The 140,419-nt window shown below is 43.0% G+C and overlaps 10 protein-coding genes across 14 annotated transcripts; 7 read left to right on the forward strand and 3 right to left on the reverse strand.

The window, feature by feature from the left end:
- Positions 1–12,358: 12,358 nt before the first annotated feature.
- On the reverse strand, positions 12,359–15,321 carry cenpx (centromere protein X). 2 transcript variants are annotated; one of them, XR_011585606.1, is made up of 6 exons: positions 15,269–15,321; positions 14,687–14,738; positions 14,534–14,587; positions 14,360–14,448; positions 13,590–13,695; positions 12,359–13,506 (listed from the first exon to the last, which is right to left on the reverse strand). XR_011585606.1 is itself a non-coding variant. In XM_070848675.1 (5 exons), the coding sequence occupies exons 1-5, from the start codon at positions 15,302–15,304 to the stop codon at positions 13,681–13,683; spliced, it is 246 nt and encodes an 81-aa protein (XP_070704776.1). In that variant the 5' UTR covers positions 15,305–15,321; the 3' UTR covers positions 12,359–13,680. The 2 variants fall into 2 exon arrangements, 1 of the variants encoding a protein (XP_070704776.1); XM_070848675.1 differs by having other exon boundaries at positions 12,359–13,695.
- Positions 15,322–15,961: 640 nt separating this feature from the next.
- LOC139217257 (heterogeneous nuclear ribonucleoprotein A1-like 3) lies at positions 15,962–17,361 on the reverse strand. The gene is made up of 5 exons (XM_070848577.1): positions 17,155–17,361; positions 16,883–16,977; positions 16,712–16,807; positions 16,468–16,608; positions 15,962–16,340 (listed from the first exon to the last, which is right to left on the reverse strand). The coding sequence occupies exons 1-5, from the start codon at positions 17,165–17,167 to the stop codon at positions 16,221–16,223; spliced, it is 465 nt and encodes a 154-aa protein (XP_070704678.1). The 5' UTR covers positions 17,168–17,361; the 3' UTR covers positions 15,962–16,220.
- A 259-nt stretch (positions 17,362–17,620) lies between these two features.
- LOC139216486 (transmembrane channel-like protein 6) lies at positions 17,621–25,037 on the reverse strand. Its single transcript, XM_070847613.1, has 20 exons — positions 24,964–25,037; positions 24,434–24,522; positions 24,224–24,349; positions 23,992–24,141; positions 23,750–23,858; positions 23,572–23,659; positions 23,236–23,499; positions 22,934–23,154; positions 22,701–22,845; positions 22,170–22,313; positions 21,664–21,821; positions 21,062–21,152; positions 20,811–20,908; positions 20,632–20,727; positions 20,466–20,541; positions 20,244–20,377; positions 19,256–19,432; positions 18,971–19,049; positions 18,330–18,411; positions 17,621–18,199 (listed from the first exon to the last, which is right to left on the reverse strand). The coding sequence occupies exons 1-19, from the start codon at positions 25,035–25,037 to the stop codon at positions 18,331–18,333; spliced, it is 2,400 nt and encodes a 799-aa protein (XP_070703714.1). The 3' UTR covers positions 17,621–18,199; position 18,330.
- An 868-nt stretch (positions 25,038–25,905) lies between these two features.
- syngr2a (synaptogyrin 2a) lies at positions 25,906–29,449 on the forward strand. The gene is made up of 4 exons (XM_070848610.1): positions 25,906–26,113; positions 27,300–27,537; positions 27,695–27,828; positions 27,952–29,449. Exons 1-4 carry the CDS (start codon positions 26,015–26,017, stop codon positions 28,153–28,155), a joined length of 675 nt encoding a protein of 224 aa, XP_070704711.1. The 5' UTR covers positions 25,906–26,014; the 3' UTR covers positions 28,156–29,449.
- Positions 29,450–30,686: 1,237 nt separating this feature from the next.
- cant1a (calcium activated nucleotidase 1a) lies at positions 30,687–37,104 on the forward strand. 3 transcript variants are annotated; one of them, XM_070848689.1, is made up of 5 exons: positions 32,293–32,297; positions 32,472–32,532; positions 34,893–35,561; positions 35,857–36,060; positions 36,149–37,104. In XM_070848689.1, the coding sequence occupies exons 2-5, from the start codon at positions 32,493–32,495 to the stop codon at positions 36,517–36,519; spliced, it is 1,284 nt and encodes a 427-aa protein (XP_070704790.1). In that variant the 5' UTR covers positions 32,293–32,297; positions 32,472–32,492; the 3' UTR covers positions 36,520–37,104. The 3 variants fall into 3 exon arrangements, with proteins under 3 accessions (XP_070704791.1, XP_070704790.1, XP_070704792.1); XM_070848690.1 differs by lacking the exons at positions 32,293–32,297; positions 32,472–32,532 and adding an exon at positions 30,687–30,830; XM_070848691.1 differs by lacking the exons at positions 32,293–32,297; positions 32,472–32,532 and adding an exon at positions 33,690–33,946.
- Positions 37,105–37,706: 602 nt separating this feature from the next.
- Positions 37,707–40,371, forward strand: LOC139216679 (galectin-3-binding protein A-like). The gene is made up of 5 exons (XM_070847876.1): positions 37,707–37,791; positions 38,020–38,223; positions 38,390–38,542; positions 38,676–38,967; positions 39,122–40,371. The coding sequence occupies exons 1-5, from the start codon at positions 37,707–37,709 to the stop codon at positions 40,206–40,208; spliced, it is 1,821 nt and encodes a 606-aa protein (XP_070703977.1). The 3' UTR covers positions 40,209–40,371.
- A 6,426-nt stretch (positions 40,372–46,797) lies between these two features.
- timp2b (TIMP metallopeptidase inhibitor 2b) lies at positions 46,798–53,403 on the forward strand. Its single transcript, XM_070847540.1, has 5 exons — positions 46,798–47,152; positions 52,460–52,560; positions 52,652–52,757; positions 52,872–52,996; positions 53,123–53,403. The coding sequence occupies exons 1-5, from the start codon at positions 47,023–47,025 to the stop codon at positions 53,318–53,320; spliced, it is 660 nt and encodes a 219-aa protein (XP_070703641.1). The 5' UTR covers positions 46,798–47,022; the 3' UTR covers positions 53,321–53,403.
- A 2,207-nt stretch (positions 53,404–55,610) lies between these two features.
- On the forward strand, positions 55,611–70,769 carry usp36 (ubiquitin specific peptidase 36). 2 transcript variants are annotated; one of them, XM_070847561.1, is made up of 20 exons: positions 55,611–55,687; positions 59,385–59,650; positions 59,818–60,039; positions 61,443–61,553; positions 63,336–63,438; positions 63,560–63,627; positions 64,294–64,364; positions 64,460–64,542; positions 64,707–64,818; positions 64,921–65,061; positions 65,672–65,772; positions 65,863–66,001; positions 66,104–66,466; positions 66,582–66,806; positions 67,262–67,386; positions 67,482–68,168; positions 68,353–68,546; positions 68,835–69,023; positions 69,141–69,256; positions 69,357–70,769. In XM_070847561.1, exons 2-20 carry the CDS (start codon positions 59,398–59,400, stop codon positions 69,486–69,488), a joined length of 3,435 nt encoding a protein of 1,144 aa, XP_070703662.1. In that variant the 5' UTR covers positions 55,611–55,687; positions 59,385–59,397; the 3' UTR covers positions 69,489–70,769. The 2 variants fall into 2 exon arrangements, with proteins under 2 accessions (XP_070703662.1, XP_070703663.1); XM_070847562.1 differs by lacking the exons at positions 69,141–69,256; positions 69,357–70,769 and adding an exon at positions 68,680–68,753 and having other exon boundaries at positions 68,835–68,897.
- Positions 70,770–87,482: 16,713 nt separating this feature from the next.
- On the forward strand, positions 87,483–112,361 carry cyth1a (cytohesin 1a). Its single transcript, XM_070847245.1, has 13 exons — positions 87,483–87,723; positions 100,557–100,639; positions 102,976–103,040; positions 103,970–104,036; positions 104,133–104,251; positions 105,408–105,488; positions 105,701–105,813; positions 106,709–106,857; positions 106,988–107,099; positions 110,826–110,902; positions 111,000–111,068; positions 111,448–111,602; positions 112,242–112,361. Exons 1-13 carry the CDS (start codon positions 87,696–87,698, stop codon positions 112,318–112,320), a joined length of 1,197 nt encoding a protein of 398 aa, XP_070703346.1. The 5' UTR covers positions 87,483–87,695; the 3' UTR covers positions 112,321–112,361.
- A 14,234-nt stretch (positions 112,362–126,595) lies between these two features.
- On the forward strand, positions 126,596–129,169 carry socs3a (suppressor of cytokine signaling 3a). The gene is made up of 2 exons (XM_070848402.1): positions 126,596–126,743; positions 127,278–129,169. Exon 2 carries the CDS (start codon positions 127,402–127,404, stop codon positions 128,017–128,019), a length of 618 nt encoding a protein of 205 aa, XP_070704503.1. The 5' UTR covers positions 126,596–126,743; positions 127,278–127,401; the 3' UTR covers positions 128,020–129,169.
- Positions 129,170–140,419: the final 11,250 nt, after the last annotated feature.

The following is a 140,419-nucleotide window of genomic DNA, read 5'->3' on the forward strand; positions in this document are numbered from 1 at the left end:
CATCTGTGTTTGATTTTTCTGCCTACTTGAAATTGGCCATGGGGTTAACATTGAGTCCTTTGATCAGTCCTGCCAGGAATTGGACTTGTTTATCTTGTTTATCTGATGATGGCCCCTTAATGGGGGGCATACATGTGGCAGGGGCATGCCTTGATGTGGGCCTTGATAGCTGCAGGACACAGAGAGAAGAGGACCAGGACTGTGTAACGGTCGGAGGTGAAGGAAAGACGATTACAGATGTGACTCCAGGGCATCTGAACCTTGTCTCTCTCAGCCACTTTCCTCCAACACTTATCTGACCCCATGCAGATGGCCCCTCATCATCATCAAAAAGCACAGATATCCAGCATAGTTTCTCTACTCTTTTCAACCAAAGTAGCTCCTCCCTGTGGCGCTCTGAGATTGACAGTTGTTAATCCACTTGCTGACTTTCTAGGAAGTCTGCAAGTGGAGGAAATGGCACGTAATCAACAAGCTTCTCAAATGAGATGTTACCCTGTTCCCCTGCTCATTGAATAGCTGATGGAGATGTGAGGAAACGGCATGGGTAGACAGCCATGCCCCATCCCATCACTCGCCTTGCACGACCTCAGCCCCCTGAAATGAAAGCTTTCCTCTCCTGCACCGCAGCTGGACTCCAGGGAGCCTGCAGAGGGCCTGTTTATTTGTGCAACAATGTAATCAGGGGGTCTGTCGTTACAAGACCTAGCCTTTGCACCTTCTCTCTCTCCACCAGCCCCATCCTTTCTTCTGTTCCCATCAGCTCCCCTCCCCTTCTTTTACCATCTCTCTTTCACCACCCTCAATCTTTTTCTTTGAGCCTCATCATTATCCAAATCCTTTCGCTGACCCTTGTTGACCCAAGGATTTGTTTGATGTGGTACTGGCAAGGAGAGAAATGGAATAAAGTTGAAAGTTTGTTGTTTAAATGGGAGATTTCCATGATTATGGTTTTAGAAATAAACCTTCCAGCTCTTTACCTAAGAGATTACTTAGTCCCGTGTGTTTCCCTCTGTGTGTGTGTGTGTGTGTGTGTGTGTGTGTGTGAGACCGCAGGAGAGAGACGTCTCGCGGCTGTGTGTTAAACTACCACGATACCCATTGACGTTAGTCGACACATGCACACTTTCTCCAGTTCCAATCAAAGGGAAAAAATGTGTAGTGTGGTAATATGCTAATAATTTAGTCTGTTATGTTGTGGTTTAAATCATGAGATTCCTTCAGTTAAAAGGCAAGCAAAAGTAAACAAGCTCACACATGTGGCCACAATATTGCTGTTCCTCTGTCCAGAGAAGTTCTTTCTGTGGGAAAAGGGGGGGTTATCCATCCTTTTCATTTGGCATTTCCCAGTGATACATGGCAGAACCCACAAGAGCCTCAAGGGTTTTGTCCAAATGTATAGAAATGTTCATTTAAACAAATGACTTAAAAACAGCTCTGGCAAGATGTCACACACATTACAAACACAATACTCTTATCCAAAATAATGTGCTTTTAAGCTTTTATAGTGGTAATTTCTTGCATTATCTTATCAGTGCATGTTTACAGGTTATGGACGGTAAATTGTAGATCAATTCTGAGAATGAATCTTTCAAATTCACTGCATGTTTACGTCTTTATGACCTGCTGTGCTTTGCTAGTCTGAATTAAAGCCTGTAGCTCTTCCTGCTCTCTTACTCAAAGAGTTCCAAGTGCTTTGCGGATCTATGATGTCTCTTATTTCCCTGTTTGTCTCAAGAGACAGACAGGCGGGTTAGTCTGGGCTGGTCCGCCCTCTGAACAACAGCATCTCCAGTCTGCACTGCTCTGCACAGAAGAAGCCTCTTGTTTTTCAACTGGTGGTTTTCTTAAGCCACAATGTTTGATGTGGGCTTCCCTTAATCACAAAACATGCTCTCTAAACATGAACTGCATTCATCCTCGCTCCGCGACTTCTGGACTCACCCCCCCCCCCCTAGTGTTATTGTGCAACAGAGTAGTGAGACAAGAAGAAGACAGTGGCCTTGATCTCAATGAAGTGATTTTGATCTAGCCAATCCAGCAATTAGGCTACTGAGGGAAATGTGAACCTCTAATCCTGGATGGGACACATGTGTTCTTTGTAGTCCTAATGTTTCTCTTCCTCCTCTGTTCATATCACTATCTGATGGGACGCAGAGTGAGTATTAAACCGTTGCCTCAGATGGAAGCCTACCATTAAGATGGAGATGCTGTGCTCTTTGAGGCTCAGGACTTTTAATTATAATCTGTGGGCCCGATGTAGTTGTGTTTCCTCCATTTTGCTGAATACAGGGTTTGCTCAGTGCCGGCTGAAGACATGGTGCCAAGCTCTGGAGTCAGCGTGTCACTGGCGGGTACTTTGTGGGTACGAGACAAGGCATGCCGCCACGCCAAGCGTGACTCTACAGGAGTCCCATATGGGGGCCGAGATGAAAGGCTTTTATCTCCTTGCCCCCTCCTTCCCACCGACCCCTTTCCCCTCGGAGCACCGACTGGCAGGGCAGTAGGTGGAGGATAGAACTAGAATAACCAGACTGGTTGTTAACATATCAGTTGTTGTTGGAGCTTCAAGGGCATCCAGTGAGATCAAAGCAAAGCATTCAGTCCAAAAGCATGACATTGTCTTGCACAACAATCCATCAAGCCTCCAATTCAGCTGTCACTGAATGAGGAAGTGGTCATGAACGGGAATGGGCTTTGATGATCCAGCACAAAGAAAGTGTCATAATGGACTCATGCAAAGTCTAATGTCATTTTATTCATTGTTTATTGTTGTCATTAAACCAAGAATGACCCAACCCACACCTTTGTGTATTCAGTAAACGATGATTGATATATGACAAATGACTGCCAGTGAGCAAATAAGGCTTTCTTTCTTTCTTTCTCTCTCTCTCTCTCTCTTTCTTTCTTTCTTTCTTTCTTTCTATCGTCCCCCTGCCTCCCTCCCCTCTCCCTGTTTCTTTATTTCCTCCTGTACATAGTAGCTCTTTTTCCTTCCCTCTCCGGGGTGCTGTTGTGAATATCTCCCATCCCCTCTGGGACTTCTTTATTTTTCAGTTTTGTTTTGTTTTTCAGGCACTCTGCATTTACACCCAGTAACCCTTTGATGTTGTTGCCTGGGTGCTGGTGGACAAAAGAGCCTCCATCAGCTGGATTTAAGGATGGGGTGGTGGGGGTTGTGGGGAGAGGGGGGTGAATAAAGAATCAAAGTAACTGGAATGGGGTTTGGAGGCGGAGGACTCCATGTGAAACTGTGAACCATATACCCCTCTTAAATATGGGCCAGGGGTTCACAGTTGTCATTGCTTTTCTTTTTTGGCTCTTTTCCCCTTTGTGCTACATGTCATTGTCTCCATATGTCTATCCGTGGCCATGCTTGTTTATGCCTTTGTTGGCACTCATTCTTTACATACACCAATGGGGCAACATGGTCCATATTTTACTCAGGTGATGTGAAAGACCACCAGCTGCTGTTGCACCTAGTAAAAGTTTCTTCTTTATGCATGCCGATCACTGCTGCTTTTCCAGTGTCACAATGCCATGCTGTTCTGTGGCACCTTGCTCTATGGCACAGCGGTTATAACCTCTTCCACTCTGTGCTTTCTGCCCGCCTAGCCATGCACAGCAAGGGTTACTGATGCCACTGCAGCCCCTTACACCCCCACAATGGGGGAGAGACAGTCTGTGCTCCCTCAGCCCATCAAATCCCCGCAGGACCACTCTGGTCCACTGGAGGTGAATTCAGGGAGCAGCCTTTGGTGGTGCCGACACAGCAGTCTTCTTTCACCGAGGGCCTCATTAAACCTGACAACATCCCCTCAGCCTGGGCTTTATTGTTCAGCCAGCTTAATGCTAAATGGCAATTAAAGGCATCACCAAGGTGCAGGTATTAATGCCTTTGAGGAGCACAAAGGCTTTGTAAGATAAAAATGACAGCTAAACTGTAATTGAAAGTTTTCTTTGTCATCGGATGAAAAATACACTTTGTATAAGCTAGGTCACCCTGTGTAGCCTGTACTCAAAATTTGCATATGCAAATTAACAGTGTTAAAGCATCTATAATTCATACTCTTATAATAGCAAGGTATCGTGGAGCTTTATAGGGAGTTTCAGCTCAATGTTGAGCTGCTCCTGCCGGCAACTTTTCTGATTTAGTTCACTCACGCTCTCATATCAGCATTTGTGGCTGCAACAGGCAGCTCTAAAACTCTAAAAACCCACTGTACATTGCCTACTCAGCACCAGTATGGCAGACAGTTAGCAACTAGCTGGTGAACATAGTGTTACACTTAACAGCTAAAGAGACAAATATTTTTCTTGTTGGTAGAGACCAAAAACAGAGCTAAAAGGGAGTGAATATTGGACTTGCATTCACAAAACAGCTGGAAACACAGCAAGCAAGTGGAATTATAATGTTACTCTGTCACTGCTGAATGTGGAAATGGGCAACTGCTTTCTAACAAGTACACCATATCAACTTGAAAGGTAATGATATGTCAAAGTTGTGTTCACAGCTTGTTTCCGCTGCCCTCAAGTGGCCACAAATAGGTGTTTGCTGTTTCTATGTCTTGAGACTACAAAAGGATGTTTTTGGGGGAAATGGTTGTAGATTTGATTGTGATTCTATAAACGCTGTAATTGAAAAATCAACTAGAGGAGCTTCACCTGCCTGGCCTCCACATTTATGTCATGGGCCGATTTGTTTGCAAGGTGGAAAATTCAGGTAATGCTCTCAAACTGATCACAGTAGTTTTTCTTGCCAGGTTGTTTTCCACTATAATTAGCAGATCAAAGCATAACGTTCTGTGTCACTTGTTTAACTCACTCCACATATACAATCATCAGAGTCTGTTTATATTTGGTACCCGCCAGGTCCGCTCCTCTATGGATTACTTGTGGACATACATCTTCACTTTCTATTTATTTGCTTGTGTGCAGTCACGAAACAAGCAGAGGGTAAAAAGAGCATGGGCTCCACATGCCGAAGGGGCTCCACTATGTAAACCACCAGACTCTGGTTGGCAAATGGATCCAATTGGGACTGGTCATAGCACAGATGAATGAAAATTGTGTAAACAGTCTGTGAACCATCAATATGTACTTTAGCGTGGTGGAGGGATGCAACGGTAACATCTGTCCCACCAGCTTCTAGAGTGATTAGCCTATATTTATAGGCAGCACAGGAAACAGACCCACAGCTTATCTTATTGCTGACAGGTTTAACACAGCTGGTTTTAGAGGACAGTAAGAGATTTCAAGGAAAGACAAGGCACTGGCAGCCTGTACAGTATTTGGTAGCCGTATAGTATGTTGTCAAAGCGAAGTCCTCTGTGAATCCTGTCCAGCAGATTTTATCACCAGTTTTTGATTCAGAGAAATTGAAGACAGTTTGCTACGATTTCACTCACTCTCTCAAGACTTCAAACACACAGTGAAATAACAAAAGGAAGTCTGGCAATCGAACGCTATGTTTGTCTATCTCTATCATTACCACATTTTGAGGTTTTTCCATTTCAAAAATCATGTCTGCATATAAGATGGACTTAAGTAGTTTACTCAGCTGTGGATGAACAAGCTCTGCTTCCCCTCTCAGCGTCTGAGATGCAATGAAGAATAAAATTGCTCTGATGGTTGTGTTTTTACATTGTTGCTGAGCATCTGACCTTCCTTTTCCTATTGTGACAATATTTCTTCAACTAAGAAAGATTAAGGAAGGAGATAGGGTGGCCGTCAACAAATACAAGGTTTCATAACCTCAAAAGCACCGTGCACGTTACCTCCTGTCCTCTCTGTGCTTTCTCCACCTGGGTCAGCAGCTTAACACCCTAGGAAACCCATTCATGAAATAACCTGTGTGTAAACTTTTCCCAGGACCTCAGTGGGGTGAATGTCTACTAGATATTTGGCATGAAACACCACTATTTGGCACTGAATTAGTATTCAATTAAGAAGTTCTTCATAAGAGCAGTTCTAATAGGGAATACATAATACTGTTAGTAATTAGAAAATGATCATGGATATAAATTATAATAAATTATCATTAATTTATATGTGACAATATAACAAATATCTTTGTTGAAATATTGAGTCATACAATTTAAATGATTTTTGAGTGGTTAATTAATCGGCTGATGCATTCAAATTCAATGCACAGTCATTTAGAAAGTAGAAACACAGAACATTTATTCTCACATCCTTGCTGGTTTCCTCTAGTTTATATCAAAGTGAATATCTTTAGGTTTTCGATCTGCACTTAGAACACATCACTTTGGGTTGGGTCAACATGGGATGTGCTTTCCTGCATTTAGGCAGACTAAGTAATGAAGTGATTCATTGAAAAAATAATCAGTACATCAGTCAGTAATAAGTAGCAGCTCTAGTGTTTTTTGGCAAACTTGCGTCCCGGAGATGATTGAGTAAAGGCATTCGTTCTATCAATGTTTGCTCAGTGGATCGTTTCTTTTGTAGTTGATACATTTCATATCATCACTCAGAACCATGTCTCTGATGAATGCTTTTTCTTTTGGAAAGGTCTTCATCCAGCCCAGAAAATAGAAACCAGCAGTTGACTTTAGAGACCTTAATCGAAAGCACATTTCAGTAAAACTGTCACTCCTGCCGCTGCTATGCATTTCAATTCAGGTTTTATTCAATGTTTAGGTGTCAAATGGGAAGCGGAATTAGATTATACTGGGTAGTTCTGTGGTTAAATGTATACAGTGCTGATATAATCAGTGTTGGTAATCTGGGACACTCCACACCCTGTTGTTAACACTGAAATTCCATGCTAAATTGCTTGTTTTCTTCTTTGTAAATGTTCTCCTGTCAGGCAGGCAATTGTAAGTTAAGTCCTCACTCCCACGCAGCTCCACAGCTCAGTGATCTGGGTTCCAGAGCCGAGGGTGGTAGCTCCCTGGTGCTGTTAGTTAGGTGGATCAGTGCTGGATGGGGGGAAATGGAAAAGGACTGGGGGACACCTGGCCTTTTCTCTTTGGGCGCTCAGACATGTCACAGCTTTGCCTCTTGACAGAATCAGGATGCAGGATATTGCCCTCCCATTGATGTGCGTCCTGAAGCTGCTCAGCCTGTGTAGTGTATCAATGCAGCATCCAGCAGCACCAGTGAGATATGTGGTCGCGGTGGACGCTCCTGCTTCCCCTCTGTGAGTCATTCTGATGCTCTTATATATGACAGAAGATTAGCTTTTTGACCAATTAAGACAGTATGCCCCCGGGTCATTTAGTGCCTTAGCAAGACTGATTTAGAGCAAGCATGGAGCTCTGTTGGAAACAATGAAACCTTTAGATCGAGTGAGGGTCAAAAGAAAAAAAAAAAAACATTAGGAAAAAGTGAAAGACAAAGGAGATTAAGTGTTTAGCCAACAGTCCTTTAGTCAGACATCATAAAAGCCTCAGCACAGTAAGTCAAATTCAAGGGAGTCTCTCTTTTCTTTCCTACATCTCTCTCTCAGTCTCTGTCTCTGTGTGTTTCATCGCAGGGCGAGAGGTTGTGGAACCACCGGTGCTTTGCTTTATGTACAGAGAAGTGAGAGCACCATCGGCCCCTTTGAAGTCCTTTCAAATTTATTGTTGTTTTTCCAGGAGAGGCTTTTTTAAAAATTACAGCTCATTGTGAGTGGATCTGAGCCTTTGCTGTTTTTGGACAGGGTTTACATTTTATGTCTGGAAACAAGTATTGGCTTCTCCTCTCCGTCAGATGAAGGAAGAACATTTACGGGAGAGGGTGGTGCAATGTTTCTGTCTCCTAAGGTCACAGATCATCTTGCGTTGGCATCTTCCTCTTCTATTCTTATTTGATTGTTAGAAAACTCTCACTAAGAGCAAAAATCAAACCAATGTGATTTGCAGACTGGTTTCAGAGCCAACTGTCCCCCAGAGCGGCAATCATACATCACCCAAGCAAAGTGAAGTTGTGCGATGCAGAACTGCGCGTTAGCTCCGTCCCTTTCTTGCTCCTCCGGGCCAGCCTGTTTCCAGTGGCCCTGGTTTATTTCCAGTCTGATGTCAGAACAGACTGGTAAATCACCTCTCCCGGTCACCCTGTTTTTCATGCCAGAGAAACAAAAAAAAAAGAGCCTCCCTTGCCTTTTCCATTTGTCTTTCAAAGAGAAAAAGAGACACCTTGCAGCGGAGAACCCTGCTGTGCCTCCTGTTGACCCTGCAGTTTCACCTTCCCTCCAGCACCGCAGAACCACATATGTGCAGAAACAGGTGCACCTTCAAAGTCTGAGGGTGAGCAGGAGCATCAGTGCAACTTGTTTTATATTTTGAAATGAAACATGCATGTCAAAGATCAAATAAATTATTAAGGGCAGACCATGAGATCTCAAAGGTTGTGGTTCAGGATTTGTTTGAAGTAAATCGCTGTCAAATAAATTGTGATAGTGAACCTTGCTGCTACAGATCTCACATATTTTAAGCTGGGGTGTTTTTTGTTTCGAGGACTAGAAAGCCTACTTGATCTGATCAATCATGTTTACTATCCTTCTGTATTACACTGGACCAGGTTCGATGTTCATGGTCCACAGTATATAAAGTTTACCAAGTTCACCATCTTTGATGAGTTTGTTAACATGCTAACATTTGCCAGTTAGCAATAACACAGACTACTGCTGCCACCAATGGGAATATTATCAGTTTAGCCATTATTCAGCCACAAACTGAAGTATGGGGCACATTTAATTTTTAACCAGATGATGGCACTAGATGAAAAAAAGACCAGCTTTCTTAGCAATCCATCCAATAGTTTTTGAGATATCTCACTCAAAACCCCAAATGTGAACTTCATGGTGGCGCTAGAGGAAATGTCAGTGGATAACCAAAGTCTGTAGGAGTCGCCCTCTGCGGACCATGGATACCTGTATGAAATTGCATGCCAATCCATCCTTTGGTTCGTGAAATATTTCAGTCTGGTTCACACTAATGGACAGACATACCCCAATAGACCGACAGATTGGAATTGTCATCCATACAACCATGTCCCTGTTGTGGCCAAAAATAAACTGGAATTGAAAGGATTTGTTTCGTTGTGTGTAAGGCCAGGCAGAGCCTTGCTCATTTAGCTCAGCATTGCTTTGGCATTAATGGATCAGTGGTTGCTATGTGACCAAGTACAAGTGGAGTGACGAGTCCCATACCTGTCGCAGAGAGTGAGGCAATTTCTTCGCTTTGAACCTGCATCACAAGGGATTACGGTTCAGGTTTGCACAACACAGCAGACAGGAAGCTGTTAAAGACAAGGACCAACACTGCATCCTGACCTCTGACCCCAACATCCTGACCTTTCCTGCAATCTGACATGAACCCTTGTCTACATGAAAGCTGTGCTGTTGACTCACCAGGGCTAATTTAGAGTTCCGGTGCCCCCGACCACTGTGAGGACAGTCAACATGCTGGCCTCTAGACTTGTGGAGGGAACTTAAGACAGACTTGTTTGACCCAATACAAACAGTGGGAACGCACCCTTAACTCTTGTTTACACTGACTTTCTTGAGGCTTGAGAATTTGTTTTTTTATCCGCATATACTGAGTGAGACAATATATGCTTATGTTAAAAACTCTTATATCAGCCTGATCTCCAACATTGCTTAGATTTGACATCATAGTCAGGCAGCAGTTTACCCCATTCACCACTTTTGTCCACACAATGTGTATGTTGTTATTGCAGTGAATATTAGCCCGTCACAGAAGGCTTCACATGTCTGCTGATGAAGTCCTTTAACAAGTCTAACAAAGGCCAAACTCACACTGTGCCACCTGCCACCAGCTAAAGCGATTTTGGTCATTACCTGCTCCTTTTTAAATATCATCAAACAATCAGCCCTTTCATCATTCCGAGTATGTGACCTTCAGGCTCACAGCTTCCCTAAGCATGAATGACAGATCTTGTGAGCCAGTGCTGGAGTATTTTTATATCACCTAAAAATAGAGCGCTCTGCTGACCTCCAGTCCAGTCGGGTCTCAGCGGCTCATTTGGGGTATGAGTTCCTTCCCACACACACACACACACACACACACACACACACACACACACACACACACACACACACACACACACACACACACACACACCCCTTTTGACGTCACCCAGACCGAACTGCTTCTTTATTTTTAGACGCTCCCAAAATTAATTGAATGGTCTTGTTTCGTTGAGTTTGTGCAGTGTTATGTAAGGGGATTACTCTGTTGTTATTGCCTATGCCCCGGCCATGTAGGCCACCACACACAGGAGGGAGGTGGAGACAGAGAGTAAAGGGGACTTGGGGTGGAAGAGGAGGGTAATGTAGTTAAGGTAGTAGTACAGGGCTCTAGAAATAACCCAGCTGCAGGCCTAATTGTACGTCGCTCTTGCTCCCCTTTCCCTCTTCAGCTGCATGCCAAGGTCTTTGACCTTATCATCCACCTCACTGGTTCCGGAAGAATCCTTTCCGACCCCCGTGGCTACCAAAGCCCCGGCCGATACACAGAGCACAGCAGCAGACCATCTTCAGCCTCAGACTAACAGCCAAGCGCCACAACCAGTTAGGGGTGATCCCAGCAGAGCGCCCAAGTGGCTCAAACTGCCAGGTATGTTCTAATCATCCCCGGCGTGGGCCCCGTGGCTCCTTAACAAAGCTTAGCCTGAGGACCCCAGGCCCCTCCGAGAGGCCTGTGGCCTCCAGGAATCCCGCATGTCACAGCAGCATATAGAGTCAACAAAGATGCTGCCTCCGTATTTGAATTCTCTCCACACGCGAGCTTTCTGTAAAACGCATGCGCACCAAATGGCGTGTTTTGTTTGTATTTTTTTGACAGCGCTGTAAATGTTTAGAACTGTTTGTGTGTGTGAGTTGCGTGTGGAGCATCTAAGAGGAATGCACTCGCTCTGTGTCCCCTGCAGCATTCCTCTATGGTTAGACAACTCCATGCCCATGAGGGGGCCACAAGGGCCTCTTGTCTCCTGAGCACTAATGCCTCACAGCCCCAGATCAAGCACATGCATGCAAGCACATACATGCACACAAACATTCGAGAACAGATGCATGCCATCACATATTTATTAGTATATGCTCATAAAGTAAAATGGCAAATGACACCTGTAGCGTCTTTGTGGATTAAGATTTCCTGTTGTCTCCCGTCTTTACGAGAATTATAAAAGTGCTTGCATGACAGCAGGTCTTATTTGACTTTCCCAGACTTCTTACAATTAATTAATTATTCTACTCAGGTTAAAAAAATACAAGGTCAGTTAAAAAGAGCAATTACTGCTGAAATTGATGTACAGTACAGTAAAGGGTTTTTTCGTGTTTTTTAAACTTTGACATAGGTCATACATTTTAGATTTTGTCTGCCTGGACGTTGTTGATGACAGCCATCAAAAGAAAGGCCAGCAGTCAAGGAAATGGGTGTATTATGATCACTTGTCATAGACAGGACCCTAGTTTGGGCCTGAGAAGAAAGGAGCTTTGAGATGACAGAAAGTTGGAGACAATCTGTCATTCTACCAGGAAAAAACAACCATAGACAAGTGGATGGGGAATTAAGGAGTGAAATCTGACATAATCCTAATATACCCTCACAGGGACTCTCAAGACTGATGCAGACGACTCCACCCCAGACAAACGTCACCATTAACCACAAATACTGTCACTCTAACAGCACAGCCTTATCAGACTTGTGCAGACTTACAGCCCTCTATTTGTATTTGTAAAAAGATGTATAAAGAGGACAGGTATTCTCAGACCTTAATGAGCCTTTAATCTTATCACTATGGTGTGATTTAAAAAAAGAAAAGACACTGATGTCCAGAGGGTGGAGCCTTGCCCCACCACTCAACCGCAATGATAAAAGAAGGGTTATTAGCCAATCTAAAGAGATGTACAAATGGAAGTTAAAGAATCCTCCCAGCAGTCACTAGTGCTTCAATAAAATCAGCATTGATATCAAAGGCTACAATCAGCAGATATCATAGGCAATGATGAGGACCTTATCCCATGTGCAGCGCTGTCCAAAGACCAGCCAGAAGGCTGGAGACAGATCAGTCTCCGTCTCCTGGGAAAAGCCTCTCACTCCGGAGCTTCTCCAAAGCGTCTGGACTGGCTGTCGACACTCCCAGCCTTTAATGTATGATCAAGAAAAGCTTTAACTCATTACTCTCTTCAACGCCCCTCCCCATTCTTGTCCTAACTGCTTTCGTATGTTTAATAATACTGCCTTCAGATGTAATTTGTTCCACTAAGATGCATAAGGAGAAAAGTTGTACAGTAGTGCAGTACGAAGAGCTTCCAACAACTCATATTGTGGAAAAAAAAACAATCTGTGAGAGATTTTACAGAATAATTGTTTTTATTTCATCTGCAAGGATTGACAGTTGAAGTTTAAGTAAAACCCCCGAAAGGCCAATATATTACATCTACATCCAAAACTACACTGTTTACAAATGTTTACCGTGGCAATGAGGTTTTTTTTTCTTGCTTTTTTTGGCGTCATATCCGTCTAAACCGTGGCTCTGTAGTGTACTGTCCAAAACTGGAGGGCAGAACCTGCCACTCTGAATTATGAACCCAGCAAATTATTTACCCCACAAAAAGTTGTGTTTTTTGCACACATGGTCCTTGTGGCATCATTAAACTAAACCAAACACACTTTCTCCCGAAGGCCCGCTGTGGAAGTTACTCCTGGGAGACACAAATCCAGTGTGGGCCCGACTAAAAAGGTGCTGGGTCAAATTCCAGGTGCCGTGTCCTTGAGCACCTATCCGAGCCTGGACTCTTGACTTAAGCCTAAGTTGCTTCCAGCTGTATGTGAACAGCATTTGTAAGCGCAGTGAGTCACCAAAGAGCCACACAAATAAATACTGTGAGGTGTTGTACAGCTATGCTGACTCACAGTGAAGACACGTTAGTCAAATACACCACTGGTGGAAAACCATCAGAGGCACTTGGGTTAGAAAACCCCACATTACCCTCTCCCTCGCAGGCCCAACTTCCCCCTCTGCTGTGATGAAAGGAGAGAAAGCACCTTCACTACTCGCCTCTTTTGTTTATTTACCTTCAGAATTGCACCCTGCTCTTCTTGGACCATGCTCCAATGTGTTTTGTTATGTTTCCTTTCAAACAGAATATCTATGCGTGTGGTCTCTGGCCATGTTGGGCTAACACATGCACACATTCGTGCACGCACACTCCTATTCAACTTTCCCCCTGTGCCAGAGGTCCCCTTTGCCCTTCCCCCCACCTCTAACTAAACATCGCAGGACAGCAAAAGGGAACTTCAAAGTGGCCGGAGGGGGTACTCCTTTTTTCCTGGCACTTGTCATCATCTAAGGGACTGGCTGCTCCCCTTATTACTCTAATTGCTTCCAACTGCTCCAGGAGGCTTTGATGAAGGGCGCCATGGAGCATGCTGGAAGCACCTGTTGTTGCACAGAGGAGCACAGGTGGGCCTTATTGGTGGTGGCAAGGAGACGTGCGGACAGCACTGCTGATTTCCACTTGAAATCAACCAACTCCGATGAATGCAGAATGTGAGTCTGAATATAACCTCAAATCTAAATGATTATGAAATCGTAGTTATGCAGAAAATACTGACATTGGTAAAACTAAACTTGAGGGTGTATGAACTGAAGCTGTAGGAGTGCAGAAGGAACACGCAGGCAACACTCTGGCTCCATCTTGTGGTGCTAGAAGTCCAGCAGCTGCATTGGAAAAGAGTTATAAGACTGAGATTAATACTGGAAATTACATTTCTTTTTGTGCATCAATGATGCACGCGTGCCATATCTTAAGTCCAGCAAGCATCTCATATAACAAACAACATACTAGCAATTTGACTACAGCGTAGGATTTCAGGAAAATTGATTTAACTTCACTTATTCATTTTAAACCACACCTGTAGGCACTCTAATGTTTGGTTAGATTGGAGCCTGAGCTGCATTAGCTGACAGAAGTTATGATGTACAATGGAGAACTTGAACAGTGATTAAAAATACTAAATCGATAAAAACATTATCAACAAAATAAAGCACACTGATTCAAATACAAGAAGGAATGAAGTTCTACAGTCAATACTGGATCAGTGATCACATGGAGGGCCCTCTACTTGTTCATGTGAGTAGCTGTAATACAGAAATAATGTATAAAGGGGAATTTTAGCTGCATGGATAATAACAACTAGTGTAATATGAAGGATGCAGAGTGAACATCAGAGAAACATCAGGAGCCAAACTTCCCGAAATGCCATGTTGGTTTAAGCGACACATACAGATTACACAAGACACTGGACCAGCCTTTGCATTGCACGATTATGATTCATGGCTCCTAAATAAATGCATTAAAACCCCACTTTGTTGAGCTACACACCAGCTGAGGTAGGATCTTTTCAAAGTGCTCGATGTCCACTTGTTCACAGTCCTCAGATTCAGCTTGTTTCTGTGATCTCACGGCAGCCTCTGGAAGTGAAACGACAGATTAAAAGTTTCATGATAAAAAAAAAAAAAAACTCTGTGTACAGTTGCACCCAACAGAACTCCTTACCTTGGACAAATACTCTGAGCATCTCTGCCATGAGCAGCACAGCATCGCCACTTACTGTAACAGAGTGAGAGGTGTTGAGACGTAGAATCACAAATAAATCACAAACACCTTTGGCAAAGTCGCTTCTGTGGAGACAATATTCATCCAACTCACGTCTGGTTTTGTCCTCCTTGAAGAAGCCTGACAAGAGTTTGCTTACTGTGTCCTGTAAATAGAGCATAGAGACGAATAGAGAAGCTTGTAGTGTAGTAGAGCCCGTCTTTGTGCACACATGAACACAAAACTGGTGTAAAAACAGTTATCTACATTTGCAAATGTCCTCATTTGGTTTTCCTAACAACATATCATTGCTTTTATTTTGCAGCTTGCTGATGCGTTCTCCTACATGGCCTCCTAATACCAAACTACCTTTGGAAAAATGTCAATTTAATACGCTCTGGTGCATCGGCGAAAGTACCACTTATTCCTGAATAGTAACTTTTGAACTTTTTTTTTCAATAATTACTCTTCCATTCGGCGTACATTTATCTTTACTGTTAATCCACTGAAAAATGTCTTAGCTGTAAAGTTTAATCAGTCTAACAGACAAACGAGGAACCATTTATATGCTCTGTTAAAAAGACCGGCGTGAACGCTGAGTCGTAAATGAAAGCAATTCAGCTAAAAACAGCTGAAGGACAGATTCATTCTTATTTAACATCAGGGAAAACCAAGTAAACATAAACAATCGATTACCTTTTTGAATTCAATTTCCGCGTCCTTCGCCGCCATGTTTCTGATACTGTGACGGAAACTTGGCGCTCTGCGTAGGGATTGGCTATTGGTCTCTGACGTCATTTGCGCCGTCCTCCGGATACGTTAACAAAATAAACTTTAGCCTTTAGATTTTAATTTGAAAATCAAAATAGTAGTTTTTGCTGTTTTGCTGTTTACACGCACATTATCTATTTTCATTAAATTCATAGGCCTTAGGCTTAACATGATTCTTCCATCTTTTAAATAAAGAGGTAAGAGCAAAGCAAAACTGAATCTGTCAAAATCATTTCTTTCATCCTCACATATTAAGAGCAATGACATGATGCAAGCATTTTAGACACTGCTGTGCCGATCCACAGAATCTTATAAACTATGAATCAGGCTGCCTTCACCAAAAAGGGGCTGCACAAAGTGAGTGAGCATCTAATTTATATTTTATGGTTGCATGTGCACCCATACAAGGAATTTCCCTCTGGTTTTAAGTCGCTCTCAGTGTACTTTGGCACAGATATACAGCTAAAAACAAGGACAAGAAAGGTGAACGAAGATAAGGTAAAGATAAAAATGAAAACAGGACTATTGTGTATAGACAAGTTGATGGAAAAATAGATGCACAGCCTATTTTAAAATAGATTAAAAAGCAACAATGAACAACAGCATACAATGTATATATCAAACTGTAAATAAACCACAGATAGAACTTTATTATTCAAGGTAGAAAATTGCCAGAAGACCCAAAAAACAGCACAATGCATTATTATATATATGTATGAAGGCATGTAGGTGTAGTATACATTTATATACTTTATATATAATTGGTTACAGAATATTTTATACTATCACTTCACCCATGATGGAGTCACATTATCTTAGAATCTCTACATTAATGGACACATAAAGCTGAGATTTTAAACGTTAGCACAGTTTTTGTTTATTCAACCAGCTCATCATCTAACCACTGAGCATCTTCCAGTATGTAGCCCAAACCCATTGAACGCTGTCGTCGAGGCTTGGCAACAGTGGTGAGCTCCTCCTCTGAGTCCTCCGCCATCTGCAAAACGCATTTTTATAGTTAGCTGACGAAGACGCAGACGTCAAATGCTACTGATCAACATTTATTTCTGCAAGAGGTTTCTATGTGTGCTATGAGGAAAGAAATATCTCCAGCATAGAATCACCTTTGGACTGACAACACGTTTCACTTCCACATCGCCTCCAATATAATGAGGACCAGCCCATTCTGCTCTGTCTGCTTCATCCTCTGTAGAAAACCTCACATACGCAAATGCTTTTTCCTTCGAGTTGGAGCTCTTCTTAATCTGAGATGCAATTCATCAGAGGGGAATTTGTACAATTAGGTAACAAAATCTCCTTGATCTTAATTATCTTTATCAATATAGCAGTATTTCTTATAGCCATCACCTTACACGCTGTGACAGTGCCCCAGTCTTTAAAGTATGCTCGTAGATATCCTTCATTTATATAGGGGTTCAGCTCTTTTATGACCAATCCATGGTCCTGTTTAATGATAGAAAATCATGAGATGCACATTATAGTGTACCTCCCCTGTAAATAATGGGAGAAAATGTTTACCAGTTCGTAATGTTCAGCAAAAGCTGAAACGAATTTCTTTGGAAGAGTGATGTACACTCTTTTTTTAGATGCCGTGTTCACTTCCATTCCACTTCCTGGAGGGAAGATGAGATGACAGTTTTTAATAATATGATGGATTTGCAAAAAAAAAAAAAAAAAACAACCTCAAAACGTATGATTGCTAATACATTTATATAAAATTAGGAACATGGTTATTTACAATCTGATTTTCTCAGCAGATGAAGCATGAAATCAAGAAAGCTGTTACTTACCAGAGGTCATCATTCATATGTTTATCAACCTGTTGTTCAACTCAAAGTACAGAGAAACCTGACGGGGAAAGGCTTCATGTAGCGGACCCTCCTACACTTATTTTTCTTGTGAAGCTCCAAAGCGACAAGTTTGTGGTTAAAGATAAAGTTGCCGAACTTGTTCAGCAGCCAGCTGGGACTGATGTTAAGGTCAAAATATGCTATTAGCGAATAGCTGACATTATTTAGCACTTGGTAATAGACCTGAAGAAAGACGAGGTCAATCAGGTTTTCAGCTTCAGCTTTAAGAAGTCATATGACTAAATGTAGTCAGAGCCAATTGTATCCTTTTGTTCTTTATAAAACGACTGCATTTCTGAAATAAAGTAAATCAAATGTACTGCACTTTATTTTTTTTGCAATTTTATGCATGTCTATGGGTGTATGCGCATTATTTATTCATATGCTGTGGCAGCCCATTAAAAAAAGTACAAAACCTTTATAAAATGCTGCATCGTTACTGGTGATCATTAATTATATGTGTGTTCGGATGAATGACACGGAGGAATCGTTGCTGTGTTGGGGCCAATCAGATAAAAGAAAATGTTTCCAGCGAAGGGCACGTTTGCTGTTTGTCAAGTTTGTCAAAGAAGAAACCACATCAAGAGGGTTGCTCATTTCAATAACGCAGTCAACATGTTCAAACAAATGTATTTTGTCTCTTCATACCACACATTCAAGATCATCATTCGTAGACATTCACAGAATCTAACAAATAACTACACATATAAAAACATGTACATCCTGACGTACAATAGGAGCTCTATGTATGACTTGTACGAGCTCCATTGTAGTGCTAACAGTCAGATTTCATTTGTATCCATACACATTAAAGACTCACCGGACATTATGCAATATATTTTTAAAAAAAAAAACAACACCACCACTTTGGTTTTGTTTCTGTTCTCACTGTACATTCCTGAAGATGTTGACAATCATCTCAGCGTAGACGAGGAAATATCAAAGTCAAGACTCTTGCCGCTGATGAGACAGCATCCTGCTGTCGCTGTAGATTGTCGTGAATGTCGTTCAGCCACAGAATGGGGGAAAAAAAAAAAGGCATTAAAACAGGAAGCACACAAAGATGTTATGTTTGATCCACAGAGATGATGATATACAGGGTTTAGAATACCAACCTTATCTATGAGGGGAAACCGGACTGCTCTGTTCACAAATGGCTTGCAATTTGGTAATGAGAAATTTTTTGTCCTTACCCGTCTGTATACAAGAGGACAGAACACGCATTAAGATTAATATTGATGCTGTGTGTGTTGCAATTGTAGATTTACATGAAATTTGATGTTCATGGTGCCCTGAGGATGAATCCTACTTTACTGATCCCCTGAGCTTTCCTCTTGTGCCACCATAAAATTGGCATTTGCTTTTTTTTTTTTTTTTAATAACATGTCTCAACAACTATTGGATGGATTGTCATGAAGTTTGGTACAGATATCCACAGTGCCCTCAGAATGATTTCCTCTGACTTTTATTATCCCCTGATGTTTCCTCTGGTGCCACCAGAAGGTCGGAGTTTTCACTTATGCACTCAAATGAATCTGAAATTCAGAGATTCATTCTTATCGCATCAAATGTGTCCAGTGACGTGCCCGTCAGCTGTAAATTGTGTTCTGTGCAAATGAGCAAATGTTAGCACAATGAACATTTCAAAACACCTGCTAAACATCAGCATGTCAACATTTACCACATGTTAGCATGCTGACACTAGTAAGGCTATGGAGACTCCGTCTTGTTTGGAAAAAAGTTTGATAATGCGTACATTTTCAATTTGCATTTCTAACCGACTGATGATTTTCCTTTGGCCGTCAACAACTTGAGCGTGGAAGTATATCACCAATCTGAAAAAAATGAAAGCATAAAGGATCAAATCAAACATATAGAGCATTAGCAATAGCTCACAAATGTTTCAAGAAGGCAGACACTTTAACAATGTTAGCACCAAAAGGAACAAAATATAAAAACAAATCAAATGCGTAGTAAATGTGTGCATGTTTGTGGAAACTAGACAGTTCCTGTAAACTCCGTTTGTGATGCCGCCACTTACAGAAAGACTCCAGTGGCGATGAATAAGAACAGCGGGTTCTCCATCAGGGAGTTGTAGGCCCAGCTGAGCCAGGACAGGATCGGGTGGGCGTTCTCCAGCTCCTTGGCCCACAGCTGCCCTGACTGAAACATTGTGGTGAGATTCCTGAAAGGGCCGCACCCCGATGAGGGTTTAATCCTGTGGAAGGCAAACAGGTGATCTCTTTTAAAAACCCAGTAAAGAAAAAAAAAAAAAGCAAACACAACAATGCATCAGTCCATATTGCACTATTTAACAATCTACCTCCAGTCTATGGCACCCAGCCCCAAGCCCATTTCTACTGAAGGCAAATCTTAAAAAGGAATAGTTTGACATTTTGGGAAACACTTTATCACAGAGTTTGAAGAGACGGCTCTGTCCACAGTTCAGCTTAACCAGCACCTCTAAAGGTCACCAGTTAAGCGAGTTGGTAATATGTGATAACAAAGATTTAAATTCATCGTTTTAAAGGCCGTCCCTTGGCCCGGAGTCTGGTAACTGGTCCTGGCCAAGAAATAGTCTGGTACACAACTCCTCAAAAATCAGTCATATTTACTCGTCGGTGGATTCTGTTACCTTCATTCAAAGCAAAGCAAACTGTTTCCAGTCTGCTAAACTAACCTAACTGGCTGTTCATATTTACCATAGAAACATGAGTGAAACCTTGGTAAGAAAGCAAATTAGCATATATTCACAAAATGTTGAATTATTCCTTTAAGAATAAGTAAATTTACAGTCAAATTAATTTTTTTAAAGTTTGAATTAATGAATATTTCTGGCAGCAGAACAGAGATCATTTTATTTTTGAGTTAACATCCTTGAGTGCAGTATGACTCATGAAGACATTGGATTCAAAGAATGTTTTGAGAAAGCTATGTGTCTGATGTCGTGGTATTTGCATGTCGTTCAGTGTGGAAACTGCCTGTGAGCATCGCAGCCGTCAAGAGGGGAGGCCTTTTTTGTTACTCACGTCCAAATTGTGTAAGTGACAGACACGGCAGCACCAAGAAATGAGGGGAAGCACAAAAGAGAGATGAACAGTGTTGTCATCTGACTGGCCCTCCAGGGCTTTCTGGAGGCCTGACAGTTGAGTAGTAGACTACTCTGGGGCAGAAACCAGACAAATGATGGTTAATTTGACATACAAACCAGAGTAAACACTGTCTGACATTGAAACACCTGTTGCACCAACCTTCTTCATGTAAAAAAGCACAAACAGCTTTATTATCTGGACTGCAGGAAGGAGTGGAGCAAACAGAACCCCGAGCCTGGGAAGAACTGAAAGCCATTAATGCTTTATTCACTTTGCTGTTATATATGATGGGCTCCAAGGGTGCGTTGTAATGTTGTGGAATTACCAAGTAAGAGTTTGTCCATATATGAGCTCCAGCACATGACGAGCAATGTCAAACACTGGCTTCCTGTTTCTTTTCAGCACCTTCTTAGAAAAGAGCCTGTAGGGACGAAGCTACAGTTTTATAAACTCATAAAACTACAGAATCAAATTAGATGATTCGCTGGTAAAGAACCAACTCGCCTCCACAGGAACTCTCCTAAAAAAGTGTAAAGCACCGTGAAGACAAAGTCCATCAAGAGCAATCGATACAGTTCTTGGCCCACAAAGCTCTCCCAACACTGTGGACGACACAAACATAAATGTGAAGAATAACTAACACATGTAATCATGTGCGGTGCACAAACGGTAATCTGCTAGGAACGAATAGCATGTAAATGCAGTGTCGCGTTACAAACATGATTATAGAGAAGCTTAGATATGGAGCTTGAAACCTGTAAACCACGACTTTCTGGTTCCACAGCAATTCTCCCCAGCCAGCGGAAACACAGCACTCCTACGATGCTGATCTTCAACAACAGGTTCCTGAGAAATGATGAGTTAATGACATGGGTTAAACTGCCAAAACACAAGCTTAAAGAGTCATATTTCATGGTTAGTAGGTGTAACTTTAACGAGGTAACTGACAAATTGATATTGAAAGCAGAGTATTTGTGTCTTCATTTTGGGATTCCTTTTAGTTGACATATCAAAGAAACAAATGAGAATACATTACAAAATATTACTTAAATATTCTCATGCTTCAATTAGACTCCATGGAATAAAACTGAAACAGCTCAAAAGGAAGAGGGAACCTTTCCATGTTGTAAAAAAGGTGAAATCTTCCAGGGAAACGAAACAATAACTGAAGAGAACAGTTATATGAAACATATACTACAACATAGCGTTTAGTGCAGAGCAACAGCCAAGCTAAATTTATCAGTAAGTAATGAAGTCTTTCAAAATTACTCAACAAGTGGCTCAGTGTGATTTTACATGAATAACCTGTCCATTGTGATGTGGTTGATTTTTTGTTAAACTCAGTTCCTCTCCTCACCTGAAGATGGAGACATGTACTCGAACACCGGGTGAGTCGTGATTCTCTATCCAGGCACACAGGTTGAAGAGGCCCGGAAGCAGCAGGTTAATGCCCGACACCACTGCAGACATGAGCAGCAGCTCACCTTCTCTGACATTTCCCTGCTTAATGACAGCCTGTGAGGGAACGGACAGACCACAGTGAGGGCTGCACACCAACACCCCATGAAAACCATGAGAAAATAAAGTTAAAGACACAACAGGAAGTCATGAGAAACGTGTGAGAAGAAAACTGCAGTCATTTTGTGGACGTTATATCAGTGAAATGCATCTTGGCACTTATCAGTATTGCAAGAACGACTGAGAAGTCAAGTCACATGAATGAGAAGAAAGCAGAAGTCATTTTTGTGGTAGTCATGAGAAAATGCTAGGACAGGCCCTTTGACAGGCCCTTAAGCTGCTCAAATGTGCATGAAAAACGTCACATCTGGCTGCACTGCTGTTGTCGCGTGGCTTTTCTCTGACCTCAGACAGGTAGTGGACTGCCATGGCGCCCAGGAAGATGCAAGCCAGACACGTCACCCACGCCATCAGATGCACTACGAAGCGGCAGAGTCGCTGCGTGCAACTCTTCTCGTCGTCTCCGCTCATCAGCTCAGACAGCTGCTCCTGTGCGGCAATCAGCATTTGTAAGGTGGAGCCGATTAAACGAGCTTTTTAAGCGCTGCACTCGATTCTGTTTAGAATAGACTAGAATAGAGCCACATCCTCATAAGACAAATGGCACCCGTAAGCCTCGCATGGGGTGTTAAAGTGTCTAATTAAAAGCTTCCTGTTAGCTATGCAAAAGTTGAGGTTGTGTGACAAAGGAGGAGGCCAAGAATCATCTCTGCTTCCTTTAAAAGCATTTACAGCAGTTCACGTTTCAAAATGGTTCACACTGATGCTCCCGTTTGGAAAGGAAATGAAGACTTCTGAAATCAGTTGGTATTTACGTAAAAAAAATGAGCTTCACATTTTCATTGAGTCTGATTGAATATTCCAATGATTACCTACTTTGAGCTGGGTGCTGATTTTCTCAGACTGAAGTCTGACAGGCATCCTCTTGCTGACTTTAAAGTCCCAGGAGCAGAAAACTTGGTCTGCCAGATTCCCATTTGACTTGAGGACACGAAAACTTCTCCCGAAGGACTTGGACATGCTGCAGGAGAACAACATAGCTTTAAAACACACAACACCGGTGGAGTACGATGAAGCTGAATGCCGAAGCAATTTGCTTATTGTCCCACCTGTACACCAGGATGATGCAGATGATGAAGAAGGCGATGCCAATGGTAAAGAAATAGGCTGCAGGTATGCTGTACGGCACCATCAGGGACTTGTCGGTGTCACAGACTGGCAGGTCGAGTGATTCAGCAGTGGAGCTGTGGCTCAAGTCGGCAGCTCGACATGTTTTGATGATGGTGTTGGTGTAGTAGCCGTAAAACATCACACTCTCGGAGAGGTAACCCTGCCAAAGAAGTCTGGTTCAAGAGGGTGCCACGGAAACAAAGACGTATACACGCTATGATGGGACAAAAGGCCATCTTACGGTGCCTGTGAGAAGCTCGAGGCCAGTGAAAGCATCAGGATGGGACTCATAATTACGAGGAGGAGGATTGACAGCTTGAGGGAAGACCAGGAACAGGCCGTTGATGGTGAAGAGGAGGAGGTTAAAGAGCAGGAGGGTCCGGAGGAACAGGAAGTAGGAGAGCACCCCAGTTCCGAAACGTCCGCTCAGTCGCTTCATGGGCGCGTGCCACAGCTGGAGGGAGCTGAGGATGGGCAGGCAGCTGAACAGGCAGTGCCGCCAAGTCTGAGGGGAGAGCTCCATGAGTGCGCCACTGATACAAACAGGAGCAATTCACACCTTACCACTTGTACTCACCTGTGAAATGTACACACTCAGGCGACTGTAGCATGGAATATTTCTGCTGATGAGTGAACTTTCACCTACGCCACTGAAAACAAGTCGCCTAATAAAAGATAAGTTGTTAAAAACGTTTTACCACTGTGCTGGTGGCTTTAGTTTGCAGGCCATTGAATGTCCTCAGCGCCACATGTACCTGATTTCCATCTTATCCACCAGGCTAAGCGGCATGGCTCGCAGCTTGCGCATGCCCTCGCTCACCGATAGGCCTCGGAGGTTGGACACCAACTGCTCCCTCTTGTTTTCTGTAAACCAAAAGTTAGAGGCGACCAAATGATCTGCTGCACATGTGGATGTTGCCGAGACATTCAGAGACAAGTCGCTGCAGTGAGCAGAAAGCAGGGAGGCTCATTTGAACGAGAGCAGCAGTTAGTTCACCTTCAGTGCTGGTTTCCTCCGGATCTGCTTGCATCAACTCATCCTGGACTGGTCTGGAGGGGCGAGGAGCATCATGGGAGGAGGCCTGGGATCGGCGTAGCTGAGATGATTGTCTGGCATGAAGGGAAACTGCTGCAACGCTATGTGGCCCTGTGTGCACAAAGAACAGCATATTTTAATACTTCACACCTATAGATGAACACTTAAACAGTAGAGAAAGGTTTCCTCTCACCAGAAGTGCGACTGGGCATTGAGGAGAGGACCTTTAGGGTGGCAGCTGACCAGCGGTGCCTCTGCGGAGGGTCCATCTGCTGCCTGTCCAGCGTCCCGTCTCTCGTGTGGCCATCAATGTCACGGTCTGCTCCACAGAAAATGTTACTTGTTTTTATCTATGAGATGAAACTACACTTGAAAAGGCTTTTAGTTGCAGCACATGGTAGACACTCTGCATTCGTACCTGTACATTCCCTTAAAACGTCCATCTGCAGGCTTTCAGGACACCTCTGCCATGGCTCAGCCTCCCCCAGGTTCCTGAAGGAGAACGACCATCAGGGGAAATAACGACCCAATGTCCCAAAGGCTTTAGTCCGAGCGCCCTCGGTACAGCGGCATAGATATAGAATACACACACGTATCTAAAATGAATCCCTTTTCCAAGGTGGAGTTTTCCCTGCTCTAACTTTGAAAGCTTGAATGGTTTCCAGTGACCAATGCGTACATTTAAAAATCACTGGGAGCCGTAGCTATGAAAGCAATGAAAGTACTTGCTGGCATGTTTTCTGAGTATACAAATGAGCATCAAGAAGACTTGTGTGAACTACAGATAGGAGAGAAAATTAAATTACAATAAGAAAAAATCCACCAATTGGTTGAAAACAAAGTGCATCAGACCAGCCAAGCAGGAAGACAGAACAAATGTCAGAAAGTTTTCTCCCATGAACTCTTCAGTTGAAAGATAGGAAGAAGACTTACTCAAAGTCAGAGTCAGAGTCAGAGTCAGAGTCCATTTCACAAAGGTTGACCGAGAAGCTCACACTGTAGGCCATCGTCTGTGGTGATCTCTGTTTGCTGCAAACACGCAGACTGCAGTAGCTCAGTCTTCACCATGAATTACACAGCAGACCACAGAGCAGCGCGCAATGCCTGACACTATGGCAAACTATATGCGACTAATTATCAAAACGCATACACACTTCCTCTCTCTGTCTCTCTCAGCACAGCTGTGCCTTATTTGCAATTGGTCTTAAGTTATTTGCCTGCATCTGATGAAGCCCAGTCATGCACGTCACCGGGGCATTTCATGGTAAATGAATGAATAAAATCATGCCAAAAAATTCTTGTCTCCATAACTTGGTATAAAGATATCTAATATGTAACATTAGCTATCTCGTGTCTCACTGGAAGTGTCAGTGTGCTGCTGTTTCAGTCTTGAAGCTCAGTGCTTTTATAATCATGAGTGTTTACTGCCCTCCAGTGGTCAAAGTGAAGAACTACAGCATTACATTTGTTTAGCTGGCATACTAAACTGGTGAAAACTAGTATTCAGTGGAAATGAATACTAGTTTTGGGTAACACACTAGTTTATTATGTTCTTTCAAAATACCTTTTATATCAAGCAACATGAACCTTTGCACGTCGTAAAATGAACAGCCCTGCAATATACTGTGCAGTATACTACTTACTGCGGCTGTTATATTCTCGCTTGAGGTTTACTTAGAGTCACTACTATCTCATAGCTACAACTACAAAATAGCAAAGACCATTGAAGTTATATTTAGATATCCGGCTAAAAACAACCCATGACAGGGTTTTGGGTTTTTTTTTCTTTTCTTTTCTGAACGAGATATTTGCCGTTTACGAGCATCGCTTGAACGCCTCAGAGCAGGGGCGGTCTTTAAAAAAAAAAAAGTTTTCAGGAAGTTGTTTAGCAAAACGAAACTGCCCAAACTTTCACTGGAGCACCAGTCTAGCTCGTCTTTGAACAGTTTGACAGGCGTTTTTCTAGTTTTTTAAACGTGGAAACATGCAGAGCAGCGCTTACGGGGCCTCGCTGGCAGGCGGTGCTTTTGATTTAGAGGGTTTCGTGAAGCAGCCTCAGACCATTTTGCGCTGCCTGAGTTGGGTGAGTGACCACACGGGAGGAGTTAGCATCGGAGCTAGCAGCTGTCACATCCCCGAGTAACAGATGTGAGCCGCCAGGGTCGACACAAACCAGTAAATGACACAGATAGTCGGCTCTCTAAGCTGCCGACACTGGACATAAACTGCGTGTTTGGTTGAAATCTCTAATAAATGTTACATAAAGTAAAAAAAAAAAGAAGACTTGTTGATGCTAGCTAACGTTAGCTAGCATGTCCAGTGCTGTGTCAGCGCACCAACTGTCACTTTTCCACCTGATCGTTTGTTTGGCATCTTGTGTTGCTTATTTTGGTTTTTACATGTTGAACCAGAATGATTTAAATCTCGGAGAGGATGTCGGTATTTTTGTGTGTCTGTGTGTGTATAATGTGTGAAAAGAGCAGGAATTGAAACTTTCCCAGCGTCATCTGTTGTGAGCAAGATGAAGCTTCTTATTGTAATGATAGTAAGACACTTTATTTATATCACACTCTTTACAGTAACTTGTACAGTGTGCTACGCTGCGAGATAAATCACAAAAACAGCAAATAAAACACAGATAATGAAGCTGAAATTTAAAAAATTATGAATAGATCAGTAAAAATCTACTCGTTAAAGGTGTGTTTTGAAAAGAAGACACTGTTTGCTCCCTTTATCTCTCCAGGAAGTCATTTCACAATAAATGACTCTTCACATTTGTCACCTTTTTGTGTTGCGTCTGAATCTCTAAAGCAATAAGAGACAAGCATGTGACAGTGGAGCAATATAAGATATAATAACAAAATATAACCAGTCATGTTTTGTAATCAGCTCAAATCAGCTTCTAATGCCTAATGTTGTCTAACTAGCAGTCCAAAACCCAAAGATCGATAAATAATCCTCATGTTTAAGTAGTATTTGCTTTGCTAAACCTAAGATTATTGTTTTTATTTCTGCTGTTGTTTTAACTCTTGTGTGAGAGGTGGATCAGGAACACAGAAGGAGCTCACTTGTGTTAAAACAGATCAGGAAATCAAACATTTCCAGCATCATATGCTCACTTTTCTCCACTTGTCTGAAGCCAGCTCGACATCAGTTATGTGGAAAGCTTTCTTGTAATGTGAATCATGTGACAAGAATCACACGGCCCCAACATGCATTTTTCTCCACCTCCCCCCCGGCGTTAACCCCCGTGTGTCCCTTCTTTGCAGCTATTTTCCATCGTGGTCTTTGCAACCATCACAGCTGAAGGCTACGTGAACCCAGCAACCAAGGACACGGTCACGTGCATGTTCAACCAAAACGACAGCGCCTGCAGCTACGGGGTCGGCGTCGGAGTCCTGGCCTTTTTGGCCTGCGTTGTCTTCCTCGTGCTGGACGCTTACTTCCCACAGATCAGCAACGCCAAAGAGAGAAAATACATTGTTATAGGAGATTTGGTCTTCTCAGGTGAGTGAGGTTTGAACGCAGACTGATCATACTAAAATAACGGAACTGTTCCCCAAAAAACAGGAAGTGCAGTCTAGCTTACATGAATGCTGTCTTCATATTTGAACTCAATCCTGGCTATTTATGTCTCTGCTTTGAATTTGGCATTTTTTAACAGCGGCATGGACCTTCCTGTGGTTCATCTGCTTCTGTGTCCTGGCCAACCAGTGGTCCAAAACCACCGGTATCAGCGTCCCTGGTGATGCCGCCCGGGCTGTCGTGGCCTTCTCCTTCTTCTCCATCGTCTCCTGGGTGAGTCTCTCATCGCCTCCGTGTGTCGGCAGCATTTGACTAACAAAATCCTCTGATAACAGACAACAGATCTCGACTGGTTGTGTAAAAGCTCCGCTCACTGACCCACGCCTCTCTCGACAGGGTCTCCTGTTCTACTTTGCATACGGAAGGTATCGCCAAGGCGTCAGCGAGTTCGACCAGGAGTACAGAGACCCAGCCGGCGACCACACCACCCCGTACCCGCCCGCTCCGTACGCCAGCAGCAGCGGCCCCGCGGGCTACCAGCAGTCGCCTTTCTCCCACGGCCAGGAGCAGCCGGGGGAGTACAAGCCCCCGACTTATTGAAGGACTGAGATTCAAACGCATGAATCCAACAGGGGAGTCTTCTTTTTAAATAAAGACGCGTGCCAATGATTTCACCCACAACTCGGACTGCTCCCTGCACTCCTGTTTTCCTCCCGCAGAACCCATTTTTGCATATTTTTGGGTGCACTGACATGTTTTTTTTTTGGTTTGTTGTGCTGTGTCGTTCAAAGTGCCGCACACAGCAGGCGAACTCTGAAAATATAAGTATTTTGGTAGAAGGAGATTGTGTTGTGTGGCGAGAGAGGATGACTGTTGTCTTTGTAACAAACCAACTGTAATGACTTCAGTGCCCCTGTTGTTTCATTTAAGAGTGTATTTTGAGAGCTTTTAATATCAAAGCGCCAATCATAAAACAGGATTTACACTGTTGCCGGGAAATCTGCTTTGCATTGTTAAGCTGGACACTTGATTATTGTTATTTTTTTTTCTTTTACTTCTTTTGAATATGTTACTGTTCGATTCACATACAGCAGTTCAGCAGCTGTAAAGTTATTTGACCACCAAACCAACATATTACAACACACATTATTTAATCCGAGGGCTCACCAAAAATGTTTTCTCTCTAACTACTGTCTTTGTTCAATCAACCACTGAAAAAATGGCTTGTATGCACTGAAAAACACGGTTCACTTCTTTGGGGCAGTTAGTTGCCAATGTCTGATCTAAGATTGTTCATTTTAATGTTTTAAATCCAACTTTTTTTTAGTATTTAAGGGTGTTTTTGTTTTGTTTTAAGGTAGCCACACCATTCATTCATATCAGCTACCTCTCTAAAAGTTTAATGTGCCTTTCTTGAGTACAGTTTTTAAAGATATCCAGTTCAGCCAACGTATCAGCCATAATTTGATTTCAGGAGTTCAGTGATATTTGGGTAAATCGATATATTCCTTATTTAATCCTTTCAGTCCAGGTTGATGACAATCAAACCTTAATTTTTTTACCTACTTCACTTTTTCCTTCTTGCTTTTCCTTGTTTTTCACACGCTGTAGTTGTACCTTTTTACAGGTGTTGCGATTTCACTCGATGGCTTTACAATAATTTGTTATTAAAGTGCCTTATAGAGTATTCTGTATCACACGGGGTTTGCCAAATAAAAACTGTTCTGTTTTAAACCTCTGGGCCAGCCCATAACTTCAGTCCTATATGAAGAAAGAGACGGACGCCGGAGCTGTGCTCCTTTGGCAAATATTTGAGTAGTGATTGTGTGAATGTGGAGACGGCACCGTAATGACGTAAAGACAATAAAACACTGTATGTGTGCTTTACAACAAATGTGTCGTGCATATTTTCTGTGAGTTTAATTTTTACCAAACGACTCTGTGTGGTTTGGAATACCACTTTTCATATTTAATGCATCTTGCACATTTCTCAGATTTCGTCTCATTCAAAGTTATTTAAAAAAAGAAAAAAGCCACAGTTTTGGCTCTCCAGGCTTAAGTTCTTTTTATTTGCATTTTTTCCTTTCATGGTACCAAAATATTTTTTTTTCTTTTAATGCAAACTAGTTAACCGTAGTCATAATTTGTGTCCTTTCTGGAAAAAGATCAGGGATGGTGTTTAGAATACACAGACATGGATTTAGGTTAAAATGAATATCTAACACCTATTTGCTGACAGCTCTCAAAAGAAAAAACTACTTTTCATACTGAAAAAAAAGATTCATAAATGTTCCCTCTCTGCTTTTACTCCTCAGACAGTTCTCTTCACATCCTCTTCACTGGAGGAAGGTGAAGTTAGTTTCTGAATACATTTAAAGTCACCTCTTTGATGTTGTTACTAGTAAATGAGAAATGTGATCTGTTGAATACGTGACCACGTAACTTCATGGACATAACTTCATAACTTCAAGGAGGCAAAAGAAGAGACACAGTCAGATAACAAACTGTAGAGGTCTCTTATTTTGGCTGTCAGCTCTTCACCCTCTTACTCAGTAAATAACTAACTAGTAACTGTATTAGAGTTGTTATAGTTTGTTTTTAAATCACTGAATGATATTTGTTGTTCAAATCAGATCTTTAAACCACTCCAGGCCCAGTTTTGGCCCCCATAGATCCAGCTGTAGGTTTCCTATCACACCGAATCTAGTTTGTAATAAGTTTGTTCAACAATTCAAAAAGAAGAAGAAGAAGAAAAAGAAGGGAAAAACCTCATCACACACTGTTATCTTGTACAAAATGTATGTATTTATTTATCTGAACAAGATCATTATCAAAAATGTTCAATTTCATTTCTTTAGTTTTCAATTTTTAAGCCTCTATTGCCAAAGCAGAACGGAAAATTATCAAAACTGACAAATGATAAGCTAAATAATAATATAATATGATAACATGAACATTAACATCCAAGTTTCAGTTTTTGTCCTCTTCAGATGGACAAAAACTGGAATTGAATCCATGCCAGAAGAAAATGTCCTGTGTTAAGTCAGTGTCTCATATTTTCCACCGTACGTGAAGGCACCGTTTGACGTTCCCTCCCGCGTCCCCTGCGCGCAGGCGGTGCGCGGCGCCGTCGTCATCAGCTCATACAGGAAGTAATGATCGTCTGTGCGCTTAACGGGGAACGGAGGAGGAGAAGAAGAAGAAGAAAGCGACACAACAATGACATGTGAGCTGCAGCCGCCGGCGGACCGTGAGCTGAGCTTCTAACGTCTGCGGTGAGTACGGAAGCGACGCGGGAGGCCGCCGCACCGTGAAAGGCCGCTCCTGACCGCGGAGATGTGCCATGGCATCCGGGTTAACCTGTGCGCTGCTGACAGGACAGCAACATGAGCTAACACACACACACACACACACACACACACACACACACACACACACACACACACACACACACCGTATACACACGCATGCAGACGGGTTGTTTACGTGTGCGCGTGTGTGTGCGCGCGTGCTGTGAAGGACACAGCTGCCCTTCTTAACAAAATAACTCCATTAACAGATTATAGTAATAAATCTGATCAATGAAGCTGCTGGAGCTCTGAGCTTGAGGGCAGATGACAGCGTGGGGATGCCCCGGGAGCACTTTGGGACCTGAGAGCTGATCCCAGTGGTCTGCAGCTACATGAGGAGCTCTTCCATGCCACTGTAGCACATCCATTCATCACACAGCATCCTCTCGGTGGATAAATCCACATAAATCCAGGCACCATCTGTTTGGGCGGCCCCTTGACACGCAGAAAGTTTGGGAACCTGCCTTACAGCAAGAAGTGAACTATTTATGGGCCTCACACACTCTCTGTCTCCTTGATCTGCTTCCTTTGAAGTGGACCTCCCCAGATGTCCTCCTTTATATGGCGGGACAGAGACGCTCACCTTTTCACCACCAGGTTAGGGCTTTTTCTCCTGCAGCTGTGCCTCAGATTGACTGAAAGCAGAGTTAGTTCTACAAAGCTGTCTGTGGCGGCCCACATTATGTTGGTGCGTCGTGTAGAATCACCTGGAGAAGCTCAGAAAGTTGTTTGTTTTCTAATTCATGCTTCATCGGAGCTGAAAGAACTAGTCCATTAATGCATAAGTTGGTCAACAGAAAATTTGATTGAGAATCAATCAGTTTGAATGAATTTCCATTAAAAAAAACTAAACTTTAGCTCCAGGTGAAGCTTTGCTCTGTCTTTCTGAGCGATGGTTGGACGACACGGACGTTTTGATGCTGTCACCTCATTGATGAGATGATTAAAAGAGAAAATGACAGGTTGGTTATATGGGAATGACACTTGTGATTTGTATGGCACGTTTCCTTACACGTAAACTCAAAGCGCTTCACATTGAAAGACAAAACAAATATATCAAAAAAATATCAGCATACACACGAGAACATCGGCAGTCTGAGCAGAAACAGAAGCAACGATGCATTTATTAACACATTCACACAGACGCACAATAAATGTTTAAAACCTCCCAGCAGCATTTATATGATTTTAGATTGCAGTACTGATCTGAACATGGCGATGCAGTAAACCTTTTGCACACTAACTTGAGAAAGCGCCCCATCCCTACATTGTACAACGTGCTGCTCCGTTGCGCAACATTATGAGTTGAAACGATGTGAAACCCTTCAGAGCCACTTTATTGTTGTGCAGTTAACAAATGTTTTCCTAATCTCTGGCACCCGGCCGATCAAAGTTCCGCCGTGGTGAATGATGCACGGGCCTCCTGCAAGGTTCGCCCCTTTGGACTGGAATGTAATCCTCCAAGTCTAGTTAAAGTTCACTAGCGTTGGAATAACCCCTAGTCATGGTTGCACTGCAAATAGTGCGCGGGCAGAAGGAGAGCACAGAGCTCGGGACTGATTGTAGAGGGTAGAGGGCCCGAATCTGATGACACAGGGTCAGCGATCCAGCAGGCGGAGACGGCGGGGTAAGCCTGTTCAGCCTGTTATTTGTTTTTTATGCAAAATCAGAATCTGTTGTGTTTAGAAAAAAAACCCAAAAATTCAGTGTTAGAGGTGAAAGTCATCCATTTGTCGGTGTATTTCAGGGAGGGTAGTTTTCGTCGTCGGGGCCCTGATGTTGCTGCCACAATGGACTGCTGTTTGGCTCGGGGCCCTCTTATGAAAGAGTCTTTCAGCTCCTGCCCCCTCTCAGAGAAATGCAGCCATGTTTAGGCCACAGAGGGTGAAGCTCCTGAGGCCGAGCTTCCAGGTCCCTGGAATTTGGAAACTGTGCAGATAACGCACAGTTTCTGCTGAGGACCCCTCCAAGTGTAGATCTCATTCGTTTGTTGGCTGGTTAAGCAAACATCAGTGCAGAACAGCTTCCCAGTGTTTGGGATATGAGGGGAACTTTAAAAAGCAGCCTGCTAGACTTTCCCTTCACTCAATTTCTATTCTCTCTTACTTTATTTTTCCTTATTTCTGGTGTTCTGTTCTTCCTAAATCTGTTTATGTCGTATTTGGTCGCCTTCTTTTACTGCGTGAAGTACTTAGTTACGTCTTCACTTGCTAGTTTCAATTAATGTTCCAGTTGTTTTCTTGATTAATCGTTTGGTTCATTAAATGTCAGGAAAAAAAATGACACTCAGTGTTTCTAAGAGCCCAAAGTGACGTCAGATGTCTTGTTTTGTCCGACCAACGGTCCACAATATTCATCATATTCATGAAAAGCAGCAAATTTACACATTTAAGAAGCTGAAAACATCGATGTTTGACATTTTTTCTTGAGAAAGGTTCAAAATAATTGACAATTAACAGTCTGTTGAATACTTGATCAGTAAATGGACTAATTAGAGCCTTCATATGTTTTCACGTTACGACTCCAACTAAAATTATTCTCAATCTGGATCAGTCTGCTGATCATCTTTTGATTCAATATTAAACCGTTTGGTCTATAAAATGTCAAAACGGTGAAAAACGTCAGATTTTCAGTTCCAAAACATTAAAGCACATTAGAGGAATCGTGGCTTTTCTTCGCTTGATAAATGACTTGAGAATGAATTGTTAATTAAAATGCTTTGTGACTAATTCAGGGCGGTGCTTGTGTCGGTGGGACTGTCACAGCTGCATCAGCTGGCTGGCTGCGTATTTCCTGATTGACCTGCTCACACCGTCCCTTCATTGTCACTGACTGGGCTCCTCCCAGCCTCCACGTTGACATTGCACAATGGCAGCTACCTGATATTCACTCACCCTGAAGCCGGGCTACTTCCTGCTTCTCCTACTGTGATAGTTAACCCAGCTTTTACCTGAATCAGAATAAGATGTAAAGCAAAGGCAACGATCTGACCGCCATCTGGACCAAAGATTTGATTTAGAGGCAAACAGAATCTACATGTGGTGAGTGTGTGAGCAGGATTAGATTGAGCTTTATTATCTAAATGTTATTGGTGCTGTCATATTGTGGTCCGGGTCCAAGTAATGTTTGAAAGAAACTTATAGTTACTTTTTAGTTATCTGTAGATAACTTAAAGTTTACTCTTCTTTACAGTACAGACACACATAGTTTGCTGTCATTGTGGAAAACATTCTTTTCCACACCCCAGTCATGCTCATTTAAGTGTATCACAGTGTTAGGGAACATTTAGACCTTCTTGTGTTTCGGTTTTTGCCCACAGGGAAACGCAGGTGTAACACCTAGGTGATTTTCTGACAACTCAAACCGTGTAGCTGTATGTTTCAGCCTTATCTGTACAGCTTAATTTACAGGGCTTGTTCCTGATTAAAAATGATCCCCTATAACCTGAACCATGACCTAAATTTGAGGGAACGTTTACTATATAATAATCAAGACCATGTGACTTTTGAAAGGATATAACTCATTCTTCCTTTTTACGTGTCAACGTTTTAATTCATAAGCTATGAAACGCACCGTTGGCCATTTTAATCCACTCTAGGGCTAATGCTGATAGGGCATGTATGTACACATGAAATAAAAAAACAATATTCATATAACAGGCAGAGCTGTGGTAGGCAGGTGTGATAACATGAACTGTAATGTAGACAGACTGTGCATGTATGCATAATGAGATCTGGTTATCAACAGGGTTGTGTTGAAGAGCTTAAGTTTATTCCGTTTCTTTTTAAGAAAAATGGAAGTCAGGCTTTGCTGTTGATTTGTTAACGAAGTGTACCTACTTGTAGACCCATGGTGGGGAGCTGATCATCACTCAACCAGTCCATCAATACATGAGTGGACACACATGAGGCCTTGTCTTTTCTCTACACTTTGCTGCCCTGTCTTGTGTTCCACGGTTTGACAGTTTGACTTTCTGTTTTCCTTTAGGTCCCTCCAGGTCTCCGTCCTCCATGCCTGCTCCCCCGGGCTTCACTCGACTGGAGCAGAATGAGCCTATGAACAACCTGCGTATCTCAGTAGGAGGCCTCCCCATGTTGGCTTCCATGGCCAACACCACCGACCCTCGTTTCCGCCTGAAGTGGAGGCCCATCGTGGCGGTGGCCGCCTCGCTGGCTTTGCTTTTGCTGCTCTTCATGCACATGAGCTCTGGCATGCGCTCCCACTCCTACGGCTCACACGGCTGGAGATACAGTCGCAGTGACACCCAGCAGCCCGACTCCCTCTACAACGACACCTACCCCCTCAGCCCGCCCGAACGCACGCCGCAGGGCACCCGCTACCGCATCGGGGTCATTGCCGACCTGGACACGAGCTCTCGTAGTGACAAGAAGCTGACATGGTTCAGCTACATGCGGCGGGGGTACTTGTTGGTGTCCCAAAGCGGTGACAAGGTTGCGGTTGAGTGGGATGCGGACAGAGTGGTGCTGGAAAGCCACCTGTCGGAGAAGGGAAGGGGCATGGAGCTGTCCGAACTGGTGGTGTTCAACGGCAAGCTCTACAGCGTCGATGACAGAACGGGCATCGTCTACCACATTGACGGTGACAAGGCCGTGCCCTGGGTCATCCTAACGGACGGGGACGGCAATGTCGCCAAAGGTCGGCATCACAGTGGTCTCACACATGCTGTAATTCTGTATTTTACTGGTTTCTATACAACCTCACAAATGATCCTATCTTGTGACCCCTTGAAGAGACCAAACATCTAGTATGGGAACCACTAGCCTGCAATATTTAATGGTGTGTGAGGTAGCTGCAGGTAGATCCACCTCAACCAGCTACAACAGTAAAACAATTTAGTAATGACATACAGTCAGTCGGCCATTGTAATGGGACATTTATATGTTTTTAATTGGTACCTTTACTGAAGTACTTGTGAACTTCGTCCCAATAGGTTTCAAAGCCGAGTGGCTGGCAGTGAAGGATCATCACCTGTACGTCGGCGGTCTGGGGAAAGAGTGGACCACCACCGAAGGCGAATTTGTCAACAACAACCCAGAGTGGGTGAAGGTGGTGGGCTTCAGAGGGGACGTACAACACGAGAACTGGGTTCCCAAGTACTCCTCTCTGAAGTCTGCTGCAGGGATAGAGCCTCCAGGTGAGGGCGTAACTCTGGCCTCGCTCTCGGCTGCTTCCGTTCCTTTCTCTTTGCGTCGTCCTTAACGTGCTCCTCTGAATTTCTGCAGGGTATCTGATCCATGAGTCGGCGGCGTGGAGCGACACCCTGCAGCGCTGGTTTTTCCTCCCTCGTCGCGCCAGCAAGGAGCGCTATGAGGAGACGGCGGACGAGCGTCGCGGCACCAACCTCGTCCTCAGCTGCTCGCCAGATTTCAAGGACATCATTGTGAGCCGGGTGGGTCCACTTAACCCCACTCACGGTTTCTCCTCCTTCAAGTTTGTCCCCAATACGGACGACCAGATCATTCTGGCTCTCAAGTCAGAGGAAGACGCTGGAAAGATCGCAACGTACATCATGGCGTTCACACTTGATGGACGCATCCTTTTACCTGAAACCAAGATTGGGGATGTGAAATATGAGGGTTTGGAGTTCATATAGACTGGCAGACTCATGCTTGAGGCCACTGCACTGTTGCTCCGTATTGTTTACAATGCAGTCACTGTTGATGTTACTGTAGTCGCTGCTTCTTCATTGAGTTTATAGAAGATGCAACTCCAACCCTTAAAGCGTCATCTTCAGTGGAAATCAAAGAACTGTGCGCCGACTGCAAATATGGCCTTATTCTGGGTTTTGAGAAAGCGCCAGTGGAACCAGACAATACCAGCATGTCTTGTGGTGGATCATCTCCTTCCAAGGCCAAATGTGGCTGTCAACAGTACTGTAGCCTTTCTTATAATGAATGTACAAAAGATGGATTTATCAGACTGTGATTTTCTTTTCTAAAACATACATTTTCATGCACATACTGTACACTCTAAAGGTCAAAGGCTTTTCCCCCTTTGCTCCATGTTAAAAAGCATTCTGTACACACCAAGCGTGTTATTTTCATTGGAATAACAAAAGCTGTTTTTATTCTTCATGACATCCACCATAATTTGAAGGACATTTTGGTGAAAAAATGAATTATACTGTATGTGATGTTTTTGGTGGAATAAGTAAAACATTGATTCCTATTTTCTGAGTCTTGACATTTAATTCACATATAGGTCTTTTTACAAGACCAGTACAATGAAACAAGTTGCAACTGGACCCACACCTATTGCGCAAAGCCCCTTATTGTACTGCTTTAACGTGAAACGAAACTTGGGGAAACGCAGCAGGAGTGGGGAAGTGAACCTTAACAGTCTGCACACCCTGTTTTTAGCAAAAGGACTGAGACTTGTGTCACAGACTTCAAAAGAGAGAAGCTCATTTTGGGACTGCAGCACTGTATGACCAGAGGGGGGAAAAGGTAATGTGGTTTAATTATGTCTTAGGTCTGACCCTTTCATTTGTAATGCACAGATTTAATATAGTCAATTTCAATTTGAATAGATATTAAAATAAATTTTGTTTCCACCTGAAAGAAAAAAATATTAAAATACAGGTAAAAGCTACGCTGGGTCTATATCCCCCCTGTTAGAGCAATTTACATTTTGATTTATATGCAAAAAGACCAAAAACGGCTCTAAATCGTTCAAAGCATAATCAAAGCGTGAAATTGTAAAGTAGAGTGAATATGTTTCTCATTGCTTCTTCTTTGTCATCGTCTGTTTGTGTCAAAGTTCTACGCCGCTGGTTTGGAAATGCTCACGTACCGAAACCTATGCACTCTGTGCCTTCTGCTACTTCTCCCTGTCCGTGAAAGCGCCATGATACTTAACCTGTTCAGTGAGTCATCTGAAGCATGTCTCATTTGTGTGAAAACGAATGAAATGCCTACAATTTTGCAATGCTTTTACAATTTTCAATATAGAACTGTGTACTCTGCCAGTATTATGTGCTTTTGCAAATACATTCAGACTTTGCTCATTGTCAACACTGACTGTATGTTATGTAAATGTTTGTTTAACCTCTTTGCTCTCACGGCATCTCTTTTTTTTTTTTTTTTGCATGCAGGGAGACTGCCTGAGCCACAGGACGGTGAAGTGAGGCTGTTCAGCTCCGGGAGTGATTCAGAGGGCCGTGTGGAAGTCTACCATGAAGGGAAATGGGGAACAGTGTGTGACGACGGCTGGGACATGGCTGAGGCCCAGGTGGTGTGCCGTCAGCTCCGCTTCCCCGGAGCCAAATCTGTTGTCACTGGGAAGGACTACGGACAAGGTGCTTTTAACTTCCATTCATCCCCCACCAGAGGGCAGTGACATTATTGTAAAGAGTGAGGAAGTCATGATTTGAGGCTCAATATACTAACAGCACAAATTCATCTATCCAAAATGTCACTGCCACAACAATTAACAAATGCGTTCCCTTTAATTTCACCTCATAGTGTCTGGACCTATTTGGCTGGATGATATGGAATGTAAGGGATCAGAGAGCCATCTCTTTAATTGTGGTTTCAAGGCCTGGGGAGTGACTGACTGCTCCCATAAAGAGGACGTTGGAGTAATCTGTGAAACAGCCAGTATGTATCTTAACTCTTACAAGGCAAATGTCCCTTTATACTGAACACATGCTGACATCTGATCCAGCAGAAATTAAGTAGAATCTGTGTGAATCTGTTGCTGCTCATTTTCTATCAGCTTTTCATTGCTGTGATTGATCTGTGACTCCAGACACAAATATGACCATGGGTAACTCCACGCACTCGCTGGACCACAGCATCGGTCTGTCCGACGAGCTCGGCCAAATCTTTGACAGCGGGAACCACTGCGACTTCCTGATCTCAGTCCAGAGTGCTACTGGAAACAGACAGGAGGACGGGACCATGGAGATGGTTGGCACGACGATTTGTGCGCACAAAATGATCCTCTCACGATTCCCGCTCTTCGGTGTGACAGAGGAGAACTCTAGCATCGTGGTCAACATCAGCCAGACTTGTCAGCCGTATTTCACCTCCTTCATCAGGTATACTGAATCTACTATGACTTGCAATGATTTAAGATACAACAGTTCGCGTCAGTATCACCCGAGTATTATTTGAGAAAGTAAATGGAAAGCAAAATCACTGGAAAATATCTTTAAGCATTAAATAAATACTCTACAAACTGGTTCTCAATAGGTACATCTACACCCGGAAGATAGACGTGACCTTCTACACTGCTCAGTGCCTCCACAGGATGGCTTCTAAGTTTGGGGTGAAGCAGCTGATGGAGGAAACAGGCCGGCTGTTCACTAAAATCCTCCCAGAGGATACCTCGTTCCACACCCAGGTGTCCCTTTACGAATATGCAGAGGAGACTGAGGACTTCATCCTTCAGGAGAACTGTATCCAGTATCTGGCCTGGAACTATGAGATTCTGACCACGTCCCCTACTTGGACCCGCCTCTCCGCTAAGCTCCTTGGAGCGCTTCTCATCCGCTCAGACCTGGTGGTGCCAGATGAGTATTTTCTGCTTCAGACTGTGGAGAACTGGATCATGGAGAAGGGCAACTCCAGTTTGGAGACCCAGGCTGACCTGTTGGGTCGCATTCGTTTCCCCATGATCCCCGCTGAGAAACTGCACGATCTGGAGTCCAGCTCTTCTCTCTACAGCACTCATAAGAACATATTCTGGGAGAACATGTTGAAAGCATTCCAGTTTAATGTTCTGCTCTTCAGCAATATCAAGTCCAGTCCAAAGTTCATCAGAGAAGATGATGATTACAAGTCCAGGATCTACACCGCAGAGCCATGGAGCACTGTTTATGTCCCTTCAAAGAATCCTCAATCAAATCCAGTCCAGCCCCGCTACATCTCATACAACAACCGGAGGCGTTATGCATATTATCCCACTGTGAGTCCATACAGTCAAACCATGATCAAGTCGTTCAGCACGCCCATCCACAACAGCCTGATCTTCAAGGACAACAAGATTCCCTGGGAGGCAAGCATCCTCACGAACAAACGTGAATGTTCGAACCAAGGTCTGAGGTGCGAGTCGTTCCCTGCGGCACGGCTGTCTCCCCAGTATCACTACACCCAGCAGAGCAACGTCCTCTTCCATAACCGGTTCCTGCTGATGTGCCAGGACAGGTTCATCTGTCAGGTTCAGGACTTCAAGGCCAACCTGGCTTATATCACTGCGAATGGGACCCACGCTGCTGCCTATCCCTGCCCTGATGACCAGTACACGTACCGCTTCGTAGTGAGACCAGAGTACGTCTGATCCAATAGAAGGGCCAGATCTGATCAATTACTCTGATTACTGCTAAATAGATTGCAATCATTCTATAATATTATCCATGTGATTTTTCTTTTCACGAATCTATGCTGATTAGCAGCAAATCTATTATCTTCTGTGATTTTAAATGGCGAATAAATAAAGAGATTTCTAGATGCTTTTCTGTGTGAGCGCTTTTCTTTTAAAAGTTGTCCCGCACAAGCGCAACTGTAAATATAAATCCTAATCAGGAGTTTCTCTGGATACGAAACACACGAGGTGACTTGTGTAAATAGGGCCAAGTTAAGTTAATCATGAGAATGACTTACAGCTTCACTCCCCTGGACACATGCAGATGTTTTTCAGCTCTTAGAGGGCCAGATTAATGCTGTAATATACGAGTGTTCTCTCTGCAGAGGTTTATCTGCATCTGCTGTCATGACCTCAGCCACTTTGCTGCTGTCAAGCTTACTATAATACCAGGAATTATAGTTTTTGGAATTTAGAGTTGTTCTCCTAAATATTGAAATACTATCTTAATGCTTATATTTCTGTGTTTTTTTTTTTTTGTGGTTTGTATGGATTAAACAAATGAGACATCACGTGTTAATTAGTGAGCCGTAGATGCGTCTGTAAGCAGATTTTCTTGCGTTGAGGCAGGACTAGACTACCTGTTGCCTGTTTTTAAGATTGCCTACTACTTGCTGTCGCCTTATAATCAACATCTTCCAATCTGACTCTCAGCCACAAAGCAAACATCCAAATTTCCTAAAAAAGTTGAATTATTCCTTTGATTACCAAGGTGTCTGCCCTGACCCTGAGCTCTTCGTGTCTGTCGGTATGTTACTCCTGCTGAACGAGATCATTCAAATTTGGGAGACACACTCCAAACATGTCGCCTTCAGATAAGATACTGAATGTGGATGGGTTACTTTCTACAGGGGTTTGATGAAGGATGAGAGCTGTGAATCATGGAATATTCCCAAGCAATTCTGTTTTTTCACCAAACCCCAGACTGTGTTCATGTCTTCCTTTCCCGCATTTCTCCTTCACATAACTGACAGCCAAACTATGACAACATGCAGGCCGACATGCCTGGACAGGTGGATTAAACAGACACATATAACAAACGGTGAATCATGGGTCTCTGAGATGCCTGTGGCTACAACAAACTATGACATGATGAAAGATGATTGATCAGTTGCAAAGATTACGTGATCAGCATGTATATTTAAAGATGACTCCTCCACATATACTCATGGTTCAGAGCGTTAGGAGAGACAGGTGTTCAGCAGCTGATTCACTCAGAAGTAATCTTATGCCGGGCTGTGTGTACGGTTTAATGTATTCACCAGTATGGAAAGAGGGAAAGTTCAGATATTTCATCACATGGTAGACTTTCTGTGAGTAACATCTGGCTGTATTTTCATCGTTGTGTCATTTTTACCCAAATCATCACGAGTCATGGCATACTTTCTTTGCTTGGTTTACCCTGAAAGTTTGAAATTTTTATTGAGTGCGTATTCCCAATTTCTCCATTTGTTAGAAAAAAAAAGTGTGATATGATAATAAAAATTAAGGCCCAATTAAAATTAAAAGCACTATCGCAATTAAGTAAGGCCATTAGTTCACTCATACAGAAAGAATTTTAAGAATAGTCTTAACCCTTTATAGGGCACTCATTGAAATACTTAGGAATTCAAATTTTCAACCATAGGCCATTACTGGTGGTCATTATAAGACTTTTTTACTTTTGTGAGTTTTTCAAAAAAAAGATTACATTTTATGGTGAAAATTAAAGTCGATGAAGTTACCATATATGGTTTCTTGCCGGTCTGTCATGTAGCCTGATTGTCACTGATTGGCTTGGAGAAATCTTGTAGTTCTACTGCCTCATGGTGAGACAAGGGGCGGCATTTTGAACTCCCACTTAAGTTACCAAATATGGTCCCTTGCCTGATAAAGGGTCAAAATAGTGACAGGGAAGTGCAAATCAAAACCAAAGGTTAAATGGAATATTCAGATTGTTGTAGATTTACAGGAGAATTCAGCACAATGTGTTATCGTATGGGATCTGAAAGCTGCACTCATAAATATTTTCATATCTACAGTAGATCAAATAACTAATGTAATGTAAAAGGAATTGATCACAGTGATGAACCTACAAAGAAATATTACCTGACTTTGCAGTTCCGCTCAAATTTACAAAGCGTTTTAACATTTTCAACCATCTTCGAGCACATTAAGGGACTGAAGAGGTTAAACATTTCCTCTTTAGGCATCCTAGTCATGGACTGGTCACTGCAGTGCTGTGAAGGAAATTACTTCAGGTTATCTTATGAGTAAAGGTCTGTGACGTAGAAGTGAAGGTTCCTGTGAATGCCTACGTTAATTACACAGCTTCAACAATTCCAGTGAAACCAATTCAAGAGACGGATAATACTTTGTGGGCGCATTACCAGAGTCATGGTGACTAACTGCTGGGATGCCACACCACTCAGACCACTTGACCCCAGAGTCTATGGTGCGATCTTGACTTTTTATTTTTTATCTTCCAAGCAGATGTTTTCCTCCTGTCCCTGACGTGAATTCGCTAACGCTGATTCATTGTCTCACATTGTCACCAATAAAATGTGAATAGCCTCACTGATGAATGGAAAATGATGGGAATTACCCCTAGGGCCGTGGCTGGGTCATGTCAAAACAAAGGTGGTAAAGAGGAGGGGGGGGTTGGACATGCAACAGGGGCTGGATGGTCGAAAAGCTACGCGGCGGTCAGGTCATGTGGGATGTGTGCAGACAACAGGGGAGAGGGGGTGGGCGCCAGAGGATGTGGGTCACTGCCACAGCACCCACCAGTTCCCGCAATGAGACCCTCTTTTTCTGTCTTGCTGGGCACTTCCTTATGAGAGTATTCCTGGCCTTGCAAGTCTGTAATTTAAGGGATGGAGGTTCAGGCCTCTCCTAAGCCCCTTTTAGCGTTTGTAGTGGGTAATGTACACAGGGGGCTGCTTACATTGCACTTCTTCAACAAATCCGCCCTCTTTCAACAAATTAAAACCAAATGTTGATTCAATAATCCAGATCTTAACCGGCAAGTTCTAAAGGGAGAGTTGCAGGGTGGGAAATAGCACAGAATGGTCATGCTGTGAGGTCATTTGAAATATGCCCAGGAGCCGGGGACACGGCTGCGATCGGAGCATAGCCCACCACATCAGTCAGCATCTCAGCGCAAAGGAAGCCGACTGTTTGGACAGGGGGCGGCAGTCTTTGTCCAGAAGAAGGCGTCTGCTGTTCCTCTGATGCCTTCGGTAAACTGCGGAAAGGGACGGAAGCATATTTCTACTCATTTGGTCATGCATGTGTCACTTCCTTTCATGTGTCTTCATTTCTGCCCCACGCCCAACATCTGTGTTGTCGTCCATGCTGTTTTGCGTCTGGTAACTTCCACTCTGCTTACGAGTCATACTGGCTTGCAAAATTTAAAACAATTTGGGAATTTTCCTAATTCTTACTCTGAAGCTAAAGGCAAAGATAAGACAGATTTCCCCTCAGCAAACAGACCCGGGGGACGTTAGTCATTACAAAGATGACATTAAATTGGTTGTCCCATTTTCCTCTCTCCTCTTACTCTCTCTCTGCCTGCCTGTTTTTACACAGAGATCTGTGGAAAAGCAACCAGGCAAAAATGCTCAACTATGGAAAAGAGTGGAAATATTTGCCAGAGTAGCCAGAAGGCTGACAGTCGGTGGCCAAATATGATGTCAGGGATCGAGACAGCCACAGCAGATACAGTCCTCTCTCTCTCTCTGTCTCTCTCTCTCTCTAACTCTCTGGTCCTCTTCATTATTCATCTTCAGCTCTAATCATCAAACACCACCATGCCCTCACTGTGATCTCTCGCCTGTAAGCCAGAATCAACACGTGAGGCCGCAAACCCAAAACTCCTGAGATCCTCCGTTTCCTGGGGTGGTGTTGCAGCGGTGAATTTTCCAACAAAAGAGGCACCTATTTTTGTGCATGAGCAAGGGATGAGAGCCAACTGAAGAATTTGACTATAGCATAATGTTTCTTTCACAGAAGGGCGGGGGGGGGTTTGGGTAGCTTACGCTGGGGGAATCGCCGCCAGATTGAATCTATTAAGTTTAAGGGGATGATGTCAGTTCTCTCCACTCCACCGCTCCGCCTTCATTCTTCCTCAGTATTTTCATATGTTACAGTGTTTTAATAGTTACTAGAACTGACTATGCATGCATTAAACACTCACTGAATTAAAAACCACAGACTGTGTGGTGTGGGCTGAGGATTACTCAGCAAGACCCATATAGTATTTTCTCATCTGTGAATTATCATTAGCAGAAATGTTTAAAGTGGTTATAATCAGTATATTCATAATAACAACGTATTAAATGGCAAAGTGGCAACAACACAAAAGTGTGAAAGTTCATAGTGATGAACTTACAAAAAAATGATCACCTGAATCACCTCCCCTTGGCTTTACAGAGCTCTCTCGTCAGTTTCAGCTCATCGTTTTGCTGTCCGGCCCACAACTGTACTATCTTGGTTCACTCTCATGGCGTCGTCTTCTGCCGCAGCAGGCAGCTGTTTTCTATGGAGAAGCTTCGAACCCACTGAACACTACCTGCTCAGCTCCAGACAGCAGAGAGACAAAGGTAGTGACAAGTTGGTGAACAAGAGCCTGATGCTGCGTTTCCTTCGTCGGTAGAGACCAAAGCAGAGCTAAAAGATAGCAAATATTGGACGTGCAGTCATTAGGTGGCCAGAAACTTGATACCAAATCATATGTGCCACTGATCTAAATCTAAATGTTAGCCTTAATGTTAAAACAAAATATTAGATGTTAAATCTTTATTCTTTACATGTAATCATATGGTTAAGAATTACATGTTGTTGTTTTTTACATGTATTTCTGTCTTAAAATATGAGGAATGTGAACTTAATATCCAAATTATATCAGCTAGTAAACTGGAACAGGATTTTTACATTCAGTGGCTCATAATATGAATGTTTATGTTGCTCCGTAAGTGCTGGGTGTGTAAATAGGGAACTTTGCTTTTTGCTAACTGTTTACCATATCATCATAAAAAGTAATGATGCGTCAGTGTTGTGTTTACGGCTCGTATTTGCCAGGTGACCCCAAAAAAAGGAAGGTATAGGCTGCAAAACAACGGAGAAAACACACAAAAAAAGGAAGAGAAGTACACAGGAAAACCGTGAAGAATTGCTCAACCTGTGGCGTCACCTCAGTAAGTACGTATTGTAAGGTTACTTTTACTATTACCACAGACAGTCAGGTCAAAGGATGGAGGTCACATGAAGGTCAGTCCAGAGAAGCACATCCTCCTACTAGTCAAACTTCCATTGAAGAAATAGTATTTATAGAAAATATGCTAATATGCTATCTTAGAGTATTTCTTGCTTCTGAGCCAATCAGCGGAGCCTCCAGGAGGTTACTGGCCAGAAAATAGTCCAACATATAAACCCTCGTAAAACAGCACATCTTTGTTAATACAGTTTTGGGTTTTGTTGGGATTAAACAAACAAGATACTACATGTTAATTAGTGGTGCCTTTAGGCAGAACGTGTTACTGTTAAACTCTGTTTCCAATATTTATCCTACAGTCGGTTCATATTTACTTTACAGATCCAAATCTATCACTCCAGAAGTGTCAAGTAAATTTACTGTGGATGTTGATATCGGTCACCTCCCTGACCTTTCCTTTCGCCATATCATTAGAACAAAACTCCCTCATTTACACACACACACACACACACACAAATGTAAAACTGTGACCAGTTTGCTATGAGTTTAACTGATGCTCCACAGAGGATCCAATACAATACAATACAATACAGATTTTCCATTAAGATGCTGAAATGGAAATAAAAGGGTAGGAAGATAAGGAAGTAGCCTTATTATTATTATCATTATTATTATTATTATCATTATTATTATTATTATCATTATTATTATTATTATTATTATTATTATCATTATTATCATTATTATTATTATTATTATTATTATTATTATTATCATTATCATTATTATCATTATTATTATTATTATTATTATTATTATTATCATTATCATTATCATTATCATTATCATTATCATTATTATTATTATTATTATTATCATTATTATTATTATCATTATCATTATTGTCATTATTATTATTATTATCATTATTATTAAGCAAATTTTCTGGTTATTTCTTCTTTATTTATCAGATTAAGGGTTTTAAATTAAATCTATTGCAGACTGAGATTTGGTCCAAGGTTAAAAGTTGAGGTTATGGTTTAAGGAAAACGTTTGTGTGTGTGTGTGTGTGTGTGTGTGTGTGTGTGTGACACTGACCACACGCTGTGTGTGTTTGTGTGGGTGTGCGTGTGTCACCCCGATGCTCAGCACCACCACCCACCTCCTCAGCGGCTGGATGAGAAAACTCTGGGTGCCCCTGACCTCCACAGCGCCTCAGTGGCTGAGCCCACAGCGGGGAGGAGTCTGCGGCCTGCCTGCGCTAATAAAAGCCGGCTGGTGCTGCCTGCAGAGGAAAACAGACCTCGGAGGAGCCTCAGAACCAGAGAGCAGCATCGAACGGGAATGAACTCCCTCTCATGCCCTGTGCATCTCCTGCTCTGACAAGTGGACCGTCTGTTACTCTGTTACACTGGGGACATTTTTTTTTTGCTTCCTTTCCTCTGAGCTCGCCGGACTCCTCAAGCCGCATCACTTCCCCCCTCATATATATATTTTTCCTCCACCTGTTTGAGTAAAACTGCGTAGCTTTGAAAGATGACGTGGACGGTGAACAGTTGTTTTGTCACTCTGGCCATCCTGCTTCTTTGGCGGGTGGAGGAAATGGCAGAAGCCTGCAGCTGCTCCCCAGCGCATCCTCAGCAGGCGTTCTGCAGCGCAGGCGTCGGTGAGTTGAGAAAAAAAAATGAATGAAGAGTTTAACCACCATTTGTTTCGAGTATGTGCTGTCGAGGTTTGACGAAGAAACTGCAACTGCTGAGACGGAAAGCTTCGCAAACTTTGCCAAACTCTCATGTTTACAGTTACAGGGGGAGGAGGATGGAATTTTCTCTTATTCTTTCTTTCCACTTCCCCTCCTCTTCTTTCACCTCTTTCTCCCTGATCATCTGCTGGTATTCTCGAACAGCAGAGACAGTGAAGTTGGCCTGCTTTCACCTCATGTGGTGACTGTACTGTTTAACATGAGCCTGCTTTTTGATCCACAGTGTGAAAGAGGCACCGAATGTGTTCTGCTGACTAAAGTTTTCCTTCAATAACCATTGACATTCAAGCTGATGTTGTCATGAGGCTGATTAGAGCTTCTCTTATTGCTATTTATACCCTTTTACCTGTCTGTTGTGGTGTGTATATTTCACAAGAAAATAGCACAGCCATTGTAATATTTAGAACTTTACAGCAAATAATGCTCACGATCATGCAAAAGCAACCATTCCCACCATCCTTAAATCAGTGGTTTAGAGGTTTTATTATGGGGAACTTCCTTAGTGACGACTAAATAGCAATTTTTTGATTTATTCTCTCTCAAAGGCTGTGTGGACAGTTCTAGGTCTTATTTGACCTGTTACAAAACACTGCTTGTTGCTGGCCTCAGCATAGGCCGTGCAGAGAGTCTCAACAGTGACCAGCTTGTGTGGCTATTTAACCTGAGGTTTGCTGAGGGTCTTTTTTCTTGGTTGTGAGCCGGCTGAGTGTGTGGCATGTATACAGAAGCTGACTTATTCAAAGGTTCCTCTTTCCCATTGGATTCCATGACTCTGGAGGGGGAAGAAACCACATTATCCTGCTGAAGAGTTTAATAGAAAGGGAAGTCTGACTTTTTTTGTTTTTTTTCTTAACCTTTTCTTTCAGATCCAACTTAATTAGGGTCTTCTATCCGTTATTACAAATAGTACAGTATTTAAGGTCATAGGTTATAGCAGGCAACAACTACTACTACTTCTAATAATAATAATAATAATAACAATAACATGAATACTAAAAATACATGTTTCCTATAGTCTTTGTTGTGTAATGAAACATAGACAGAACAGATGACATGAGATATTTTTGCTTTTCTTCTACCACATAGAAAATACACCAAAGATTATATCCAACTCTCTCTTATTTTGACACAATGAAACAATTTCTAACATTTGGCATGAGGATGAAATTACTTTTCTCAACATTATTTACATTTTTAGTGTCCTTTTTGTCCATTTTCCTCGCTCCACAGTATTAGTGTTAGTCAGTGGAGCCTTTAAAATCAGCTCTACATCCAGGCTCTCACTCATATGGTCAAGTAGAGGGCACAGTGCTCTGTTCTGAACCCAATCTGAGGTGCTGATTGTCATCTGAACTCTCAGATTGATTTTTTTCCATCACAATCTTTGAGGTCCTAACATGACCTTCACCTCCCTGCCCCTACTTCAGCACCATGGATAGACCCTCCCACTAACAAAAACCGCCATCTCGTTGAAAAGATCGGCCTTTCTGACCAAAACATTCTTGATTTTTGCCCCACCGGGAATCTTTTTACAGACAACAAACTGTTACTGAGAGTGCACCCAAAGTATTTCATTAAAAGAGTAGTTTGCTGTATCAAAGGAGAGCTCTTCTCTATGGCTGCAGTTTGAAACGTGTGATGTTATTGGTGTATGTAAAGTTGTTATGTTCAAACTGAAGGTCGTTATCTACCATTGCTAGCTTTGCTTTTTAAAATATTATAGTATTAGTATTAGTGTGTAGAAAATAATTTGTATGGCATCTCCGTGCTGTTACAGCACAGTGAGACGTTGCCTGGAGGAACTCTTTCTTAGCATCAGACAGTTTAATGAAGTGAAAGTATTACTTAAGTTGCACAGATGTAGAGTCAGTTAGAGCGTCTGGATCCTACGGAAAATTACTCAAGAACAAGACTCGCTTGCAAACTTAGAAGTGAAAGTGTTTAGAATTGTGAATCATAGTGAAAATCTGCTGAGTCTAGAAACAACAAATTTGTGTGAGGCCACCGAATCATTGGGCTCCTTTCTAATCCATCAGTTTTGAAGATGCTTCTTTGCACTTCATGTAGCATTTTATTTGTGGGAGTCAAAGTGGAGATGCAGTGAAGAACAGAGGTAAAAGTGCAGACATTTTAATGGAGCCTGGCTTATTTCGCTTTCCAGCCCAGTAAACAAAAACAAAATACCGGGTCAGCTTTAGTTATAAACATGTACCTCCATTAATCTTCTCAAAACAGACAGAGCAAAAAAAAAAAAAAAACTTTCCTCGTAAATTGAAATCCATCCCTCGGGTCTTTGGCTGAGGCCGAGGAATGCTGGCCGGTCATATGCTGTGCTCATTATGTATTTGAGGTTTATTTCACAACTCTTGGTGATTAAAAAGTACCTTTTTTTTTTTTTACCTTTTAGTGAAGAAGAAATGCAGATCATTAGAGATCTCGGATAAAAAGCTGGCTTTTAACGTGACTTCCGGGATAAACGCAGCCCTGCGGTGCGAGCTGTGTGAGCAGAGATGCCACTGAAGGCAGGCAGACTGAACGTGTGACCGCTCTCACAACAGCTGCTTCAAACCCCAGCATCACTGGCGATAATGCGTTACATCGATTTGTCCAGTAGGTTAATTCAATGTGTTCACTGAAGCCGTTCGGTTTGGCAATTGTGGTAGGGAGCTACTCGCTTATTTAGAATACTTCATGTGAACATTTGTGCATCAGCATCAACGTGTGCAGGTAGAAAAAAGAAAGAGGAAACAATTGTGATGGCGGAGAGACAACCTATTAGCACATCTCGGCACTGATGGGGTGATGACAGAGGCTTTTGAACCCCATGAAATTTCATTTTTCAAAGAAAAACAAACGGATGACGTTGGATTGTAGCCATGCATCCTTGGAGATGCTCGGCAGAGGACTCTCTCGTTCACAGTCTGACCACTCTGTGGCTTCTCAGAGAGGAAAATGGATGTACAGGCCCTGCAATTACATGATATGCATTTGCTTTCTTCTTTTTTGCTCTTTGTTTTTTCAAGGACCACAATACTACATACAAAATAATGTGTTTATTGTTTGAGTAACTAGAAAATTAGATGGTTCCGTTCATCTCCAGTTTTCTGAAATTTAAGATTTTTAAAGGGCTTGGTCAGTCTGTTCCAGTAAACCACACCGTGTCCTGCGGGATTAGACACACTGTGTATCAGAATAGAAAATAGAGTCATTTCTAAATTACTTGAACTAGAGGAGCAGAACTACGTGCTAAAGCACCTCAAGCAAATGCACATGTATCATTATTAGTACTTCAGTGGAACAGGCACGACAATGAGAGCTTGTTTTGGATTTTATCAATTATTACTTATTACTTGAATAGCTGGGATCTGGGTGTTCTGCAAATAACGAACAGGAGAAAACCTCTTATTATAATTTGCCCAGTTTTTGCATGTTCAGCGCAATTTAAAGAGCAAATCCGTACAATCACAATGTTGTTTTTGAAGCCCAAGTGCTCAAAGTATATCTCATTCATGTAAGCAGTCCCTTTTCCCCCCTTTTCTTTTTTACATACTGTGCATATTTTCACCTGCCCGACTTTACGCCCAGTAGGAGAAGTGATCTGTGTGTGATTCTGCACACTCAGGCGAAGGGGATTATCTCTAATCCACTGGGTAGCCAGAGAAGTTTGAGAGTTTCTCAGCTCTGCTCGCTCAGTGGGTTTCAGAGGGTTTGAAGGAGTTTGGGATTTTTCTAAATCCCAAATCATTTTCGGCGTGTGTGCTGCATCTTTGTCAGTATATGTGCTACTCTGCAGCACACAGAAAAACGCACAGCTTGCAGAACTTCGTATTTTGAACATTTTCCTGGCTACAGACTACATCCTCCCCCTTTCTGTTGTGCTCCCTGCCTCCTCCTCTCCCTGTCAGCCTGTACGTTTGTGACAGTGCCGCTTTCAAGGCCTGTCTCCTCCCTGTATACACGGGACATTGTTAGGCTGCCTCTACCTCTGCAATGTGACTGCTATTCCTGTCTGTTCTCTCCTCTGTTCCCCTGCCTGGAGAATGCAGCCATCCTCAACACTCCCATCCCTCTCTCCATCTGTGCACACACTCTCCTTTTTCCCCTGTTTTCTTTTTTTTTCTTTTTTCTTAAGGGTTGACTCTTTAGACCCTTAAAAGGAGATGTTCTCTAAGCCTCCATTGTCATCGAATTAGGGCACATATGGCCCGCAGCTTCATACCTTCGTTATATAAAAAGCAAATGAAAAGGCTTGATCTTATTTGGTAAGTAAGCAGACTAGTGATGGTCTTAGGCAGTCAGTAGCTGCCACCTTGGGAAAGCAACGACTGAACTGGGACTTGAGAGGGAACATCTGGTTGACATTAGCCCTGTCGCTAGTCTCCTCCACTTAAAAGCTTGATTTTGAATATGATCTTGTAAACCTTTTTTCGGTGTAGTAGCCATGTGAACGCGCAGTAATCACTGCAACGTGCATGATACCATTAATCCACAGGTTTTGGCAATGACTGGCATACGATCAATGTTATACTACACTTCAGCAGTTGGATTCACATGACAGAAGCAGTGTTTGTGAGACACATGAGTCATATTTTTTTGTTGAACACTCAGTATTTGAGCTCAAAGGCTCATCCGTATGGCCCTGGTAATATTTTTCCACTTGAACTATTTTTTTTTTTCCCCCCAGTCCAAAGCTCTCTCGATCTGGAAGCTGTGACTTCAGAGTGCAACAGAGAGAGAGAGAGAGAGAGAGAGAGAAGGGGAAAGACTGCACGCGAAAGAGAGAGAGAAAGAGAGAGAGAGAGGTTGATTTGCATGTCAGCACCTCTATCCAGACAGAGAGGCAGGCCGGCAGAGAGGCCTGAGGGGCGAGGGGAGCATTCTAGTTCAGCTTTTCAAAGACTGCTGACTGGCTTCCTCCTGTGTCGGCCCAGGAGCCTGGGAGCAGGCAGCACACATTCCTCCCTCTGATTGCAGCTGATGAAACACTCATGTGCCTCTGTCTTCCCGGCACCTGGCACATGCAAACTCCTCCGATCCAAGCCACAGCAATGTGTTGCGGCCAACTCTGGCGTGCCAGATCTAGGCAGGGCCTAGATCAGATACAGACAGATCCAATCTAGATGAGTTTTATCATGACAGTGATGTTTTGTTTTGAAACGTTGTCTTCAAATTCAATGGATGTAAATGTGGGCCGTTCTCGTATCTTTCCAGTTATCAGGGCAAAGTTGGTGGGAATGCAGGAAGTTGACGCTGGCAATGACATCTATGGAAACCCCATCAAACGGATCAAGTATGACATCAAACAGATCAAGGTATATGGGACAAAGCTGTCATTTTCATGTTGGAGTATTAACTTAATTCCAATATGAACCTAAATGTTCTTTTCTCTGTTTGAATTGGCAGATGTTCAAAGGTCCCAACCAGGATATTGATGCCATCTACACTGCTCCCTCCTCTGCAGTGTGTGGAGTGACTCTGGAGACCAACGGCAAAGAGTATCTTGTCACAGGTACACCACATTACAAGTTACACATTGTGAAATATGACAAGTATTGCTTCTTACATCCTCATACCAGTTTTCATGTCACTTTAGTGCCTTTAACTCACTCTCCTTCCACTACAGGCAAAATGGAGGCTGACGGGACAATGCACATCACACTGTGTGACTTCATAGAGTCCTGGGAGGGCCTGACGGCCACCCAGAAGAAGAGCCTGACTCAGCGCTATGAAATGGGCTGTGATTGCAAGGTAGGAAAGCTGAAGGATACTCAGTAGTTAATGCAGAATTAAAATAGGACGAATCCAAATAACCCTGAAAGATGCATTGCTTGTTCTAAGTTTAATCCCCTGTGAATTCTGGTCTCCGATCCTCAGATCACTCGCTGCACCTCCGTCCCCTGCATGATCAGCGGCCCATCGGAGTGCCTGTGGACGGACTGGGTGATTGAGAAGACAGTCATCGGAGAGCAGGCCAAACACTTTGCTTGTATCAAGAGGAGTGATGACTCTTGTGCCTGGTACAGAGGGGCAGCACAGCCCAAAAAGGATTTCCTGGACATCGAAGACCCTTAACTCCACCGTAGTCTGAGGATATCTGCAGTTGAGATATACACAGATATAAATACCAAAAAACACAAATAAATACACAAGTCAAATTCTTGTTTTGTTTTTTCTTATTAAGAAAGCCATAGGGTGTGTGCGCTCTGTGGTGAGGTCAGAAGAACATGTTTTTATTTGCAGGACTCATTGTGGTTTTCATCAAAAGTCTTATGAATTCAGCACTTTCAGATGCTCCTACCCCCTAAATCCAACGCACTTCCTCATAAACCACTCCTCCCTCCGCTGAATTTAAGGGATAATCATCACAACTCACTGTTACTGTTCACAGCATTGTTTCTTCTTGCTCTGCTGATTTCTGATGACCTCGTTAACCAAAGGTATCAGTTAAAGTGAGCTATAATTCTATAATGCGACGCATACATAATAAACTCAAAGTCTAACAATTCTGTGAATCTCTGTGTTCATAAATAACATTAGCTGGCAACCGGCGCCATGATTTGTGACAGCAGAGCTGTCACGAGGAACGAGCGCCGCCTGTCTTCACCTGGCTTCAGATCCTTTCTTAGGGTTAGTCTGCAAAACTTTTCCCCTCTGTTTCGACTTAGCACACACAGTGCTTCCGCTAAATGTTTTCTTTGAATAATCCTGAACAGACAAGAATGCACTTTGAAGGCAGTTGTCACAGCAGTCATATTATCATTAATGAGGAATGTCTGAAAAGGAGGATTGAATCCTCCATTTTGTATTTTTTTTATATTTCAGCTCTTTGTAATGCTTAAGTGTAAGAGCCTATTTTATTTAAGGAAGTTATATGATTTACCCTAATCTATTGAAAACAAATGCCCACATTTTGATGCTTTTTGTCACAAATGAAACCCTTGGTACTGTATAAAGAGAAGACCAATTATTTTAGCAGTTTGGAAATACACATGTTTTATGTGCTTTGATTGTCGACCTAATTGTTAACCGTCCAACTGACTCATCCTTCAGGACAGTGAATTAAAGAACATTTTGTAACCAATCATCCATTTACTTGCAGAGGCTCTGATATGACCATAAAAGTGCTGAGCAAATGTTGTGTGACTTAAATAATTAATATGAGAGTGTAAAAAGATTCTTCATTTGAAACTGTAGTCAAGTATGATGTCTTGTGCTGGTTTCACATGAGATGTTTGAGATGACTTTTTTTGCATGCATGTCCAACTGAAACAATACTGTACATTTGACTATTATATTAAATGCCGAATCCTGTTTTGATGCTTTGCACTGGTTATTTTCACATCAATGGGAGAAATGTGCAGATTGACAAGACTCCAGCATTCAGCTGTCAACTCTGATTCCAAAGAATTTCAGTCCTTCACTTAGTGGCTTTGTTTTCCAGTTATTAAGGCTATATGCATGTATAGATTTTGCTTTATGTGACTGAAGCAGGAGCAGAACTCGCATACAAACACACATAGTGGAGGGAGAATAGGACTTTTGTTCAAAGTCATACAGTAGGCAACAGATGAAAAACACCAAGATACGCTTCATGGTTCATTTCCAGTGTTTTAAATCAGTATTTAACAGACATACAATAACAGAGGACAGGACAACACAGCACAAATAACTGCTTTGCAACACTAAAACAGCAATCTGCTGCCGCCCAGTGGAGACAACATGTGACATTCACAGACAGTCCCTCCACAGACAGCTATTCATGTGCACAAATGTGCAATTATTAACCATGATACTCCCAGGATTTCACAATTTTGAAATAATTTCGAGCACATTGCAGTTTATAGCACTGCAAGATATATTCAATGTTGAAATGCTTTCTTTTCTTTGATGATCCTGTGGGAGGACTTTGTTAGTTCAATCCAACATCTTTAATTAAGTCAGCATAAGAAAAGAGAGGTCACCTAATACGGACGAAACCTGCTGTCATTTAGTGGTAAGTAAATATTTGGTCAAATCAGCAATAGGGAAAATGACGCGAGGGAAGCGATTTAATCTCTTCCTTTCATCCGAGCGATTCCGAGCTTCAATTCGGCTGCACGGTGCAAGCGTGACATAACTGCAGACAACAACGGAGGGGTCTTTGTTGTTGCATTAAAAATTGTTAACATACATCGCGCCGATTGCATCAATGGTAAACAGCGGTGGCTGGAGGTCACGTGTGCTCCCCTCCCGACAGCGCTACGTCACTTCAAGCGCTGATTGGCTGAACCTCTCAGCTACGGCGTGACCTGTTCTCTGATTGGTCTTCGCTCCCTGTCAGTCATTTTTTTGGTAACCGCCCCCTGATAATGCAGCATGGGCGAAAATACCAGAGCCGAGAGCTACAGCTGAGGAAGCAGACCCCTCTACTGTCAACGATTTTGGACGATTGAACGAAAGGTGAGCGAACAGACGCCTTTTGGATATATGTAGTAAGTGTTAGCATGTGTTTCCGAGGTGTTGTTGGCTGACAAACGGGCATAATGAGGCGGTTTGGGATCGTTAGCCACCTGGACGCTGAGATGCTAACCCACATTGCTGCAATGAGGGAGGCTGGAGGCTCTCGCCACGTTAAGTTAGCTCGCTGGCTAATTTGCTGCTGCTACTGTCAAGCGTGAAAAGACAGAAAACGATACAGCGGACAGCAGGTACACAGCTACGCTGCAATACCGAAGGGGGAAGGTTTAAGTCGAAGAAATGACGACGTTTTGGCTCCAAACTTGAGACCTTTTCGGTCGATATTAACGTTAGCTGTTGGTGATAACAAGCTAGCATTTAAGCCATGATGACTGGCCCGAAAGAGTTGACTCCAGCTGGTGTACAGAGGCTGTCCGGCTACTGGAGTTCATAACGACAGTTTGACGAAGAAGAAGAAGTGAAAAACCAAGAAAATGGGAAGCTTACGAGTTGTTTTATCGAAACAATAATGATGGAGGGATTTTACAAAAGTGACAGCAATGTCTGTGCTGCCTTCAGGTGCTCCCAGTTAAGTCCAACATCCGCGTTTCTATATTCTGAGTATTTACTTGTGATTTGAAGGTTATTATATGCATAAATAATCGTATTCCAGCAGCATTATTTTAGCCAACAACACTATTGTGCTGATTTTTTTAAAAAAACTGTGATAACAACTGATAAAGTTTACCTTATTATGCCCTAACCGTGGTTTTAGAGACTGCTTTCTGTAGACGGGCAAATGGTGTATCTGGCTCGTGTTCGTTCAGGCGTAATTACAATATCTTTGGTGGTCCTTGAAGGCATCCCACGTTCCTCACCTTGTCATCCAGGTGAAAGGCGTCAATTCTCTCTATGATCTATGATGATATGGACATAAGAAAACAAATGTAAACGCTGAAATAAGTGGTAGGCCTGCACTTTGCTTTATTTTTTATTTCTGAGTAATGTTATTGTATCAGAAAATGGCCACCACACTTTCCCAGAGCCAAAGATGACCTCTTCAAATTGCTTGTTTTTCTGACAAGGAATGATCCCACAACTTTTTAGTTTACTATCTTGACACAACATTTACAATGGTTAAAAAAAAAAAAAAAAAGAAATCATCATACTTGAGAGCTTTGAACCAGCAAATATTTGAAAATATTACATTTTTGCTTGAAAAAGGAACAAAACAACAAAATAAGTCATGATCTAATATCATGTTGATCAGCTAAGTGAGTAATTGATCATTTCACCTCAAATCAGTCTTTTATGTCCAGTGTACCTATTTTAGTGGTAGATGTTGGCTCATAAGGAGATGTTGTTATCAATGCATTTTAGAATAATGTAAAAAAAAAAAAAAAAAAAAAAGCATCTCCTGTGTGGTGACAAATTATTTGTGGCCTCTGTTGTGGAGTTGCATGGTGTCATTTGCAATACTAGATAACTGTGATAATACCAGATAACTACATGTAACTGTAACTGTATTTTTACATGGATATGGAAATGCTTAAATACTATGTATTACCATTTTTTGCAAAAGAAGAAAAAAATCTCTTCTTGGGTCACTGCAAATCCATCAAAAACACAGACTTACCGTGTAATTCTTAAAAGTCTGACATATTGATATAAGCTCTATAAAATCAATTTTATCTGTGTTTTGGTCGAATAATGTAGGAACCTCTCAGGTTTTTCTGGTGTATGGTCTGTAATTGCATTACCAGATGAATTTTCACGAGTTCACAACTCTTTTATTTAAGCAAGGTGAGTGATTAGATGACACAAAAGTGAGAGTTTTCATTTTAATATTGAGAGGTCACTGCGTGTTAATCAGACAGACGTTGCCTGAAATAGTTTAACTGGAGAATAAGGATATACCTGAACGCTAAACTCTTAAAATGTCAGATTTTTTTGGAGACATGGTAGTTTGACATCCTCATTGGTGGTGGTATTGACTCATGGACAGCTAAGGCAAGAAGTCCAGCTAGAGGCTTGCCAGACAAAAATGAACAGCAGCTCTTAGTGGCAACTATTTGATACAATAGAAAGATACAATGCAATGTAAAAAAAGGCTTCAACCATCCACATCTGAAGGTGACATCTTTATATGATTTCTGATGCATGATCATGCTCTTAAGTCTGTTACCAGGTGCCTACTAGCCATCTTAACATTTAAAGGCATCTTGCATTACCTGATGTAATTTTATACTCAATTTAAGCTGGAGCTCACAATGCTTATTTTTGGATCAGTCACTCCTGGTGTAAAACTCATCACCTCGCACCATCCCAAAAAATCAGAACTATACCTTTTAATGACAAGACCTAAGATAATTGCTCATCGTCAGTGAAGCTTCTAAGACCTTACAAAACATTAGAAAGTTCTGTGTGCTATGAACAATTGTGTAATTACCATGATGTAATGTGATCAAACGTCTGTGTTGTGATCAGTGTCACAACATCGCTGCCTGGTCTTGCAGTTGCATCACTGCAGCTTGCTGTGTCCCTGTGGGCTGTGTGGCTCTTAGTTGTATCAGTACCAGCAGCACGTGAAGGTCAGCGCGCCCTTGTGCATACAATGCATGTTCAGCCCCCCTTCCCTCCTCGTGACGTCACTGCTCACTCTGATGAGCACGACTCTCATGGTACTCCATGCCTTTGGTGTTTCCGAGTCGTTCCGTGTGACATCTACACGATGTAATAATGCTCTCACTCATACGAGGGTTTGTTGTGTTTGGGGAGCCTCTGCTCCATCCTGAGTAACAGGAGACTGAGCGATTGGTTTACTCACTACTCGGTCAGCATTGAACACATTTTGCCAGCCCTGCTGCCTTTTGTAGACAGTAACACGTCAGAAGTCATTCACTCAGCTGACTCTGGCAGACGGTTGTTGTGGAAAAGTGCACACACCGTTATCTACACTGAAATGGTCTTTTTAGTGCACTCAGCTACACTGTATTTTAAAGGGACAGCAGACAGCCAATGTGAATGTTTACATTTTCAAGCATTTGTTATCTTTCTAGTCATTTTTCTTTTTTTAACCTCTTAGTGATTTACAGCTTTATTGAAGAAACCATCTAAGAGGCAGAAGATAACAATAATAACATTGATGCAAAATAAATGAGGAGAATTTGACCTGGCGGTTAGAAAGCAGCTGTTTATACCACATGTGCTCTAAATGCTCGTCCTCTCCTATCTCTCACACTCTCCCCCCCCCCACCCTGTGTTAGCAACGTCTAATGTCTTGCATAACTGTAGGGACAGCTGCCAAGACCCAGCTGGCTCCTCAGATGCGCTCGGTCCTAATATCACCCGTGGAGCCACGTCAGGATGTGTGGCCTGGAGAGGTATCTACTGAAGCACAAGCAGGCGAGGGCATTATTGGGCACTTAGGTTATTATCTGAGAGATAAATTCAATATTTATTTGATCAACTTGAGGTTTGCTTTTGGTCCTGAAGTCCACAACAGGCCATTAACACTGCCATGGTGACAGATTTAAATCCCAGCACCCTAACCACGTACCATGTGTTTCTGAATAGGGTGTAGACCTAATAAGATGACATGTGATCCCTCATCTGTTTTGTGCAGCTTCATGTGGACCTAATGAAATGATCGTGTGAAAAGTTAATGACACTGACGCTGAAACCCAACTTTTCTCTGCAGTGATGTTCCAACAATGCCGATAGTGGATAAACTCAAGGAGGCGTTAAAACCTGGTCGAAAGGAGACGGGTGATGAAGGTGACCTCAACAAACTGTTGGCCTCTTCTGCCAAGAAGGTCCTATTGCAGAAGATAGAGTTTGAGCCTGCCAGCAAGGGTTTCTCCTATCAGCTGGACAGCCTGAAGAACAAGTATGTGATCCTCAATCCCAGGAATGAGGGCGCGACGAGCCAGAAGGCCACAGAGCCGACCCAAGTCAAGAGGCAAGGTAAGCGCTTAAATTGAATTGGAAACCACACAGATTTTAATTGTTTGACATTTTCCATATTTGTCTTTTGTCCTGTGATACTAGCCATGAAAGGCTCAGTTTCTGTTTTCTGTATACAGTGTCACTGTTCTGATAATGACCTATAATTGACTGCACTCCTCCTTCAGTCTCAGAGAACGTGGTTGGGGGCCAGAGCGATGGGATCCCCGCCCCACAGAAGATGCTCTTTCCAGGAAACAAGCTTACCCTTAAATGGGAGCGCGTGTACAGGGTGGGAGCCGGTCTCCACAACCTCGGGAACACCTGCTTCCTCAACTCCACAGTGCAGTGTCTCACCTACACCCCACCACTTGCCAACTACTTACTCTCAAAGGAGCACAGCCGTGCCTGTGAGTACTGGAGCCCTTAAATGCTGCCAGACTCGCAGCATTTACGCTCTCATTCACTTTCATTTCTCTGAACACGACGAACACGTGTGGCTGAATGCCATTTGGGAATGCAAGCCAAAGCAGTTGAGGAAGAAAAACAAAAACAGCTGCCTCTGTTGACCAGTTTGTTCAGTTATTCTGCCGTCTATCATTTATTGACTTTACCTTTTTTTTTTAAATAACCCAAGAAAACAAAGACTGACTGACCTCAAAATGTCAGTGCTGGAGGTTAAATAGTAAGATATTAAGCACCCAGAATGGACAGAAACACAACAGTGGCTTGATTAGGCCTTTGAAATGGCACAATTCAGTTTGCCCACATGTGTAAAGGCTCCACAGCAATTGCAGGGTCATAGACAGACTGTATACTGTATGTAACTCCTCATTCAGTTTTCTTTTGTATTTGTGTTCTGTGCTGCAACAAGACACTGTTCACCAGAGTTTACAGTAAATGAGGTGCTCTTGCTGCAGGCACAGTGCAGAACATGCTGCAGGTTAAAGGAAGTGAAGAGGTAAATGGGGAGAAAGGAACCGTTCACTCCTGATCACATAGTTATAACCTCCAGATTCCTCCAGACTGATTGAAAAGTGCTCCACATTATTAGTTTTCATCTGATTTTCACCTTTAAGCACAAATACATTTCTGAATATTTGTTTGGAAAACTAAAAAGAGAAAATAATTGCCATGTTGCCTGTCTCACTGCATTTGATATTTTAGACTTTTAATCCAAAATGTTTTTGTTCCAAATGCCATATTTCCACTGCATGGTACAGCTCAGCTTGACCTGACTCACTTTTGACACCAGGAGCTTTTCTAGATTTCGGTTTCCGCTGCAGATAGTACCGCCACTAGAAACTGTGGTGACACCAAACACACAGGAACAAGGAGGAGGATATCAAAGTGACGGTGCTCTTGATTCTCAGCATGTAGGTGTTTGACCATGGTTTGTTGAGTGATTGAAAACACTCACAGGGTGAAAAACTAAGTGATTAAAAACATTACGGTCGCTATAGATGCTAGCGTGGTTTGTGTTGCTCAACCGACGATTCTCTCTGGCCAATCAGTGGTCTGCAGTGTTTGCTCTCTGCCTTTTAGTATCGGCTCAACTCGCTTGTAACCTCGTCTGAGGTGGTCCCACAAAAGTACCAGGTACTATCCACAACTCTTGCCAATGGGGAAAAAAAAAAAAGTTCTCTTGAGTTGAACCATGCAGTGGAAAAGACTGTTGTGTTGTGATGAAGATTACATTAAATTTTACATTCCGTTAATGAGCAGTAATTTTTTTCTGAATCTGAATGCTCGATAACACGTGTCTGTGCTTTCATTTTGTGAATAATTGCCTTTGTTGTCATCTGTGTTTCAGGTCATCAGTCAGGCTTTTGTATGATCTGTATAATGCAGAACCATATCATCCAAGCCTTTGCCAACACGGGCAATGCCATCAAGCCTGTCTCCTTCATCAGAGACCTGAAAAGTAAGAGCTTCCTCCAACACTATGTGATCTGAGCAGTGCATGCCAGTTTTAATGTAGGTTGTGTCAGGAGTCACAGACACCTGATTTTTCGGCTGAATACTGCCAGGGGCGCGATGACGCAACACTGGCCACAGTGTCCCAAGTGACGGCAGCCAGTAACTGCAGCAAAAAAGTGGAGCGGTGAGACTGCAGGCTGTGTATGAACACCATGTAGAGAGCAGAGATGAGGTGTGAGTTGCACCTTGACATGGTGAGGTACTGTGCTGTACTCTCTCAGGAGCCCCTCCCTACCTGCCTGCCTCTTCCTTATGTGCTGCTGCAATCATGTCTCCACCTCCTGCGCCTCTTTTTCTGCCTCTCCCTCCCCCCTTCCCAGATGCCCTCTCTGTCTCCTTGTGACTGCGGGCTGAGAGGAGAAGCTTTAGCACAAAAATGTACAGTCCACCCTTTTCCCTTCTCTTCAACCAGAGCTGAAAGACGTACTGCACGTGTTTTATGGTCTCCCTTTACATTCATGTAGTTGGTGGCCACCTATGCAGTTAGAAAATGTGCCTCCACTGCTAGAACAACGTAAATGCATACAATGAAAATTCAACATCTGTGCCCCTTGCTCAGCATGCCCCCCCTCAAAAAAAGTACAAATACAGCACAGTGTCATCACAATAAAATCAAAAGAGCTTACTGCAACTATTCCTAAAATTGCCCCAGGATCTTACAGCAGGGGTCTCAAAAACAGAATATAACCACACCACCCAATCATAAACCCACAGATTTCATAACGTCAGGGTGCCGTCTCCCTCATCTCTGAGAAGTGACCTGAACAGGTCATTAGAGCATGGTGTCTTATTCCTTTTTCCCCAGTCAGGGGTGACTCATTGTCGTACAGGGATGCTATGCCAGGAATGTGGTGATGACCACATTATAATTTTACCAGCTTATACTTTCCCTTTTTCCAGAAGGAAATAACAGGCAGAAGGGTTTAGAGCTACATTATCTCTAATGTGAGACGTCAGTCTGCTGAAGCCACTGTAACTAAGCTTTTTATTAGACGTTTGTTAGATTAGATGTTGAGCTGCTTGTCTGAGATACATGAGGCACCAACCTTAGAGGATAGCTGTGAGGGTACTCTTACAACAAATTAAATAAACTTCAGTGACTATTACTTTATAATATATGCATTGCCTTGCATATGAAAACGTTTAAACCGCACTATAACCTGCTACTCTATAATAAAGAGTATAATAACGAGTGCTTTTGAAATAAAGATGTCAAGTGACCTGTCTAGTTGCCATAATTATTTAAAGAACACACACTTGTTTGTATCCTTTTCTCCTTTATTTCTTACATTAAGTTGTCAGGTTATGATTTAAAGCACTTGGCTTTGACTCTGTTGTTTTGCAGAAACTTTCTTTTAGAGAATACAAATGTTGCCAGAACAAAGGATTGTTAATGATGCTGCTATACTGTCTGTTTGATCTATGTAGATTGTCTGTTACTTAATGTAAATATAAGAAATTGGCATTCAATTATTTTTGCAATGAACATTTGATTCTCCGCAGTGAATAACAGATCAGCTCTTTCTATTAAATTAAAGGCAGTGGTCAATAAATTTGAGAAATGGTCATTACTGGCTTGTTAAAGATATTGAGCTCTACTCGTGTTTTAGCCACACCTCTTAGTGAAACAGCAATGTATTCATAAAGCACTTTAGTTATGTTTTGTTATGTTATGTTGGAAGCCTTGCACTAGCACACAGTTTACATGCGCGTCTGTCTCCCACAGAAATTGCCAGACATTTTCGCTTTGGAAGCCAAGAGGACGCCCATGAATTTTTGCGGTACACCATCGATGCCATGCAGAAAGCCTGTCTCAATGGCTACCCCAAGTAAGACTTTTATTATTAAATGTGTGTGTTTTCTTTTTTTAATTGCCTTCTCTTTTTTTTTTTTTTTTTTTTATGAATATTGGTTTCATGATCTGTTTCTTTGTGTCCTTCCTGTCTGCAGGCTTGACAGGCAGACCCAGGCCACAACGCTGGTTCACCAGATCTTTGGAGGTTACCTCAGGTCAAGAGGTATTGACTTGAAAAACATAAGAATGACTTGCTCCCAATGCTCTTTTATGAATTTCTGCATTTGTTGCTTTTGCATTATTGATCCACTGCCCAGGAGACCAAACTAATGTTAGTGTCGACAAAATATATAATGCTAAAACAGCTTAGCTGATGCAGAGTGCAATACTCTTAATGCTGCATTCACTCATGCATATATGTTCAATACTGTTGTGTCATTTGCATGAGGCCAAGTTAACTACCTTTTATTTCTCATTTTAAATCAAATATAAATGTATTAGGAAAGCAGCACGTCTCTCCACGACAAGAAATCGATGGAATTTCTTCAGCAGAGATGAAATAGAATTTACCAGAATTTATCTTCATGGTGATTACTGAATTTAAGTTTGATCATATATTTATTTGTAAGACGCAGCAGTTTCAGATCAAGCGACAACTTGTAAACTTTTAGGACAGTTTCTTACAATTGTCAGTGATGAGAAGAGTGCTACATGTAAAGGCATTTCCTCCTTAATGTTTGGTCTGAGAGTCACAGGAAGTGGGACAGGTGTGTGTGTGTGTGTGTGTGAAGTACTCCACTAATCACTAATCACCCTGTTACATTAACTGACTGTATTTCTTCAAAGTAGTCCCAGGAGAGTCAGATTTGTTTTTAATCTTGTCTTTCAGTGAAATGCTCTATTTGTAAAAGTGTGTCAGACACGTATGACCCTTATCTGGACATCGCTGTGGAGATTCGGGTACGTTGCACAAGATCTCAATACCACCTTTATTTTCGTGGAAATATTTTGTAATGTTTAATTTTTTAAAGTATTTCTCTGTTTTTGTCTGTCAGCAAGCAGCAAACATTGTGCGAGCCCTGGAACTGTTTGTTAAACCAGACGTACTAAGTGGAGAGAATGCCTACATGTGTGCGAAGTGAGTCCCATTTATCGAGTCTGACAACATACTACATTTTTAAGTAAATCTGCAGGGCAATGAAAATAGATTTTTTTTTTTTTTTTTTTTTTTCAGTTGCATTTATTTACATCAGACATCCCTTTTAGATGACGTATCACGATCCTTCCTTGTTTCCTCTCCAGGTGCAAAAAGAAAGTGCCAGCGACCAAGCGCTTCACAGTCCATCGAACATCTAATGTACTGACTCTTTCACTGAAGAGGTTTGCCAACTTCAGCGGAGGGAAAATAACAAAGGTTAGCAAAGGATTCTCACACCATCGGCTGTTTGAGAGAGCCGTCTCATTTCTCAGTGATCTCATATTTCTGTCTGTCTTTTTTTTTTTTTTTTCTCCCCAGGATGTTGGTTACCCAGAATTCCTGAACATCCGCCCCTACATGTCTCAGAGCTCAGGCGATCCTGTTATGTACGGCCTCTATGCTGTTCTTGTGCACTCTGGCTACAGTTGTCACGCTGGCCACTACTACTGCTATGTCAAGGTAAGATGAGCGGAGGCACGTGCGCTTTTTTTGCGAGTGCATCCTTGAAATGAGCCACCTGGTTTTCGAGGCTTTGATAAGGAAAATTTGACATTAAGGACAAAGTTTAAAAAAAAAAAAACAATAGATGGAAAAATGTCTTTGCCAACAAGTTGTTCTGTCCATGCACCATACCGGTTAGAGTGATATTTAAGGAATAGCACAGAATGAATGTAGAAAAATAAATAGAAATAGTGAATGGCTTTAAAATTCAGTACCAGACGTCCAAATCTTAAATGGTTTAGGGGCTTTTTTTGCAACTGCAATTGAAAAGCTACTCTGCTCATCAGTAACACTTAGCTGTATCATACACATAACATTGTATGGCTTCAGGTGCATAATTTTTTATGTGTATATGTCCTATCAACAACTGTCAAGTGACTTAGAAATTTGGTGGGGAAATTTACCTGCTTTAACTTAGCCAGCATTTTTAGCTTTCTGATCTTTCTGTTTATACATTTATTTTTTTCACATTTTAACTCGAAATAAATGGAAGTTAAATGAATACCTTTCACAGACAGGGCTGTGGCCTCTTGCTTAAAGTAAACATTTTATCCTCGTGTTCTCTTAGGCAAGCAACGGACAATGGTACCAAATGAATGATTCAATGGTGCACTCCAGTAACATCAAAGTGGTCTTGAACCAGCAGGCTTACGTGCTTTTCTACCTGAGGTAAGACACTCGGCGGTGCTGCAGGAGATCAAACGAGGCGTTGTCTGTTATATAATTAGATAAACCGGAGTCTTTATTTGTACATGAAAGGATCCCTGAAACCAAGAAGAATGCAGATGGACAGACCACCAAGCAGGGGATGTTGCATCCTGGGAAGAACAGTGCGTCATCTGAGCAGATAAAGAGGGCGAACCTGAACGGGCCTCTCTCCTCCCCGCAGGTCACCAAGGTGTGAGACATGATGACAACAAGCCTAACGTTGTTGACATGCGGATTAGATACGAGCTGAAAGAGTGTGCCGAGTTCTAAATACAACACTCCTGTTTTTCAGAAACTTGAGCCTGCACAACTGCGCAAGATCCAGTCCATGGACGGTGGTTTGGGCCTGCCCATTTCCAGGAACGGTGTGAGCACTCAACAACAGCCCAGACTTTCTAACTGGACCTCGTCCTCCAATGGCCCACCAAAGGTGCCAGGTGGACCCACCGTCATCGAGGAACCATTCAAGAAGCTGAAGAAGCCCTCTCCCCAGAGCCAAGTGCAGTCCCGCAGCAGCACTCCGACCCCTTCCAACAACGGGGTCAGCAGGACGGAGGGAGATAAAAAGCAAGGTGGCGAGGGCAGAGGCATGGCAGCGTCTACCTCAATTAAGTCTTTGTCTGACTCTTCCTCTGCCGACACCACTGACTCAAAGGTAATATTTGCACTGAAAAAGCAAAGACGAGCACAAGGCTTTCTCCAAAGACATGATAACATAGTTAAAAGATTGGTGCTAATACTCTCACCAAAACTGCCTTTGTTTCTGCCAGGACTCTGTGGGTACCAAAAGTGCACCAGTAGGAGAGACGCCCTCCACTCCGCGGAAAGGCTCTAATGGCCTGGCGTCTCCAGCCAAGAGCGTGGAGCGCTCTCAGAGCACAGAGGAGCAGAAGACGGCGAAAATAAAACCCCCTGCCCTCAACAACATCACATCTGAAGCCACCAGCACCATGTCACCTCCACCTGCCAAGAAACTGGCCTTGTCAGCCAAGAAGGTGAACGTCATTCCCATCCACAGCAGCAGCAGCACCACTTTGTGTCCAAGTGAATGCTCATGATACCTCGGTTTCCTGTTGCCTCACTCTACACTGTTATTCCAAATTTGACCAATGATCTCAATAAGTAGTTGTATTAAGGCGAGTAAATTGCTCATTTTCTAAGTTATTTTCTGCTATTTGTAATGTTATTTCTCCAGCGTGCCCGTCGAAACAACCACATGGTAGCACTTGTTTAGAGTTTGTCTTCTTTTCCTTTAGTTTGTCCTTTTTTTCTAACCATTTCTAATTCTTCTCTGCCATACCCTTTCCTCTTTGTTTTCTTCCCTCCATCTTTTCCTTCCATCCATCCCTATAATCTTCCTCTTCCTCATTTGATTCTCTTCCTTATTTTTGTCACATTCATGGCTATTTTTTTTAGACCACAAAGTTTTTATTTATGTCGATAACTGCAGGCTCGCAGCCGGAGTCCGAGCAGCATTGATGCTCTGCCCCCTTTGCCACGCCAGCTGACCAATGACCACATGCATCGAAATCATCTTAACCCCCCCACCTTTGCCTCACCCACCCACACTCACAGGTATGAACTCTGAAACCCATATCAGGAAAAGCAGATTTGTCCTCCTGAAGTGAAAATGGAGTAAATCCAGACATTCTCTCTTGTTCTCTTCTCAGAGCTGGTCCATTCCATTTACCTAAAGTCCAGTCATCGCAGCCTTTTGCCCACTCAAGTGGATCCTTCAAACAGCAGAGCCCTCAGAAACAGTCCCTTCTCTCCACACTGCAAAAACCAAACGCCAGCCTTTCTCTTAAAACCAACGGGCTTCACAGCCCAAAGAGCCCCAAGTCTTCCAACAACCTCAGCTCCTCTGTCCAGGAACCAGACCTCAGCAGCCCTCCAGCTCAGAACGTCAACCAGAAGAAGAAGAAGAAAAAGAAGAAGCGGCGGCATTCTGAGGTGGAGGGTGACTCGGAGCCAGTTACGTCCTCAGCTACAGAGACGCAGGCCGACGTCGTGGAATCAACTAGTGAGAAGAAGCGGAAGAAGAAAAAGAAAAAGCGGAAGAGGGAGAATGAGGATGGAGAGACGGTGAAGGAGAGAGAGTGCGTCCCGTCTCACCTGGACACGTCAAACCAGGAAGAGGACTGGTGTCAGGGTGGCATATGGAGTCTTACATCCCATCCGGATACAGAACAGTCTCATCAGAAGCCTCAGTTAGCTGCCACACCCCCAACGCAGTGTGAGTCAAATCAGATAGAACAGCGAGGGGACTCCATGAAGTTGTTGAAAAAGAAGAAGAAGAAAAAGAAGATGCAACTGGTGGAGGCTTTGCAGGACACAACACGCTCTGTATCAGAAAGGTGGGTTGAAGTTTGTGATTCAGATTTTCTTTTTTTTATTTTAGTTACGTGTGTAATTTTGTTTCCCCAAAATTCCTCATTTCTGTTGAAAAGTTGCTGTGAAGTGGGTTCATTATTTGGAAAAAGGCACACAACTTTATTTCTATAACAACTAGTTTTAGTTCTCTCACTTTCTCCCCAACAGTTCTTCTGTGATGAAGAATGACACGGATTTGATCATGTTGAAAAAGAAATTAAAGCTGAAGAAGAAAAGGCTAAAAGAAGACGTGAGAATGTGGGAGGAGAGCAGGCGACGCTCAGAACGGCAGAACGACGAGCCTGAACCAGTGGAGCCCCCTCCCAAAAAGAACACCGCAGAGAATGGCAAAAATGCCACAGGTAGGTCGAGCGTGCACTCGCTGCACATGCAATAGATACACAAAGCATTGGCACCATGTAAACTGCAGCGAGAAATGTGCGATCTTGTTTCCATGCCAACGCACAAAGTGAAATACCGCTCTGTATCGATCAGATTCGTTCGAAAATCCCTGCAGCACTACAGCCTCTCCGCCTTTCATTTAAGTGACTCGTCATTTCACAATTATAGTAAGAGAGCATGACTCATTACATTTTGAGAATGCCAGATTTAATTGTAGTCTTTTAATTTTATTTATTTTTCAAATCCAGCCACGGTGGTAGTGTGGGACAGCCAAGTGAAGGACGGGTACAAACGCAGCAAGGCGCCCGCGGCTGATGGAAGCGCGGCAGGAGACGCCCCGAACTGTGCCGCCCCCGTGGCCTGGGATGGGAAGAAGACGAGCGGGGTGGTGGAGGAGCTGCTCAGGAACGCCACAGATAAAGCCTACGGAGCCAACGGTGAGACGCTGAGCGCCCTGCAAATCTGAACCTTTGCACGGCACTCCTGTGATTCCCTCATTTCCAGCAAAAGATTTAAATATAAATGGATTTAGAGGTTTTGTTTGTCTCATGTAGTCCTCAGTTGGGATGGAGAGGTCTCTGCTATCAGTAGAGACGCAATTGAAGATGTCCGCCACGCCAAATGTGACACAGTGATCGACGAGTGGGACGAAGACTTTGACGGGGGAAAGGTGAGGAAAAAGTAAACGCGAGAAGAAATATCTTCTCTTCTGAAGGCTCACCATCAGTGCCTCTCCTCTAACTTCTCCCTGCTTGTGTGTGGATGAACAGGTGAAGAAAATGAAAAACTATAAAAGAGAGAAGTGGAGAAGTGGCAGCAGCATCTTCCAGAAGATCCAGGACAGGCGGAACAAGTGGTCTGTAACACCGGGAGGGAAGAGAGTTTTTGGAGTCCGTCGCTGAGAGTCCAGTTTGCTGTTGAGGTCGTGCTGACTGGAAATCAAGACAACAATACTGTATACCAAACTTCTGTATCTTTTTCTCACTGTTTTTTTTTTTGTTTTTTTTTTAATCTCTCTTGTGTGAATTTTAGACCCAAATTCCTGAATTAGATATGAGCCAAAAGCAGCACAGACGAGTGACAGTCTGACTGCCAGCACCTTCAGTCTCATTTTATAACCAACATGAAATGTTGTCTTCAGGCTTCAGTAACTTTGGCCAGTGGGATCTGACCACTCGTATCCCCCCTTTAATCCAAAACCCACAATAAGTGGCTCAAGCTTTTCTATGCATGCAGTATTTAACAGAAACTCTCACACCTCCGTGTCAATTGAACTACTGTATGTTGACTTTGAGCCTCGGTTTCTTTCCCGACAACCTTGAGCTACGATGAAATGTAATAGTTTACCATATTTGAGAAGGAGGGGCTAAGAATGAGAATAAATCTGCAACCCTTTGGCTGGCTTATATTGAAGACTTCACACAATCTCAGAGCATACTTTTGCAGACATAAGGGCTCAGTAAGTTGGATATTTAAAGTGACCTTTGTTTTACCTTTTTCCTGAAACGATTCTATACCAAATTACAAAAATCCTTTTTTTTTTTTTCTTAATTCATTGAAACATATTTTAGATTTCTGTATGGTTTTCTTATTTTACACCTTCATCCACCTTCATTTTACTTTGCTGCTGTGTCTGTGCCATGTGGCTCGTTTTTAAGGACCAAATTTTGCCTGCATATTGTCGGTGAAATTAAGGTTAAAAATTGCCACTTTTCTCTTTTTAAATATGCATGTCTAGACTGGTTCAAAGAATTTACTAAGGTGAATTTTGTTTCTACTTCTGCTATCTTGGTTATGTAACCTTTTTTGTTTCATTTACAGTCGATTTCAGGTTTAATTTTGATACATCTCACACCACAAAAGAATGCTCTGCTGATTTGTCCCAATAGTTGTGGAAACGTGGACATTGGACGCTAGAATTTCATCACACACGTGCGTTTATGTGGAGGTTATTGTTTTCTGACAGTTCATAGTGCAATGCACCTTTGCAGGGTGGAGGTTGGGGTTGCTGGAGGAGCTCACACGTCGTTTTCTACTGTGCAGCTATTTAACTATGTAGCTCATCTCATCAGTCCAACGTTCAGAAGCTCTCAGTGTGGAGATTTGACATTTCCATGCTCTGTAACAAACCTCGCCACAAACTGTTCGTTACCACTGTACTGAAATAAAAGGGTTACATTTTATACTTCAGGCACTGTGTTAGAATGGGACTGCCACATGCTAATAATTTCTTTTCCCCTTGCATCTTATATCTCTATGCAATTTTCTGACGATCATGCTGGTCACTTACTAACTGGGCTAAGACTCAGGAACCCAGACATCCCGTATCGCATCTCAGTCTCCAATCAGACTCCCGCGTTTCATATCAGAGTAGTCCCACTCCCTGACCGCCATTTTGCATCCTGTACATCCTGTAGAAACTGTTTTATACAAAGTATTTCAGGTGTGGAAACCATGGGATCATCTTGCACCAGTCCGGGCACAGATGCGTAGAGAAGCTAACGTTATAACAAAACGCTTTGCCAGTGTAGAAGACTGTACAGTCCATCTTGTGCTACCCGTTTCCCTCCAACGCTGTAAAGATTTGCCCATGCATTTCTTTTCATTCTAGAGATGTTGCCTTGAATTGGCTATAAAAAGTATAGGATTTAATGTTATAAATATATAATTTAAAGAAGAAAAGACAGATCTTTAATGTGCTACTAATACTCAGATCAGTTGGTGGATGTTAACTTGAGAATTAATCTGCAAATGTGTTAGTTCATTTGTGTATAAGAGAGTTGTCTGTTTTCATGAAAGACCTTCCCTATGTCACTGTAGTATGTACAGAGCAAGAGGACACAGCAGTCTAACTCCCATTCGATGTTTGTCGGCTGTGAAACTGACGTAGGGTGTGACTCTCAAACTGACACAGAGGAACATTTGGCCGTGTTAATGGACGGTCCACATGTTTGCATCGATGGTTCTATATTTCGCACCACCTTTTCTGACCAAGGAAGAGACCTTTCATAATGAAAGCAGCTCTTACCACACTATAGCTAACTATAAAGGTGCAATAAAGTTGTGACTTTTGTGAGCTGATTGTGTATTTTTCTGTCTTCTACTGCTTTCTATCCTTTTTTTCTTTTCGATATCATGCAGTTGAAGCAAGGTGGTACGTTTATCTTACAGCAGTGCGATGAGAGTGAACAGCCAAATCACATAGTTTGTTGTTCTTGTGATTTAATGTACAGAAGTGTATTAGGCCTATTGATCTGCACCAAGCTTGTGTCACATTTAAGGGATGAAAACTGCTAAACAGAAAGGTAGAAAAGGCTGTGCTGCTGTCTGGTTGAAATATTTCTGGCCCATTAAATGACAACAGTGTTTTCCATTTGAAAGCTGCAGCCAAAAGCAGATGCTGAAGCTTGAAAGTGGCTATAATCTATTTTTATACTAATGTATCAAATGCCGACGTGATAGTGGTCGCTTAGAATCATGAGCCCACAGTGACTTATCGCCTCAATCTGCAGTTTCTTTAATAACCTTTATGTATTTTTAGAATCAGTTCCAGCTCATTGTTTGGTTGTCAGACTTCATTTTTACTCTTTCACTCTCATATTGTCGTTTTCGTGCCGCAGTGGTCAGCTATTATTTATTAAAAAAAAGCCCTAAAAACTCACTGAACATGACCTGATCAGTGGCAAACAGCAGGCAGGAACTAGCTGGTAAAAACAGTGCAGCATTCAGCAGCTTAAAGATCCAGATATTTGATACACAGACTTGTTTCCTAACAAGTTCACGTAATGACAAATCAACTTCTTCGCTGCTTGTTTCTGCTGCCCCAAAGTGGCCGAATGCAGCTGCAATTTTCTGCAGTTTTTCATCTAACGTGGACTCTTGGGGTGAAAAGTTTGTTTTACTTATATATTTGATTGTAAAACTTTATCGACACTGAAAGCTTTTGAAAGTTTTTCCCACTTTAAACGTAAATACAAATGTACTTTTCATATGTCTTTTCAGCCTTTCAGTCTGCTGTACGTAGTAAAATACATAAGTCATACCAGCAAAGTTGGTGGTTAAAGATACAGTAAGGGGGTGAAATTAAAGGAACAATCTGAATAAATGAAAAATACTGCAGGCTAAATCAGTCTTCCCTGAAATTATTCAGTGTTATATCATTAAAAATCATTTTCATTGGATGCCAAATTACGGATTTGTGTTAACTGGACAGCTGGATATCATCATCACTAGTTTCCTAGGTAACAAAAAAGCCAGGAGTATAGAAATTATATCAGAGAGTTAAAAAAGATGCTAAAGAAATTTGATGTTCAGACTTAAATGTTTTGTTCTTCATCACAAACAGCTGCCAGACAAAAAGTGTTCCTATTGATTGTTTGAATGGAAAACAAGAGCAGAGCACCAAAGAAAAGTCTGAAGCTACTGGAAGAAAAGAAGTAGGAGGAAGTTGTACAATTCCAAAATAATTTTTTTTTAAATCTGATTTGAGCTAACTGGGCAACTTCAATATAGTTTTTGAATCATTTAAGCAAAATATAATAATATAGGAACCTAATATAGATAATGAAATAAACAACGACATCTTAGGGGCTACATTCAACTCTACAATAAAGCAGTGTGTGCTGACTTTTTGTTTTTGTGAGGGGTAATGTAATGTTTTGGGGGGTGGGCGGGGGTATTTGTTCAGCATAATGAATAAAAAGAAACTAGATTTTCAAAGTAGTTACTTATTAATTTTGTCTTTTGAATTCTTTTAAGAAAGGAGAAGTGTGTTAAGTAAGCAGAAGGAAGGAGTTTATAGATCACAGAAAGTGAAACACAAGGACAGAAAAGACAGTTTAAAGCTTTTATGAGCTTGTTGATTCACCTCAGGGATCATTTCACACTCACAGTTAGAGTCCATCCGGTGTAAATCACATAGAAAACTGTTTTTTGTGTCTTTTTCTTTTGTTTTGCCCCCCCCTCCTCCTCTGTAAGTTAGTGCGTGACATCACATCTGGGATGGGAGGGGCCAGCATGTGCACCGGCTTCTCTGGATGCCTATCAGCAGCCAGCCAACACACACACACACACACACACACACACACACACACACCTTTAAACGGCAACTGGGGACAAACAAGGCAGCAACAAGCTTGAAAAGTACTACTGGCATTTTCAGAGAGCCGGCCATCAAGTTGAAACCCGGCAGGTGAGAGAAAGGCAGAGCGAGGAGGAGACCAGAGAGGGGAGGAGAGAGGAGGAGAGGAGAGAGGAGGAGAGGAGAGAGGGTATCCGGATCGCTGCGGGCTCTTGGAGAGAGACGTCCCCGGGCAGCGACGCCTGCGGCAGCATCAGGACCACCGGGATGGAGGGGGAGAATCACGGTTAGTCTTCATCCCACTCTCACACTGTCTGTTTAGTGGACGCTTTGAGCCTAACTGCACCATGAGAGTGTGTGTGTGTGTGTGTGTGTGTGTGTGTGTTAGCATCGCTGTCTACAGTGTTCGTGCTCTGCTGTGCCAAGAGTACAGAAATGACAGCCAGTATACTAAGTATAGATGTTCAACGCTGCTGCCAGGATGACTGATTGGTGGCTGAAATGTGCAGAACATGTGTAATTTGTAAAGTCATAAAGGGATTCGCCATGTTTATTTAACTGATCTGCACCCACAGGAAATGAAATACCCTGTTGGGCTTTTATAAGGCAGCTTTAAAAAAAAAACAGGTGGCCTCTGTAGTATTCACAGCCTGCGGGATGAAAAAAAATGAATATCTGTATGATGAATTATTAAGCATCACACTTAACTGGACACTGTGGAAATGCACATACTCACACAGCAGAATGAATGCAGAGAGAAATAGACAAAAAGTCCCTGTTCTTATGGGAGTGAACAAGATAAAGACTAATTTATTTATCACCATGCTGGCATCCAGTCTGCTTTAGATGACACAGTTTCACAAAATGCCGTCTTATAAAATCGCCCTCGTTGCTAAAAACAACCCCGCCTATACATGTCCTGACATCATGTGCAGGGCGGATGATGTCAGGGCTCAATGAGCTCAGTTTAGGCCACGACAGAGGCTTCGTCTCAATTATTTAGCAGTTTAGTTTTTCTTGCTGGGAGCGTAATGCATCTGAAAATAGAACCACGAGCAATGGCCTCATTGTGAGATTTCAAGTGATGCTCTGTGAAAAGAAGGGAGGGCTGGTACCCCACATTGCTTTCTGTGAGTCACATGTAAGAGGCAAAAAAAAAAAAAAGTAGAAATACACCTTTGAGACACTTTTACTAATGTTTCCCTCATAGTATTTGTCTGTCACTTTGGGTTCTTCACATATCAGACACAAGACACACAGTCCACTGGTGACTTCTGGCAGCCTGGACAGCCTGGACAGACCATACAGCGCGTTTGCTCCGGGCTTCCGAGAAGCATAATCACAATTATTAGCAGTTGTCTTCCCTTGTCAGTACTTTCCTGTTTGCAATCCGGCTGGAGGAATCGCTTGATGATTATGTAATTATGTGCTAAAGTGTGAGGCATTAGTGGAGCGATGTGCAGAAGCTCTCAGCACTTTCAAATGACACACTCTCTCCCCGACACCTCCTCAGTCAAGACAGCGGCTTGTGGATCCGAATGAGTAAGTGTAAGTCGTATCATCTCTCCCGACCCTGAGCGCCGTGACTGCTCAGCATAACTGAAGCCTGAGAAGCAGAGAGAGAGAAAAGAAGTTATCCATCTGCTGCCAAGACTTGATTGTCACAGACTTCATTTTATTTCGGCACAGCTGTGTTTTTCTCCCCTCCTTTGCACTGTTAATGTAGACTTAACTTCCTGTGCAGTGTCATCTGAGGATATTCTGCATATTTTATAACCATGCAGTACTAAATTCTAAAATGTACGACTGGATTACCATGCTGCCTTATTGCACTGTGTTTCTGTGATGTTGCTCGGTGCTGGTGCCCTAAACCAGCTATCTTGGGATTCATTGGGTGCTGCTCTGTTTCAAGACTCACTTCAAAGGCTTTGAAGCTGCAGGTTGTCAGAATGTCTTTGTTTTATCTTCTTTCTATCACGCTCTTTCACCATCTACCTGCACCTGTCAAGTGCAGCTCAGTTTCCTCCTTTGCATAATGAAATTTGCACGCACAGAGGAAACAGTGTGCCGGTTTCTAGGCGTGGTGCACTAAAGAGTACGTGTGGTTGCTGTGGTTGCGGATGTCACCTCTCCTCTCTGTCTGACCCCTCCTCCTTAGCTGAGTGATTGACAGAGATGTAGTTGCTGCCACGGGCCTGTAGTAAGATGTTTTTCTACTGTATACTGTCACTCTCCGCCCACGTGATCAGACAGGTTTACTCCAGCACTAAGCCCCTCTCACGTTCAAAGCGCACTCGGGCGAAAAACTGTCAAAGCAGCTGCGAAATCTCAGAGGATTTACGCAGACATATCTCATTCCTTATACGGTTTAAAATCAAAAGCTTAAAAGGAGTTGAAATCACCTCAAAGTTGATGCAACTCTGCACCTCCACCGCAGCTGCTCTTCTTACATAACCACGCAAGAGTCTAGAAATAAACTTAATTATGATGTGGCATGTTTTCATGTGGGCTCACCAATCAGCTTAATTCAGCTTATTTCTAGACCCATCTGCACTAATCAGTGAGATGTAACTAAACAGAGTAAAAGGCACCACATATGGAGGATGTTAAAGCTTTGAGGTGGCAGAAATGAAAAGTAGGCTGTGGCGCTGCAACTTACCATCAGGAGGCTGTTATTAAGCGCATCCAATCTATATTTAGCCTTTGAGGCTTTATTCTGGAAAGTATTCATCGAGCTGCACCAGTACAGGTGCTTGTTTCTGCTCCCACCCAGCCCATTGTTAGTCACAGGGGGGTGATGCTAACACGAAGCCTCTATGTAGGAGTTCCACCAACACAGATCAGCGAGCTCTCCGAAAGGTGTCGCACCCCAGTGGGGAAACTCTTTCATCACACAGAAGACTCTCTGTACCTGCCTGAGAGCGCTAAAGACAATCATACGACTGCTTGTGATATTTGTGTTCCACTTATTTGTGCAGCCTCCATACGTGTCGTAGATGCTGTATGGTAAACTGAACTTGGCGTGGGACTGGAGCCCTCTGGCCTGTTGAGTGAGCTAAGAATAAAGGTGTTGTTCCATGCTATGTCCACCTGGTGGCATGTATGCATAACCGAGTCAAGTGAAGTACTCATCTGGGGCCAGTTCAAGGCTTCACGGGCAGCACAGTGCAGAGGACACAACATCTCAGCAGCCACTGTTTCTGCTCAGACAAGATGATTTCCTCATAGTGCACGTTGAACCACTTACATGTAGCTGCACCTATTGATTAAGAGTTTGTTTTTTTAGATTAATATCCTCCACCTGCGTGTGGAGGTTGCAGGATCAGCTACAAAACAGCAACTTTGAGCATTTTGGCTTATACTGGATGAATGCACTGTTTGCACTGTTATTGTGTATGTGAATGTGTTTTATAGCGATTATTCTTCGATCATGGATGATCAGCTAGATGTTTCCCTCTGCGCTTCCCTTGTTTTGTGCGTGTTAAGTTAATTTAAGGCATTTTTTGGACAGCATAAGCCCTTTGTGATCAACTAATCATCTAAAGGTCCAATAGCAGACCTGTACAACTCATTATTGTGCTCTGGCACTCTGGGCACCTATGGGTCCTACCCTTAAAGGTGCCATGTTTACTTGCTAGCCAGTCTCTTCCCTTTCCTTTTGCTGTTGCATTGCCACATATATTGGTGCATTACCATCCCATGCAGATCAGCAGAATGGCGGGAAACATTGTCCTCGTACATGTGTGCGACCCACTCATTGAGAAACCGCTCTACAGTGCTACTAGAGGTTAAAAACATCCCCTTTAAGGGACGTCCAAGGCTCTTCCAAACTGTCAGCGACTGCAATTGATACACTAAATCTATCTAAATCAATCAATCTATCTATCTCCCACCTGTTTACTCATGTGTCCTCCCTGCAGGTGCTCAGCGACTCGCTGACAACTTAAAAAAAGACAAGAGAAACATTTGTGCTGACTTCACTGTGTGCCGTGCTGCTGTTCCTCGTGTGACGGGGCCGCTCCTCTGGGTGATGTGCAGCTGCAGCATTTTAAAGTGGTCAGGACTGACTTTGCAGTTCAGGCCGGGGGTCACTCCGAGGCACTCGGGCCCTCTGGCGATGAACGGGGCAATGATTGTTAGATCAGAGGGGATGTCGCAGCAATGCAAACTATAGAAATGAAAAGTATGTGGCAGATCTACCTCGTCGTGCTCGGTAATTGGCACCTGCCCTTGATGGCAGATTGATTGACAGAGGGGGTAGAGTTGAAAAATGAATTAATGACTGCTGTTAAGGAGTGATTCTGTGTGACTGGCAGGCAGGCTAATTCAGAGTGGCATCGGTTCAAGAGGTGAGGTAAACATTTCCTCTTTGCTCTACAAGAGGAAGCGAAAAGCCAAAATGAAATTAATTGTCGCTGATTATGAACACATCTGTGGCAGAGCCAGACCTGTTTGTTTTGTTATGACTGTGTGTGTGTGTGTGTGTGTGTGTGTGTGTGTGTGTGTGTGTGTGTGTGTGAGTTATGTGTGTTATGTGGCTCCAAGACCCCACAATGTGATTGTGTCATGGTGAATAACCTCAATAGGTGTGAAAATAATGTAATCAAAACAAATGGCTCACAGTGCTTCGCCCGGGAGCGAATCGCTTCTTCTTCCCCCGTTGCCAAGCAACAATGAAATCTTGATTTTATGTACAAGGCTTTTGAAGCCAAAAATGATGAGTGACTAGAAACTATAAGCAACAGAGGGCAGAGATGGAACTGAAACACAGCACCAAACAGAGAGAGACGTGCTGTTTGTCGTGACTCTGATGCTCAGTATAACTTTCTCCTTAATTGTTTCTCCAATCGATTTTCCTTGCGATGTACTTTTTGTTTCTCCATTTCATCAGACACACTTGGATGCAGCAAAAGTGATAGAAAGCAGAGCTCTGTCCTGATTTGACCTGTTGTAAAATACAACCTGACTTTTCCATTGGCGTGTGCGGTGTGTTAGGTCTAAGAATATCTGCTTGACTTAGTATGTAAAGTAGCAAGAGAGTGCAAGTGGGAGAGAAAGAGAGAGAGAGAGAGAGAGAGAAAGAGAGAGAGAGTGAAAGAGAGTGAAAGAGCAGAGGAGGATTGAGGGAGGCTGAGACACCAGCACAAAAGGGGAACAGGGAGAAAGCAGAAGTGATTTTCAGCGAACTAGCAAGTTGCATATTCTAATCAAGGGGGAAGAGAAAGTAGGTGAGTGTGAGAGATTGGCCCCTGGAGCGGATAACTCATCCAGCCGGGGGGATTAGGAGGAGCAGAGTGACACAGAGCGGGACCTTACAGTTGGAGCCTCTCCATGGACCGTACGGCCGGGGGCTCAGCGGGACTCTGAGCAGCCGTTGCGGGGGGGAGCCTGGCCCTCCGGGAAACTTCCCTTCTCCTCCATCCCTGTCTGAGCCGTCAGGGAGGGAGCAACTGGGGGATATTCACTAACGGAGACACACCTTCACACACACACACACACACACACACACACATAGACATTACACGCCGAAGCTATGGGGACAGTTAGTGAACTCTGCGCGTCCAGCCTCCAGACGTTCTTGTGTCCAACCGTGAAGCCCGCCCAGCAAGCTCCAGGTAAAGTCACAGCCGTGGGCCTACATGCTGTGGTGTGATCGCCTTTTTTTTCGTTGGTTGCTTGTTGGCACACGTTGTCATGTTGTGCTCCGTTGCTACAGTACATCATTTGAAGCCATCAGCACTAGTTTTGAATGACTTATTGTGGGTGAGAGCACCTGTTGGTTGATAGTGTCTGTGTGCCTGTGCGGGCAGTGGCACCAACACATGGCTCCGGCAGAGATGATGACAGCCGGACAGAAATAGAGGGAGCTTCTTGTGGCTAAGGTCGCTCTCTCATTAACTTAAACCCTTTTGTGCACACACACACTGAGAGAGCGACCGAGTGAGAGAGAGAGAGAGAGAGAGAGAGAGAGAGAGAGAGAGAGAGTGAGAGAGAGCTAATGTCATTACTTACTGGGCAGGTCTAATCTCCAGGAGCTCTCACACACATCCACCGCCAAACTAAATCTAAGTGAGAATGTCTCATCTCGTCCCCGTTACTAGCTGCCGTGTCCTTTGATAACAGGGACGCCAGTGTTTACTTTTACCTGCTAAACCTGGATGAACAATCTCAGTGCTTCCCGGGTTAATTACAGATGGAGATGCAGGCAGAAGTGGAGCCGGCTAAGACGTTTTTTTTTTTTTATCCTCACCATCTGTGTCTGTGTTTCCCAGATTTGTCCCCTCACACTGTTGTGTGTGTGTGTAGAGTCTGTTGTTGTGCAGGGCTGGTTGTTGAGTGTTGCATCCGGGTGTGCAGGTTCCCATTTGGAGTGTTTAAAACACCGTTGGCGGACTGTTGTTGGCGTGACTGAAGCAGCCTCGCTGGCTTGTGGTGAATCAGCTGACCGAGTGTGTAGCAAGGGGAAGCTGTGCTGTCTCAGTGGTTTCCAAACACTTGAATCAGCACCACGGACCTGCGTGGAGAGAGGCGACGATATTACTGGATGTCCAAAGAGGGAAGTTATCTGGCTTGTTCTGGTATCAAGAACATGGTGACAGCAGAGTTTCACAGATTTTTGTCAAGCAAAGAAAAAGTTCTCATTAATTTAACACTGGTTTGCCATTTGAATATTATTTGAATATTCAGCCTCCAGTCCAGGTTGTGGGCTGAAAGCAATGTATTCCCAAAGGATGAATTTCAGCTGCCATCCGCCTGCAAGTGTTGTTTTTTTTTTTTTTTTTGTTGCTTTAACTGTAATAAAAAGCGTTCACGTTGTGATGGCAGCCACCACATTTTGGACCCTGTGTGGTGGGAAGAGATTGGGCGGTGTTCAGTAACTGTTGGTGCTTCTGTTTTTAAACATGAATCATGCAAGTGATTCATGTTGTGACTCATCTAATGGCTGTCCAGAAAGTTCACATCGTATCGGCAGCGCTATTAAATCAATCCTGTAATACAGCTTGATGCTGTGTGACAAGAGCTGTAGAAAAAACAAATTCAAACATGAGTTAGAAGTTTGAATAAAAAAAAAACAAAAAAAAAACACTTGGCTCCTTCACTGTGTGACCTCATGTAGTGACGTCTTACTTCCCAAAGCATCTGAAATGAACCGAGCACATGTACAGTGTTATGTCAGTGCCCTCTCTGACTGTAAATGTTACTGTGAGTCTAACATTCACAGTCACTGTGAGTGTGACTCAGCACGCCCAATTAATCCTCTATGATACTATGATAGCAGGCGGTGTGTCACTTAAAGCAGACGTGATAGCAGTTCAGCTCACTGATACCGGCACAGTTAGGAGGCAGGTGTGCTTTGGTTTTCTGACATGGAAATTCCTCGTGTGGGATCCAGGGGCAGCTGAGGACAGAATGATCCCATTTGGAGCACAAACAAGCCTGTCAGCAGCAGCGCTGCAGAATATTTGCCACATCAGCTTGTTGTAAAAGAGGGTATGGTGCACAGAGACAGCGGCTGATGATGCAAACGTCATTACAGTAGTGGTTTCCGAACTTTCTATAGCTCAAATGCTCTGTTTGGGGTCCTGTGGACCTTGGGCCTCTGTGACAGCTCATAAAAAAACAGACTTGATATTCTTTTATCAGCTTCAGATTAGATTGCCTCTCCTAAAATTAATACCCCTGCACTCTAATTGGCTCCAAACAATATCACTGTGTGACACCAAGTAACATCACTATGTAGCATTACATACTATACATTTCTTTGTCTGTTTTGGTTAACAAAGAATATATATTTGTCCATGTGAAGCTCATACATTATACTGTATGTCTTCTATGAATAGAACAGCACAACAAGCGACAGCGATTTCAAATCAGAAAACAATGACTTTCCATGAACAAGAGTTCGACCACAGTGAATTAATATTCATGCAAAGCTGTCCAGTATTTCATGATAAGAAGAAATAGAAATAAAAGATTTGCCAAAATTTTTTTTCTTCTTCTTCTCATCTTGTGATCCCTCAGCAGTCTTTTCAGGGATAACTACTGGATTCAAACTTCTACCTTTGTACTCTGGTAGCTCACAGGATCCCCTGCGCACTGTGGTTGTAAGGCCTAATAGATCAGCAAGGCCCTGTGAACACTTACATCAAAGATGATGGATCCCGTTTATATCTCATAGACAAGTTTCACATGTACTTTGCTCCCTCACCAAGTTTATTTAGTCGAGGCAGAACTGTATCCCACTGGTGATACACAGCTTGACGTGTCTTGGATGCAGACAGAGACAGACTCTGCCAGCGAGCCGCCTCAAAGAGGAGTGTGTGGGAATCCAAGCAGAGGCAGATTAGATCCACGCAGCTCAGTAAGCCAAATAAGATCTTTCTGGTTTGTTTTTCTCCGGCTTTTTCTTGACAAAATGGCATGAAATGAACAGGCGGGGTGGCGCAGTGGCTGGTGAAGTGAAAAATAATGGAACACAACACAGTCCAGGTCCCGCTGTTGCACTGTAAATGTATAGAACGGCTGACCTCTGACTCATCAAGCTTTCGTGCCTGCAGATACAATCCATCTAAAAACAACGGGGCTTTCGTTTTGTCATCCCTCAAAACTTGTGCATAATTAACAACAGATGAACAAATTGCTTGGTCAGCCTGTAGTCTGCCAAGGCAGTTGTAGTGCTTGTTTGCGTGACCATGTCAACTGCAGAAATGTATGCAGTGCAGAATGCTGCGAGTCTAGCCTGAGGAAGAGTGACTCCTAGACAGCTGTCCTACTTTATCAGGAGCTCTCTGCATTTCACACCCTCTGCTAAAGTCTGATTTGTGAGGTCACAGCTTCTGCCAGCAGTTTTTCTGTATGTATATTTGTGTCGGCGAAAATTCTTGCTGTTGAGGATACATGGAGAGCACGTTATAAAATAGCCTTATGTTTATATTTTTCATATTATGAGAAAGCTTTATATTTGTTATTGGCCACACACAGGGCGTTTTCTTTTCCTCTCACAGCCACATTAGAGAAATGACACAAGAGCGAGACACATTCTTGTGTTTATTACATGACTCATTAATGTCAGTAATTAATCTCAGGTCTGCGCTCCCTCTCACCAAGAAAATTACAGGACGGATTGATCCAGAGGTGTCATTACGTCTGACAGCACCTGTAAAAGGAAAGCCTTCAAACTCAAACAATGAGTCACGCACGGAGCAGCAGAGCTCCAGAGCTCCAGCTCATACCAAAGAATGTCTGCCGTGCATGTGTTCATCTTTCCACGCCCGGTGTTTGCTTCTTTTAAGCAGGTGTGTGGAAATAAATCTCAATTTCTAACTAACCACTAAGTCCTGGGTATTTGTGTGGGTGATTATGTGATAATGACATCAGGGGTGATTTATGGAACTCAGTCTTACTAAGTTGAGTTTTCCTGCAGGTTTAACTGTAATTACTGAAGATGAACAGCAGGGGTCACGCTTGGCATCACGTCTGATTGGGTGGTTAAAGGTTATTTTCTCACACAGTACAGTTTTCTGTCTGTTTTTTCAGGCTAGTTTAAACCTCAGATTTACCACTGTGACTTCAGGAACCATCACACTGTGGACAATAACAGAGCTTTGTGGTTTCAGGAATGACCCTGCTGTGATTTTGGAGAGGTGACCGTGACTGATTACCTCAAAACAGTCACCAGCCTCTGAAGGCAAGCCTCCCATTAAAGGGTCATTCCACTGACTCTACGCAGCAACATGAGTTTACTTGAATTGTAGTGTCTTTTGAAATAGAGAAAATAACCCTAATGAGGGGTCTTGAGTCTACTAATTTTAATGGAAAACCTTCATTATAAACTGGGGTAGTGGCATGGGTATTTACCAAACATGGGGGATCTAAGAGAGACACAATATCAAGCTGAGTGGCATCCAGATTTATTGGAGCTTAGCTCATACTGAGGAATAGAAACCAAGAGATCTTTGCTGCAAGATATCTTGATTGATTGTTATTTCTTTGCAAGTCATCGACCTTTGTATGTGGAATATCTCATTTAGTGTTGAATCTTTAATGTTTCTTGATTTAAGGCCAAAGTTTGCTACCTGACTAGATACAACATGAGGGGACATCATTAATATAATACACAAACTGTGATGCTGATTTACTGTTTAAAGTCTGAAGTCAGAGGTCATTTTAATTTTTATTATTTTATTCCAGCTGCTTTCTTGATGTTAATGTTGTCTAATCATATTACCCGGGCCGCACTACATCTTGGGATATAACGTTTGATTCACAAATCTTTTTTTGATGTTCAAGTCAAAACTTATTTCTAAAATCCGGTCATTTCTATCATCTACGGATCTGAAAAAAAGCCCTACATGCTTTTATTTGTTCTCGACTGGATTACTGCACTGCACTTTGTTCATCCACGGCTCCCTCCACCAGTTAGTACAAAACGCAGATGCTCGACTCATTACCAGGACAAAGCAACATGAACACATCACCCCTGCGCTGGCTTCCCTACGTTAGCTTCCTGTTATCAGTCAATACATTGATTTTAAAATTGTATTACAAACTTTTAAGGCCCTCAATAGCCTTGCTCCTGCATATTAGTAGCTCACATGATATGTGCCCTCTCATTCGCTCAGATCAGCAGCTGGAGCTCTGCTGGTTATTCCAAGGTCCCATTTGGCTTTTGCCATAAGAGCCCCCACAGTGTGGAACTCCCTGCCCACTTAACTCACTCTCATGAAGTCTCTGGCTTCTTTTAAATCTATCTTTCAGTAGCATTTAACACATTTTTATTTATACTATTCCTCTAACCTGTCTGGTTGTATCTTGTTTTGTAAAGCACTTTTTAATGTTGTGCACAAAGGTGGAATATAAATAAAGTGTAGAGAAGTAAGTGCCAGTAGAGAGAGGAAGAGGCCTGTTGTTTTGATGGCAGGCACCTTTCAAACACGAGAACCAGCATCTCTCCCGAGGACTGGCTCTGCAACCTGCAACAACTCTGCAATCCAAGGACTTACCATAATACCCAAACACCAGCTATTTCATAATATGTCCCAGGCTTGTGTGAGGTTATAATGCTCCCGGGTGTTGGCGAGCTACTTTGAGCTTATGAGCATTTAGCTGCTTAAAGAGGGTTCCCGTGGTGCTGGGAAGTCACGAAGAGAAGATCTGTCTTGATTGTGTGAACAAAAGTGTCATTCCCTCATAGCAGACAGAGCAGATCCATGTCTTTAAGGAGCAATACAAGCAATAACAGCACAGATCAGGGCAAAATAATGATATCCAAGAGCACATTATATTGTTAATTCCATGTTCAAACTAAGGTGATCATGGTATTTTGTATTACTTTAAATTGCCAGGTGTTCCTGTTATTTTCAAATCGAACGATCCTGAAAAATCCAAAACATGAAGTAAAACTTCAGATATAGAAACAAAAGTTGCTTGACTAAAGTAAAAGAAAACTTTGTCTTCATGAGGCGTTTCTCCAACTCATTGGCCCTTATAATCAGCTGCATCTCTGAACATGCAAGAACAAAAACCCTCTTTCCACTTTATAATCTGGATGTTTGCATAAACACTCCACCAACGTCACATTTGTTCGAGGACGAGTTCTGCATGTCTTTCTGTGGATCAGGAGGTCGCAGACGGCGTCGTGCAGACATCCACGGATGATCGTTGCGTTTAAAAGTCGGCCTGCTGTCTGGTTTCTCTTACGGTGCTTGAGTGAATGGATGAACTCGTAACAATGAATTGAAACTTTGTGCGAGCCGGATCCACTCCACACAGACTACATTGTCAGCTGTGAGTTTGGCAGCACAACTGAGGCATTCATGGGCCACAGCCCGAACACGAGCCCCTCAAATGAAGTGGCCATGCAGGCAGACTAGGGCCTTTCAAGGGTGGGTTCATGTCCCCGTGATTTTACTCACTGAGCCATTGTGGTCGTCAAAAAACAGGGTGAATCCCATTATTTTGTGTTCCTGTGTTGAGTGGGCGCTGAGCACAATTCAAATGAAGCCAGACATGCAGACTTTTGCACATTTGGGGAAAAGAAAAACAGGGAGGAGGTGTCCTCTCCTGGCCTCCTTCACCGACTGTGGGCGCAGCATTCCTCTTGGTCCTCATCAGCAGGCAGGGACAGGCTCGACCCCCTGCTATCTGACAGCAGCACTCATGCACCTAATGTTTAACCTAAAATATGCAGCCAAGAAATTTCTCCCAACTAGAACAAAGAGACCCCCCTCACCCCCCCTATCACATGCACCTTAGGCAGCATTAAATATGAAGGTGTTGTGTGTTGATGGGCCAGGATGAAACGTGAAAGTGATACATCAAAAAAAGATGGGATTTATTTCTCAGCTGGTATCTTGGAAAGCTGCATCAGACATGAAAGCATGTGTCACCAGGACTTGGTAGAACCAGCTTCATCATTAATGACACTTCTGTATGTGTTGTAATACTTTTAGTTGTGTAATAGTGACAAGCAACTCTTTAGCTGATCCGCTGAAACATTGCGCATGATAGAAATTTCCATTAGCTTTCTCAATTTCTTTATGTTATTCCAAGTGTAAATAAATAGAAATTATCGAAAAAATACCACAAAATTGAGTGAAGAACATTAAAAGAATAGTTTCTATACTGATATCAGGCTCGTGGGAATATAGGCTGCGCTTGTTTTCTTCGTTTGAATATTCAACAGGTGTTTGAAAGTATTTGTCGGTGTCTTTTCTAAAGAACTGGGGTGAAAAAAAAAGTCTGATTGCAAACACACTGTCTGTCGGAGGATGTGGTGAATCAAACGCACGAACATGCGCAAGATCAGCAGTAGTGAACGGCTCTATCTGTGTGCGTCAATCACTTCTGCCCTGCCCCCACCCAGCCCTGACCCTGCAACAGTTTAGTGTGTGTGTGTGTGTGCGTGTGTGTGTGTGTGTGACAGAGAGAGAGAGAGAGAGAGAGAGAGAGAGAGCTCCAGGCACCAGGGTGGTAGCTCAGACGCGTCATCCGGCCCATTTGCTGCACCTTCAGTCTGAGAAGCGTCAATTAGCCAGAGGAAGGAGGATTACCGGATATGGATCAGCCCTTCCTTAAGAATAAGAGTCTAAAATTATAATATACAGGCTAATACTAAATGAACCTTGCATAATGTAGTGAAAATCATTATGTCTATTATTCATTTTTTACCCTCCAATTGCTTCAGTGTGTTTTATATAATCATAGTTGAAATGTAATGCAATGAAAGAGGAATTCATTTCATAAATTTCCATACATTCAATTTAAAAGCAACACTGACATTTTCGATCCTCTGGGATTTTACACATATCCTGTCTCAAAGGAGTCATTCAATACACGTGGTCCCTTATTTATGAGCCTACTTGCCTAGTTTCTGGAGGTGCAGGCACAATTCAAAACTTCACGCTTCCTTTTTCATTTATTTGATCTTTACGTTGTCAGGCAGTCTTAACAAGATTAAAATCTATTTTACAAGAGTGACCTGAGAGCGAGCAACATTCACATAAACACTCATACAACAAGAAATGTACACAATACACAACGACACGATGATAAGAATAACAAGAAAGACGCGTGGAACAGTTACAAGAATCAATGAAGACATCAGGTGATAAGGTTTTTAAAATCTCTAAGAGCAATGAGTGACTCAATTTACAAATGTGCACAATACCTGAAACCTGTCCTGCCAACTTTAGTGCGGATGTAGGAAGATCTCCCTCTTTCTCTCTTATTGTGAAAGCGAGGACCGGAAGCTCCATGGTTTTATTGTGCTCGGTCTTGACAGAGAATCGCGCGCAGGAGCCGCAGCCTGGTTAAAGTCCTCCGGCTCTCTTAACCACTCCCAGGAGCCGCGGACAGGGCCAGCACCGAGCAGAGGAACCGTTCCCCAGTGCGTTTGTTAACTCAGCAGGGCAGAAATAAGAAAAAGAAAAGGCCAATATATCAACCGATACCGGTGCCAGGAGGAAGTTTTGACGCTCGGAAACCAAGTTGAAACTTTGTAAACTCGGAGCTGCCAGGCGCAGACAGCATGGTGCTCAAATCGGAAGACGGAGTAGGTGAGTACAAAACAGCCGAGGAGACATTTTCCCTTCGTCTAAATGTCGTTTAAATGTCCTCACCGGACCGAGTTTGGTCGAAAACACGTTTATGGGGAGTTTGGAGCCGCGAGGCTGAATGAGGAGTGATTTTATTTATTTATTTGTGTGTAAAGGTGAATCTCCGCAGTTGTGAGCAGCCTGGCCTTGTTTACAGTGTCGCTGCTGTGTTCGCTGAGCCAACTTGGTGCACGTTTCATCAGAGCCTGTGGTTTTCTATGAAGAACTTCCCCCAAAAAACACTGAAAATAAAAAAAACAAACAATCCATTGTAATTCAGGAACATATTAGTTATATTCACATTTATAGCGTCACTTGCGGTAAAAAAAAAAAAAAAAAGACCTGATATTCTGACTGTGTGATTCAAAGTTTGCAGCATCGACTTGATCTCTTTGTATTTTATTGCTATTAACAAATTCCCCACGGTTTAAATATTCCTCAGTCTGCTCAAAGAAACTTGGGTGTTAAATCTGAACCACATGTATAGCTGCATGCTTTAGTCACAGGTTTATCTGTTGGCCCCCTGCAGCAGTTTACCAGCTTTTGCATCACAGAGCTCATCCTCAGTGTCAGTTTTCAGCAGCAACAGGTGTGAGAGCACAGTCAGTCCTTCAGTGTCAGCATGGAGGCAGCACACGGTCATCCATGGTCGTTTTCTGTATTATCTTTGCTGGTGAATTGGTTATCTTAGTTGAAATCTCAATAGAAACCTTCTCCAGCAGCTATAGTAACATTGTCCTAAAAGATGGCTGTAGTTCTTTTCCATGCTTTTCTTTATGTGTTCCTACCACAGGATGTTTTACTGTCTAGAAATAAAAGAGTGTGCAGCCCTTCAGTCAGACAGAAGGCCTTTGTTGTTGCTGAGCAGGGTGCTTTCATCTCTCTGGCTCGGTTTGCTTGGCGGCATTAATTAGCACCCTTGACTTGCGTCACTATTAATCGTGTTAGAGAGCAGTGAACGTCTGACTGACTGATCCTGTTATATGCTGCTGCTCCTTTGTGCTGCTGATGGAGAGGGCGAGCTGACACACTCTTTGCCTCGGTGGCACCGGCTGAGCCCGGCTGGCACACAGCTGCATTGTTTTGTTTCTCTTTTACAGGCATGAGAGAGGAGAGCCAGTCGATCCTCTTTGAGTCCATTTGTCTGTGCCACTTAGAGGTGGGTGGTCTGGGAGGTTAAAGTAATTGTCACTAATGGTTCCCTAATGAGTGGCGCTGAGCGCTCTAATGGGCTCTCCAGAACAATGTGCCCTGCCTGGCACTAATGCCCGGTGGTTTGATGATAGTCATCCTCTCCTCATAATCACATTTTCGCTTTCTCTATGCGTCGGTCTCAGCCCTCCTCTCCACTCAGGCCGGTGTTCAGTCTGCTTGGTTGCTGCTATATTGCAATTAGACATGAGTGTTTACTTTGTGGTGCAGTGGGGTGTTGTTGGAAATCTCACGTCTGATAGCTCGGCAACATGCACGAGGCTGCATTGCTGACATTTTTCAGAGTGGAAACACCAGTCGGTGAAAGAGGCAGCAAACAATGGTTTACTGTGTTTTAACCACCTGTGACCTTTCACTGTAATGTTTGGCCAGATGTGGAACTGTGATCAGTGTCTATTTTCATTGTTTACAATGTTTGTTATTGTTGTTATTGTCCTCACAGGATTTTATTTTATTCTCATTATTAGCAGCCAAGAAGTGAAATTAATTTAACAAGGAAAGCAAACCTTAAATTTTGTGAAAGTGTAATCAGAAAATGTAAGTTTTACTTGATAAAACATCTTAAACGAGTTGCTTATTATATTTAAAATCATCCAGTTTATTAATATTTAGCCTAAACATGTTTTTCTTTACTAAGTGATGGAGCTATGAAATGTCGATGAATGTTTCCCAAAGCCCAGGATTTGGTTTGTCCACAGCCCACAGTGAGGAGCAAAGAAATCAGAAAATATTCACATTTAAGAAGCTGTAATCAGAAAAGTTTGACTTTTTCCCCTAAAAGTCACTCAAATTTGGGATTGATAGTTGACAACTATTCAATGAATTGGTGCAGCTCTGTTTGTGAAAGTGTGATAAGTAATAACTCCTTAGAAGTCAGAAACATGCAGTTTCACAACACACAGTTTTTCTTTTTCCAGGAAACAAAATTGCACCAGAATTTTTCACGTCGTCTTTATTTCTGTCTTGTCTGCAGTTTATTTTTCTCTTTTCTCTCCCACTGCTGATGTGAGTGACTCTCAGGTTCGTCTGCAGCAGGTATAGACACGCCTGCAGTCATTTTCCTCATACAGGACAAAACTCTGTGATCAGTCCTGTTGATAGGGCCCAGACTTTCAAAATGGCGCCTGATGGGATCTTGCATTTTGAAGGAGGGCCCTGATTTGCCTTCCAAGCACGGGTCAGAGTTTGGTTATTTGTGAAGAACTTGTTTGGGGTGCAGGAAAGTGCTTAATGCTTTGCTCCTGACATTGGAGAAGCAGATTATGAGTTTCTTATCAGATGTCTTGTTGATTTTACAATTAATTTGGGGAGGTGTGTTTTGTCTCTTTTTGAAAACACAAAGAATGCATTGAGAAAGACGTCTCACCATAGAAACATTGTCTGAGAGGTAACTAATGCATGCTCAGTTGTATAGCTGCTTTGTTGGAGGCATTTTGCGACCCCAGTTTTTTGTGCACCATTCAGATCACAGCTGAACATGTGTGCCATCATGTTGTGACAGAGCTTAAGGATGAAAGTAATGAACAAGGGAGAATGGCTATTTCAATGGCTCTCCCACAGGATGGGTGGGTTTAGCCACAGCTTTCACTCCTCCCCTGAGCTGTGAGAACAGCTCATAAACAGGAAGCCGAGAGTTTGACAACGTGCTTGACAGAAAGCGATCCCACAGTTTGTGCGTGGGCTTAACTTTCCACACTGCTTTGCTGCAGAAAAAGCAGCACGAAAACAGAAAGAAAGATGCTAAAAGAGAAAGAAGATCGGCGGCTTTGAGCTTCCCCTGGCCGTGTGTGTGTGTGTGTGTTTTTCTAGCGAAAAAGGATGTTGATAGTAGGACAGCCCCGATAAGAATCAAGGCCAGCAGCATCAGGGGACAAAGGCATGCATTGTGGGTAGAAATAGCACTTCCGCTTTTGAGGGAAAACATCGAGAAGCCTCCACATCGGCCTATCAAAACAATTAATGTTGATAAACGCCAATAAAACAGAATGGAGATTATTTAAGAAAGCTGATCTTTTGTGTTCATGATGATGGGTCGTATGTGTGTGTCTGCGTGTCGCTGCAGGATGTTGAGGCTGTCCAGGCGTCTGTATGTTTGCTTTACACCGAGGCTGTGTGTGCGGTGGCAGGCCGAGCTATATGTTCTCCAGATCCAGTTCCCACCCAGGCGCATCCTCTGGTCCCAGCATTCCTCCACAGCAGCCATAACGTAGTTAGCAGACCGGCTGCCAGCCGTTTCATGGATGTTAATGTTCTCTCGAGGGAGCAGGCTTCCTTTATGCCTTTTGTGTCCGTTGATTCCCGATAGTAGTGCGGCATATGCCCGATCCCGTTTAAATCCAACACGGCCAGGGCCTTAGCCAGGATTTCATGATTGGGTTGTTTTTGTAGGATGGTTTTCAGATCAGGAGTCCACACGGGGTCCCAAAATAAGTCTGCAGCATCACATGATAATTAAAGGGACAAGAAAGAGAGAAATATTTTGCTTTTGATTTTTCTTAGTTTTTTTTTCCTTCTTAAAGCCTTCTTAAAGATTCTTCAAATTGAGCAACCAGAAAAGGAGAAATGTATTTGTGGTTGTGCAGCTCACAAAGCCGTTCATACTGAGGCGGTAACCTGTCGTGGGGCGTAACGAGTACACGCAACTGTTTTAAGGGGGTCACAAGCCAAAAAGGTTGGGAACCACTTGAGCTCCATACATATTTATTTATATTTCCTTTCTAAAATGTCTGCTTGTGATTTTTGTGCATTTCCCAGAAAAAAACCCGTAGGTGTGGCCACAGCACAGATTTTGTTTTGATTCTGAGGTTACTTTCTTTTCTGCTGCCGTTCTATTTTGAGAACATAGATTCCACATATACATCTTATCTAAGGCGGGTTATACACTCAGTTGCCTTCATCCACTCACAGTTGCTATTTTTTTGGAAGGCTACACCAAAGACAACACACGTGTAGTCTAATACAACTGCAATAAATCCTGCCGTTATAATGTTCAGCTTGTGTTGAAGATGTTTCTGAGAGGTGTGGGTTCATCTGTCATTTTGGAGGATGCTTGTTGTGCTGTTGAACTGAACTGAACTGTATTCTACTGACTTGTGTCCATATTATTTTACTATTACTAATTCAACGAGGGTAGGCTAAGTCACAAACACCTCTTTGTCAGAACTAGCTGCACGCCCGCTAACACATGGATCCCATATTGCCACAAGTCAGAGGAAGCTCTGTCACTGTGGGACTGCAGAGGCCTCCAGGTTGACTCATATAGATGCACAGACATGAGGCAAGCTCTCACGTCTGTCCTGTGCTGCGGATGTACCCGGGGCCAGCGTTTGCTCACGCTGTAAAAACACTCTGCTCGGGACACGCCGAAGAGGAATGCTGGGAATCTTGTGCAATCTTTCGGCATGCATCGTTAGCATTAGGATAGCGCTCCTGCACTACTCTCAACAGATGAAAATACACGATTGTCTCCAGCAGAGACTCCATTGTTACACTGGAGTTTGGAGATGATAGTGATAGCATGACTGGTCGCATGACTGATTAGTGGAGAGAAGACCTGGCTCAAAGTGCTGTGAATCACATCAACAGCTCATGCTGGAGTTTATGACCTCGTCTCTTTGGGAGCTGAACCGATGTGTCCAAAGAAGAAGAAATGCGTAAACCATCAGGTTTAGCACTACTTGTCGTTGCATGTCTTTATTGTTGACATGTTTCTGCAATGATTACCTACATACCTACCTTTCTTTCGATATGTGCCATGTGACTTTTAAACAAATCCTTTTTTGAAAGTATGACCCATGTTTAACACAAGTTAGCTCTTATGTTTTCTCTTTATGAATGCTGGCTCTGGCTCATATGATACACCATCCAATGTGTAACAGGGCTGTTCAGTGTATGTTAATCCCTGAGATCCTATCGGGGGGGGTGACTGTCAAGCATCAATATTTATGACTACCAAGTGAATTGTGTCTGTATTTGTCTTGACATCATGAATTTTGATCAGTTAATGTTCAAATATTTGAATACCATCTGAAAACGATAATTCCAATAATAAGTCAATCTGTAATCATACATATTAGTACTGAAAGAGAGCCATGTGGTTTTTGTGATACAGGCCTGAATGTTTTCTCCATACTGCCCAGCCCTAGTGTCTGTGTGTGTATATAAAGAGGAGGTAGGGAAAGGAATGACCACTGGGTGGAGCCTCTATGTTAATGGTAGTGACAGCAAAATAGAGAGAGAGAGAGAGAGGAGAGAAAGGGAGGGAGCGAGGTAGTGAGCAAGGCTCCTTCCCCAAATGGACTGTGTCAGTGTGCGGTGAGCATGCTGGGAGCTGATAGCCGCGGCGTACAGTTGAGAAACCCCGGCAGTGTATCTCTCCCTGACAGGAGGAGCAGGCTCCTTCTCTCTGCCACTTGTCATGTGGACATCCGGCTCGCCTGCGTTAAGCAACAAGAGCTGACAGAAAAACGGACAGCCGGCTCTTTTTTGTTCTTTTTTTTTAATATCAAGGTGGAGTAGAAAAAGAAGACACAACAAGTGACACTTTGGAGGATTTCTCACACAGGTTAGCATTACATTTGTTGATTTGCGCATATGTTTAATTGATCCTGGGTGGTTTTCAATAAGTCTGTTGGTGTAGCTTGTGTACTTTCTGTCATGTGGGACTTTGGTCAGTTTTAATAGACTCTGTGTCAAACCCCCTCCCCACTCATACTTTGACAGTGTTAAAGATGAAATCAGTGAAGCTGGACATCATGCAGATGAAAAACAGCAGAATCATATGAAGCACTAGCGGTTTAACTTTTTATCCCGTGGAGTGTCTCTGCTTGGATGTCCTGTCATTCTCCAGGCTGGTTTGTTGTGATGTGGTTAAGGTCGGCGAATGGAGCTCCACTGATTGACACATGAGATGATGGAGTACCGATGCAGCAGGCTAATGACTGGCCAGCGTGGTGCTGTCAGTGGGGGTGAGGGTTGTCCCGATGAAACAGGGGGATGGTAGACTAGTGTATATGTGTCTGACTCTCTAGGATCATATATCCAGCCAATAAAAGTGTATCCAGAGGCTTTATGATGTTAGACTGAGATTTCACTTTACAATGTCCCTCAATGGTACAAAAGATGTCTCCAGGGACCTCGGATGACCAACAAATAAATGTCGAGCATGAACACATAAGTAAAGCTGAGGATGCTTAAGCTGTCAGTCCTCTTGCCTGGACCTTGTAGAGGAATGTCCTGAGAGGCCATTTACAGACACAAAGGGAGAGCTGTGATCATCCCACTGCTCTTCCCACTGTGTCTGTGTTCTCCTGCCATTCACTGTCCCACGCCTCCCCAACCAAACACAGAGCTCCTTCTCCTGCTAGCTCTCCTCTCTCAGTCCCTTTTCACCTCCTCCTACCCACGAGCCAGGGCAGGTTGGACGCTTCATGGCTTTTTGGTTCATAACTGGTGGTCTGTTTTGGGCTCTGTTTTTCTGTGTGGATCTGGAGGTCAGAGATGAACAAGTTCTTTTGGGCCAGAGACCACATTGAAGACTGACATTGCTTCACAGCCCCTGCTTTGTTACAGACCGGTTCAGAAGCTGAAAGTGTGTGTGTGTGTTGGGTTTCAACAATATATGAGGGATAGTCCCCTTGGGATTTACCTAAATCACCTTTTGTTGTTCAAGCGGCAAACAGCAGGAAAGATCAGATGGGTTGGAGCCATTTTAATAGACCTTGATGTACCTGTGTGTGTGTGTGTGTGTGTGTGTGTGTGTGTTTTTTTTAGCCCATCCCAGCTCACATAATCGATTGTTTGCGTGCATGCGTTGTGTGCTGAATGCATTAAACCTCATCATGAAGTAGACTGCTTCTTGTTACAGCTGGCACTCTTATTGGTTTCTGCTAAGGGTCGATTGATTGGAGCCTACGGGGACCTTGGGGTGGAGGGGGCATTTTAACAAGTTTAAGGGGAACTGCCCATGTAACTGTGAGGGCAAAGGCTGTACAGCAACAACAGCCTTAAGGAAGAGGGGGAGGGGAGGAGGTGGATAAGAGATGGAGAAAACTGAAGATCTTGGTTGCATTTTGGAGATAAGATTGACTACAAATGAAAAGAGAGAGGGATACGGAGAAGATATAGGAGAAGATAAGTGGAGAGATGATAGAGAAAGAAAAGGAAGGGTAATCAAGCCTAATGGAAAGTGTGTGAGGAACAGATAGATGCTGTTTCTTCCACAAAGATAAGGAGGGAAAAAAGCTGTAAACACAGAACGGATCAAGGACCTTGTGCTGGGAGGGAATTCTTCTACCATTCATTCATTCATCTACCTGGATCAGTGTGTGCGCTTCATCAAAATGCAATCACGCACAGGCGCACAGACACGTGGCTGCAGAAATGGATGTGTATCTCTTTGCATATTCCCTCAGTCAGCAGAAAGTAGGCAGTGTCGCGGCGTAAATATATTCGTTGATGTCTCCATCCAGAGATTCCACGATTTAGAGAAAAACCCTCACAGCGCTTCCACTCTAAAATACGTCCAGATATACAGCAGATGTAGAGAAAATAGACCCTGTGTCACACTGACTGGTGTCATTTCTCCATTCAGATCAGTGTGGAGCTTTTCAAAGCCACCTATGTGTGTCCCTATGTCCAGTGGTGTTGTCACTAAGGCCAGCCTAGGTGAGGAGCTTATTTAGTTAAGAAGTTTTTTGAGTCCTTGTGCGCTGAGAGGGGCTCCCTAAATTGGGTCACATCTGCAGGGAGGGGGGGGCTGAGTGATCCTACAAGCACTCAGAATTCTAATTTCCTTATTTTCCAAGGAGAGTTCCTCGGTGATCTGGGTGGAAATGAGACGTCTGCCTCTTCTGCCATGATGGCAATCAGGATGTGTATTACTGGGCTCCGCCGCTGTGGGAGAGGGAGCTATAATTGGTATCTCCCTTGATGTCACCTCCCAAGCGCTCTCCGCTGACCCAGCCCTCTCTAAAAACTGCTTCGCCCATCTAGAAACTCGGCAGACGCTCTTAAAGCAAAAGATAAGGATATATACAGTCAAAATATGTGTAATGGGAAGAGTAGTGGTGATTTAAAAAGTGTTAAAGGTGCTAAAGTTTCACAAGGAGAGTTTGTGTGTAGTCGTTGAAGGGGGTTAGAGATGTACCAGTTAAGGACTGGGCACTGTTATTATACTCATGGGAAACATATGAGGTGTTTTGAGTCATGAATTTAGGTTAAACAGCACTTAGTAGTAATGAGGGCCAGTGTACAGCAGGACAAAGCTCAGATTATACTGTCCTAGATTTGGCAAAGGGGCACTTGTGTCTTTATTGTAACATGGGAATATTATCATTCTCTGCTCTCCAAACACACTTTTGCATCACTTTACACCACTTTGGTAATAGCAAATCATTCAGCCCAGTAAAAGACTTAGTGTATTAGTATTCTTTTAAAAAAGCTAATGGCAAGGGGTAATTTCAGGTTTCAAATGCAAAACTTTTTTTTTTTTTTTTTTCTTGAATTAAGTCAGAAGTAGCATAATTTTGCTAGCATAAATGTCCAACCTTGTTTCTTGACACTGACTTTGGTTAATAATCTCTCTGATTGAATAGTCTAAGTGACTTAAGATTGACATGTTTGCGGTGATGTAATGGATTCAGTTTGAATATCACAGTAGGGGCAGTTCCAGTCAGATGGCGATAGTGTCAAAAAGCAAGGTGCTAAGAGCTGACACAGTGCCAGGCACAGCAGGAGACGCGCTGTGTGGGTGTTACGCATGTGTGATTGTGCGTGTGACTGTAGCCCGGTCTATGTGCATGACTGCACGCCTCCGTGTGCATGTGATTCCCCTGAATGACCCGTTTTGTAGGCAGCATGAGTCCCTGAAGGAGGGAAGATGTGGGCAGCCTGTGTTTCTCTTTCAGCCTGTGGAAATCATGCAGGCCTGCCCCTGTCAAATTGCTGTTAGGGGCCGTCTGCTTCTGGGAGGCTCCTGAAGTCAGATATAGACAGGACAGCAGGAGGGTAGTGCATATTGTGAAGATGGAGTTTAAGCCCCGCATTTCCTCTCATATCATTTACTCTTAGTTGTGTCACTGCATCAGCTAGAGATGGATATTATTAAGGCATCAGTAAATCTTAGTCTTATTAACATTATAAGCTTTCGATTGTACAGACCTAGATCACTCCATCACTGTCTTTGCCTTATTTGCCCTGTCAGTCTTTTGTCTTTCTCATTTCCTGTCTGTTTCTGATAAGAGCCGCTTTTTATTGGCTTGCTGAATGACAGCCAAGCAGCGCTCCCAGACAGAAGGGAAACGAGCAGCTCTCAGCATTTACTTAAGTGGATGGGTTCCCCCCTCATCTGCTGTGTTCTGGGAAATTACACCCACTTGGTGCCCACCTCTGGCACATGCGAGGGTGGGGCCTCTCCCTTCCCTGATGCGGTTTGATTAGTTTGGGTGGAGTCAAGAAGGCGGCGGCGTGCGCACCTGATTGGCTCCTTGAGTAAGTCTGATCGCGTGGTTGACGTGAGACGACGTGTGGCGTGGCAGGGTGGCCCTTTGGGTAGAAATCATGCCCTGTAATTGCAGGACCTGGGTGTCATCATACATCTGCCTGCTGATGGGCTGAAACACTGATTTTTCTACCAGCTCCTTGTTTGTGCTCTTGAAGGAGGCAAGTCAACAGAAGATTTTCCTCCTCAAATGATTATGTTCCATCGCTCAGTTTCTTTCTGTCTCCTCCTCGGTGCTAAATTATAGTGCTTTTTCCGCAGCTCCTCTCTCCTGTCAGTCCTCAGAACTTTGTGGTCCCCCTGTAAGCCAGGAATACTGTGGTGGTGTTGTGCTGGGTCCCGCTGTCCTGTCTTGTGTTGCGTGGCTCCCTTTGGCGTCTCCCAGCCGCCCAACCTGACATCATGTTTTCAGAAAGAGGAATGGAACTCCTGCTTTAGGCTCGCTGTCTCTGTCACTCTTGTTTGTGCTGTTGAACGCACAGCCTGCTCTGGGTTTACTCAGCATGACATTTACTCGTCCGGTCGATTGGGAGACGGGGTCATTAAATGCAAAAATGCACACGCATATCCAGACCTGTCAGCTCTTTGTTTTGTGTGTGTTTGTGTGTGTGTGCGCGCTGCTGTGACTTTTGTGCATCTCTGTTTGTATCGAAACATTCTTGTCTTCTCCAGTATGAGCTTCTCTCGAGGGGACTGTCTGGCCAAAAACAAAGTTTGCGCAACCATTTATTTTGGTTTCGGCTCCCCCTGTAAGTGAGAACAGTTGTGCAGAGCTAAACACGGTTTCCATGGATACCCTGACCGTTTGGGGTGGATGAGGCTGGTTTGCCTGCATATACTGTAGGCTGTGAGGTATGATGTGTCAAAGGTCAGCCTCGAGTGGACTGCTGTGCTCCCCCAGCTGTCTGACAGCAAGACAGGAGGACAACATGGCTTTGTTTTGGAGCTCCTTAATAGCCTGCTGTGAGTCTCTTGTCTTGGACTTCCATTGTCCATTATCCCTGCGTTAAATATTAGCAGACATTCCAGTGAATGTCATGGATATTTGTCTCAATATGTTTAGGTTAGCATACTTCCTGTTATTGAAATGCTCTTCGTTACGCAGCATATACTTTATTTCTAGGATGCCGGTTTAATGCAAATCAATTTAGGATTTCTCATTGGGATGAATTCCTCTTTATGGAAACACTAAATGAGCTGATCTTGTTTTTTGCTAATCGCTAAGCTTTGTATATTTTTATGTGTGTGTCTCAAAGTGCAATAAAGCTCATAGTTTCTGGATGGCTGGCCTCGTCCTTGCTTTATTGATTACTGTGCCAGAAAGAAATCCTGTATAGCTTTTGTAACCTTGATTCCACTGACCTTTTACTGCAGGTACACTGTTTCCACAGTGAAGCCATTCACATTTAGGAGTGATTATTCTATTTGAGGTATCTTTGAGGGATCTGGGGATTATCTGGGACCAATATAGAATTAATGTTGTAGGTGAGTAAAGAAAAGAAGTTTTTACATTAGGAGTTTTACAGGTAATTGGTTGCATCATATGCAGTTGCATGAGTAATTAAAGACCTTGTATTGAAGCTTCCTCTGTCCTCAGCCTACCACACTATATAACCATTACCTTGTTAACTATCTGAAGAGATCAACCCTAGACCCATTTAACCTCTGACCTCTGCTGCTATGGTAATGAGAGGAGGAGGAGGAGATGCCACAGAAAGGGGCTTGTGCTTGGCCACAGGGGGAATCGGAGGAAAAGACACCGTGACAGAGATGATCTTCCAACATAACCTCTGTGTCACTCTCAGGGTTCAGGGGGTTTGATTGCCGTCCATGCTAAATATCTCTAGTCTTGTGACACTGGAAGAATGTCTCGTTGAAAATGTCACCCAAAAAAAACCACGTTGCAGCAGAAGAGCGGCCAAATGGTTGGTGTCCCACACCTTAGACACAGTCTTTTCATTGTGTTTCACCAGACGTTCAGCTTAAAGTTTAGCAAAGTAGAAGCTGCAGCAGCATTTCATGTAGACTGGAAGTACTGGTAAAGAGTTTCTTAATAAAGGACCTTTATTATTTTCAGTGCTGTCAGCTACTGAAAATATTTTTTTTCAAGTCATTATTTCCTCGACCAACATAATCATTTGTATTACAGTACTACAGTGTGTCTACTTTCCAGTGGACCTACTGTATTACACAGCAACTATGACACCTGGAACAACATGAAACATTTATTAGTTTATTATTAGCAGTGTCTGCATTCACTCAAGGAGATCATTGCTGCTGCATGTTGGATCGTGCATTTCATCAGCTTTTGTAAACCTCAAAATGCATCAAATGTTTCTAGGAAAGTACTAATTTGAATAATTTGATTCACGGATGCAGTTGCGTTCTTTTAAGGGTAATTACCAAATGATTGTGAAGCAATAATAGCTTGGTTTTCCAGTAGAATAGACTAAAGACTAAAGGAATACTAGTGGTGTCCCTTTTCACTTGGAGTGCAGGTGGGGGATTGCGCGCACACACACACACACACACACACACACACGTTGTCCATCAATCAGGACACATTGCTTGCCCCTCCGTCCCCTGGACAGACAAAGCTAATTATAACGGCCTACAGTGTGAATGACGGGAGGACTGGCAGCGCTTTGAGACCTGTCACATTTGTGCTACTCTGATGCTACTGATGCTCTGGGCTGAGCTGTTTCTTTTAGTTGGACAGTTAAGAAAGTTAGATGCTCTTCCAGCGTGTCTGGCTGCTGCAGACTTTACTGAGAGAGTTTGTTTGTTTGCTGTGTGAATCTTCCTCTTTATTCTCTTCTCTCTGGCCACATATTGCTTGCTGTGAAACATTTGTCATGTCTGTCATTGCGTGTTCCTTGTTGCGTACTCCACACCCCTTACTGTGGACATTCATCACCTTCTGATAGCAAGGAAAATTACAGAGTGTAACCTTATTTCTGCTCACTGAGATGCCCTCAGGGGACCTCCTCAAGGGAACGGCATGCATAGGAAAGGATGAAAATGTGTTATATTTTGGGTGCATCTGTCCTAACCCCTCATCCTCTCTCTTTTCTCTCCCCAGTGCCGGACGACCTCACCCCAGAGGAGCAGCAGGAGCTGGAGAATATCCGCCGGCGCAAACAGGAGCTCCAAGAGGACATTCAGGTAATAGTGGAGTAGAATATAGGCGCAGTTAAAACTCTAAAACACACACAGAAAGTGCATCCGTGCATCATCTTTACCTGCAGAAAATGTCCACCATAAGCTTAGTTACGCTCATTGTTGGTTTTGCAGATCTGTTGTAGAAAAAGTGAGCACATTGCATATTTAAAAAAAAAACATTAATTCACATGTTTCAGGAGTTCTTAAAAGAACTAAAGTCTCTAAAGAAAATAAAAGGAAATAAGTGTTTTATCGTATTCCAACTCATTTTAGCGTGCTGTAACTGTCAGGCTGTAAAAGCTTGTATATTCAATGTAACCTGTGACACTTGAATCCATTTAAACTTTATATCAAAGTCAGACTAATCTTGAATAAATTATTTTAGTGATTCACCCATTAAAATGATCCCATTAAAAGCTTTAGAAGGTCTTCATTTTATGACCTCAAGGTCCAGACAGTTGGCGCACTTCCACTGCCTGCAGCTCCTTTGCTTTTTGATTAAACATTTACCTCCTATCCAGTCGTACAAATGTCTCTTTTCTAAGGAGTCCTTTAAACGTTTGACCTCAAGTGGAATGTGAGTTATTTCCTGCCAAATGCTCACTTCCTTAGCAAATCATTTCTCTTAATTGTTCAGCCATTCGTGTTTCGAAGATGTGCTCTGTCAAAAAAGACCTGTTTCTGGGTACAAGTAATATCTTTTGGGTATTTTTATTGAAATTACCCCAAAATACGTTTACTATTAAAAGACATGATTTTTTTTTTTTTTCATTAAAATTTTGCAAAATCTTTCCAAAACTTGCCTTGGAAAGTTTCCAGAAATGAACTGACCCTTTGTACCATGAGGACAAGCAAAAAAAAAGGACAAGCAAATGATTCTGCATACAGATAAAGTAGGATTATCCTCTTATAAGGAATGTGCTCATGCAGCCAGCAGAATATCCCTCGTGTACTCTCTGATTTCCAAAGAGAGATTCAAATCAGCTCAGCCGAATTAGCTCGGTCTAAAGTGGTTTGTTTGATTCCTGTCCATGACCCATGATGATTTATATGGCTGTGCCTTGACCCCAGAGCACAGCTGATTATCGGAGCTCGCTGCTTTGGTCAGGTCTGACACTCAGTCACCAGCTCTTTGAGCAAATGACACACAGGGGTGACAGACTGCCATACCCTGGCAGAGAGCTGGCCCCCAGATGTCCCAGGGGGCGACTCAACTTCCTCTGGCACTGAGCGGCAAATATTGGAGGTGTGATCCGACACCCTCTGTTTTATGAGCCTGGGCCGCCATCGCTGCCCCTCCCCCCCTCTCTGGCCACCACTGCTGCCTCCTTCCTCTCCTCTCCTCTCTTCGTGGTCTGCACACTGACCCCTCTCCTCCTTCTCGACTCCCACACCCTCCTCCGCTGGTCCTGCATGTCAAGGCCCCCCGCCAGAAACACCCGCTTTCTTGTATGAGCAGACTTTGTTTGCGGAGGCAAGCATCTGAGGAATGTGTTGTGATTGCGCAGGCATTGAAAACACAGATGTTCCCTTTGTGGTTTGGCCTATAGTGAGTTGGGATTATGCATGAGAAATGATACACTAACACTGGAGCTACATATGAATGGAGAGGCTCGATGATTGTAACCTTTACTTGATGTGTTGACGTCTCTCATGATCAATAGGAAGCTCTGTCTTTCATACGGGTCTTCTCTTATGCTACAGTCTATTATTTTACACTTTCATCGTGCTGACGTCACCCTCTCCATCCTCTACCCTCTGCAGTGCCCTCACTGCACCAGTCTGGCACCAGCAGGCCCGGCTTGATCGACTAAATCTGCCTCCAAGGCCATTAATCACTAAAACACCACACAAAATATAATCTACTTTTGCGCTTTCTTACTCCATTGGTATTGAGGTTATCCCCGAATGTTCTCTGCCTAATCAAATTCAGAATGAGAGGATTGTTTCCGAGAGCACACACACGTTCGCTCAAACAGACAGTTACTATCGGTTTTTAGCGTGAGGGAACAGAGGAGAGCTGGATGTGCAGCAGTGTGTATCGTTTCAGCTCATGAGCAGCCTAAAAAGTGCCCTCCTGGTGGAGCTGATGGAGCGTCTGAAGTGAGTGTTTACTGTAGGTGATAAAAGGCCACCTGGCTTGCAGGCAAACAGAGGTGATTCACAGTTGATAACCTCTCCCTCAGCACTGTTTAATACAGCTCTTGTGTTCTCTTATTACAAATACTTTGCATGTTGTTTGTGTTGGTCACATTCATCCACGCCTCCTCGTGTCAGGGAAATTAGCAGACAGAGGACGAATTCATGTCACACTCATGACATTTCTGTCTTTTGTGCAGCGGCTGAAGGATGAGATAGCAGAAGTGACGAGTGAGATCGAGAACCTGGGTTCCACTGAGGAGAGGTAAGAAAATGGGATCCTTACCCCCCCCGTGCACACATTTCCCTCTGTTTTGCCTAACTTGGCTCGCTGTTTTCCTACAATTAACTTAGCAAATGAAGCTGTCAATTATTAATGTTAGATGGCATGGTGGGGCCATCCCATCACACAAAATCCACTCCCCAAATTGGCTATGCTTTTAAGGCAGTTTAAATGTTTCATCAGGCACACCCCCATGATGGGAGGCCTCATTGAATAATGCAGTAGGCGAATGGGCAGAAGCAGACAATAGATGGTCCCAGGGGAGGGGGTGCTTGGGATTGGTCCACTCAAGTGGATAGGGATCCCATCAGCTGCCGAATAATTCTTGATCTAAAACCCATTAAGGGTTACAGCACCTTCTTGTGATCATAGTTTCTATGATCCATTTATTGAAAGAAGTGAATGATGCTCCCTCGTGGAGCGTCTGCTCAGCTGAGTGTCGGACTTTGGCAGACAAAAGCCAAAGGAATGCCGGTGCGAGTGAATCAGTGGGAAGAAGTGGTGACCTCTCAGCGGCTGGAGCTGGAGATGTAGCCATGGTGACGGCGGACACTCGGAGTACACTTTGACCCCTGAATATCTTAAGGCTTGAGAAATGAGACGTTCCCATATGCATGATGTTAAACGCTTTATCAACACTTCGTCATTGTGGTCGAGGGGGAGGAAAGGCTGGTCTTTGCCCAACAATAGAAAATGTCGATGGGAAAGATACTTTCAGGAAATGAAGTGAATACATTTCTTGTGATGGTCCAAGCCTTGTCTAGTCGGTACAATGATGGACCAATGTGATGATAGATCAATTTGCTGGATTTGCATTTTGATTTAGTATTATGTAAAAATGAAGTTGTTTATCAAGCTATAACCATTATGTTCACACTAAGAGCTAACGAACGTGCACTCTGATGTTCCAGGAAAAATATGCAGAGGAATAAACAGGTGGCCATGGGCCGAAAGAAATTTAACATGGACCCCAAAAAGGTAAGCGGAAGCAGCTGCTGTGATTCTTCAGAAATGTGATTTGGCCTTCATGCTCTGATGAGCAGGATGTGACCTGGGGCCCTGTCTCTTTCTTAGGGGATCCAGTTCCTGATTGAGAACGACTTGCTGAAGAATACCAGCGACGACATTGCTCAATTCCTCTACAAGGGCGAGGGCCTCAACAAAACAGCCATTGGAGATTACCTCGGCGAGAGGTCAGGATGAAGACCGACTTATTGCTTTTTCCTCTATTCAACCGTCTCCCTGTCATCATTCACCAGCATCCATCCACGTGGTTGATAAAAGCATCGAATAGCGAGTGCATATTTTCCAGATTGCTGTGTTTCCTCTTGGTCAGGCACACACCCATCCTTTCCCAAACACAGCTTATTGGTCCCACATTTAGACGGTCCTCTCAAGACGATGTCCGTTACTCAACAGCCTCCATCTGCCTCTGATTATCTTACTCATTCATAAGTAACGTGATCAAGAGACTCACAACTCGGGAATGCGCGTGTTTGGAGGCCATTAAAGGTTTCACCCGAGAGCTGAGACCATTCTTGTTGGATGGAACGAACAGTCCAGGCAATTGTAACTGGTCTGATCTGGTCAGGGACTATAGGGCAGGGTGTGGTCTCTTAAGTCAAACCAGGAGGTCACAGGCTGTTGATTAATGCACTCAGTTTGATTGTTATCAAGCTGTTCTTGATTCTATAAAGAGCTTTGATATGTGATTGGTCACTCGTCCACTGGGAGCGGTAGTGACTGGATATGACTGGACCCGCGAGAGCTCCTTGGAGCCTTCCCATGATCCCACAGGGTGGATCATTTACTCCGAAGGGCATGAAGGTCGAGAATGATGTCATGATCGAGATAAGCTGATAAATGAAAGGGAGGTGGTTTTTTTTTTTTTTCTTTTTCTTCCCTCTTCTGGGTTTAAGAGGTCTGTGAAGAGCTGCGTACTCTCATCAAAAGCAGCAGATCACACCCCGAGTTGAGTCCTCGGCTGGAGCTGAAGACCGTGGGTGCCGGGTTAGAAAGAAGTGAGCTTGGCTTGAGGCTAGCTGCTCAGAGAAAAATTAACGGAAAAAAATGATACCCTTGGATTTGCTGCATTGTTTATGATTGTTAATGATGGCCATCAAGCAAAAATGTCAAACATTCCCTTTCTCCAGCTTCCCGTTGTGAGCAATTGCTGCTTTTCTTTGTCTAATGTGTTTTTAAAATGTCTTATATGAAACTGAATAAAATTTGTTGAATATTAAAGAAATAGAATTAAATGAATTATGAAAGCACTATGCAGCACTAATACTTTGCTTCACTTTCTAAATGTTTACCGGTAATACATTTGCCATGTTTTGTCTCCTGTAGAGATGAGTTCAATATCCAAGTCCTCCATGCCTTTGTGGAGCTTCATGAGTTCACAGACCTTAACCTGGTTCAGGCCCTAAGGTAAGAGAGCATGTTCATGTCTGCTACATGATCCTCACAGCTTTGCCCCCCCCTTTTTATGTAAATCTTGTGTGATACAGTTCATGATCTTATTTGCAAATTGGTTAAAACTGCAGCTGTCAGTTTCACTCTCGTGCCTTACGCGAGCTCGTTCAGCCTTTTCACCATGGAAGTGCGTCTGTTTCTGACCTCTGAGCTGTGTCCCCTGACAGACAGTTCCTGTGGAGCTTTCGGCTACCGGGAGAAGCCCAGAAGATCGACCGCATGATGGAGGCCTTCGCTCAGCGCTACTGCCAATGCAACCCTGGTGTTTTCCAGTCCACAGGTAGCGCCGTCATGCCGCACAGCTCGGCTCTCATTGTTGTCATAGCAAGGAAACAGGGCTGTAAATGTGTGAGCAGCGGCACAAAGAACAAAAAGACTTCACTTCATCCTGTGTTATACGGAGAAGATTGCAAATACAGATGCAACTGCATTCAGGGTTTAATTTTAGTAAAGTCTTTAAAGGATTAAGCCTAAAAATAGCCATTTTTTATCAGTTATATTTATAGATACAGTTACTCTAATTCAACTTTCTTATGAGAATAATAATAATTCATACTAATTCACAAATTGTTAATTTAAAGGGACTGTACTAAGCAAAATTTTGCCTCCCTGAATCACTTAACCCATATTGCGCTGAGATCTAATGTCAACATGGACCTCGTATCTAACCTGCTTTGTTCAGCAGACACAAAGTCTGCTGAGGTGAACTTTATTATGGAAGAGTGTCTGGCTTTTGGGAGATAATGTCTGTATCAGACAGCCGACTGCCTCTAACATGGATGCAGATGGAAGTGAATAATGCATGGGGCTTCTCAACAGCCTAACGGGGCAGATAAAGTGCTGCTGCGTTAGACGTGTGCTGGCCATGTTGTCTTATAGCAAACACACACACACACACACACACACACACACATTAGAGTGCATGTCCAGGAACTCACAGACATACTTAGCTGCCAACACGCAGCCTTTCACTCGCTCCCACTCTCCTCGCTAACGAAGCTTACGTCTGTCTGTTCCTCTCTGTTTGACTGTGGTCCCCTAAGTGCAGTCCTTTCAGCTCAGCTTATTTACATTCATATTTTAATACTACATTAAACATGTTTTATGGTAAACGAAGCCCATCACTCCCTTATGGTGCGATCACTCCTGTTTGTCTGTGTGTGTGTGTGTTACAGACACCTGTTACATCCTGTCATTTGCCATCATCATGCTAAACACCAGCCTCCACAACCCCAATGTGAAGGACAAGCCCACTGTGGAGCGATTCATCTCCATGAACAGAGGAATCAACGATGGAGGAGACTTACCTGAAGACCTGCTCAGGGTCAGTATGGCTTCAAACGTCATTGTAGTCCTGTTAATACCACCCTCGTGAGTGGTGTCTCCGCTGAGTCCCTGTGTATAATCTCAAACCTGCACTGAGCTCATGGTTACATTATCATCTTCTGTTGTAGAATTTGTATGAGAGCATCAAGAACGAGCCTTTCAAAATCCCAGAGGATGACGGCAACGACCTCACACACACTTTCTTCAACCCAGACAGAGAGGGCTGGCTGCTAAAACTGGGTGAGTGACACTGGAAATACATGAACGCTCTTATTTGGGCACATAATGAAACGCTGAAAGGATGGTGTTCTCATCAGCGGCGCTGTGCCTGTAGATGACCTTGTGTTTTTATTGCAGCACATATTGGTAGATACACTCAAGGCTGAAAATTGGCTCGCAAAAAGTGATAACCAATGTCTCCCTTGAGGTCAATAAACCGTGTGTGTGTGTGTGTGTGTGTGTGTTAAGGCATCTGTGAATAGGTGTGTACACACTCGAGACATCTGAAGACATCTCTGCCCGCTTTAATGTTTTATGGATGCGGACTTGAGATCACACCATCACATGTGGAGGCCTTTGAATTATTTAAGATTGGGCATATTCATACATTAAAATGCACACACACGTGCACATACTGACTGTGAGTGCATGTTAATCAAGTGTATCCATTTACACAAATATACATGTACTGTACATACACAGCGTTTAGACATGTCCTATTTACGAGGGTGTTTTTTTTTTTTTCTCTGTAAGATCATTTGTTTGTTTTTTACTCTTTCTGCAAACATTTTGGTCCTCACGGGCAATTTTATCGGAGATTTGAAGAGCATACTTTGTCTTCTCATGGAAACTCCCAGCTGGCCTAAGAGATTTATTAATAATACAAGGTGTGTTTTTTTTTAAAAAACTTCCCCTGAAATAAATTTTATTGGTGTCTTGTGGTGTGTTAAGGGCCATTTTGTTCTAAACTTTTGCTAATTTCTGATGTTTAACACGTGTGTGGACACAAACACATGCACACACACACACACACACCTGTATTATTACACGTTTCACAGGATGTCAGCCGGTACTGGTCGCTCTACAAGCACAAAAGCAGAACCCTGGACCCTTCAACTCTTCATCCTTTGTTTCCTCTGAGATCTCTCTTTGTTGTGCAGATTCACAATGAATTTGATGAAAACACATGAATGTGTGAAGTGTAATTGAATCTTCCACTCGCTGTGAATCTTTACAACCAACTTCACCAGGGGAGCGAAGCGTTACTCTTTCTCCAATTACTCCAAATGAGAGATTTGAGTAAAACAATCAGGGTGGATGTACTGGATATAATAGAGTTGGACCCAACTGGAGGTGATATTTAATGTAGTGCTTTACGGCGGCGTTGGCATTGAGTAGAGCTCCCCCTTGTGGACGGACATCATAACAGCACAAAAATGAAAGCTGTAAAGCATTATATCAACACCTCCCTGGAATCAGTTTATCAGGTCTGTGGTGCAATAATTCCTTATCATTTAATTTGATTTTTTTTGTTTTCTTTTCCTCTTCGTTTGTTTGTTTGTTCCCATGATTTTGGCTGTTGTCTTTCCTCAGGAGGTATGTACACCTGCTCTTCCAAAATGCTAGTCCATCTCTCAGCTCTCCAGTGCTTTTGGTGGTCCGCCGTGCTTTTGTTCTCTACTTCATTTTTTATTTTATACGTTCAAACAGGGTTTTTTTTTTTTTTTTTTTGTCTGTAAGGTTTTTTTCATATCTTGTCTCTCTGTTGACTCATTTGAACTTCAGTTGTGTGTCTGTTCAGTCTCTCATTGAGCTGGTGGTTTGTCCTCACTTTTATCTCTGTGGGTGGTTGCCGGGCGGTTGCCGGGTTCGTTTGCCACCCCGTGGGCTTGGCTCGGGAGCTGATGCTTTGTGACCGCTCTACTGAGCAGTTTGACCCTCTTTTCTCTGTGGTGGTCACTCTCTTTGATCTCTGTTTTTTTGGAAACTGCATTCTACCTTTTTTCCATACAGTGAGCACAGCAAAGGACTTTCTCTTGACTCTCTAAACTGATCATGAACCAATTGGCTTACTGCTTTTTGCTCTCTGGTTGCATGGAAAAGGAATAATGCACCTTTTCAATAATGTGGCTCTGCTCTCCTTGTCTTATGCTCTAAATTGATCTGAAGGGTAACAGTGTGGCTGCGGCCCGGCATGGTGCTATGCCGGACTGGACCAAACTGTGGGAGAGACGTGTGGGCAGAGGAGTATGTCGAAAGGGATTCAGGCGTGATTCATGTATGTTTAACTTTTACTTAAAGTGCACATGCTGAAGAGTTTGACTGTGCATTCTTGTAATTAATGTGATGAGGCTTATTTTTAGCAATATTTAGAAATAATTTCCAAAGAAATCCTAAATCTAACAGCTGGATATGATCCACAAGAAAACCTGTTCCCTCGTCACCTCTACTTGCCCAGCCTCCCTCAGTCTTGTCTTGCATGGGTGCCTCCCTCCACTCAGCTCCACTCCGGCCTAGCACCGTCCACACACACCTCTGCAACAGTCGGCTGGGACGTCCTGCCTCGTCCCAGACGTTCTTGCACAGGAAGTCGTCTCTCTTTCTCGGAAGTGACAGGAACTGACATGACCATGAAACAAGTCACAACCTCCAACCAACCCAATCAACTCTCAGGCCGTCGGCTGTGTGATTCTGCCATGCTCTCTGTGTGTCTGCTTTTCTGTTGCAACACGCTGACGAGTCGAGATGTGGCGAGGGGGCTCTCCATCTCTGCCTGTCGAGTCGAGCGTGTTGATGGCGTTTGTAGATTATAACAAGCGTAGGCTGAAGTTGTTCGACCTGTCATGACGTCTGTGCTATGATGGGAGATCATATACAGCACGACGCTGTCATATGATAATACAAGTGTGTTCTACATGTCTGTATGTAAACATCCTCAAAGCCTCCTCTATCCTGGTAGATGGGTTTCACAATGCAGCTTTTTACTAACACTGGTGGTGGGATAGTCTAGTCTAGACAAGGCTCAAGTCTTTATATAATGTTAAGACAGAAAGCTTGTCCCTTCGCTCACTGGACGCTGCTTCTATACAACAGAGTGTGTTACTTAACAAAGCCAAAACAGGAAATTCAAGTCTGAGATGCCTGTAGAGAAGCTGAGCACAGCTCCAGGCACTGAGCTTCCCGCCCTCCTCAGTCTGTTGGCATCCCATCCTCCCACAGAGAGACTGCCATCTGCTACTGTGATCAGGTTTCCCTCGCAGGAAGTACGGGTGACAGAAGGGGTCACAGATCGGCTCCAGGTCAGCGAGCGCAGAGTTAACCAGAGAGCCCCCACTGGGCGTGAAAGAGAACTTATCCTAGGTCACTCCTTTCCACAATCAGCCCTCATGTAGTCATTGGAGTGCTTTCCACATTTATAACTGTCTGATTGTAACTTCAACTGGGAGGCAGCTCGTGAAGTTCAGTGAGTGCAAAGCTTATTTATCTGTATCCTGTCTATTGATCCTGGCTTTCCAGAGTGGGTTGTCTGAGTCAGCAAGTAAGGAGAGTTTCTAGGCACACAAAGACCTTTATGGAGACGTGCAGCTTTATTATACAGCGTCTTTACATCGACTCCAATTAGCCCTAATATATCCTGTTTGGGCTTTAACTGTTAAGTGGCCACTACCTGCTATTGAGATATAGGAACCATCTGGAAAGTATTAAATCTCCTTAGATAAACAAAAAAATACCCAGATTCTGAAGGATCTGCAGCTGTGGTGATGGTAAGGGCTTGCTACAATGGTGGATCGGGGTGAATAGTGGGATGTTCTGGCTTAAAGGAGTCCTCGGGACCGTCATCTGTCTGTCTGCCCATACATCTGTCTGCCTGTCTGCTGCTCGACCTGGTGCTTCGGTGCTCGTTTCTCTCTCTCTGTCTCTCTCGCTCTTGCTGAGCCTGTCTGATGCCGGCTGTGTGCTCCACAGGGGGACGAGTTAAAACCTGGAAGAGGAGGTGGTTCATCCTCACCGACAACTGTCTGTACTACTTTGAGTACACCACAGTGAGTACAGCTTAGTCTCTCAAGTCGCCGTGAAGAGGCTGCTCGCTCTGCCCCCGCTGTCCCCTGTGTGTCACTTACATACTTTACATTTGTTCAGGACAAAGAGCCAAGAGGAATCATCCCACTGGAGAACCTGAGTATCAAGGAGGTGGAGGACAAGAAGCCTGTGAGTACAGCGCCCTCTGCTGGTTCATTCTGTGGCTGCAGAGGCGGTAAAGGAGGATTGTCTCCAGTGCTGTCCATTTAGAAAATGTACAGCTGAGATTATTTCAGCAGAATGTCCACAGCTGTCACGTGCACCGTGCACAGCTTGGTACCATGACATTTAAGGATCAACTAGAAATCAACTTATTGAATGAATCTAGACATTTGATTGATTATTACTGCTTGGCAGTTGCATTTATATTGCCAACCATCCTCAGTTACAGTTCTAAATCTAGATACTGTGCACACATTTTGCACTATTTTGATTAATTTTTAAAAAATAATCGTAAAGGAAGTACACTTTCTGTAATTTCTAACCTCCATCTGCTTCACTTCTGCAGAACTGCTTTGAGCTTTTCATTCCTGACAACAAGGACCAGGTGATAAAAGCGTGCAAGACTGAGGCTGACGGACGTGTGGTGGAGGGCAACCACACCTTCTACCGAATCTCTGCCCCCACCGCTGAGGAGAAGGATGAATGGATGAACAGCATCAAGTAAATGTTTCTCTTCCCTGTACCTTTTTTGAGGTGTAATATGATGCAGTGTATGTTTGTATAACTTGCATGGAAGGCTCATCACTATATGTCACAAGTCACTCCTACTATTATTTTTGGTTTTGGAAAAGCTCCCACAATTTGGGGGCTTTAGGGAAGGTAAATGTGTAAAACAAAACAATAAACAACAAAACAAATTTACAATTTTTTAGCCTATATTTGTTTACATTTAGGTACATTTTCACAATTAAAAGTATGCTGAATCAGCTAATAGCGGCCCTGTTTGCACCAATGCTCTGGAAAAATAAGAAATATCTTTTTCCATGATTCTCTGTGATTTCTTAGGTGTCTTTTCCAGTTATAGAACATAAAGAGATAACTTGGGGGGAGCACAGGTGCTGATTATGTTGAAGCTCCTCTCAGTCGTTAAACTGGAAACTGCAAAATGTTATTTTTACAATCTCATTTGACTTTTATCACACACATCCACACATGAATACAGAGAATTTTTAAAATAGAAACTGAGCCTGACTTACACTGTATTGTAATTGGTGCATTAGCATATAAGTGCAGCAATTTTCAGCTTAATGCCATCATGGTTATCTCACTGACATTTTCTCTGCGTCTCTGTTCCCACAGAGCCGCCATCAGCAGGGACCCCTTTTACGAGATGCTGGCAGCCAGGAAGAAGAAGGTGTCATCCATGAAGAGGCACTAGAGCTTCTCAGCACTCTCGATGTTGCACTTGACAGAGCGGGCGGGGGGAGGGAGGGGGGTCCGGGTATCTGCTCGCCGATGCAGAGGCCACAGCTGAGGTCTGCCCCTGACCTTTCCAGGGATTTTCTCTAGGATTCATTCTAGCTCTGGCTTTGGGACTCTGCAGGCCAGGAAAAACACAGGAAGCATGCTGGGGTGTCTAGATAAGAGTCAGGGCCAAAGCCTCCTCTAACCTCCTCTCTGAATGTCTCTCTTTCTCTCTCAGCTTTGTGTGTGCTCTCTGTCTATGAGGCCGAACTCAGAAAAACAATTCAGTGAAGATGCTTTAAAAGAAAAAAAAAAAAAACCCATATACATTGCACACATACACAACATGCATACACTCATGCAATCCCCTGTAGCACACATCCTTTAAACTCAGCAGGTCTGACCGAGTGTGACACCCCAACCAAAATATTCCAAGCTGTCTGAAAGAAAAGTAAAGACCCTTTCTGATGTGCTTTAATACGTAGGGTAACACGTGTCTATTTTTACAGCTTTTACTCTCGATTCCTCTTGAGCCTGTTTTGTGCTTTTGTTTGCTTTTTTTAAAAAAAAAGGTCTTGCAACAGAAACTGCAGAGGCGGGGCGGCGGGGGGGGGGATGTGGGAGGGAGGGAGGGCCTTATTTGCCAACTGTTAGTGATTTTATAGAAAAAAGAAAAGAAAAGAAAAGAAAAACTTGTCTGTTTGAGAAAAAAAAAAAAAAAAAGTTGCCACTCAGGAGATTGTTCTGATGTTCTGAAACTTTCCATGTCGGCGTTGACGTGGATACGGTTCACAACACAACAGCCACGCGAGGAGCGAAAGCCTCATCTGTGTCCCAGACTGAACTGTTTTTGTAAATGTGAAGCTGCAGCGTGGGGGACGCAGCGCTGCCGCTGAGGGTGTCTGCTCGTCTGGACGGGGTCTGCGTGTTGGGTCTTGCTCTCACTGTTCATTTCCTGAAGGTCCTGGAGATGCATCCTGGGGATTAGTGTCTTTTAAAGGGACGAGTGTTCATCACCCTGGCAAGCGCATTTTAAGAAAAGGGGGGCCACCAGTTGTAGTTTCCCTACTTTCTTTTCTCGTGCTCTCACCAACACAAGACCACGCTCTATTACTGTATCATACAAAAGGCAATTTAATCGTTAGTTACCTTTCTGCTGCACAGTGCCTGGCGCTCTAGATGATGTGTGATGAGAAAAGCTGCTGGTTAGCGACAGAAATTCTGATTTTTCTTCTCCCGTTCAGATATTTAACCTTTTGCATAAATTGTTTCCTGTCTTTAATATACTTTTTTTCTTTTCTTTGTAGAGGGATACCTATTAAATGGTAAAACAAGTCACATTTCATATTCAGCCTTCAGCCAAACCTCATTGATCACTGTACAGTACTGTGTGCTTCAGGTTTTTTTATGCAGAAGACATAATATAAGACATGTTGTTGCAGAGGCTTCAGAGCGGCATAAGTAAATATGTGGTTGATTGAAGCTGTGGAAAAGAATGGGCTGTCCCCGTCTCAGGATCCAAAGTGTGATGTGAAACAATACAAAACCTACAAGTTGTGTGACGAATGTACTGCGGTGAACCAAAAGACGGAGGGCTGGATGGCTGATTGGTCACGCTGAGGGGGTGACACGTGATCGTGTCCAATAGCAGAAACTGCATCGAGGTACAGTTTTGCAAATGCAGTCCGAGTTGTGCATCAAGCAGTTGTCTCTTGTCCTCTCGTCTGCAGCTGTCCCTCCTCTCACGTGTGCCTGCTGGTCATAACTCCTCACTCCCTGCCTCTTTCTGTTTCCTGGTTCTTTTTCCTCTCCGCTCCTCTCAGCGCACTAATCCTAGAGTAATAATAAAAAAAAATGCAAAACAATCATAATTCTAGGCAGTATTGGTTTATTTATCAAAGTTGTACATACTTAAATGTATAGTGGGTATTTTGTCTTCGTTTTTGATTATTAGTTGTGCCATTTTCTTTTGGTATTCTGTTCAGTAAGGTTTGATTTGAGGTTTCTATCATTACCATTTAATCAAGCTGAAATAAAGACAGATTTGTCACTAATCTGGCTGCGAATCTCTTTTACACAAATGCCTCTGAACATGAATTTATGTCACACACTGCCACTCCAGCAGGTGGCAGTGTGTGATAAGGACTGTTGAGGTATTCTGCAGCAACCAAGGATGTTAAACAGGCATTTTTATATTCGTTATTAATTACAGACGCCAAATCAAACGCTAATTAAAGAATAGTTTAAGTCGGGCCGACCTGTCTTATGCCCATGAATGCTGACTACCACTTCCACTTGAGGGCAGCCATGAATTAGAATCATTCCCTCTCTGTTTTGACAAAGCATGCATCCCCCAAAGTTTGCATCATTCCAACCACATTTACCCTCTTAAAAAAAAAAAAAAAACCCTCAATCTCCTGTTACTGTTTAAATCCAGCCTGTATTTACAGCCTCATAACATTTCATATCTTTTCACAAGCTTGCTTTTAAAGTATTTATGGCACCAACGTCGGGGCGGCAGGGAAAGGTCGATATTTACAAGTGAATGTGTATCATATTAAATGATGCCTGGAAAAGCGATCAATAGAAATGACTTTTTCTCAATGGAAACGGGCATGCAGGAAACAGCAGGGCATGTTTGTAGTTATCAGCATGAAGACTGAGATACACTTGAAAACACACGTGCACGTGAATCTTTACGTTTACTGAGCTTCACTCCAATATTATGGTTTATGTTATGACTTTGTGACAAAGAAATGACCTTAAGTTGACCTTGGAGACCTGTGATTGTGTAGGCCTACTGTCATCCTGCAGCAACATGGTAAAAAAAAAAAAAAAAAAAAAAAAGCCATGTTGCTGCACATCACATTAAAAAACATAAAGTAAAAACATTCTTTGTGTTAATGTGAATGGGGGGGTGGGCAACCAGGCTTCAGCCGTTGCCAAAATGTCTCAGGAGTATAAAGTTGACAAACTGTAATTGTTCCATCTGACTTGACTCAAATGCTGGAATCATTCCTGCTTTTAACTTCATAACTGTTGAGTGGTCTGCGCTAATCCGCTGACCAACATCAGCTTTCCAGCATTTTATAGCTTACAGACAACGGAGACTGCGATTCGCCGCAGGTCGACGTTTCAGCTACAAGAGCATTTTTGGGAGCAGCTTTGACCCCCATTTGAACATTCACAGTAAATGCTACATTATACTGACTCATACATTGCAGTAGTAGAGTAGAGAGAAACCTACGACAGTACTGTCTTGGGATTTGAATGCCTCTGAATACCTGAGTTTTTCATGTTCAGACCTGTTTATCTGAGCAGCAAAAGGCAAGAAAACCGAGGAGAACTGCTTTCAAAAGCCGTTTGAACCACTAAAGATTAAAATCAGTTTTGCAAAACCAAATTATGCCCAAATTCAAGGCTAAATGAATAGGTGCTTCTGTATACACAGCCTGGAGTGTTTTGGGATAATATGAGTGCAAATTATGAAAGAATTTGTTCCAGATGTGCATTGACAAGAAATGATAGCAAAAATACAGGATTCGTGCATTTGATCTGTGCATTCTGTTCATAAATGAATAGAGTTTTGTTCTAAAACAAGATGGATGGGCAATTGCCCGTAATCATTTTTGCACAGCTGCAGTCACACAATATTTTGCACTGCAGCTGTAAAACAGGATGATAATGACGTTTTTGAGAATTACAAAGCGGGGCCAAGGAGGTGACCGTGACTGATGGGAAATGAGAGGCATGTTGCCATGGCAAGAAAAAAAAAACTGAGAAAACAAAGTTAGAGAATGTGTGGTGGTGGTGAAGCAGAAGCAGCAGGGAAGTCTTTGTTTTTCACCGTCTGCGCTGTTCTTCACTTCTCGTATTTCTCACTGCAGCGCGGATGAGCAGGCACATGAAAGGATGGTGTGCATGTGCATCTTTTTTTGTGAGGTTTTTGTGCGTGAGGAGGGAAACGCGATATTCTGTACAGCATGACGGGAGATTTAAGAGTTAAGAGGGAACAATAGAAGGAGGGTGCACATACTGTACAGAAAGGAGATCCTTGGAACAAACTGTGCTGTGAAGGATTTATTAAGGTCAAATATTCTTGAAAAACACAATAAGAAAGTGGCGCAGCTCAGGATAGCCTACCTGACCTCACTGCCCTGAAACAAACCAGACCGCACCACTCAGTCATGCTGTCATGACTCCGCCTGCTCGCTGCATTCACTTCTCTGTGGTTATGCTGATGAAGTGGGAAAGGCCTGGGCCTACAGCGGCTGTCATAGGCCAGGCAGCGGGATCCTCCGTCTCCTCCAGTAAGTGGAGACATGTGAGGCCAGTCAGGCTCCAATTAGGCCCAGACTGTTTCCCAGAAGCGCTGGAGGCCTCCCCCTGCCTCTTAGCCCACCGCGGTGGGAGAAGGGTGCACCCCATGGTGTCCGGACCTGACCTCAGCTGGCATGAGAAGGGCTCTTTATTCATATGGGCTCATGCAGGCAAAGAATGTTACAGAGAGACAGGCATGTGCTGTCACGCAAACAGAAATGCAACACAGCCTGGTGGACATTTTCACGCAAACCAGCGCACAGCTGCAAGGAATTTACTTCAACAGGTTTCTCAGTTTTCAGTTTTGCATTCAATTAGGTAGTTGATCTAAGAAGGGTGGCGCTTTAGAGTTCAAATTTTAGAGCTCAAAGCTGTCAGGCATGTGAATCGTCATTGTTCTTGGACAATGGCAAGAGGATGAGCTGTCAAAGGCGATTCACGAAACAGCATCCCATCAGTCCTGCTGAAAGAACAAAACAAAAAGCTCAGATAGACTGGCGCCTAGTGCAGCTCATACTTGAGATGCTGTCTATTGTAGTGTTTTTGGTGCATGTACAGTTCAGGTGTTGTGTTAACAGATGCATTGTTGCTTTACTGGAAAAATAAATCCTGCACAAATCACTTCAGGAATCTGCTGCTCTTCTGAGGGACACTGAATTCATCCTCAGGGCAGGATTTCTGAGAAAGGGAATTAGGGAGTTAAAAGACAGCCACAACAAAGTCTCTCTCTCCCCTTCCCCCTTCTGCTATCTCTCTCCCTGTCTCTCTCTTTCTCTCTCTCTCTCTCTCTCTCTCTCTGCCTGACACACACTCACACATGCATGCGAACATGGTGTTTACAGTGTGTATCCCCAGACTGAGGTTGTAGCAGTGATGGTGAAAAGCAATAAAAGTTTGGCATGTGTTGAGCGCCGGGAGTAAAATACTGCCGCGATGTGGAATATATGATTTGCTGATTTGGTTCAAACGTTTCCCCACAAACATGCAGTTGTGTAAGTTTGAACATTTCCCACATGCAAAACCCTGCAAAACATCTAATTATAACTAGCTGGAGCAGAAAAGAAAATGAAGATCAATGGCCTCCACTTTCATTTTCATAGAAAGAGTGTTTGCATGGAGACATCCCTAATCTCTCCTCACACCAACTTTTCTTAAAAGCTGCTACAGTTCTCCCTATTGAAATCGAAGGAGGTTCCACTCGCAGGTGACATAGTGACCTAAATATGAGCGTGATAAGGAAATCCAGAGTGTGAAAACAAACAGGTTCTATTACTGCCATTGTTAGAATCCCTCTGGTGGAAACAGGAGCATGTTCGTAATGACCCAGTTATAAACAGTCATGCATAGCTAATCAAAGGGGCTGTCAATGATTTAACAGTTACTGGCATTCTTGGATTACAGCTGGTTAAATGAAGCAGCCACCTTAACTTTAGAAGTGTTTGTTCTTGAATGTGATCAGTTCGAGGAATTGAATTTGACTGAACGGAATCGAGTTGAGAGACAGACGCTGTCTGAGTGCCACATCAATTAGATTTACTGGAAAGAAGAATCAGCTGTTTCCCCCCCTCTTGTATACAATATTTTTGGTAGTCGATTTGCTGATGCAGAGCCCACATGACAAATGTGAGAACAAGACAGAGGGTTGTTTGTCCCAGTGGGAAAATGGTATTGTGGGACTTTTCTGCGCATTCATTGAGCTGTGGGTGGCTCTCATTCTGGGAAACTCAGTAGTTTTTTTTTTCAATGTGGTGTGAAAAGAGACATTTTGTCCTGTGGGCTTTGTACAATTTATCTCACGTCTTAATGGAGCATTGTGTATATCATACTATCTCGCGATGACTGCAGCTTATTGTGCACCTTAATGATTACAAGCACGCAGCATTTGCAGAAATCACTGCTGGAAGCGGGACGAGGTGGAACAAGTTCTGGCACAGTCCGACTGTTTGTTTACATGCAGGTCAAATGTTGGAACAGACTGTGCCCTCTTTCCAAGATTTCTAGCTAAGACCGGGAAAACTAGGGGGAAAAGGAGGCTGTGGTTTGGAGCGGCTCCAGGAGAATTTCCTGTCTACAGGGAGTGCCCAGCTAGAAGGGGACCAGAGGAAATGCCTTGAAGAGAGAGAAAAAGGGGCCTGCAGAGCTCCTCTCTGATCTCTGATCCAGGACCAGCTCACTGCAGCACCCTAATTTCTGTTTTATTATTGTGATTAATGCATTAATTACTCTTTGAAAATAATGAAAATCTGAAGCATTTGACAGTCAGAGTGGAAGTAAAAGAGTCCTCTGTGTGAAGCTCGCCACCAGAATACATATTTGAAATACGTTGCTGTGGAGACAGGAGCTCCTTCTGTTAGGCCTCTCGGGGACACTGAGTTGTTGTGTGCAGAGGTCACAAACCTCAGTGTGGGAGTTGCACATCTATAATGCCGGGCAGAGGGAGAGAGATGGTGATCACTGCAGCCGACAGTTTGAGAAACAAAGAGAGCAGAGCTGTAAAAGAAGTAATGCATATGACTACAAAGCAATCTAAAAGCAGGAAATGGTCACAATTGATAGCTGGGAAGATGAAAGAGTGCTGCTCTAACTCACTCGAGCAGATCTCCGAACAGGAACGCACCTGCACCGCAGACAATAACTCCATTCAACACTTGCAGTGGCTTGTAGTCAGTTTATAGTCTGCTGATATGACCTCATCGTGTCTGCCGTGAAGAGATTTCGTGCCGGGTCATCGAAAGCCCAGTCATACACACATATTGAATCATTTACAGAATGAGGGAAGAGCTTGGATCAAAGCTTTCTTCTGGGTGACTGATGCATCCTGGGTAGAACCCTCAAACATCTGTGACTGACTCAGGATCTTTAGACAATGTGGAATATGGGGGAAAAAACGTGACTTATCATTGAGGGAAAACCTGCTATCACGATCTGCGGCCTTATAGAATTACAGGACAGCTTCCAGGTAAATCCCCTCTGATCCACGACTTCCCTGTCGTCCGCCTGGAACACAGCGCAGACCTCACTGCTCTTATCTGGACAGTAACCACAAAAGTGGTGTGTGAACATTGCACGCACACACTGACTCTCTCCGGAAATGTCAGACTTACTGGCACAGCTGAGGATCAGGTTACTACTACTGTGTTATAGAGGAAGTGTGCGTCTCTGCGTTTGCATGTTATATGAGTGCAGATGCATATGTATAACCGGCCTTTCATTCTTTTTGCACATGAATACTGCATGCATGCACATTTGTGTGTGTGTGTGTGTGTGTGTGTGTGTGTGTGGTCTGTGCACAGGCTCAATGCAAATGTACGTTTTGGCAGCATACACCCTCCTTTGAGTGCATTTAAACAAGGTGTTCTCAGTTACCAGCATCTCTCAGACAACCTGCTATTATAATGTAGACAGATTTATTACCATCTGCCCAATGACATCAGGCTGCTATTTCTGGGATTTGTGGGAATCAAAGTCCATTTTGAAGATCCCGATTATGTCATTGGCTCTCTTTGTCTCAAGCATTTGATACTGATTAAAGGTTGGTGGCGACAGTGGCAGGCGAGCCCAGATAGACGGGCAGTGTCAGATCAATCACGCTATCTGCAGCGATGCAATCTGGATGTTTGAGGCAGCAGTTGATCATGATCTGGACATTGGCCATTTCAGGGAACATTGCTGATGCGCATTCTCCGGGTGCAGCTCGTACCATCGTGGTGGTGTGACCTCATGTACTTATTTCAGTTGAAACCTAAAGATGATTGTACTGCTGCGCATGACGGTTTCTGTCTTGGTGTTAGAAGATTAGTTTATTTGGGGAGACACAAATTCAAGTTCTTGATGAGAGTTGCATGAGATACCGCCGTATGAGGATGCAGCTAGAAACCGCTTATCTTACCTTATCTTATTTTATCTTAGCTTAGCTTAGCGCAAAGACTGAAAACAGGGGGGTAACTGCTAGTCTAGCTCTGGCCAACGGTAACAAAAACAACAACTGGCTGTTTTCATGCAGTATTATGTGCCGGACTATTTCTTTCCTGGAACAAGTAACTTCCTGAAGTCTCCAACGGTTGCCTGGCAACCGACCAAGAAATAGTTCAGAGCATAATCATGTAAAAAAGCAAATTTTGTTTTTATAGTTTGTTTTTTTTGTAAGAATTAAACACAGATAATATGACATGGTAAATAGTGAGCTTTACACGTGCTGGTAGGTGAGTCGGCTGGCTGTTTCCCCATCTCCAGTCTGTATGCTTAACTAAGCTAACTGGCTGCAGGCTTCATATCCACAGAACAGACAAGAGGGCGGTATCAATGTTCTCATCTAAAGTGTCAAACTGTTACCTGTAAATAAGAACGTGCACCCAGCATAATCTCTTCAATTCAGAAGACTGTGTCATATTTAAATGATTTTCTTCTTTTTAGAGTCTTTTTTATGCAAGGTGACAAGTCTGTAGTCCCGTAAGTGAAGAGTGAGGTGTGGTGCACTGTGGATTTGCTGATGTAACACTACAATCTCACACATTTGATCTTCAGCTTTACCGTAAATGTTGAGGTGCCATGTGCTTAGCAACCACATCAAGCACAAAGCGGCTCGTGGTGGAAAATAATAACACACTGAATGAACTGATGACGCTTATGGCATTCACTTCTTTCTTTAACTTCTTCCTCAACACCATTACTGTGCAGTCAAACTGACCGAATCACACTTTCCCAGAGCGTGCATTTCCTGTATCCATTCTCACACGTTTGCACTAAATGTCAAAATAGTCATTGCCACATTGTGTCAACTAGATGAGATTTGGAAAGAAAGACTTTTGAAATTCCAACGTAGGTCTCTTAGGATTCAGTCATGTCATGGCTGTCTCAATAACAGCCCCCAGCTGAAGCTCCCAGCTCACTGTCACAAGGCTAAAATGTTGGTAAGTGACCCATGTGCTCATCCAATTGCAACTTCTCACAACAGCACTAGACATTCCTATTATTGTCTCATTGACTTCTGCCAGGAAAAAAACGGCAAGGAAAGAAAACAAGTTCTGGAAAAGGAACAGTTTTATCACAGCTCTCCTGTTGTCCCACTGAACACTTTCTCCCCCCCCCCCCTCTTGTTAACCATGAGAAGAGCAGAACTGGCACAGGCCCCGTCAATGGGCCACACTGTGGTGCTGTGTAAATATTGGAGCAGTGCCTGGAGTTGAAGAGTTTACTTGTCATTTGCTGGCAGAGCCAACGTCAAACAATGCCAAAAAGTACGTCATAACACGAGGAATCAAATAATTTATTCACAAAACATTCTTGGCAGTGTAAATGGCTACTGGTCCACAGCTGTTGTGAAATAGATGGACACATTTTCCACACACTTTGAATCAGTGCCAGTGGTTAAAGTGCAAATAAAATTTGAGGTACTTCTGTTTTACTCGAGTTCCATTTTGATACTTTATACTTCTACTGTTCTACATTTCACACAGAAATGTTGTGCTTTTTACTCCACAGCTACAGTTGCCAGTTACTTACTACTAGTTAAGCTATTACACCTAAAACACATGATCAGCTCACAGCATAATGTCATTTTACTGATTAGAAAACACCCAACACTCTATGAAGTAGTTACTTTAAGTGACATTTTGTCTCATATTCTTGGTGATTTGATTATTTCCTTAATCAGTGATGTATGTGTTAATCACACAAGTAAAATAAGAATAAACATCAAAACGCAGGTGAACTAAGGTAGAAAGTTCACATGCTTCTCTAGAATAGTTGTGACTGTTAGATATCATCGTGGATAACGTTGCGGGAGTGAAAGGTACAAGTTAGCTCTTTGTTCTGCTTTTAGCTCTTCCCAGAAGGCAGCTGTGACAGCGATGATACTCGTGGCCATAATTAGACACCATGTGATACGCAGGCTGGAATGCTAGGTGTCCGGCATGTTACACCGCATTTCGCTGTCAAGTCTCACACTTATTCAGACCAACAAGTGCCAGTTTTCCATTTTTAAGAAACCTGCCAATTCGAGCGAATAAAAACAGCCGTGCCTCGCAGAAGTTTGAAGGCAGGTTTATTCACCCTGCTGACAGAGATACAGTAGAGTTAACAAGAAGTCCTGTGCATGATGTGTCAAAATAATGAACAGCACAAGTAGCGACGTATGTGATAACATATGTTTTCTGCTGATTAATTTACTTTTGTGTGAGCTTTTATGTCAACTGTGCATTTTCTTTTGTACTTTTCTTTTTTTTCTCTTTTACTCATTTGGTTCTTTAACCACCGTGTTAATCTGACAGCACATGATGTGGTCACTTCCTGCTGTGGATTAAGTGAGAGATAAATAATAGTAACAAAATGTTCTTCCCTGTAAATCAACAGTCATTTTCCGTGGTACAGTTGCGCAATATGTGCGAAGACAAGCATCTCTGACACTCATTAACAAAAATGTTCCTCTGTTACTCCACATAACACAAAAGACTACTCTACAATGTTTCACAGCAACTCAGTTCACACAAATACATTTGTACCAGCACCAAAATGCCTTAATTTTGTGAGGATTTTCTGAAGAATTCATTGTGAAAAACAGTGTTGCCACTTTGGGTTGTGTGGAATGTAGTTCATTCTCATCTGTGGTGGTCATACATGACACTTCCCATAATTCAAAGGAACAGAGAGAGAGAGAGAGAGCGAGAGAGAGAGCGAGTGAGTTACCAGGAAATTATTACTGGATGATTGGTATTCACACAGAAACACAGAAGTGGCGCTACTCAACCAACCAGGAAGTTTTGCAGTACTACAGCTGTGAATGGCAGTGCTCTACAGCGGGGCAAATAATGACCGTAAAACAAAGGGGACGTACAGGTAGAGGCAGGAAGTGAAGCTACTGTACTTGATAATGAAATAGAGCTAGGAGGAATTAGATTGACTGATATGCCAGGGACCTTCCAGCATATCTCAAACCATCAGTGACAGTTCCACAGTCATTTGCCACATTTGAATCACACAGTACATCTCATAGTGCCAGCAGTGTTTCCTCTTACAACCCTTTTCATTTATGCCACATAATTTAAAGGCTCCGGTAAGGTTGAATTTTTAAAAACAAACATTTGATTCTAATTCCCACTGTAAGGCATCTGCTGATGTTGTTAACTCATCCCGAATTTGGGGTTGTACAAACAATATGCTGCACTTTTGTAATTGCCGACGCCACAAATCATTCGATAAAATTGGCAAAACATGCGCAGCTTTTAAAAGCTCTCACTGTTCAGTGAAAATCTGCTAGACCAGGCAGCTCCAAAATATTTCGTTGAATAACATTTTTATGCTTTTCACTCGTCTTTCCAGTCGAGAGGTCTGCTTTTTCCCCCCTCGGTGCCGGCAGGTTTACGGGAACCATGAGCTAGAGTAAATTTCTGAGTCAGTGTGGGAAAACCTAAACAGCTGCCTTTTCCACTAAGCAGTGGTTTAGGTCAACAAGCTAGCATGCAAGGCCTGGTCTCATCCACTAGACTGAGGGTGAATCCGCTGACTTTGTATGGGATTTGAAACTCAACTGTTTTTTGTGTCGTGCTTAGAGTATTGAAAGGCCAATTCGGTTGAGCCTGGATACACATTTGGAAACATGAAACAGCCTGTAAACCTCACAGAGATAAAAGATGTGGGGAGGCACACACGGATAGCCTGCAGAGCCAAGTCTGTCATTGCCAAGACTCACACCCTGATCCTCAGATGTTTGGCCGGAGTACCACAGAGTGCTACAGCAACAGAGCAGAACGCTGTCTTAGCTCCAGGTCATTTAGTTCATGAGCGGCCTCGACCGACGAACGCTTTGAGGGCTGACCTGTGGTTCGGTTCACACTGTCTTCGCTGTGTTTATTTTACTTGAAGTCAACTGGGGGTCTTTTTTAATGGTGCACTTAAAGGTCCCTCTATTCCACTCTATCAGAAGAGCAATTGACATGGCAAATTACAGCATACATGCTGAAAAACCAAGCCGGCGTGCTATAATAACGTTCATAGTGGTTTCCATGGAGACATGGTCCGTCATAGTTCGGGCCATCTAACTGCTCCTTTTCCCTCCATTGACTTTCTTTGTCTCAGGGGAGAGTTTGAATGCTAAATACATGCCTCATGATGATGACACAATGGATTTTCTGGAAACAAGCAGAGTGTTATGAAGCTATCCTGGTGATTTCCCTTCCCCCCTTGTCCTACTGATTGTCTGATTCAGACAACACCTGACTCACCTCTGTGGACACAGCTGGCTTTTACCAAAGCCCATCAGGATCTCTGGCGTCAGTCCGTTTCCCACAAGCCCCTCCTCCTGTCCGGCTCCCACACGAGGTTTGGTAAAAACTAAGACACCAAAGCGGGCGCTCCGCATCCTTTTCTGAGAAGTGAAGCGGTCTCCACTTAGAGGTTTCACAGCTTTTTTGTTTCTTATCTTTAGGTTTGCACACTGATGAGTAAAACGAGTTTGTTAAAGGAATGCAAAGGCACCATACCACAGCCTGGAGTCTAAGTACAACAACCACCTGAGGCTGATGGTGGTCATAGCTGAGTCAGGGGGGAGGGCGCTGATGTGCATGGTATGAGCACTGTATCAGTCACATGCATGTTGCTAAAGATTAGAATGTCTTGTAAATGAGGATCTGAAGTCATACTTCTCTAAGCGACTTAATCCCGAAACACATACGATCAAAAGTGACTATGATACAGGTCAGGAGAAGAGTAACCGTCTCCACAAGGAGGGGAGCTACAGGTAGTTGAGAACCAGCAGTCAGCTGTAGTAGAACTGTGCGAACAAATCTTTGATGAGTTTGTGCCAAAAAAGAAAAACACTCAATGAATTTTGAACTTCATTTTACTTTTTACTGAACTCTCTTTAATTTCTAATGCGTTCTTCTGGTTGGATGATTAGAATCACTGTATGAATATCTGACAAACAGTTTAAAACACACACTGTAATGTAGTTGTGAGCAGCAGCAACAATAATCATCTCTCATATGAACACATATTTCACACCATTACACCTCTGTTGTTCTATACTGTCATTCATTGTCTGGTTATACACCAGCCTCCACCCACCGTATGGAGGCTCACAGAGCTTATATGCAATTTTTTCTCAACCCATACTAGTTATTTAGTTGTGTTGTAGTGCTACGTGTTAGAAGTTATGTTATGTTTTAAGTGTTGAAACCGGATGTTTGGTGACTCTTGAGTGCACGTAAACTGGGCAGACATCAAATAACACAGCTAATCATCCAACTATGTAAGTACATTACCAGAGCAGGCTGCACATCTTTAATGAGATGTTTAACAAAGTGCATTAGTTTTCATGTGGATCTGACTTCCACTAACACTGCAGGGAAAGACTGAGATGGAACTTCAGAAGAAATGAGTAAATAATAGCCTGCTGTCCTTGGATTGGGAAATAAAGTCCTCGTGTGCTGTAAAGTTCCCCAAAATCTGGCGCCCTCTATGGGGAAGTGGGGGCCTTCTGCTGTCAGCTGAGAATTTCTCAGAAACTGACTGCACACACTGAATCATTACCTCACATTCAAGGCTGAAGCGGAACTTCTACCAAAGAAAAAAAAGAAAAATAGCAAATAGACACTTAATAATCAAAGATCAGATTCTATGGCTGGTGTTTAAATTCTCTGAGAAAAAAATGGTGTTATCCAAAGTGTTTCTGTAGAGACTAGGAAAGCAAAGGTAAATAAGTGCTGCTTGGAACTCTCTTTAACTTCATTTTGGATGAAGGGGGAGGAGGGGGAGGAGGAGGGGGGGTTACAGTTACAGCAGGAATCCTTTCGAAAAAAAAAAATAAATAAATACATGGTTCCTGTCAATCTGCCAAGAGACAGAGGCTTTACTGGAAGAGGAGGCGGAGTCTCCTCACGCTTAAAAAGTCCTCCCCCTCCATCTCCTGCTCCAGCTCCACTACAGTCTGAGCGGCCAGCAGGGACACACACACACACACACTCGTCCCGAGTTTGTTAAACACACACGTAAAGAAGCGACAGACAAGCAGCCGGACGACTGTGGATCCATCCGTCTGTTTGGATTTATTCTAAGAGAGCGACTTTTGGAGAAGCATCGGAGGTGAGGATCTGTCCGTTTCTGCTCTCACGTTACGCTCATTCTATTTATAAGTAGGATTTTAAAAAAGCGGACAAATAAAGTCTTCTGCGTGTGTCCACATGAGGTGGTCTGTTTAGTGAAGCCGGTCAGGGCATGTAGGCTTAACTTTGCGCAATCAGGATTACGGTGTCCTTACTGGAACTGACCGTGGTGGTGAGTCCCGAGGGCAGATTACACAAAAAGTTTCCCCGAAAACGCAGGGAGTCAAATGGAAGCGTTGTTAGTTAAATGTGCCGTTAAAACCAACCAATAAAAGCAATTTGGGTCGATTTTCTTTCTTTCTTTCTTTTTTTAAATTTATAATAGATGACCTTAAAAGAAGTCATGGCTCTGGGGAAATTTCGTCAGAGATGTTTAAAGGCATGCTTCCACATCTGGAAAAATAGTTTCCACCAGAGGTGCAGGAGTCAAAGAGAGTTACATTAGAAACAGATCTTGTTGCTGCATTTCAGTGAATCCACGCTGAGCTCAAACCCTCCTCTCTTTTCTCTTCAGGTGTTTCATTTCCAGACAGACTGACCTCTTCACGCCCTCTCCGACAACCCTCTGAACCTCTCTTTGACCCTCCTCTCGTCTGCGTGGTGCTCCCCCAGGCTGCCTAGAGAGCGGGCACAGCGCCATGGTAACTCACAGCAAGTTTGACTTCGCAATGAGCAGCGGCCTCTTGGACTCCAACATGCGGCTGCCTCAACGTTACAAGACTTTCACCTCCAAGTCGCAGTACCAGATGGTCCTCACCACAATCCACAAGCTCCAGGAGTGTGGCTTCTACTGGGGCGCCATCACCGGGAAGGAGGCCAACGCCATGCTGGCGGTGGAGGCCACCGGCATGTTCCTCATCCGGGACAGCTCTGACAACCGACACTTGTTTGCCCTCAGCGTCAAGACGGCGTCGGGCTCCAAAAACCTGCGCATCCAGTGTGACACGGACTCTTTTTACCTGCAAACAGACCCTAAGAACATTCAGTCTGTTCCCCACTTTGACTGCGTCCTTAAGCTGGTCCATTACTACATGTGTCAGAGCAAAGCGAACACTCGCAGTGGGAATATCTACCACATTTGCTCCGGAGGGGAGAAGATCCCTCTGGAGCTCATCAAACCTCTCCCCTGTAACTTATCCACCTTGCAGCACTTGTGCAGGAAAACAGTCAATGGACACTTGGATGTTTCTTCTAAAAGAGACCAACTTCCTCATCATCTAAAGGAATTCCTCCAGGAGTACGACGCGCCTATCTAGAGGTGCTGGACCATTGGTCACGAAGGCTCAAAGACTTGAGACGTAGAAACCAGATGGTTTCAGTGCAGCTGTGTTCAGACGCTTGAGCTGCGATGAGGAAGGGTCAAGAAAGTCGAAGGCGGACATCGGCCCCTTAAGGTCCACATTTCAGGATGAAACACTGGATTGAGGACTAATCCGCAAAGAGGGCTGTGAGAAACAGAGCACTGCTGGAATCCAGCGGTGTGAAAGAGAGATAACGTCGCTGAACACCTCCTCTGTGATGACGCACAACTTAGTGAAAACTGAAGTGAGGCTCACAGTCAGCTGTCTGCAGTCTGATGACACACAGGTTCCCCTCTGCTGCTAACCAGTGTGCTGCGAGGACTTCCAGCGCACACACACACCAGCCTCACAAAAATCATCCATCCATTAAAGCTGGGCTGTTTCTTTGCTGCCCTTGGATGATAATCTAGGACGTATTAGACGCGTCCGTCCAGCATCCTGCGAGCTCTGACCAAGTGTACGCTGGAAACTCGGAGACCGTGGAAACTTAGAGTGCTAATGAGTGGACACTGACGACCTTCTGGGTGCATATTTGCACGAGCCACAATAGGAAAAGGGCTGAACTGTTTGTTTGTTTGTTTTTTTCACAATCTAAATCTTATAAAATATGTTAAAACGTGTTTTTATCATGAGGAAGGTTTTATGCCAAACTTGCCTGAACTAGACAACAGTTTGTTGCTGCACCAACAGTACTGAATCCTACAGGATCTACAGGACAGAACAGGACCGCTTGCAAATCCCATAAGCCTCATTTTAATATGGCTTCAGTGGTGAGGAAATAAATGCCAGACGATGTGGCACAGACAGGGTCGCCATCGCTTGCAAGTGAATGTATCGAATGCGGTGTCTGTCTTTTCCTAATAAGGAGAAGTGTCCAAATGTGTCTTATTTTCATGAGTTTACATGAGTGAAGATGAAAATCTGTTTTTGTTTTTGTTTTTGTTTTTTTGCTGTCTTTTATAAAGATGTACTTTAGCCAGCCAAACCGCTGGCTGTGGATGCTTGAAGTCCGACGAAGAAAGCAGACTGATACAACTTTGCACTTATTTATATTTGTGTGAACATTTCGTTAATTTATAATAAAGAGCACTATTTTTCTATGAAATGACATCTCTGTGTTTGATCTGTTTCATGATGACTAAACTTTTTAATAGTGAAACGCACCACACGTTACACGGACAGATCTTTAAGTTAAGTTCCGTTAACATCACATGTGGTTTTGCTAACTTTTTACAGAGATCAGGCCACAAGTTCACTGTTTTTCACAAGTGTCACCTTCTGCCTCGACCCCAGGTGGGAAACCACTGCTCTACGTGACACTGCATTCTTAAGAAACACGATGCACAAACATGTTTTATCAGTTTCTCATAAAGTTTCTCTTTTAAAGATTATTTTCCCAGAAGACACCAGAAGCTTAGTTTCGGTGACAAACAGAACAAAAAAAGAATGTCTCTCATTGCTTTCTGAGCTGAGAACTTCTTCCTCTAACAAAGAGCAGCAGCTTCAGATGAAATACACTAGAGAGTTATGAGCTTTATTCTGCTGTGACACGCTGGATTCTCTGTAGGTGTTAGTGTGACCCAACACACCCTCACATTCACCGAAACAATGATGCAGCAATCTGCTCAGAACATGAATGGCAAGTGTGCTCATTCTCCGAAATGTCCTCCTCCCTGTACACCAGCAGGCGTTCAGGTAAACATATGTCAGCGTGTCTACTTCAAAGATTAGTTGTATTCACTGTTAGTTCATCTGGTAATCCAGCTGAGTGCTGCCAGCTCTCTGCAACAACGTATTCTCAAGTCTAACAGCAACCACATGTCTGACATGCAGTTTGTTTTCACCTGACCGCTCCGAGACAACAGCCTACGCAAAGTCAGCAACGCCACAGCGCTGTGTTTAAAGCACAGCACAAGCAAAGACTGTCACTGTCACCCCCCCCCCCCCCTCCCCGCTGTGTGAATTATTGTCAGGATTATTTTTAGAACAACACATCCTGTGCTCCATGGCCCTTCTTCCTTTGTAAAAGCTGTCTGGTTTTTCATCTGTATGTATGTGATTGTGGGTGCTTTAATTTTCAGTTCTCAATGATATCTCATTTCTCTTTGAGAAAAAGTTTATTTTGGTGGTTTATTCAACGCTAATGTTGTATTTGGGGTCCTGATATACTAAACTGACTTTATGAGAATCGCTTGTAAACATGATTTTTTCACCACTTTGATACTTTTTTGAATATTAGGATTTCATAAGGTATGAATATAAGAAAAAAGGTGTGAAAAAATGCACACATCCATCATAGAAAACACAGGAATTTGACATAAATCGATCAAATGAAAGCACAGATCGCTCATGTCTACACTGTACATAACATTAAGAGAGACTGCAGCCAGGAACGCATACGTGTTTACTGCAAACTGCTAAAATGATGGATGAACGGGAATCTGCAATAACCTCCATATCCAACATAATTACGGGAACAAGCTCGGGCTCCACCTGCTTCCACAGCACTTTACTGTCTCCTCTCGTCCAACGGGGCTCAGAGAGAGATAAAGGGTCTCAGAGGTGATTTGGGCTCTGTGAGTGGCCCAGAACAGCCTTTTTTCTCAGTAATGTAGTGATAGCAAACCACTGCGGTTCTTTTGAACCCTCACATACTGCTCATATTTTATGCCTTCACAGCATGATCCAAGAATTCCCTCATAGCAAGTGTCTATACCAAATTTTGAGCTACAGATCTATTTAGAACGTCTAAATAGCCTATGCACACCAAGTCTTCATGCCATGTCACTGAAATGGCAGCAGGGTTAAATGCACATTCACATCTTAGAGAAAGGGGCGAGAGTGTTTTAGAAATTCTTTGCTTTTCTTGTTAAAAAAATACCCCCTCAAGGAAAAAGTCTTCTTTACAGATTTAGGGAACATTATGATTCATCTTTCTTGGACTTTGTTCTAAGGAGGTGTGTGCAGGATGAGACTGGGAGTATTAAAAATAATCCTTTGCGTGTGATAATACCAAATAAGTGCAGGCTGCAAAACTGCTGAGCATTTCACCTTATTTCCCAGTGAGCCTGAGCTCCATGTTCATGCATGCACAAGGGAACAATGTGCAGAATAGCACAAAAAATACACAGTTGCATGATTCTGTACAGTATATTATATCGACTCTAGTGCCGTAAGTTCATCAGTTCATCAAGTGCAACCTCATCAGGTACTTAATGTGAAGTATGAACGCCACCTCAAAGGCTTTTTTCATTGCTGAAACCAGCCCGGCCTTCAGTGGAGGACAATTATGGCTTAGTGTGTTCCTCCAGAGAAATTCTCTGGTAGTCCCCGGTCATGTGATTCTAGAGAAGCGTTGAATAGTAATAGCACTGCTTACACAAGCCGCAAATTTGTCATGGCAACGCCCCCAGCTGGTGGCTGCGCCTCAGTCAACAATCTGAAACCTTTACACTCCCACATCAGGTTTTTTCTGAGGAAACACCTTTGTGTCCTCTGGCCTGTCACAGTTGAGAGCAAGATTTCTGGTGATAGATTTCTAGTTGATACCTTCCATTTTCTTTGCAACATTTATCTAAAGACTGTTTATCTGTAAATGTTTCATAAACTATATCAGTATTGCTTAAAATGGAGAATGTCAATGTCAATTATACAACTTTATTAACATTTGAATGTGTCAAAGGTTTTTAGCTGCTATGTGAAAAATATATTTCCAGTGCTTTGTGTAACCTGACATCTCTGGATAAAAACCTTTTATAATACTGCTTATTTACTGAGCTAAAATATTCATTTGAATTTGCCAAATTTAGATTATTACCTCAGTATTACCATGTTATTTTACTTTCAAAGCAATTCTCACAGCTAATGGTTGTACAAAAATGAGACTTTGGCTGTGTAACAATCAGCGTTAGAACTAATTACAGCACAGTGAAGCACCAAACGTCATGTCGGACTGAAGATAAATACAACCCGCTGACTTGGAAAATCCATTTACGTCTGCCTCTCAGTTGTATTACAAATAGGACGTGGGATTTTGTGGACTAAAGCGTCCACAGAAGGCAAACACCACAGAAAGATGAAGTATACACACATCAAAAAAATTTTGTCAACTCTACAAGTGAATATTATGTCTGTGGTGATTCATTTATGCACTCGAACACAAAGAAACTATCGCCACAAAATACTGTGTAACCTTTAAAGTAGTAGAAAGTTAAACCTCTGATATAAGAGTATCCCAGTACTTAGATTTGTGAATCTATTAACCTACTTTTTCCAATGCGGCATGGTAACATGTATTTAAGAGAATAATTCATGAAATAATCCGAACAAAGACGTCAGTGGTCAGATCATTTTACATAGTCAAATGATCCATTTTTATTCAAAACAATTCCGGCGACATATTGATTCTACATATGAGATAAAAATTTGCACAGAGAGCTGCTAAGCTACCTAACCTAGTTTAGCTAATAGGCCTTCTCCCAGTAGACAGGTGTTACTAATAACATTAACATGACAGTGTGAGAGTGAGCCACCGCGTGCAAAACCAGGACCCTGAAACAGAAGCATCTAAATGGAATTCAGCAATCACTAGTTTTATTGTCTCACACCTGGGCTTTTTTTTTATTTTTACTGTTGTACAATTTGTCAAAATGTCTTGCAGGCTCCAAAGTTTCAGTTATCACGCTTTAACTTTGCAACATGAACCAAGTTTACATGTGTCATGAATTGACTGGTGCTTTTCTAGCATTAGTGGGTGCTAGAGGTAATGTTTTCTGATCATCATCAGCAGGATCTATCTTGTAAGTAGTTTTTGACAGTCTACACTGACTACACTCTCATGAGAAAACCAGCGTCAATGCATTTTTATGGCTAATCCAAGGTGGGTTTTAAATAGTTTATTTATCTTAAGGAGGAGAGGAATTTGTTGAACCCATTAAGGAACATTAATCCTTCAGAACAACTCAAATCTAAAATGACCAAATATGGAGATACATGGTGTTCTCTGGACAGGATGGCCGTGAAAAATGATTTATTATTTACAGTATGTGCCTCTGAGATGTACTTCAAATCTATACTTGAGTTAATGAACATAGTTACACCCCACCACTGATACGGGCTTACTGGTAGCTCTGGGAAGAGAGGAACTTCTAAGAAAGTTTAAAATTGTAGTTGCAGGGAACTGCTGCAGTGTTACTTATCTTTGTACTTTTCAAAGTATTGATTGAGCAAAAAAAATGAGGAAGGTTACAAAGGCTAAACCACTTGCTACATCCAACCAAATGAAGCATAGTTTGCTAAAATATATGGAAAGTAGGACATACAGTATCATCTTCTGTTTTCCAGGTCATCTTCTCACATGTTATTCTCAGATTGACATTTTGTCCACAAGCAAGATGAACAGTTTTGGTCATCTCACCAGAACGTGAGCGAGTGTTTAATGTGCTACAAATTAAAATACTGTAAGCATGTTTCATTCTATATTCCCTTTTTACAGTGGGAAAAATAACTCTGCTTCCTGAATGCTGCAGATGGTTGCATATCACACTCACAGTGTGCAAAGGGGAAGGACTTTATTAGGCATGTATGTGTCCTTGTGCATTTGGTCATTTCACCTCCTTTGCTCCCTTCGGCCTCAGCATGTGCGTATACAGAAAGCCGTCAGCCTTGCTGGAGCTCTTGAACGCGTGATGGAGAAACAACGAAAGCCTGATTCCCGCTCGTCTTTCCAGTCTCTCAGTCTGTTTACAATTCCACAACTGCTGGTTGCCATGGAGTCATTGTCAATGAGCTCCAGATGCCAGATATCAGAACCAACCAGGGAGCAGCTGTGAGTCACCATGGCCCACAAGTCCCACCCTCTGAGACTGTTCTACGGGCACGCTCCTCCCGTTCCTCCTGCAGGCCTCTAGATTTACTGTTAGCACTCCACTCCCCTGTACTCGACTCCACTGCCCGGCTATAATACCATAAATCTGTGCCTCCATCTTCACAGTATTCTTGGAACCTGAACTCTCAGCCGCTCCAGCAGCTCTCTGTGCTGACTGTTAAATCCCTGCTCTGCTGTGCTTTGGAAGCAGGGTTTCCAAGCAGGGACTATGAGGAAATGCTACCAAATTAGACCTTGATTATAAGCCATAAACCAACAAACTGGCAGCTCTCAAAATGACCATGGCTATTTTAATCTTTTAGGAAATTATGCACACAGAAACGACACATGAATAGTAGGATTTTGCAAAACATGCAATAAGTAGTAGGCAAGACATTAACAGTATCTCTCAACATAATGCAATTCAGTTCAAAACTGCTGCACCTCGATATCAAACATGTAAGAATACCTCTCTGGCAGGGTCAGTCAAACCTGAATTACCTTCATAAAAGCAGAGTTTATGCTGCAGCCGTTGTATGAGCTGATATATGCATAATTTTCAGTTGAGAATGGAATAATCTAGAAAAGCTTTGAGTCATCATAGTGTTACTCCTACTGTGGCTCCTGTTGTAGTGTGAAAACCTGCCCACAGTTTTACTGGAAACCTGTAACTCAAATACAAACAGGCCACTTTGAAATATTCATATTTCCTTTGTAATTCAGTCCATGTTACACATCTGAAATGTGTGACATTTCAGAATGGGCTTATAGCAAAAAATGCTACTGGCTACACAAGAGCCACAATTGGGTCATGTCATGGTACACACCTACACAGTGAGCTAACAATGGTTGGCACATTCAGTTACATTATAGATTTACACTGGGTACAAACCATTTGTCATGCTAGAGCACAGGAGGAACAATAAATTGGAAAAATAGTCTTGTGTGACCAGATAAGGCTGTTTGTTTTGCTTTCATTTATTAGAAGCCACGAAGTTACTGAGCTATCAATGATTCAGGTAAATCACTGATAGTTTTCCTTTCTTTTCTGCGTTTCCAGAAACCAAACTACAGTTGGAGTTATTGAAACTGTCAAGCAGATACTAAATGTAAACATTGTCAGCTGAAGAGAAATCCCTAACAGTCCTTTTGCACTGCCGGGAAACACCGTCTGAGTCACTGCTGCAAAAAGCAGCCTGGTGTAGTAGGCTGGCCCAGGCTGAAATGACGTCTTTCTGGTGGAGGGTTACTGCGCACGATACTTCAGTACACTGTGAAAACACAGTGTTCGTTAGTTACAGCACAGGAAAACACAGGGCTCCCACACAGTATTACAGGCTGCGCAAAATATGTAATCAGTCAAATAACAGTGAACAGTTCTGTAAAAACAGAAGTTTGTTGCTGTGCACTGCTGTGGTGATATCCTGACTCACTTCCTGATTGTCTTATCTGACTTTGAAACACTTCAAACAATGAAAATGCGTTCGCTATCTATCATATATTCAAACTAATAAGCAGCAATACAGCTGGGATACTTTTCTCTCTGTTGTGTGTTGGGAAAACTGAGAAAACTAGCCATTACAATTATAGAACCATTTTTTCCTTGCAGTGTTTTTTGCCTTGCGGTGTTTGACATGACAGACATTAATCAATTTGTTCCAAAAATAATCCACGCGCTTGTTATGACAGTTGTTGTCTCACAGACACTCCCCTGCGTGTGTGAGAGAAACAGGGTGTGACTCTGACACGTCAGGATCTGCGTTGCACTGTGACGTAACTGGTAAATGCGACACACTGACGCTAATCTCCTCCCTGTTCACTGTGCAACACAGGTTGTCATCACCACGGAAACCAAATAATGCCATATTTGTATGCATGTGTGTGACTGTGTATTGTGTAACTGTTTAACTGTGTGACTGTGTACTGTTTAACTGTGTACTGTTTAACTGTGTACTGTGCACTACGTTCAGAATTCAGGTTGACCACAGATGGGATTTGAATTTTTAAAGAGAGTAGTGGGTTTTGTTTCTGTTCTCTGTTATTGAGTAACAACATTTGTGCCTGAAATATTATATTGGCAAAAGCAGTACCAGAACACTCAGCACTCATCAGTTTTGCATATTGAATGGACAATAGATAATTTAAGAAAATAGAGGAACTTCTTGTGAAACCACCAAACGTGTGAGTTCCACCAAAGTTCCAGTGATCTAACTTTACTTGGGCATCAACAAAGTTGCTCTCCAGACAAACGCACTCGTGCTGTCTAACGATACGCATCGTCTCTTACAACACCACCCACTCCACTCTTAAGAAGAATGCAACACACTTGCCTGCAGCTGCCTGTAGTGTACCGTATTAAACAGAGAGTAACAGCTGGCAACCTGCAGTCGCTGTTGGTGGCATGACTCAAAGTTCCTCAGAAATTTCCTCAGAGTTTGTCTTTGTATAGAAGCAGTTAGAGCACACAAGAGATTAACAGATATGCTTGTTAGCACTTTGTTCTGTTGATTAATGTGTTGAGACTGCAAGCCATTAAAATCACAGTTATGAGACATGTAGAAACATATTCAATCAGACACAATGCGCAAACCATAATACACTGCAGTGAAAACAGATTATATATTTTGTTTTTGTACACAAAGCCATGTAGATACCAGAATCAATAATGAGTTTAACCCACTGGCAGGTATTCTCCATTCAGCCAAACTCTTCTGTTGTTTTTCTTTTCTGTTTTTTTTTTCGACCCTTCAGATTCCATGTGCGAGCTGGCCTTTATTAGTTTTCCAAAGAACAAGAGATGAGCAGCAAACCCTTGTAAGTCAATGCTTGGAAATCAGGTGACAGATGTCTGCATGATTTCATGCTGAGCTGGGGCTATATGTAGTGATTGGACACCTGTACACTCCTGGCATCACTACCTCAGCAGGTCATAAAGCCACCGCCACTGAGGTGACAGCTGTGAGTCATGTGTGTGGGGATAAATGCTACATTCAACAGAAATTTTCACCACCTTTCACCTACATAAGAAATGATAGTGATGATGATAAGATAATGACAGTGATCCGGCTCTGTCAAGTCAACTCAGGGTTTATGTAATCAACTGAAAACAGGACCGTGGGAACAAGTGTTCTCAGTCTCCTTAGTATGATTTCTGACAGAAATGTTGCACAGATCAGCTTAGCTCTCAGCAAACAAAGTTTCTGTTCAATATGGAGGGTGGGGATCGATGTGAGGACGGATGATGTGACAAAACACTGAGATTCGGCCATTTGAAATAGACAGTAAATGACCCAAAGCCAGACTTTTGGATCAGGTGTAGTGAATCCTAAGCCAGCAGCAGGAGCTTTACTGGAAATCATTTGACACACAGTTGTGCTATTCAATACATCAATCCACTTACTTAGTATACAATGACAGCTGTGCATTTGCAAGAACTCAGGATAGGACGTACTTGTCAGTACGTGTGTGTGCTTCTACTGCTGCATAGTATTTACACTGTGTGTGTGCGATAAGACAACAAAAAGCTCAGTCAGGTGGACTGAACAGGTCTTTCCTGTAATGGAGGTCATCAGATGACGAGAAATGACCCTGAATGCCCTCCAGCACTGCCGGGGTGCCGCGTCAGCAAAGAGGACAGCCAATTACCGGATCACTGGTGACAAGAAAGAAACAGCTGAAGGGAGTCATTTGTATTTGTGCATACACGAATTTTGTACATTTGATACTGAACGGCACATATTTATAGTGCATTATCTTAATATGACAGACACACAGCAGTGGTGGAGTAAGTACTTACATCTTTGGCAAGTAAAAATAGCAATACCAGCATTCAAAAAGTGGAAGTTCAGTAATACTAGCATCAAAATATACACTAAGCACCAAAAGTAAAAATGACTTATTATGCAGAATTACTTATCATTTATATACTTATACTTGTGTGGATGCTTTAAATAGGAAATGAAACCTGACAAGTTGTAAGGCTATAATGTAAGAATATAACAGCTTATGAAAGCAGGAGAAAAAAGGAGCATGAATGCAAAGAACAAACTGTTGCACTGACATTGTAATTACTGTGTATGCAATGCATGTATCATCCAACATCCAATCTGGGTAAACATGCAAACAATAATATTACAAAGACCACTGACCCAGCAAGATGTGATATTTTGCTAATTATGTTAGCTCTGCCTTTTTGAAGGGGTCAGCTTTTTATGAAGTTCACCAGTATGTGTTAGTGCATGATCCTGCTACCAGTTCATTAGAGAGACATAGAGGATGTTATAGTCCATTAAAAACAACAATGGATGTCATGGGTCACAGACGACATCCAATTCAAAGAGCTAGGATTAAATCACTCCCAGCTCTTGCCTATGTTTAGTTACTGAGCTGTGTTGTGCTGCAGGATGTTCATAACTGTCAAAAACACATTAGCATAGTGAGTTTGAGTGTGAAAAGTGCTCAGCATTTGGTCTCCTGCTCCCTGCTACATTCGATGTCTTATCTCTCTGTGAGGAAACGTGGGTGTTAAATTGTTCTTATCAGTTTCCCTGGCATGTCTTAGCGATGGCAGGTTCCCGTTTGTACCTTCTATAAATATCATACAGCTCAGGAGTTTTACCTAATGAGTCTCAGTGTCACACACAGTTAGACTTGTGGGGCTTTCTGCAGAAATAAGTGAGAACAGTGGTAATTTTATAGGATGGCGAATATAGACAGGCTCTGTTTTCAGTAGAAAACCTTACAGGACATGAAAGACATCCCAGAAAAAAAACATGTCGTGCTGCCATGGAGATGTCTGAAGACACTTGGATCTTTCACACCAAAGGAAAACGCACGGCACGGAGAATACACCAGAAACAGCTCTTGCCACTTCCATGGAAATGCAGCACAGCGAGCAGAGGAAAAATGTGAAACTGGAGGCAGTGTCACAGCTGACTCCACACAGCCCACGCACCGACTCCAAAGCAGCTCCTGCTGCACGCTAACTCTCACAGCACAACAACCCTTAACCTCAAATGTCACTGCCATGATAATAAGAGCCACTATTATGGGCAAGAACAGATAACAAAAACCTTTTGTTTTCACCTGCTGTAAATGGGCTTCAATCCTATTGTCTACCATTGCTATGAGAAGTGTTTTACATCAGTAAGAAAAAAACCTTTCACAATAGATTAGTTGCACTTAAGGGTATATTAAGGGTATAACACAATACAGTATACAGTGCATATACTGCATATTGTAGCTTTAATTCAGTGTGAAGCATATTGACTGGGTGAAGAGTTTCAGGCTTTACAAGGAGATACTTGATTTCAACTGTTTTGAACGCTGCTGGGTCAAGCTAATGGGATTTTTGTTCCCCACCGTGATGATGGTTCATTAAGAACAGTGATGTCCACAACAAACATCCGATGGGTGGCACAATTTATGGCACTTCTGTAAAATATGATGAGAGAAAAGGGAATTAATAAACTCAGGAAAGACGATTATGTGCTTGAGAACATCTCAGAATTAGTTTAACCTTGAGTGGAAGTTAAAGGGAAGCTTTTTGCTTTTCACTTTTTTTTGTCTAAAAACAAGAAAGTGAGGCTACAGTACAGGACCAAACCTGAATGACTGAAAAAAATGTGATAGAAAAAAAATACCCCTCCATATAATTAATATCCTTTTTGTCTCAACATGCTAATGGAAAGGGCTCATCGATACAAACATAACACAGACTCCAGGATCGATGCCACCAGGTGTCAATGCAGGTTTAATTGTGGAGTTATAATGGCGCAGGGTGATATCATTTGAATACTGCATAATTAAACTTTGCAGGTGGGCTGTTGCAGGTCTCATCATGTGATAAACTGAACAGGCTCTGGAAGAGACTGACACTTCTTTCTGTTTTTCTAACACCTTTTTCAAATGATCACTGACTTTGTTTTTCTCCAATGTTCTGTGAACTCGCCAGGCAGCAGTACAACACAGACCTTACGCCTGAGGTGGAATGAGATATGTGCAGCAGCTTGTGCTGCCAAAAGATTCATGCGAACTGCATGAGTGAGAATTAATTTCTGAGAAAAAATTTGAGGGCCTTGTTGGGCGTAAGCTTCCAAGAATTTGGGGGAAAGTGGGCCTCATATTAAAGTAAACATATACTGTAAGAGTGTATTACTAAACATGATCAAAGACTGAGTTCACTGCTCAGAGTCTGTGCTTTTTAAGTGGTGTAAAGTGCATTAATGAAGGAAAGTGAATATGAAGAATGTGAACATGTGCCGTCTCTTGGAAAACAGTGAGAATCGTAGTTGAAATGGACTGACTCAAGGCGTTGGAAACAGCAAGGTTTTGTATGAAGAGGGTCCAAAATGCTGTTTAAAAATATACCTCAAAAATATGGATGGAACTTCAGCAATATGCGTTGAATATTTAGACTTTGCTGAATCCATGGCTGTGACGGTAAGCAAACGTGCAATTTAGAAAAAATGAGCTCACAGGTCAGCAGAG

The sequence above is a fragment of the Pempheris klunzingeri genome, chromosome 17 (assembly GCF_042242105.1).
Source record: "Pempheris klunzingeri isolate RE-2024b chromosome 17, fPemKlu1.hap1, whole genome shotgun sequence".
In the NCBI taxonomy this organism is placed as follows: Eukaryota; Metazoa; Chordata; class Actinopteri; order Acropomatiformes; family Pempheridae; genus Pempheris; species Pempheris klunzingeri.

What these genes read in the sequence shown, in the direction of transcription:
- cenpx (XM_070848675.1), bottom strand. Translation starts at nt 15,304, where the DNA reads ATGGCGGCGAAGGACGCGGAAATTGAATTCAAAAAG. An exon ending in CGGAAATTGAATTCAAAAAG is followed by an intron (nt 14,739 to 15,268) that starts GTAATCGATTGT and finishes CTCTATTTACAG; the next exon opens with GACACAGTAAGCAAACTCTT. An exon ending in GCTCAGAGTATTTGTCCAAG is followed by an intron (nt 14,449 to 14,533) that starts GTAAGGAGTTCT and finishes TTTCACTTCCAG; the next exon opens with AGGCTGCCGTGAGATCACAG.
- cant1a (XM_070848689.1), top strand. Translation starts at nt 32,493, where the DNA reads ATGACACAGGGTCAGCGATCCAGCAGGCGGAGACGGCGGG. An exon ending in GGACGGCAATGTCGCCAAAG is followed by an intron (nt 35,562 to 35,856) that starts GTCGGCATCACA and finishes TCGTCCCAATAG; the next exon opens with GTTTCAAAGCCGAGTGGCTG. An exon ending in TGCAGGGATAGAGCCTCCAG is followed by an intron (nt 36,061 to 36,148) that starts GTGAGGGCGTAA and finishes GAATTTCTGCAG; the next exon opens with GGTATCTGATCCATGAGTCG.
- LOC139216679 (XM_070847876.1), top strand. Translation starts at nt 37,707, where the DNA reads ATGCTCACGTACCGAAACCTATGCACTCTGTGCCTTCTGCTACTTCTC. An exon ending in CAGTATGTATCTTAACTCTT is followed by an intron (nt 38,543 to 38,675) that starts ACAAGGCAAATG and finishes CTGTGACTCCAG; the next exon opens with ACACAAATATGACCATGGGT. An exon ending in TATTTCACCTCCTTCATCAG is followed by an intron (nt 38,968 to 39,121) that starts GTATACTGAATC and finishes GGTTCTCAATAG; the next exon opens with GTACATCTACACCCGGAAGA.
- LOC139216486 (XM_070847613.1), bottom strand. Translation starts at nt 25,037, where the DNA reads ATGGCCTACAGTGTGAGCTTCTCGGTCAACCTTTGTGAAATGGACTCT. An exon ending in GTACATGTCTCCATCTTCAG is followed by an intron (nt 21,153 to 21,663) that starts GTGAGGAGAGGA and finishes ATCATTTCTCAG; the next exon opens with GAACCTGTTGTTGAAGATCA. An exon ending in TTAGGAGAGTTCCTGTGGAG is followed by an intron (nt 20,728 to 20,810) that starts GCGAGTTGGTTC and finishes TCGTCCCTACAG; the next exon opens with GCTCTTTTCTAAGAAGGTGC.
- socs3a (XM_070848402.1), top strand. Translation starts at nt 127,402, where the DNA reads ATGGTAACTCACAGCAAGTTTGACTTCGCAATGAGCAGCGGCCTCTTG.
- LOC139217257 (XM_070848577.1), bottom strand. An exon ending in TTGCTGAACATTACGAACTG is followed by an intron (nt 16,808 to 16,882) that starts GTAAACATTTTC and finishes ATCATTAAACAG; the next exon opens with GACCATGGATTGGTCATAAA. An exon ending in AACGTGTTGTCAGTCCAAAG is followed by an intron (nt 16,341 to 16,467) that starts GTGATTCTATGC and finishes TGCGTTTTGCAG; the next exon opens with ATGGCGGAGGACTCAGAGGA.
- timp2b (XM_070847540.1), top strand. Translation starts at nt 47,023, where the DNA reads ATGACGTGGACGGTGAACAGTTGTTTTGTCACTCTGGCCATCCTGCTT. An exon ending in GTTCTGCAGCGCAGGCGTCG is followed by an intron (nt 47,153 to 52,459) that starts GTGAGTTGAGAA and finishes GTATCTTTCCAG; the next exon opens with TTATCAGGGCAAAGTTGGTG. An exon ending in ATGACATCAAACAGATCAAG is followed by an intron (nt 52,561 to 52,651) that starts GTATATGGGACA and finishes TTGAATTGGCAG; the next exon opens with ATGTTCAAAGGTCCCAACCA.
- cyth1a (XM_070847245.1), top strand. Translation starts at nt 87,696, where the DNA reads ATGGTGCTCAAATCGGAAGACGGAGTAG. An exon ending in TTAACATGGACCCCAAAAAG is followed by an intron (nt 104,037 to 104,132) that starts GTAAGCGGAAGC and finishes TCTCTTTCTTAG; the next exon opens with GGGATCCAGTTCCTGATTGA. An exon ending in TACCTGAAGACCTGCTCAGG is followed by an intron (nt 106,858 to 106,987) that starts GTCAGTATGGCT and finishes CTTCTGTTGTAG; the next exon opens with AATTTGTATGAGAGCATCAA.
- syngr2a (XM_070848610.1), top strand. Translation starts at nt 26,015, where the DNA reads ATGCAGAGCAGCGCTTACGGGGCCTCGCTGGCAGGCGGTGCTTTTGAT. An exon ending in TTTTGCGCTGCCTGAGTTGG is followed by an intron (nt 26,114 to 27,299) that starts GTGAGTGACCAC and finishes CCTTCTTTGCAG; the next exon opens with CTATTTTCCATCGTGGTCTT. An exon ending in TCTTCTCCATCGTCTCCTGG is followed by an intron (nt 27,829 to 27,951) that starts GTGAGTCTCTCA and finishes CTCTCTCGACAG; the next exon opens with GGTCTCCTGTTCTACTTTGC.
- usp36 (XM_070847561.1), top strand. Translation starts at nt 59,398, where the DNA reads ATGCCGATAGTGGATAAACTCAAGGAGGCGTTAAAACCTGGTCGAAAG. An exon ending in TGTCTCAATGGCTACCCCAA is followed by an intron (nt 63,439 to 63,559) that starts GTAAGACTTTTA and finishes TCCTGTCTGCAG; the next exon opens with GCTTGACAGGCAGACCCAGG. An exon ending in AATGCCTACATGTGTGCGAA is followed by an intron (nt 64,543 to 64,706) that starts GTGAGTCCCATT and finishes TTTCCTCTCCAG; the next exon opens with GTGCAAAAAGAAAGTGCCAG.